Source organism: Lonchura striata, chromosome 9 (genome assembly GCF_050655825.1).
Source record: "Lonchura striata isolate lonStrDom1 chromosome 9, ASM5065582v1, whole genome shotgun sequence".
In the NCBI taxonomy this organism is placed as follows: Eukaryota; Metazoa; Chordata; class Aves; order Passeriformes; family Estrildidae; genus Lonchura; species Lonchura striata.
In genome coordinates, this window is record NC_140711.1 from 10,188,771 (window position 1) to 10,310,666 (window position 121,896).

The window sequence follows — 121,896 nt, forward strand, 5'->3', positions numbered from 1 at the left end:
CCATCAGGCTCAAACAATCCTGGAAAAGGGCCGATGTTTGTGCTCAGGGCGGCTGAGTGCAAAACATCCGAACGGCGAAGGATGTGTCCCAGACCCCAGCTGCCCCCACCTCACACTTGTGCTGCCCTGACAGTCCCAAGCGAGCCCTGCAAATTGAAATCAGGAACCTGGACTGGTGAGTTTTCTATCCCAGGGAAAAGTGCCGGTGTCTGTGCTCAGGGCCTTGTGGCAAGGAGTAGAAATAGAAATTGTTTTCTATTTCTTTCCTCTGTGCTCCTCTATGAAAAAATCCTTAGAGAGAGAAGAATGTGCCTGCCACAGAGGGAGGGATGCACGGGCTGGTGCAGCAATCCTGCCCAGCTCCCATGTACCCTCAGGCTGCAAAATCCACCTCCCACCGCTTGTGACAGTGATTCAGCAGGAGCTCGAGTGACTCATTTAGCTGCCGAGGAGATTAAAATCAATTCCTACTTCGGCGATGACAGACTGCCCTTTCGTATCACATTAATCTGGGAGGATAAAAACCAGCCCAGAATTGTTAACGCGGCCACGAGAGGGAGCTCACAAATCCTGGGAATGCCGCAGGGATTTGTCGAAATGACCAACATAAATGCTTTAATTAGGGTTATTAGAAATAGTAGCTTGTTTCTTAATTCAAATCAGTTTATTTTGTCCTTTATCAAGTTTGTTTTTTCCTGAAGTTTTTGGAAGGTCTTAGAAGATTTAACTGTCAAGGCAACCATATTCAGGCTTCATTTGTAATCATCCTGTTTATAGTATTTTGGTTAAAATTTAACCAAATTCTGCTCTTAGACAAGAAAAAAAAATCCTATAAAAAACTGAAATGTCAAACATGGCCAATAACTCTGCTCTGTCTCCCTTAGCATGTGCATGTAACTTTCCTTCTCCTATAATTGGACTATATGCATATCTACAGGAGGCTATGTGCAAGGTTACTTCCATTCCTTTTTGCTCATATGGAGCTCCAAAGGAAGGACAAAACTCAAAAGGAAACAAACCTTTGTTTCCTGTAATGTATTGCAAAAGAACTGCCTGGAGAACACACAGGGAAAAGGCTCTTAGCAGCAAATCCAGCCCCCCATTGGCAGGCAACAGAGGGATTTTATCCCCAGGCAGCAGGAGCTGCCCATGGGAACATAACAGGATGGTCTCAGGTCTGAGAGACATTGGAAGCAGGACACAACAGCAATACATCTTATATCCCATGTCACATCACTCAAAGGAACTCCAGACCAACATATATTCTCTAAATTATAGCCAATATATAATCACATCATAAGAAATTGCAAAAAAAACCCCAACCAACCAAATAGCAGAGAAAGACTTTGCAGCTGGCATGCTGAAGGGAATGATTTCTTGTAATTAAAATTTAAAGCATGGGAGGGTTTTTTGGTGTTTGTGGGGATATTTTCCCTCCCTCTTTTACTTTTCATGTTCAAGTTAACTGAATGTTTCTCCAACACCATATACATTTCTTGGGGGATCTTAGAAAGGAAAAACACTTGAAGGAAAAGAGTGCAGTAATCCTCAACATTTCATGTATGCAGGAAGTGCTGGAGCATTTTCAAAGGCTTTTTTTTTCAACTTAAGTCTCTAAAAGTCTCTAATTGGCCTCACCCTGTCATTATTCTCATCTATGAGTCTGATGTATTTCCCTCCGTGGCACTCCCAGTTTGCTCCTTGTCTGCAGCACAGCTGAGGAGCTGGCTGCTTTCTGAGTGATTCCCAGCATGATGATGTTCCTCTGACGTCCTGTAAAGCAGGAACCCTCTTGCTGCTATAGATCTATTTATTGAACAATCAGGAAGATGCCTTAAAAGCCTTTATTTCCTCTGGCTGCAGCTCCCACACAAGTCAGCAGGCTCATTAAATAACCATTTGAATGATATACACTTGGGGGTGTATTTCCCCCTGTGCTGCCAAGCCAAAGGGATCCTAAATATGCCTTAGTTTGATGTGGCTGGAGGTTGAAATGGGATAAAAGAAGGCAAAATTTCCACTGGCTGCCAGCAAAGGAAGAGAGGGGGGAGTGTTCTGAGAGCTCAGCAAAGCTGGAAAAAGCTGCAGCTAAAAGAGCACTGAGGTTCATCCAGTCCTTTCTCCAGGCAGAAACCTGGCTTGGTCTTACAGCATGGTGCTTCTGAGACATGGTAACACTCACTAGAAATGGGATGTCCCAGTGTCTATGGACCAGAATAGTCCTTCCTTTTCCATGCCTCATGTTGCCTTAGTGAAATCATGGATATAGACTTTTGCAGCCAATTCCTGGGGCCCAAACCACTTGCTACTTCTCCTATGCCTATATGGTGACTTCATGTGCATGGTCCTTTAGCTGCGCCCTAAATTCATCCCCTCCATCAAGCAGATCCTCATATGGATTTCCCAATCAGACCTGAGGTGTGTACAGGCTGTGTTGGATGCACTTTCTGCTGTGTAAACTGTACTCCCTTCTCATGAACATTCCAATGAGACTGGATGACATGACATAGAGGATCCAGGTTGTTGTTTCTTTGTCACTCAGGATTGACTTGTGTTGACTAATGCCTAAGAAATTACATGAACTTCTTACAAAGAAAAATGTGCCATATTGATGGAATTTTCAATCTTGCTCAAATGTCAGGCAATCTGCTTGCAGAAATTAGCATTCTCATTTCTTGACTCCCCGACCTTAATAACCAATGGAAATATTGAACCAACCTTTTAAAATTGAGATTACTCATTTAAATCCAATTGGAAAATATGGTGATGGTAAGAACAAAAATGTCAAGGAAGTTGAGGGGCTGAGTTATATTTCCCAGTCATGTTAGGCTTTGAAATCTGCTCATTTCCTGCCAATTACAAGTTTGGAGCTGTTTGTGGAGATCAGTTGTGTTGGCCTAGATGTTACAGGCTGATATGAGCTTTTGTATTTCCTTGTGAAATGTGCCATTAGATGGAACATGTTGTGCTCCTCTGTTTCTGGTTGCTAAGTACCCATTCTTCACAGCTGTACCTTGAGGCAGAAATTTAATAACCCTGTGATGTTTGCTGTCTTTCCTACAGAGCTGCAAGATTTCTAGTAATAGGAAGGAATACAGTCAAACAGTGCTTTAACTGGTTGGGTAGTGGCATATTATGAACAAGTTTTCTAGCTAGAGTGGTATGTATGTATGGAAATTAACTCATGTTTGCCTGTTTAGGTGCTGTTCTAGTATTAGTGTGACCCCTTGGGAAGTCCACTTTTGTGGACAAATACTGTACTGGAAGAAAAGGGTATGACAGAGGACAAAAAGTAATTTTAAATTCAAAATTGCTATCTCCCCTGAACTAATACCTTATATCTCTGAAGATAACTTGCCTTGAAGCTTAAGACCTGGGCAAATATCAATGCTGTTATATAGTAATATTAAAAAAAACAAACAAACAAACAAACAAAAAAACACCAGAAAAACCCCACCAAAAAACCAAAACAGTTATCTCTCTGAAAGAAAGTCATACCATTTCTATTAAAATGAATGAAAGGGATCCATGCTGTTGGGTCTGAGGAAAGCCTAAAAGACAGCTGCAATTTATGTTCTGTTTCCTATTATGAATTCTGTTGACCACAGCTGTGGTGTGGTGGAATTTAGAGCTTTTACATTGATGGGGATTTGGCACATCAGAGGAGAAGGTATCTGCTGGTTGCTTGGGGAGGTACAGGGAATATCTGTGTGCTAGACAGAACAGAAGCATGTCATATAAGATTCCTGATTGTTGGATGAAATCTTTGCCCTGCTTGATAAGGTGCTGATGACTTTGATACCTTTTCCCATCCATGGCAGGGAGGTTGGAACAAGATGATTTTTAACCCAAAACATTCTATATTTCTATGCTTCAGTGATTTCATGGCTAGAAAATTATAAAGGTTTTCTTCTCCTTTGGACCTTCATGCCTTGCCCTTGTGTTTCAAGTGATCTTAGCCAAGAAGTCCACTTGTAAATCTGTTGGAAATCCAGACATAGTCACATCTGGAGCTGTCCAAGAATATTCCAGTTTGAGCCTGCCTTTCACTAGATTCTTATGTGTGAAAAAGCTGCAGTTTATTTCTCCCCTACATATTTGCAGGAACAGCTATTGCTAATCTTTCAAATAAAATTTAATTAGAGCAAGTTTGGACATTTTGATTTGTCTCAAAATCAGCATGACAAAATAGGTCCCTAAAGGAAAAAAGAGGGGGTTTTTGTTTTATTGCTTAAGATGAAACAAAGGAACATAGGACTGTCTTGTAATGCAGGGATCTGTAAAGGAAGAAGCCCACATTGCCAGAAGGAAGGAGGAAAATGCAATGTTCCAAAGAGAGTGAGACATTTGTGCTTGATGAGCTGTGCATTAAACATGACTGTCTTCAAGCAGAATCAGAAACCATGTGTGATATTTGAATTTCAGTAGACTACTCTTCCATTGTTTGTCTGTGTTTTGTTTTTCCTCTCAGACCCTTCTCTCTCATCTGAAGAGTCTGGGATTTTTAAAAGAAATCTAACAATGAATTCCCATTCCAGTTGTTATTGAGCACCTCAGATTTATGGGAAACTACATAGGAGCACTCTGTTCCTTCATTTTTTGTGGATAATTAACTGGCTCAGCTATATTAGGACTTCATTCAAACTGCATAATTATTTACAAGAATAATAGATGATCAGGTATTTTCAAAGAAAGTTTAGTAATAATGTACATCTACTGGTAGCAACTAAATACTTAATTTCCTGGCTCGGTTTGCTCCAGTGTAGGAGCAAATTTTTCTATCTTAAAGTGGGATATTGTGGTGAGTATGCAGCTTGTCATCAGCCTGTCATGGAGGGGCTGTGTTCAATACTCAATAAATTTTCTAAGAATCCCATCCTAATGAAAGTTTTAAAAAGACTTATCAAAGCCTTTTGCAGGGCAGTCCTGTCTCTCAGAGGAGGGAAAGTTCATGGTCTTTCCTCTCACTGAGCAAGTTCTTAATATTGGGAAATCTTTGCAAGAATTTATGATAACTTGAAATGTTCCCACTTTGGGTGATTTGGTGAGATATTTTATCTCTCAAAATAGGTGGAGCACTTCTTTTCCTCTGAAACAGTGTTGGAGATGAGATAATAATTAAGGTGATCTTTCCCACTCCAGTAATCAAAGCAGCTTTTTAAGCCCTTTTTTAAAGTACTGTCTATAAAGTTCTTAAAAAACCTCATAAACACATCAAAGAGTTAAAAATAACTACTGTTGTTTCCCTATTGCTTTTTCTCTGGTGCTTTGAATTGCATCCTGTAATCTCCTGAATCTCTGCTCACAAGCCCTTCCCACAAACATCCCTTGCACTCTGTTAAAAGCACAATCTACTCCTCTACCAACATATTCTCTCACCTTGCTGTATATTAGCTCATCTTCTTTACAATATCTTTAACTGGAATTTGCAGCTGAGCTTTGAGGCTTCCCAGTGGAATCAATGACTTTTTCCTATCAAAATAAATTTCCCAAAAGCTTCCTTCCTTTGCTGGGAATTCAGTGCCACCAAAATGAATCTGGTTTATTAATTAATTAATTTCTTGGTCATTTTGTTTGTAGTTTTTTCCCAAGGTGATCTCTATTGCTTAATTTACAGATGCAAGTGGCATACAGGGTGGACCTATTGTTTCTTCTCTGGGTGTGTATATCTGCAGCTGGGAAGAATGATCAGATGTGTGGCTCCTGAGAAGTTCATGTTGCCTTAGGCCACACCTGATTTTCAGTGTAGGCCTGGGAGAAGGGTTAGAAACTGGGAAAAAGGGAGAAATCATTTCAGCTGAATAACTCTTTTATCTTCTCTCTGTTTACCTAACTACTATGCAAAAGCCAGGCAAATCTACCTTTATAATCCTCTCTTGAGAGAGATGCAAAGAATAAAGATGGGTGTCAGGTTGTGAAGAAAAAGAGCAGTGACTTGGAACACTCCAGCAGTGTTTACCCACTCTGAACAGCAGAGATAAGAAGAAAGGTGATAAAGAAACCTGAATCCCACATCAACAGCACAATATTAGAAGGGTGATTAAGACTGTGGCCCTAAGGGAATGTACATTGCAATAATAGAAGTGGAGTACCTGAGTTTTAGGTTACCCAGGAAAAGAGGGAGTTTGGACTGACCTGTGCAGGCACTGATGAAGCAGAGGGGCACAGGCTGATCCCATCGGTGCTGGAGCTGGAGCACAGCCTGGCATCAGCAACTTGCCTGATGGGTAGCAGGGCAGCTCTGTGACAAGCAACCAAGCAATGGCAGCAAATGGGTGCTGCTTTGGAACCAAGTAAGTTCGGATTTAAATTTTGACCCTTGGTTTTGTCTTTTCCCCTAAATTCTACCCAAAATCTGCAGAAATGTTTATATTTAATGAACCTGTGCAAATTCCAGTGCCAATTGCTGTTTTCAGCTTCTTGGATCCTATATATAAATGTACTCAAGCTGTACCCTCGTCGGTTCTATTTAAAACTGAATATTGCTGCTTTGTACTTCAATGCTTATATATGGCAGCCAACTACAATTAACTCATTCATTAATTAAGCAGAAAATTTTTACATTTGGTGGCATACTTTAGTTTTGCTGTTCAAGGAAGGAGCTTTCCCAACAGGAGAAAACTGTTCAGATTTTTAAGGCAGCTGGAGTAAAGCTGTTCTGAAAATCTACTTTCCAGCATTTACTATGCCCTTGAAGAATGAATTGAGGCCAGTTGACAGGCTTTCCTACACCAGAGATGACAAAATTGATAACATTTTATAAGCTCCCACTTCATATTTCTGTTTCTTATGATTATTCTTAGAAAGCAGAGTTTTCATGAGTGCTAATTATACCATTAAAATGCCAACTCCTGGTGTCTTCTCTAAGAAAATTGCTGTAATACACACACTTACTAACACTTCTTTGGATCCCAGTGATGTGCTGGTGGGAAGGTGTGACCCACAGTGAGTGAACATTTGTAGTCTGTCTAAATTGAGCAGAACTGACTAAAGCAAAGACGATCCAAGAAGCTCAGCACACCCTCTTCTCCCTCCCCTGCCTGGCCAGGCTTGAGTAAATTCTCAAGACCAAGAGAACATTCCCTGAATGCTCAGTGATGTCCTCCATGGAAAGGTCAGAGGTCTCCTGTGCTACAGAGCAGGTGTACATGCTAGGGCCACAGCTTGAATGGAAATACCAGGGTTTCTGCTTTCCTCTGTTTTGGAAGGAATTTTGCAATGTTCTTTGTGCCACCTCTAAAGTCTGGTGCAAAATAACTTTCCAGCATTATCAGAAAGGTAGGATGTGCTCCCAGTTCTTAGGAATGTCTCAAATAAGGCATGATACTTGATGTTTCTAACCTAAATGGTGTTAAGTCCTCAATTAGAGTCAACTTGTAGTCGCCTACTCTTCAATCCCTGACTTACACCTGGCTGTTAAAACTCCAGATTTTCCTGAAGACCTGTTAAGTAAAATGGATCATGAAACAATGCCGGATAAATATGGGCCTATGAGTCTATTTTGATAGGCTTGTGACTGAAGCCTTGATTTATATCCCTGTTTGTGATACAGACATCCCCTTCAGATCTGGTTTTTCCATCATTTCTTACGTGTTCTGTCGTTGTTACTGAGCCTGCAGATGGTATCCCCTGTTTGAGGAGATGGAAACACACATGCACAAATGCTATGTAGTGATGTAAGGAGGCTGTTCAAAATAAAGCTATCACCTTCACAAGCCTGGAAGATGATTTGGATTGGGAAGATGAATCCAGATGCCTGTGAGCTTCACCTTTCAAAACAAAGAGAAGTACGTACAAGGTCTCAGGAGCAAAGAGCCTGGAGGTAAGCCCATCGCTGACTACAGAGGCCACAAAGCCCCCAGCAAGGGGGCAGGGAGCAGCCTGGTAATGGCAGTATCTGTGTCTCTGGAGAGCATTTGCCTTTTCTTCTTGAAAGAGTCTTGAAATCATAAATTACAAAAAATCACAATTTGTTCAATTAAACATGTGTGCATCATGGTTACACGTACTTCCTGTGACTTGATGTCTCTTCCCACGTCATGCCTAGAGCAAACAGCAGGTCACAGTGCTTGGGAGAGGGCTGGAGGACGATAAGTGTGCAGCCATTTGCTGTGCCACAGTGGGAATCAGGCTGTCCTGTGTCTCTCTGCTGGAACAGCAGCCAGTCTACCCTCCTGACCCTGGCTCTGCTTTACATCCAGCCTTCTTCATGGTTTTTGCTGCAGTGGCAACTGTGTCTTGTATTAGGCACAGGACAAAGCATCTGCTGTGAGAGAAACATCGAGAAAGAGCAGCATTTTGAAATTCCATGTTGTTAAAAACTGCTCAGCTGTAACCTAGAAAGGTGCAAAGGGACCCTGTCCTTTAGGATGAAAAGCACAAGGCAACACAAGGCACAAGGGCAGCCTGGAGAGAAGAAATATTGTCTTTCATTGACGTGTCTGGGTGAGTCATTCCCCTTGGTCTGACTCAGCAGTGCTGCCACACTCTCCAGAACATCTCCCAGCTCACAGCAGCCACTGCCCAAGGGGCAGAGCCCCTGCTGGGTCTGCAGGGCACCCTGAAGGCTCAGAGTGGCACCTTGGCCAAGCAGCTGTGCCAGGGAGTGTGGGGCAGCAGCTCTGACCCTGACCTCCTGCAGCCGAGCGCTTGGCAAAGTCTTGCTGACATCTGCCTGAAGCCTGGGTTTTCTAGAATTTACTCAAAAAGCTTAACAGCAAAATGCCCAAATGAGAGAGGAAAATCTTTCTGTGGTGTGTAAATGTGCTGCTGTCCATTCCAGGTGCTGATCTAGACCTTTCCCATTTGCTGGCAGAGGCTGTCTGCATGGTGCTGCAAACCTGTGCCCATCTCCCGAGCAGCAGGAGCGGCTCCAGCTCTCCGGCTCTGCCGTTGCCATGGCTTTGCCCCAGTGTGGGTGAGATCACAAACTGGCTACCTGCCACTGCACATGGGTTCTTGTGAGAACTGAATTATGCTTGTCATTGTTTGCTTGGGTGTTATTCCCCCAGCAAGACTAACGGTAGCACTGCTCAGATAATTCTCACCTTGAGGAAAATGTGGTGTTGATGTTTCCTTTAAAAGGGAGAAGGAATGGAACTAAAAATGAATTAGAGAATCAAACAATCCCTAAATTTGGACACTGTGTCTCAGGGTGTATTTTCAGTGGTTTTGTCTTCAGTGACATATCTAATAACTTTTGTTAGCACTTGGCTAAACAGAGGGCTGGGAGGCACAAGGTCCAAAATCAGCTCTCCAGATCTGCCACTAGTAATCTGGATAGATGGGGGTAAGTGGCTGAATCTTTTGATGCCGATGCTTCCCTTAAAAAAACAAAAACCAAAAAACAAATAAGCTACAAAAAACCCTTGTATGTAATTTTTGTATTTTGGCTCTTTAGATGGTATTGATGAGGCCCTAGTATGGCTGTGCAACAGCCCTCCAGCAGGAATATCTTGGGCAAAAATCTGTCTCTTATCTAAAGTTCTAAGGGTATGAGTGAAGTAGGTGAAGTAGGTGTAGGCACAGTTGCAGGAGACATATTTGATGTGCAAAGAAATTTTTTTCCCTTATCCGCCCTTATCCACCTGGTTTATGTGGCTGGGAGTATTTTTTTCAAAAGGACTTTCCTTTCTATTTTGTTTTGTATAGCACTTATGTACTGTATGCAGTACATATCATATGTGCACAACATTCAGAACTTGTATGCTGTGAACTAAATCATTGGATTGTCTGAACAAGAACTACTCCTTTTAAAATGCTGCAATGTCTTCTGAAAAAGTTAAAATTCAAATATATTCCTAAATGTTGCACCCCTAGAATTCTTTATGTGAGGACTTGTCTTCCTATAAGAGAGCTATTTTTTATTTTCACCATCCTTTTATGGAGGTTTAAATTACCTTGAGTTATTCAATAAAACCCACAAAATTGCTCTTTACACAATTGCTCAGAGATAGTGTTCCATTATGTGACACACAGCTACATAATATCCCTTTCATCATAACTTTCTGCTGCTTTTCCCACTAAGTGTCTGAGAAAGTAAGACAAGTTCAAAATATTCCGGTATTCATGCTGGCTTGGGTGATGCTGATGCCAAGAGAGAAATTCTGGGTATTGCTGCATGGTCCAGAGAGACCTATTTATTAGAATAAATAATAGGGATGTGCCTCACTACCCTAACCAGGATTCTCTGACCTGACTTGCTTTTATAATTTCAGAGCATCCAATTTCCTTTCTATCCTGAGCACTGACTTTCTGACGAGTGTTTTTTCCAGCATCCTTATATGAATAAAGTGATGATAGTGATGATGCCAAGCATATGAGACAGACTAAGGACTTGGTGGATTTTGAGGAACACTTACAGGTGTGAGCCTGAAGGACTCGGGTTTGGAGTCTAGTCCTTATGGGTCCTGTAATTCTTGGATGAGATTCTTTGGTCTCTCTATGTCTCAGTTTCCAGCCTACAAAAGGAAGAAATTTCTCCATGGTATTGGGGTGCTGTGAGCAAAAATGTTAAAAATCCTGAAGCACTCCAATACAATGGTAATGAAAGCTCTATAACAAGGATGGGCAGAGATCAAGAAAGCTTTTTACATGGTTATATTTAGGTTTTGGAATCTAATGAGATGGAGCCAAGTCCTTGATGGTAAAAATCACAAGTTTTCCTGATTCGTTGAGAAGCATCCTGGTTGAAAATTTTGCAGATGTTTCTATGATTAGAGCTTCCTAGACATGAGAGGAAGACTTTTCCTGTGTGAGCCTGTGCACAGTGGGAGGATTTCAGAGCTGGTCTCTTCATCCTGGGTTCCTGCTGTGCCTGGTCAATAAGGGTTCAGAGATTTGTCAAGTCTTGAAAAGCCCACAGGAAGGAAAAAAGTTTGAATGTGTATCTACCCCTAGAAAAAAAAATGGTATTTTATGATACATCAAAGTTTTCCTCATGGAAGATTATGGTTTTACTTGCTATGTTTGCAGGCTGAACTCTTTTCAGCCTAAGATCCATTAAAGGATTTGTTGTGCTGGTCTGGCTGAACGAATATTTTAATGATAAACAGTCAAACATAGTAAGAAAATATGAAAAGCTCCAGGTGCAGGTCCCCCAGCAGGGCTCTTTGAAGTTAGACTCAGTTTTGAAGTGTTTTTTAGGTTTTACTCTCACCTTCCAGGAAGCCTCCTGGCTGGCAAGGAAGATTTTCTCTCTCAGAGCTGCTGGCAGCCTGGTCCAGGCCTGGTGGGGTGAGGAGAGGATCTGCTCTTCCTTACCTATATCCATGATATTTGCTTTCTGGTTCTTTTCTGCTTCTCAGGTTTCCCCTGGAATCCCAGTTAAACTGTTTATTTGGTACTCAGGCTGTGGAGAAAGTGTGAACCACATGCATGGAAGCTGTAGGTTGCTGTAAATTTTTCTCACACTACCAATGGAAATTCAGTGCTTGAACCCAGTTGTGAAAGCTAATTTGGTTTCATAGTTTTGGCAGAAAATAATGTGTTAAGAAAGCCAAGGTCATCTTGCCTCGTGATTAAAAAGTCTGTGAGGTCTGAAGAGGCAGTGGGGGATCTCTCCTGTCTTGCATGGTGACTTTCAGCCATCTGCTTGTGAGAGTTTGTCCTCTGCAGTGCTGCAACAGGGCACGGGCAAGATGAATGGGAATGGAGAAAAACTCCCCTTGCTCCCCTTCCCCTGCGAAGACACAGCTCCTTACAGCTGCACACTGGGGCACAAATGCTTCTGCTGATAACCTGGGGGCCTGTAAACTTAGAGAAATTAATAGTGATGGAGAAGGGAAAAAACAACATAAAAGGAAAAGTTAGAACTCATAGAAGGGAAAATTATGTTCTCCTGAAAATTTACATGCAAAGCAGGAATTATTCCTTATTTGAACCAAAAATATGAGAAACAAAGTTGCAATGTGTTTTTCTCTCATCAGAATAGAAAATATTTTCAAATGCATTTATAAAGAACAATGCTTTTATTTATTTCTTTATTTATGTCTCTTAGAAGAAAAAGAAAGCAAAATGGTTTTGGGAGGCTGTGATCAGAAAAAAGCACTACAGGTAGGCTTTATGCTGGATCACATTTGCAGGTTTTTTCATTCTGTATCTAAGCCAGGTCCTTGGAGTTTTCCTGCCTGCAGAAAGCCAAGTTCTCTGCTGTCTGTGCCCTGTGCTGCCTTTGCCTGGTTCCCTGCACTGGCACACGTGGCTCTGCAGAGCTCCTTTCCTCTCCAGAAACAAAGGCCTGCTGGCGTTCCCTGCTCCACAGAGGAGACCCAGGGGGGAATCAGGCTTGAAGGCAGCTCCTCTTTCTTGAATCACCTGAATGGAGCTACCTGGGCATGTGCCAGTTAATGGGAATTAGGCACTGCCCAGCCTTGGCACCTTACCCTTACTGTTTAGGTGGTGCCTACTTCTTAGGAAAAATGTTCACTTTTGGCTTTGTGTTAAGAATGTGTTAAGTCTTGGAACTTTCTCTCTTTGATGGTGAAGGATACGTTATAGTTAAACCTTAGTAAGTTTGACTTTTTCCATGAACTTTTGTGTGTTATTACTCATAGCGGTGTGTGAGAATACTTGCATGTGTAATGAAAACCATTTGGTTCCTTTATCTAATTCAATAAGTATTCATCTAAGAATTAAGATTTTTGCCTCTGTATTTGAGAAATCGACTTCATAAATAGCAGTCTTTGATATAATCAAGTTTTCATATGTCTTCAAGAGCAAACATCAAATAAATCATGTAAGTCAAGCGTCTTGTTCCCCAGTTGGCTGTTGAATGAATGTACTAACTCTAAGCCCTCCCAGGGCCAGAGTTTTGGTCAGAGGCATAAACAAATGCTTCCTCATCTAAGAGCAGAAATGTTTGTCAGTGGATAAAAGTTAGAAAATATTAAAATGTGAAACCAAACTAGCAAACAAAAATAGACAAATATTTTCCTGTATATGTAATTAGAGTTCTGCAGATACCCATCAAGATAAAAGTATTTGCTCCCACTGCATAGGACAGGCAGGACAAATTAGTTATTCCCTATTCCCTGCAAGCCAGGCTTGTGAATTCAGGTCAGCTGCCTGCAGTTAATTGTGACCTGTGCTGACAGGTGAGCTGGGGAAAGGGCTTTGGAGGAGCAGACCTCTTGGGCTCTTCCCAGAGATGGCTGTCCCACAGGCAGCAGAGCAGATAATGAAAAAGCCTGGCAGGGAGGATTGGAAGTGAGAGCAGTGCAGGTTTACCACTGAGTCACAGTGTGTGATGCTGGTAGCAGCAGGGTGCTTGCCAGGATGAGTCAGAGAATGGAGGACTAAAGGTACAGGTTCCTGAGACTGGAAGTGGTGATTAGTGCCTGCCTCAATACTTGAAACATGTCCTTGTGCTGGCTGTCCAGAGAGGAGACAGCAGGGGAATCTGTGGTTAGGGACACTTGGCCTCCAAGGCGGCTGGACACCAGCAGGCAGTCCACTGGACACCAGTGGAGTTCTTCCTGGCTTTAGCTTGACCTGGACCTGGGCTGAGATGTTTTCCTTTGGTGAGATGTTTCCACTGCAGACTTGCTTTGCAGCATGGGGAGAGCTGACTTGCTCCTGTCTTCATAGCCAAAGTCAGCTACTTCCCCTTTCAGGAAGTGGAAAACTCAGAGCAACATGCATAGTGCTTTATCTGCCTGCCAAAATAAAGCTATTGGGAAAAGAAAGGCACAAGCCTGGAGGAAGGATGATACAGAAACAATAACAATGCTGTCTCTGATCCTTCACCACCTCTTTTACAGCCTGGATGCTGACTGATTAGGAATTTGAAGTGCTAACTTTTCTTGCCCACGTTTCTCTTTGCCATCTCTCCTGTGGTGGTACAGGACTGAGGTGTTGCCCCTTGTCTCACTCATGCAGCTCCTGATTTTCTCTTTACAGCATGCCTCTCACCAGAGAGGCAAATACTGATTTTTCCAGCCAGTAAAAGAAATAGCAGTCAAGTCACGATACAGCAGAAATGTGTGTCAGGAAAAACTCTAGAACACCTCAGATCCCAGCACACCCCATAGGCTCAGATACACTGGAGACCTGCTGGCCAGTGAGGGTCACAAATGATTGCACGATGGGATTGTGCTCAGGATTTTCTTTTTCCATGGAGTTCTCAGGGCAGTTTTCAGTGCCCTGAGCCATTCTACTAATTCCATTTCAGCAGAGTGACTCCTGGGCCAATACTGACATGCTCCAGCTCTCATCCCCTCCCCACTTTCCTCTGGGTTCCTCTTGTCACCCCCTGTACCCGTGGCCACAAACATCAGAAATCATCCTTGTCACTCCAGTGCTCAGTGGGTGCAGGCAGCTCCCTTGGCTGAGCTGGGTTCATAGACCAAGGGAACTCCATCAAAAGGTAATTTGGGAGTGGTCCCAAACAGTTTCCCAATGCAGCCATTTGTCTCCTGACACACAGCCTGACTCTGCTGAAAGGTAAGCTGGGGAGACAGGGCCTGAGGTGGCACACAGAGGCTCCAGGGCTGCCTCCTCAATGTCTCTGGCTGGAGCTGCTGCTGCTCTGCCTCCCTGTTGCTAAGGAAGGTTTCTATGGCAAAGACCCACCAAGAAAGTGAGAATTAGAGAGAGTTAATGCTCAAAATGGATGAGCTTGATATTATCAGCAGCTGGCCTTTACAGGGGAAATAATCTGCTGGAAAGGAAGAGTGGCTGTCTCGGGTGCTGTGCAGAGCAGGAGGTGCAGCTGGTGTGTTTGTCAGTTTGGCTCATTTTAATGTTGGTGGTTTGTGGTAAATGAAATGTTGGTTGTGAGATATTCTCATTACATGAGTGTTCTTGTAGGATGTTAAGTTGCAAGCTTCAGTGACACTTCAAAACCTCTTGCTGTTCTGTAGATGTGTCTCCATCAGCTGGAGTAGAGAGTGTGGAGGCAAATGGGACTTGAATCCCCTGAGTGAAAATGCTCCAGTTGAAGTGGAACTCTGCACACAAGACATCAAAAAATCTTGACATCTCTAAGGCTTGCCAATACCTCAGAGCATCTTCCTTGGCAGCCTGGAATAGTCCCAGAGTGGTGCTGGTCTGTCTCCTCTGTAAGCTGCAGAAGGACTTATGTCTCATCCCTTGTCCTCTGGGCTGTCAGTGCTCCCCTCAGTGGTGTCACTGGGCACTGAGTGAGGTGTTTGGAGCACTCCACAGGAGCCTGACTCTCCCACACCTGCACAGGACTGAACACACTGCATCTCCTCCCAGGAAAGCATTTTCACCCCTGTGCCAGTAATCTGGAAGGCACAGATCTCCTGCATGAGGGACCATGCCCTGCCAGTAGAGGCAGGTCAATGGGAAAAGGTTACAGAGAGCAAAAGGACACTTGTCCTTCTCCATGGTGGGCATCACACTCACCAGGGCTTGGTTGATCTGAGCATGGACCTGTCTGGCTGCCTGGGACAGCAGAAGACCAGGCTTGGAGCAGGAAGGATTCTCCAGTGCCACAGCCAGAGCTGCATGGGAGATCAGGCCCCAGGGAGTGGGGTGAGCCCCAACACTGTCAGTGTGCTGCAGGGCCAGCAGAATGTCTGGCTATCAGATGTTATGGATGGAAAATGAGCAGATCTGGGTTCAGAAACAGGGTTTCATCCAGCTGGATGGCCCTTGAAGGCTGTAATTAACCTTGTATAAATGGACCATCAGAGTTTCTCACTGAAGTGGGACTTCTGAGATTGAGGATTTCTTCTTGACAGAAGGTATGTGAAATCTCATGCTACTGAAACCAGTTTTCCTTCTTCAGCTATTTCTCAGTGCCGTTGGTCTCCCACTTTTAACACGCTTTAAATTTGCTGGAGGAAAAAGGTATTATACAATGGTATCTGCTATGTCCTGTGGCTGCTCTGATTGCCTGTAGCATTCCTGCCCTTCCAGACAGTTTGGAATAAGCTGCCTGGAAGAAGTTCCTTTCCTTGTGTGGTACTGCTCTGATTTTCTTTCCTTCTGCAAGCCTATGGATGGTGCTGATAAGTCACTGAAGACATTGACCTGGCCAGAGGCTGTCTCACTCCTTGCTCATGGAGGCAGAGTAAGAAGATTAAACCCTTGAGGTTAAATGAATGACCTGGCAGTTCTGCTCAGCATTACTATCTTGCTCTGCGGTGAATAGATGGTGGCTGGCCTTTATGCAGCTGATTAGAAGAAAATGGTTAGAGAAAAAGCCTGCATTAAGGCCAGCTGATATTTTTGGTCTGTGTGATGAGAGAAATCTAGCTTGGCCACTGTGCCTGCCCTCTACCCCTCCCCAGCTGGAGGATGGAGGGAGGCAGGGGCAAGAAGAGCCACAGTGGTTTTGCCACCCACCCCCAGAGCCTGCAAGCCCCACAGATTCTCTGTGATCAGAAATATCTCTGTGGTTGAGCCCCTGGTCCTGCTGCACTGTGCTGGTGTCCCTGCCTGTGGTGCCAGATTGAACATTGGGGTTTGGAAGCCTCGAATCCCTCTGGTGACCCTGCAGACCCAGCTCAGCCCTCGCATTCTCACATTGCTGTGCTGGGGCAGCATCTCCTGGCCCCAGCCTCAAGCTGGCTCTGTGCTCTGAGGTTTGCACTGCAGTGAGCAGTGGCTGGAGCTGTCTCTGCCAGGGAGCCTCCATCTCCCTGAGCTCACAGGGGAGAGGGGCTGGACCAGCACAAACCTGGCCAAAAGGAGGCACCTGATGCTGCTCTTATTGAAATTTAGGGACAGATGTGCTGTAACTTTAACATTGGCTTTATCAGTGTAAGAGTTGTTTGCACTTTGACTTGAAAGCTAAATATGCCTCAAAGCTAAATTCTAACATACCCTTGTACTGCTCAGAGGCTTTCTTTCACACACTTCTTGCATTGCTGCAGAAATAACCACATGGACATGAGCATGGTCTTGGGGACACAGACCAAGGGCTTCTTCTTTTCTGTGAGGTCAAGAAAGAGATGTCCCATCCATCTTGCATTGCCTCAAAGTTACCTTGCTACAAGATAAATAAATCCTTGTAGAAGAAATAATTTTCTCCAAGTTACAAAAGACTTTTTTAAAATGTGCATCCTACTGCTTTGTCATGCTCTTGGATGCTAAGACTTGGAAGGACTTAAATCCAAGTGGAAAGATTGTTGGTGGGAAGCACTTTACAGTGTGTTGGTTTTAAGAGGTGCAATAAACCACTATAATGGTGTGCCAATCCTCCAAACTGCTCCATGGGATGATGACAGATACTGCAGCCGTGATCTGGGCTCTAATCTCTCTGACAACATCTTACCTAGACATGCTTACCACAACTAAGAGCTACGATTTTTTAATAGGCATTATTCATAATTTAAAGATGTAGTTTAAAGACATTACAGCCTGCTGCCAGAACTGTGTTGTATAATCTGCAGAGGTTTACCCCTCCCCTCCATTAGATATTACTGCAGAAGTGACTTACACCTCCTCCCTCAGTTAAACAATTCTCTAAATGTCATCACTGTTTACAGTATTAGCAGAGCACTCAGCAATGATGATCTGAGCTCTGACAGCCTGGGAGCCCCTACAAGCAGCAGCAGATTTACACTTTGTTGAAAACTGGCTCATTATCTGCAGCAGCAAAACTCCTCTCATAAATAGTCTGGTGTGCTCAAGCTGCAAACAGAGTTTCTGCAATAACATCTACTTCCTGAATGCTCTCCTAGGTGTTTTAGCACTGATTTGCTCTCCTTCCACACGGTGAGTGCACCAGGGGCAGGCAGAGGCACTGGTGCCTGGTGCAGGCTGGGGAGCTGCAGTGGGATGGGCTCCTGCCCACTGGGCACAGAGGAGTGGCACAGAGGAAAGGGATCAGGGTGGCCACAGCAGAGCAGGGCCACTGTCCATCTGCTTAATGGGTCTGCAGCAAACAGGATGTGGTATTCACATGTCCTCTGAACAGAGAGAGACTTGGCTTGCTCAGGATTTCTCCTGAGAGAAGCTGTGAAAGAAGCAGAGAAAAGAGAATCAAAACAATTATTATTTTGTTCTCTGCTCCTGTGTTTGTGCACATGTGGAATGTGCTATGGAGATTGTTTACCCTAGGTGGTTGCTTGATTGGATTCTGGTGTTGGTGTTTTGGATTGATTGACCAATTAGGTGTGTCAGGACTCAGCAGAGAGTCAGGGGTTTTCTAGTTAGATAGTAGTGATATAGTTCTTATTAGTGAGATATAGTTTTAATATAATATGGTACAATAAAGTAATTAATAACTCTTCTGATACCATGGAGTTCTGCACATCATAATTCCCACATTTGAGATCGTGTCACCAATAATAGGGTGCTCCAGACACGTCCCAGCAGCCTTGCTTTCAGCTGCTATGGCCAGACTGCTTTTCTAACTGGGCTTCTCCTAATCCTGTCTGGCTTCAACTGGGAATATGCCATGCTACATCATGTCCACACACACACACACATGAGGTTGTTAACTGCTAAACCTGTTATTCTAGTTACACAAATAATTGTTCAGATTTCACTATGTCCTTCCCTGCATGTCCATTCAGAGTGCTGAGTTCTTTGGTCTGATTATGTATTAGATGAAACAGTTTTTCCTTGCATCAGCTCTGTGTTTGCTGTTTTTCATGTCATTGATTACTCATGTGCTCTGAGATGGGAAGGACAGGGCCTCCTGATCTGCAGCCCTCTGTTCTTCCTGACCTGCTGTGCTTCAAGTTTGTTCTTTCTCTCCTGTTGTCTCTCTTCCTTTTCTTTTTCAATTTTTTTTACTCATCAAGTTCCTGAGCTGGAAAAAAAGCAGGCAGCAGAAAATGCAAGAGGGGGACGATCACTGCTGTTTACATGAAGAGCTAAATCTTGTCTAACATCAGCCACACAGGGGTTTCCTGTGTAATTAAGGAAAACACAATTCAGTCGGGAGGGTTTTTTTCCTGTGAGGTCCATTGCTTCTGGTTAGACTTGTCTCTTCCAGTCTCCAAATACTGAAGCACCCTCCAGTCCCTTCTGTCCTGGTGCCTGGGGATGTGCTGCCATGCCTTCTCCTGCTGGCAGAAAGCACTGTGGCAGTGAGGCTGGCTGGCTACAGCAGGAGCAGCCCAGGAGAGTGCTGGAGAGGCAGGGATGTGTGGGGCAGTAGGGGTGTGATAAGCTCTGCTTCCTGCCCTTCCTCCAAATGACCTCCAGACACTGTTGGTGTTCCTCCAGCTCTGGTGCCAGGGAAAATGCTTGGTTCCTGCTATGTTGGTCAGTGCTCCTGCTAAGGGGTTTGTGCTTGTGAGTGCACAGCACCAGAGCCTTACAGCAGCTCTCATCCCTTTACAGCAAGTAGCTGCTGATAAAGCCAAAATTCATGGAGCAACACTCAATACTCATGGAGAAGGGCTGGCCCTTGGCTCCATTGTTTGTAACACAATGATTTTCATTCAACAAGGAAGGCACAAACCAGTTATAGTTCAGCTAATCTGATCTTCTCTTAATTAATCCCCTTCAATGGAAGTTCATTTCCACTTGCACAATCAGCCTGGCAAAGGCAGATACTCCTGCAGGAAGAAATCACCCCAGCAGAAAAATCACTCTTGAGATCAAGACTGTGAGACACGAGACAATCAAGCAAACCAGATGTGCAAAGATAACAAAATAGGAAATTGAAGAACAGTTTATGCTGCTGTCTCTTCTAAGTTGTCTGAGTTGTTTTGCATGTGTGACTAATGTTGCAGAGGCAGCTGCTGCTGCCAACAAGAGCCAGCATCTCCTCAGGACTGGTGCAGCACCAGCCTGACTCTGCACATGCTGGAAAACAGCAGGAGATGGAGATGGCTGCTGGAAGCCTCTGGAAGAGACCACAGAGGCTGGGTGCTTTCAGTTCTGCTGCTTTTGCTTTCCAGTGAGCCTCCTTTAGGCTGTACCTCCCCAGCTGCATGTGGAGCTGCCCCTGGGGCTGCCTCTGTTGTCTGATCAACTCCCACTGGGTCGCTGTAAATGTCCTGCAACAGCTACATTTTTTTTTTTTTACTAAAAACCTGAGCAATCTTTCTATTTTATACATAGGAACATAACAAAATCCTTTCTAGGTTTTGTGGAAAGGGTTTGGAGCTTAATGCCCAGTTAGGGCAGATTTTAACACAAGATTTAAAAGCTTAGAAACAGCATTAGAAAAAGGAGGGAGTTTTAGGGCTTTGCCTTAGGGACAGGACATATTTCACAGATATGGTCTCTAAAGACCCATACAAAGTCTGGGAGATACTGATGGCAGTGGTGGACTCCAACTGAGCTCAGAGCAATGAGATTTTTGCCATTAATTTCTCTGTAGGCATTAACAGAGCACAGCTAGCAATGTGATAATGGACGCTACTGCAGCTCTGCAAAAGGTGAAACCAGAGTGTAGTAAAATTTAATATTTCTCAATAACAGTGAATACTCTGAATTGTGAAGGTGCTATAGATATTGCAGAAACATTTGGAAACTAATTAGCCAGAGTACTTGTGGATACTTTTAGCATTTCCTCTGCTAGAAATGGAACTGAAAAGGCCAAGGCTGATGCAGTTATAATCCCATTTCTGTATTTACTGTGTTATATGACCTCAGGCAAGAGCTGATCAGCCAATTCCTGACTGTGTGTGCATAGCAGAGCCTTGTCTCTCACTCAGCCTGCACCTCTCAGACGTTTCCTGGGGTCAGTGTGGGCTGCAGCACTGTGTTCAGATAGACCAGCAAGAGGCCTGTGCACCTCCTGGGCTGCTGTGGACCCTTTGCAGCAGCCCCCAGACTCCCAGATACCATTTCCTGATTGCCAGCACAGGCAGACAGGTGCTGGTGCAGGTGGGATGCAGGGAGCCCATGCTGAAATGGGGAGCAGCACTGGGGGTCCCAAGGCGTGGGTGAGAAGAGTTTTATTCCTAGGGGACATGGGGGAGCATGGCTGGAAAAGCTGGCTTGGCAGTGCAGAAAGCTCACCCCGTGGGTTTGGGCTCATCTTGGGTGTAGCAGAGAAATCAGCAGTGGAAAAACCTCCAGAAATTTCTGGAAAGCCTCCAGCTATCTGCCTTTAAAAGTAACATGGCCTGTTTCCTCTTTGCTGGCTCATGTTTGCTACTTGGCATTCTAAAGGCAGGTGAGGAACGTGGGGACCAGTAACTGGACCAGGCTGACAGAGCAGGAATAGATGGAAAACTCCCCAGGTCAGGATGGCCATGGCAAATTTGCCACCAAACTGCTGGGTGCCTGCTGCAGTGAGAGGAGATTCAGCTCTGGGCCTGGAGGAGATGATGAAGTGCCAGGAAAGGCTGAACTCACCAAAAGGAGTGAACTCACCAAAAAGAGTGAACTCACCTAAAGGGGCTGTGGGCAAGAGCAGAGAAAGGAAGGATTGTGCTCCCCTTTGGTGGACCCAAAGCTCCAGCTGGTCTCTCCTCTGGCCCTGTGAGCATGAAGGAGATGTTTCACCAGAAAGCCCCTTGGGAATTGCTTCATCTGACAGATACATGCACACACACAGATCTCCTGCAAGGGCTGCAGCACGGGGCTGGACTCAAGAACATTCTTTGCAGATGCAGTAACCTGACTCTGTGATTCATTGATCTCATGACTCCGTGTTAGCATCAGAGCTGCAGCACTTTCAGGTTTAAGGAAGAACCACCCTGTAAGTAACAGAATAATTTACATTGAAGGAGCTAATTGGCATCTCAACACTTTAATATATCCACTTACATTTGCATTTTGTGTTAGAGAGTATTATGTGAGGTAGCTAATGACACTGTCTTCCTTCCCCTTTGAGCTTTCTGCAATGGGCAGAAAAGCATGCTGCAATAAGAGGGCTGGTCTCTGTAAATTACTTGCTAAATTGAACTGGATTCCCGAAATTAACTTTAAAAGTCAGTTGAACTGCTCTCCCAGCAGTGCAAAGCTGAAAATTATATCAAATTCTAAATTACATGTGAAGAAAGCAAACTGGCTAGTTCTGGGGACCAGAACTACAGCTTTTATATGCTATTATTAGTAATGGTCCCTGACAGACTTCTCTGGAATAACAATACTTCCATGGATGGGAGGATACTTTATTCTTGATGCAGGATATTTTGCATCAGGCTGTAGTTGTGTCTCAACATATTTATATGATATTTAACTCTCCACTAATTCTCTTGCTGGAAGGAATGCAGAAAGCCTCTTACAGATGCTGTTGGTCACAGAAATGCTGAAAAGTTCTTATTTCTGCTTTCTAGCTTAAGAGAGGAGAATGATATTTTCTTTTCTTGAAACAAGATTTTTTAATCCTGAAAAATGAAAGTCTCCTTTGAGTAAAGCAGTCTGCAGATTCCTGAACAGGTAAAAACCCTTAATAGCTAAACAGAAAGGGAATTTTCAGAAGAAAATATAGTTCACTTTATCTTGAAATGATTCTTACCTTCAGTTTGTACTGCATTTTTATAGAAGAGCTTCAAGAACAGCTTCAAGAGCTGTATAAAAATTTGTGTTGTGTGAAATGAAGTGTTTGGGCGTTTGATAATGTTTGGATTCATATAAGCGTTGGAAAAAATGTAGCATGGATAGACTACAAACGTGTCTGTCCTTACGTGGCCCCAGCCACTACCCCCTCTGCTTCCCAGGCTTGAGGACTGGGCTGATGGAGAAAAAATCCTTTCAGAGGCTACCCAAAGACAGTGGTCTGTGGCAGGGGAGGGCAGGGAGCTCTGCCCAGCACAGCTGGGAGCAGCTGTGGCCCTGGGAGGGCTCCCCAGCCAGGCTCCAGCCTTGCCCCGAGGCAGCTCCAGGGGGCTGCAGGAATGGCACAGGGCCTGCAGGACACAGGAGAGCTGTGCCCTGCCCATTTCCAGAAGGCTACAAATGCTCAGGGATGTGTTTCAAGGAGGTACATGAGCATGCTCCTGTGGGGCCCCTGGGAATCGGTTCTGGGTTTTCACAGACACCTTGGACATTTTGTCCCTTGGATCTCCTCTTACCTGGGCTGGGGAAGGTGGTCCTGTCCCAGCTGTGTCCCCTCACCCTGTCAGTCCTGAGCTGCTCTCTGGGGCACAGGCAGAGGGGCTCTGCTGGGCACAGCCTGGGGCTCTCCAGAGATCCTGGCTGGCGTGGAATTGTCACAGACTCAAACAGGACATGGACAGGGCACATCATTTGTCTCCGTGTAATTGTTGGTCTAGATGGCCAAACCTTTGTGCTCAATGAAGTCAGTAGAGCTGCAGTATGTTACCCCAGTATACAGTGTGGCTATTATTAAGGAAAAGCCAACCCCAATGTTTTCTTAGCTTTGCCAAGGCACACCAGCTTGGAAAGATGAGCTGTTTTAATGTAGATGACCAGTTTTAGGCAGCCAAATTTTTTCACATTTCCAAAAGTCATAATATTTTTAGGAGAACAGCATCCCTGGCTTATCAAAGCAGTGTGAGCCCCTCCACAGGGAATAACGTGCTCTGACTCCATGTTGTAGAAGGCTGAATAAATTGATTTTATTAAGCTAAATTTTATTACACTAATACTATACTATACTAGAACTATAGAACTAGAACTAAAAAGATACAAAATAAAAACCCATGACTGTCTCCAGACAGTCACAACACAGCTTTGACCCAATTGCCAATCAATCCAAACAACCCTCACCAGTGTCCAATTAACAAATCCCTCTTTGGTAAACCATCTCCATCACACATTCCCCATGTGCCAAACAACAGGTGCAGTGAATAGCGATAAGAATTGTTTTCTTCTTTCTCTGAGCTTTCTCACTGTGTATCACAGCTTCCCAGAAAAAAATACTGGGAAAGAGAATCTTGTCTCTCTCTGTTCAGAGAATGTGAATACCACACTGGCTTTAGTTTCTTTTCCCAGGAAATGGATAAGTAACAGATACACTGAAGAGCCATGGCTGGTGCCTTCCTTGTGAAAAAGTGAAGCTGAAGATCTGTCTCTGGCTGCCCAAGTCAGATCTGGTGGCAGAAATGGTCCCTCACACCTCATTCCTAACCAGGAATGTCAAGCAGGGTCTTGCCTACTCTCCTTCCATATTTTCTCCTGTCTGTAGCAGTAGCTGCACCTGCTGCTTTGTACATCTCAGTAGTCTTTGTTAAAAGGGGGGTAAATCACTGCCGTGCCTGTGCTCACCCAGCAAGCCTTTATAAAGCAGTGCAACTCCTTCTTTGGCTCTTGAAAGATGTAAAGTAAAAAGGTCAAGGTATAAATCCAACTTTGTACTCATAGGATACGTAGGAGGACAAATAATCATATCTTGTCAGGCAAATGACTCTTTAAATTATTTCCATCTCCACACATAGAAAGTCACAGCTACTGAAATGTACAGCTTAATAGGTAAAATGTGCAGCTAGCCTAGAATTGCAGTACATCTATTTTCAGGTGCCACAAAACACATGTTCATCAAGAAGGCTATTAAAAAATTCATTTCCTAACAACATCAGCACTAGGCTATTGAGGAGATCAAGTACTGGGTAATGAATTTCACAGGCAGCATAATGTGCACTATAAAAAGGTGAGCTATGAGGCAAAGTAATTTCCTTAGGAGAAAGGTAAGTGTCTCAATGGTCTTGGCATAAGATAACTATATTCTACTTTATCTCTGCAGTTTGATATGTAAAGTATTTTTAAAAGGTCACTTCTTTTTTATATTTATATAACAGTCTGCTTTTGGCTGCTTCTTTGGAAAGGTGCTATAGTGCAGGAGTTAATTCAAAAAACTACCCAAGTCAAAGGTGAAGTCCCACTTTTTTTTTCCATTCTGGATATTTAAGATGTAGGAGCTGGTCTGCAAGAACTTTATCCACAATAAAGTGGGTTCAGAATTTATAAAGAGGATGATTAAGCCAAGCTTACTGACTCATGCACTAAGCTAAGTCAGGAGGATGGTAAATGGAAGAAAAGGAAATTACACAACCTGACTAACAAATGAGTTAGCCAAGAAAGTAACCACTGAGGTGTCAGCGCAAAGATAGAAGGCTCTCAAAGCCTGAGGTTGCCCAGGGGAATGCTGATCTTCAGGCAGTCTCTAGTCCCATTTCCCCCAGATGATGCCATTATTCTGCAGCAGGGCCAGGCTCCCAGTTATCATTTATCTTCTCTGTGACACATGGTGGTAGCAAGTGACAGGGATGGGAGACCCCCCAGCCTCATTCATCACCTGGCTTTGGAGAGCACTACAGCAAGCATCCAGTATTAAGTTAAAAATGTAAATGTTTCCTTTAGAAGGGTTAATGAAATAAAGCTAATCACATTTTCTGGCTGCCTACTTGTGAATCAGATGGATGGGAAAGGGTATTTGAACAAGTATTGATTTTACTGAAATTTTCTTGGAAGGTTGTTGTCAAAATATTGTTCCCCAGGAACCTGACCCACCTGCCACAATTTATCTTGGCATATTTTTTAATATGCGAATTACTGACCATCCCTTTTGTTCTTATATCTGTGCCTGAAGAGTTTTCCTATTTTTCAGAGTTGATGCTCCAGCCTGTTTGGAAGGCTGGTGGGGAGAGCTGAGGGGGCTCTGTAAATAGCATCCTGGCTTGGAGCCTGGTGTGGCTCTCGTGCACAAAGCAGTGGCCAGCCCCACAGAGGGAACATTGCTCTAACTTGAATAAAACCAGAATTCTCTGTGGCTTCCCCTGCAAAGTGGCTTGTTTGACTGCACAGCAAACCATGTTTGAGCTGTACATGTGTCACTGTGTCTCCAGGTGTTTAACTGGTGTCCCTGACTGTCCCCACCTGGGAGGGGGACATGGGGCTGCCAAGGCAGAGCCAAGCACTGCTGTGTCCCTGGTGGAGGATGCTGGCTCCTGCTCCACGTCTCCCCTGGGCTGGGAATGAACTACAGCTTAAAAACAGCCTCGTTACGTGGGATAGCACAAATTTCCTGGCATGGAAACAAATAGCACCACGCAGCACAGAGCTGGGTGAAGTTGTTAGATCCACCTGCACTGGGTCAGATATAAATAAGACTGATGCTAAGGGTGTTGCCAAAAGGGGAAGCAGGCAGTAGCTTTGAACTCTTGTGCAGCATCAGAAAAGTGCAGTGCGCTGACTCTAAAAGGAGTAAAGGAGAACCAGCATGAAATAAAACAAAATCAGTGGTTTTGTAATATGTAAGAAAGTAACGAGTGATAAATTTTGAGGATTTGGCAACTTTCCATTTTTTCTAAGTTTTTTACTGTTGCATCATTTTCAACAGTAATTTTTCTTCTAGAATAAAAATATCCATAAACTTTTCCCTGCAGATAAAAATCTATGGATGAAATAGCTCCTTTGTCACAAGGAGGAGGCTCAGGAGCACAGAAGACAGAACATCTTGACTTTAGAGCAGTCACTGTGCCCCACCTATTTGTAAAAGTTTGTGCTACTGTGGTTGTACCAGCTTCAGACCATACACTGAGTGAAGAGAGGGCCAGGGGGCTGGCATTTTTAAAATAGAAATTAGAAAGTCAAAAATACATTTAAACAAAGTTCAGTTTGACAATTGCTTCTAGGAAAGCAAAGTCTGAGGCCACAGGTGAGATTAAAATCTCATGAGTTTGCACAGTAGCATTTATCTTGTCTAAATTACCCAGTAGAATACGGTGGTAGTTGCAGATTTACATACGGAATAAAATTTTCCAACCTAGGTTTTCTTTCATTCACTATCAAAAAGTTTTTACCTTGTTGCATTCATGTTTGTAATAAAAAAAAATCAATTGATAGTGTGCTGGATCTGAGTAAATGTATCCTTGCAGAAAACAGTTTTCCTGTCAGATTATATGTCCATCCCAAAACTTACTTGCAGGAATTTAGCATGTCTCCTGTTGTTATGCTAAATGAATAACAAGCAAGGAATGTTGGGGGTTTCCCCATTTGATGATTTATCTTTGTTTTTACCTTTTTCTGTGTGTGTATATGCTGTTCCTAGCCTTGCTCTTACACACTGAATAGGGAAGTACAAGTACCAGTAGATCTAAGTGATTTGTTGTGCTGCTATGACATTTATTAGCAGGTGGCAAAACATGTAGCCCTGGTAAAAATGTGTTTCTTTGCAGAAATTATATGTTGCATCTCATCCAAGCAATTTCATACCTTCTCTTAGGTCAAAGAGAAGAGAGAAAAGTGGGAATGGGAGGTTTCTTTTTGCATTCATGCTCAAAATATGTACAATGTGAAAGTAAATGGTATCTAAAATTTGAGCTAGGAAAAGGATCCACTTAAACGAAGGATGCTTTTGGAAAGAGTTTTAATAGATGGTAAAGAATGACCATATGTTTCACCTGGAGATCTCAACAGACAGTTGCTCTGCCCCTCCTTTCTGTGTGTTGGCATGAGCTTAGGGCAAGAGGAAAATAACCCAGAAAGGCTTTCCCAAGGTGACCCTGGGCAAAGTTCTGTCAGGGAAGGATCCCACTGTCTCCAGCAGATGAGGTGTCCCAATGGTAGTGACTGCAGAGCAGTAGGAAAACTGCCCTGATGTGGGTGACCCCCTTGAAAAACATGCTCAAATTTGCATAAACATATACTTCTCATTAAATATTTAAATGGAGTGGCACAAAATGTACCCCACAGCTACACCCAAACAGATTTACTCTAACTTGAGCAAGAAGCCAAACAAGCCCAGTGGATTATGTCAGATTTGCTGACATAATCAGGGAGACACAAAATTGGTATAAAGCTCGTCATTTCTTTTAGATTCTGTCTTGGATCCTGCTCATCCAGCCCAGAGGGTTTGGAGGCTTTGTGGCACTCCCACCAAGGCATTCCATGAGAGCCTGCCTTCTATGCCAGGATAAAGCATGGGGCTCTGCTTTCAGGCTGATGCCAGGAAGGGTTTTGGGAAGCATATCACCAAGCAGCAATTGTAGGGGCTGGGCAGTTGCCAAGCAGTCCCTTTTTAAGATCTTGCCCAGGTGTGCAGGACCTGCCTTGCTCATGGGCTGCAGGGTTTTGTCTCAGCAGAGGAAAGCAGAGCACGTTGGACCATGTAATTACACAGCAGGTCTGCTGAGTGGCTGTGGGGAACTTCTAAAATAATTGTGCCATAGTTATTCACCAGGGTACATTGCATTTGGAATCAGAGGTCACTTTCCTTTCTTTACAAGGGAAAACATTGTGACTGAACCTGTAATTTTGAGTACACTAATTCCAAGACATTTGCAGATACCAAGTGGTTTCCTGCAATAACAGCCTCTCTCAAGAGAAACGTCAAATGCATTTAATCAGCCACATTTAGAGCTCTGCTACATCTACAAATGAATTATTAATGATCTCAAATGTTTTTGAATGATCCAAAAGTCAGGAATAACGTGGCTCTTCAGCTAATCAGCTCTGATTCAGGGCTTCTCCTTTCCACTTTATGCACTAGAGGCTCTGCACCTGCCTGCTGCTGCTAACTGGAGTTCCTGTAGCTCACATTAACCTTTTTGGAGGTGCCTGGGTAGCTGCACAAAGGCAGAGTGCAGCTGACATCCAGCTGTGTCTGTATGGATTTGTGCATCACGTAGTAAATAGCCGTGGAGCCTGGGGAAGGTGTGGGATGCCCCAGGGAATGCTGCTCCCACTCTGCACTCACCACTGCACATCCCCTGCCCACAGAGCTGCTGTGATCCATGTGTGACCTAGCCATGGAGATGGGCTGGCTCAGCTGTGTCTGGAGGTGCACGTTTGAATCCTTAGTGTTCTCATTAGTAACAGCAAGAGTGGCAGAATGAAGCTGTGAGACAAAGCACAGCTCGGGCTGCCTGTGCTCCAGCCTTGGCTCCCCTTTGTCATGTTAAGAAAATCATGGTTTATGTCACTTCTCTTGCAAAACAAGTGTCTTGTAAAGTGCTTTGGGAAATAGTTACAACTGTCACATTACATGCAACTCAACCCCTTTCCACTGCACTGTGGAAATACCCTTTTAGAAGGAAATAATTGCTACAATCTCATTTCTCCAGTCGAGGTAATTTGGTTACGTTAATTTTTGAATCAACAAGTGTTCTCATTTAAGAGCTCCAGCTGACAAAATAATGGAATCATCAAGAGGGAGATGTAAACAAATAACTTGCACTAGCATATGAATTAATGAAAAAAACCAAAACAACATTTACTGGTACTAACAAATGAATTCTAGGGTATGTATGAAGAAGAACTACCTCAGATCCTGAGGAAGGTGTTCAGTAGCTCGGTGTATTCGGACCAGATACAGAATTTCTGTTCAATCTGCATGTTGGGGAGGACCTTAAATATGAGGACACAATGAAGCAAGTTTTAGGAGGAAGATTTGAGCAGAAACATTTTCTTTGCTGGACAAAAGCCACTGACGCAGAGAGTACAAACCAGCTGCATCTGGGATGCTGTCAAATCATAACACAAAAAGGGAATTAAAAATCTGTTCCTCACTTTGCCTAAGTAAAAATTGCAGGGTGGTCACTTCATTTTGTATATAATTATAGTAATAAGCTTGATAGTGTATCTGTTATGGATTATGCATTCTATGTGCATTATTAACAACATGACTGTTTGTCCCAGTGCACCCATAAGGAAAACACAAACCACAGACAAATGAAAGCAGAAGCAGCCATGGCTATTAGGAACAATTAAGTACTACACAGCCTCTCTGCAGGAGGAGGCTCTGGAGTGGTTTAATGGAGCAGATCTCATGATGGGCTGTACATTTGGATAATGCTGTCTTGCATATTCAGGTATAACTATTGCTCTGCTGCAGGAGCCTTGGTTGCATAGCAAGAGGCAGCTATAGCTACCGGGAGAGTGCTCCCTATTTAATATTTTCTCATTTCATTTAATTCTGATATAGAGTTGGAGATGAGTTTGTTAGAAATAAAGCACTTCATAGGGAGATTAGTTGTCTGCTTTCTGTGGCTTGAAGAAGAAAAAGTACTGATGTAACTTCTTAGCTTGTAATCAGCTTGATGCTTACATATAGTTCTGTTAGACAAAGTTCTGCTATTTCAAGCACAACCACTCTTTTCTTATTTGTGAAGGTGAACCACAAAGTCCCTAATGGCTTGCACATGCAGTGAGTGAGGTGTTCTTCTAAAAATCATGCCAAGATTAGGATTTTCCAAAGCTTATTTTCTCTTCCCCACAGTGTCTGACAGCATCTGTTCTTTTATGCATAGGTTTGTACCACTGGTTTCTTAGATACAAAACCATTCTGTTATCCAAAATTTTCATTGAGCTTTCCCTGAGTAAGAGCCTGGAGGCAGTCAAAGGGTTCCCCAGGGCTTTGATCAGCTCAGGAGCTTGGGTAGCCCAGAGCAAGGGAGTGCTGCAGGTTATGGCAGGAAGGGAATGATGCTAAGGAACTCCCACCTGTCATGTGTCACCACCTGTGACATCTCTTTCAGGTCCTACACATGCCTGGAAAATCAGATATTTTATTGTCTCTTGCGTATTCAAGTAATAATGGCTGGAACAGGGGCCAAGCTCCTGTTGGCTGCCAATGCTCAGGATAATGGCAACACTGAAGATGAAGTTTTATTTCTGCAGCCTTTGTACTTCATTAGACATTGCCTTACCAAAAATCATCCCCACCCCACTTAGCTGCTGTAGAATACCACAGGGAAAACCACTTTTAAACTATAATCCTGGAAATGAGCCGTCCCAGTGAAAACCACCTCTGACTCACAGAGTTATGCAAGCACATTTCCTTCTGTAAGACAGCCAGAACCTTTCCAGACCATCAGCTGCAGGTCATAACAGGAGCTCAAGAGACATTTCAAGTGTCCACAGAGTGTGCTGAATAGTAAAGGTTTTCTGTGTATTTATGTGACATGCAATGGTCATTTCATGGAGAAGGAAAGAATATTTTTATCAGACAAACCAATGCTATTGCCCACAGATGAATTCCTTGACTGCCTCGCCTTGGAGCCTGCCTCTTTCTTTGTGGTTGTCATCATGAGTGATAGAGGGGGACTCACCTGCAGAGCTTTCCAAAGCTCACCTAGGAAGGTTCCATTTTGTATTTTTTCAGAGCTTCATCATCAAGCCTGTCTCAGCTGTTCCTCCTGCTGCCAAGAGGTACAGATACATCTCTTAATTAAGTGAGGTCCAATTTTCAGTTGTAGGTAATGCAGTTATTACACTGATTGACTTCAGCAAACTCTTTAGGTATCCCCTGACCTTTTGGGTAACACCAGTTGATGTTCTTATGGCCCAGAAAACCACAAGTTTACGCTTACTACTTAATTTGTAGGAAAAAAAATATATTTCAGAAGAGTCATCTGTAGAAGTATGTTTCCAATTAGTATGACTTTATCAATGGTCACAAAGAAACAAAGTCAATTGTCCAGAAATAATTTATTCATCAACAATAAAACACTGAATAGAAAAAGCCTTGTAAATAAAACTATATATATAATGCTTTATTTTTATTCAATACTGCACAAAAACCACTACAGACAGTAACAAAATAATCCAATTAATCTTAAAAATTTCAAATTATAATTGTCACTCTTCATTTATCATGTTTTATTAACAATGCAAAGGTCATTTGTTTACATATTATACTTTTACTTGATATCATTAAATTGTTTCTTAAAACACTTGAAGCAATTTGTTGTTTGCCCCATAATTTATAACATATATCAATAAACAATATAATAGCTCTGAGAAAGATATGCAGACTGTTCAATGGTAAATAGTCTACCATATGTTGTTTAGTGTGAGAGCAGGAATAAATCACAACTGAATTGGGATAGAAGTCAACACATTGAAGAGAAATAATACTTGAGGAACAATTACATGTTTTCCATTGCTCGCTTGGTAATGTGATCTCTTTCAAGCTCTGATTTCTCCTGTTTTAGATACTCCAGCACCTTTGCCAGCATATCCTCATCCAGGTACTGCCTGGTCTGTGTGTCATCAGCTTCCCCAGCCATGGAGAGCCTTTTGCTGAGCGAAGCCAGCTTGGCAGCCTCCTGTGGTCCCAGCTGGTTTAGGTGCTCCCGGATGGCCTGCTCCAGGTGCTCCTCTTCCTGCAGGCTGCTCTCCGAGGCCGCGGCCGGGGCTCGTTTCATCTGCTTCGTATTGATCACTTCAGGGTATTTTGCCAGCACCTTTGCCAAGTAATCGGCCAGCTCTTCATCCTTCTCATTCAGTTTCTCATACTCCGTTTGTCGCCTTTCCAAGTCGTTCATCCAGGCAGCTTTAGGGAACAGGTGTCCTTTCAATCTTCTGGGAATGTAAGACAGTCTTGGCAAATCATTTTCTTGATTAAGACGATTTAGTAAGTAGGAGGGATTCTGATTTGCCAAATTGTCATTTCCCAGAAGGCTGACAATATCTTCAATATTGAGGTCTTCAGGTAGATTTTCTGGAATAAGAGGCTGCTTCATGTACCCGTTTTTAGAGTTTATATTATTTTTAAATATGTCACTCTGTCCTAGATTGGTTTCAGTTATCTCATCAAGGTCTTCTGGGAATTCCATTTCCTGCTCAGCTTCCAACCTTTCGCTCTGAAGCTGCTTTTTCTCTCCAGCTTTCAACATGTCTATTAAATCCTCAGGAGGAATTTGCAAATTCCTTGAGATTTCTATCAGCTGAGCTATAGCCTGAGGATCAAGTTGTTTATCCAAAAACATGGATGCTCTTTTATCCTCAAGTTCTCCACCAGTCCTTAATTTCCTATTCCCAGCACTACCCATCAGCCTCTTCAGGTAATAATTCATTAGTTTTGAAACATCCTCTGACACTTGATCTTTATTTTCTCTTCTTATTTCATCCTCGAGGAAACTGAGTTTTCCTGATCTTTTCATTTCCTCATCAATCTCCTCTTCGTGTTTATCAATTTCCTCTTTGCTATCTTTTATCTCTTCCTGGGTTTGGCTTTCCACTTTTTCCTCTATGGGATTCCAATCTTCTCCTCCAACCACATCTTCATAGGCAATGTTATTCACTTTATACACATCATCTTCATCATCTGTATACAATTTCTGGTCCTCATCCAGCCTTTCTTTCTTGTGGTTACTGGGTCCTGCCATCTTGCCCAGCTCCTGGAACACGGACTCCAGCGTGGCAAGGCTCTGGGGCGTGTACTGCTCTTCCACGATTTCGTTGGTACGCTTGAAGGGACTGTCTCTTGAGCCATCTTCATAGTGCCCAAGTGGCATCTTGAGGTACTTCTGCCACCTCTCAGGCCACTTGTAAGCCTCGTAATCATCAGTTACTCCAGCTGGAAAGTTGTTATCTGAGCTCAGCCCGTAAGGTTTATTCTCCTTTGGGCCAGCTTTTGACTCCTTCTCAGCTTGCCGCAAGGCTTCCAGCATTACCTTAACCCACTGGGACTCATCTTCAGTCAAAGAATCCCGCACGTTATCCGGGAGGTGAAGCTGGTCCTTGCTTTCTCTCTGTGGCAGGAGGTACGGGACACTTTGATAAGAGCTGTAATCAGGGCTGCTTTCTCCCTTGTTGGTTTGCTTGCGAAGGTCTTCTATGTATTCCAGGGCTTTGATCATATCGGGATTTGGGAGCCTCTGTAAGTTTTTCATTGCATAGTCTGGATCTTTCTGAAGCAGCTGGTGCTGCTGGAAGGAGGCTGCATCAACCCAACAGATTAGGACAAAGAAAAAGGTGAGAGCACAGGCTGCTCCAGGCTGGAAGGTTTTGGTTTCGGCCATGTTTAAAATATTTCCTTTAAATAAAGAAGAAGAAGAAAAAAAAGAAGTTGTTAACACATGGAGACAGGCTTAGGAAATAGAGCTATGCAAGAAATTTCTCATCTCTATGCTCCATGTACTTTGTGAACAATATACAAAATATCAATCCTATATAACTCATGAAATGCCCATAAACACACCTAGATGTCATTTCAATCATGAGAACAAAGTACCTAAATGACAAAATTGGTGTATTCATACATTTAAATGCTGCTCAAAATACTAATATTAAAATTACAGACAGAAATATTTTGTGAGATTGCTCCATAGGGCATCTAATTTCATGCCAGGACAATACTGGAATGAAATGTTGAATGTTGAATGGTGCTAAACTGCAATAAAATTATGTGATGAAGTGAACATGACAAAAAATTACTTGCAAGTTTATTTCTGTCAGCACTGATAGTACTTTAGCTATTATTTCCTTTATTTTGCTATTTCATTTTTAAAAAAATTATTTGTATTACAAGGGAATATTGGTTAATGACTCTATGATTCATATTCCTAAGGCAATGATCTCTTATACGGGAGGAAAAATATAATTTATCCTAAAGGTACCAAATAATTTTACTGAATCTTTGAAAGCTCATCTTGGAAACAAGCTCAAGTAGGTAGGTTCTGAGGGGTGATTTCATTCATTTGTTTATTCATTCACTTCAGCAGAAATTGAATCAGGTCCCAGGACAGGCAGAAACATGACCACTGGCAAATTTGGTTAGAATAGATCAGTAGAAGCCCATGTCTGCCCAGCTTACACCAGACAAAAATAAACTCTGGAACAGAACCGGTAAAAATATGCCTCTGACAGAATGAAGATGATTACAGCATCACAGTGCATGAGGATACAGCTGCAGAAGCCCAGCCTTGCAGGGAGCTGGGCACCCTCCACATGGCACAGGGGAAATTGCCACCAGTCATTGCCCAGGACACACTCAGCACTGGCACACTGGGGCCATGGCACAGGTGAGGCTCTTCTGATCCAGTTACATTAACAGATAAAGTACAATAACGAGAAAGGAATGATAAAGATATCAACTGCTTTGATTAATTGACCTATTTTGCTTCCTTTGGTTTTTGGCCTGGTAAAAGTATCCTGTTGAGACTCTGGTGGTTTGTGACATCCTGAAAGAGCTGTGTACACCCATGTTTACCCACTGCTGGAAGCAGAAAGTGAGCATGAATATGTTCATTTCAGCTCACTTGTAGATTTTTCCACTCAGTTTTTGTCCTTAGCATAATGCAACTTAATAATTAAAGCATTATCAGTTCAGAGAGCTGCTTATTTTCCCCCCTTCAGTATGCATGAGCAGGCTAACAGGCATAATAGCAAACAATTTCCCCAAACATTTCTGACTTCATGCCTGAGTACATTTGAGCATTGATTTCACAAATGATTAGTTCAACAGCTGATTAGACAGTCCCACCCTCTGGATCTGAGTTGGCCCTGAGTCAAAGCCAATATATTGCTTCATTTTCTGTCACAGAAAAGACATTAGCACTGTACATAAATGTATATATCCATTTTAAAAATAAAAGCAAAAGCAAACAAACAACCAAACAGCACCTAATTTTTCTATTTCTGTAGCAAATAAGTGAAATTAAGACTTTCTTTTCCAGCAGAGACTGGTTATTAACAGCGTTTGTTTGATCCGCACATGAGAAACTGTCCTTTCCAAGGGATGGGGGAAGGGAGAGTAAGTCTATAATCATCTGCCAAGCACCTCCCACTCACAAAGACCAGCAACTCACCCTCCTTTGCTGCACACAATTTGGATTGTTACAGCCTTTGCAAGAGCTGTCAGCATCCCACTAAAATCAAAATGTGTGCAGCCAGGCAAAGTTTAGTTTAGCATTCAACAAGGATGTTGCTCAATTGGATATTTCCTTTGCAGAAATAACATTGGCTCCTCTCTACATATTTTGTGTGCATTTGCCTCTAGGTCAATTTTTACTTCTAATTTACTAGTAGATGGTATTTGCAATCCTTGTCAAACAGATTTGGGAATTATTTCTTTTACAAGCTATGAGTTCGGGTCGTAAATCTTGTCATTAAATATACTGTGCTATCCAAGGTAAGAGGATTCCTCCCCAGTCTTTCAGACTTTAATTCCAAATTTGTTTAAAAACAAAACATTTTAGCCCATCTTTAGGAAATATCATAACCATTCTCTCCTGTGCCTCGCAAAGGACAATATACTAAAACAGTTCTTTTTTTTTCAGATCGATAACTGTGAAGCCAGTCTAGATGGAGAGCATATTTTCTCCTCTATTAGAACCTAACAAACAGGAAAATCATCTTTTAGCCAACAAATGAAGATGAAGAAGCTTCTCTTTACAAAATGAGGCAATCATTATCAAAATTTAACACATACAAAGGCAATAGAGACTGAAAAAAGTTCCCTAAAAAACAGACACAGAAAATATCTCCTTTCTGGGATGTTTCCATGGTAGCAGTAATTTTCTCTCTCATTCTCCTGGCAGTTGTTTCTGATGTGACTCTAATGTTTCCAGTGAAATTTAGCTATGAAAACTCATAGGTTATTCCTATAGACATCTCCCTGCCCTGACAGCCTTAGGTGAAACCTAACAGCAGCTTTTCACAGGGAAAATAAATATATCATGCACTGTTCCTCCCATTTCTTTTTTGCAATAAATAACATACCTGCAGTAAATTTGCCTTGTTTAAAAGCATCTCTAACCCTTTACCCTGTGGAAGGGACTGAAAAAACAAACAAAACAGCAACGAAGGGTAAAAGCCCAAAGCCACGGCAGTTCTAGTGAATAAAAGGAATGTTTGCATGTGGATCTGTCTGGGAAGTGACTCAGAGGCTGTTTGCATCGAGGGAACCCTCCGCCCATCCACAGAAGTGCCATGTCGGTGACCCGGCACGGCTGAGTGCCACTGCTCCGGCCGGTGCTGAGAGCCCATGGATACAACATATATCTATTTATACATACACACACACATTGTTATACGTATGCAGTACATGTATGCAGTATATATAGTGATAGGAGCACATTTTACAATGATGTGTTCTCTTGCAAACCCCAGCCCCGACATCACCGCTCTTGGTGCGACTTCACTGCTCTCGGTGCTGGATCCCCCTGTGCAGCCCTGGGGCTCCATGCTCCCTACATCCCAATCCACAGCCCTGTATACCCACATCCAAATCTACAGCCCTACATCCCAATATACAGCCCTACAGCCCTATATCCCTACAGCCCTATAATCCCTACATCCCAATCTACAGCCCTACAGCCCTACATCCCAATCTACAGCCCTACATCCCAATCTACAGCCCTACAGCCCTATAATCCCTACATCCCAACCTACATCCCTACAGCCCTATATCCCTATATCCCAATCTACATCCCTACAGCCCTGTATCCCTACATCCCAATCTACATCCCTACAACCCTGTATCCCTGTATCTCAGTCTACATCCCTACAGCCCTATATCCCTATATCCCAATCTACATCCCTACAACCCTACATCCCTGTATCTCAGTCTACATCCCTACAGCCCTATATCCCTATATCCCAATCTACAGCCCTACAGTCCTATATCCCTATATCCCAATCTACAGCCCTACAGCCCTATATCCCTATATCCCAATCTACATCCCTACAGCCCTGTATCCCTACATCCCAATCTACATCCCTACAGCCCTGTATCCCTACATCCCAATCTACATCCCTACAGCCCTGTATCCCTACATCCCAATCTACATCCCTACAGCCCTGTATCCCTACATCCCAATCTACATCCCTACAGCCCTGTATCCCTACATCCCAATCTACATCCCTACAGCCCTGTATCCCTACATCCCAATCTACATCCCGACAGCCCTGTATCCCTACATCCCGATCTACATCCCTACAGCCCTGTATCTCTACATCCCAATCTACATCCCTGCAGCCGCCGGCGCTCCAGCCCTACCTGCGCTGCTGCCGCCGCTCCGCCGCCTTCAGCACCCGGACAGCGCCGCTTATACCGCCCCGGCCGCGCGTCACGGCCCCGCCCGGCCCCGCCCGGCCCGGCCCCGCCCGGGCGGAGCGACCCCGGGCCCGCACGGAGCGGGCACACACCCGGCACGTAAAACCGGCAGCGGGAAAAGCGGGGGGAAGGAGAAAAAAGGAGAAAAGTAAAAAAAAAAAAAAAAAAAATACAGAGGGGGAAAAAAGCCACGAGGAAAAACAAGGAGAGAAAGCAAGGCAAGGAAGAAAGAAGGGGGAAAGGGGAAAGAGGTTTAAAAAGAAAAAAGAAAGAAAAAGGAAAGGAAAAGGCAGATGTGATGCTGCTTCTTAGGCTGGGAGGAAGGACTCGACAAGCCCGAGCGACACCTCGGGGGCGGGCGCAGGCCGCAGCAGCAGCGGGGCACGGCCGGGGCCGGAGCGGGAGCGCGGCGGGGCCGGAGCGGGGTGCGAGCCCGGCCGTGAGGATGACTCTGCACCCAGGGTCAGCGTGCCCGTGCCTGCCTGTGCCCGTGCCTTTCAGCAGCGGTGGCCAGCTGGGCTTTTTAATTTTTCTCTTTAGGTCATTGACTGAGCTATTGTGGCACATTTCTGGCTTTGTCACAGGGCAGGCAGAGTTCATGGCATCTGTGGCCTTGTCATCAGGTGTAGGAGGCCCTGGAGCTCTGGACCAACTAGAGATCAGTGCTCCTGAGGGGAGAAGGACACCCCTCCGTTGTTTGTCTGAGGAAGATGGAAAAACTGAAGCACACTGGGGAAATACAAGGCAGAAGGTTCCTCCTGCTCCTGCAGCCCCATGCCAGCCTGTGTGCCCTGGCTGTGGATGGGACAGGGGCCAGGCTGCTGCTCCTCTGGATGGGGAGGGAGCCAGAGAGGGGCTGCCCATCCCTGGGGCACTGCCAGGCACTGCTGAAAAGGCCCTCATGGTTTTATCTCCCTTCTCAGCACTCAAAAAGGGCAGCACTTGCACGCCTGGATCAGTGAGGTGAGTAAATACCACTATGCCATAAATCACAAAACACAAGATGTAACACATGGCTTCAGCTGATGCTCAGAGTTTTAGCTTGTCCCTTCTGCTTCCTTCCTATTACAGAAAGGTTGTTTTGCTTTGGCTTTTAAATAAGTATTCCTTTTCCCCCAAAATAAATCTTTCCTGACAATTCTGACCTTTTACCGCACAAAATGCAAAAAACCTAGGATGAATGTACCTTCCAAGCCAATAAACATAACAAAATTAAATTATTGTAAGAACAGTAAGCTAGAAATAATTGTAGCCATGAACAGACAACAAGAAAATCCTAGCTGCATTTGCTGATACAGTTTCAGTTTTTGTGCTGAAAATCTTCAGCAGCAGCTTTATTCTGGCCCCAAATTCCATCCAATACATGCACTTCCATTGCCAGGCCCGGGAAGTAAAGAGCCCAAAAAATATTGCATTAGGGCCCATGATAGCAGCCCTGAGGAAGGGAAAGAGAAAGGCATTGCTGCAGTAGCAGAGGGCAAGGTCCAAGTGCCCTCTGAGCAGCTGGGAACTGTATTGCTCAACACCACATCCCCTTCAGCAGGGTCCTGAATGCCCACAAAACACAGCTCTGCAGACACTGCTGTCACTGAGACACCTCAGTCCAGGGACAGAATACTCAGTGTAATCAAAACCAACAAACAAAATAATAACAAAAAACACCCAGAAGAAAATTACTCAATTCAGACTTTCAGGAATTTTCCTGTGCTTCTGCAAGAGTTTCCAACAGGCTCTTGTGTATTCTGTCACCAAATGACTAATACTTATGGAGCAAATTCTTTCCCATGAAATCATGCTGTTGAACCCCATCCATCTATCCCTGATCTTCTGCATTAGAGCACATTTCAGACAATCCAAATTATTTGGCACATGAGCAAGATTGCATCCTCCTTAACCACTCACCTCAGGTTTACAGCATATAAAGTCAGCCAGACACTTGGCTTTGGTCTCTGCTGTGGCTATTCTGGGTTCAGTGGATAAAATTTTCCAAAGGCTCTCTACAATCCATCTGTCAATTTTACTCCATATCAAAAAGTTGCCTGGACTTTGTGCTTACGATTGATTGCATCCACCCAGCCCTATAAGGAGGGCCTTACTGAATTTTTTTTTTTTTTTTTTGGTCATATTGAATGTACAGCATTCTTTTCCTTAGAATGAGTCATGCAACTGAAAATTGGATCTGTTCTGTCACCAGAAGTTCCATGGCATTTTATACAAGAGTAAGATCACATCACAGCATCTCTCAGCTTTAGGAAATTACATTAGAATTAGCTCAATAGCAACTGCTTAAGCAAAGGAGCTGGGTAATCTTGTTTTTCTGAGTGAATTTTGACCATGTGCATCCTTTTGTGCATCCTGGGAACAGCCCAGCTCTACCCACAGTGATTTTTCTGAACAGCTTGCTTGTCACATGCTCTACCTTACCCATCATGAGAAGATAAAGGTTAATCAATCAACCCTGCACCTTGCAGCAAAAGCCTTTTATTTAATTTCATTTCATGCCAGAAAGAGGGCACGGGGTTGGGAGGGGAACTTCACTGCAGCAAACAGAGGCTGGAGGGTCCCTGCACACTCTGTTTTGTCATACCCCAGCTCGAATATCATCATCCCTACAGTCAGTGGGAAAAGAAAAGCCAGAAAACTTGTCTTGAGGAGGAAGCATGGTGTGGCAAAGGGCCTTGGGGTCACTGTGCTTGTGCCCAGGACACAGCAGCAGCAGGGGGTGAGGGTGGCCAGAACCACAGCAGTTCATGGACCATGGGCTGCACCACACCTGCCCAGCTCCCAGCAGAGGCTGGAATGATGATCTGGCTGGGATCACCATCCCAGGGGGGCAGCACATTTGTCTGGCTGCTCTGGCCCTTTTCTAAACACCAGAATGGTTTGCAGCTCTGCAGCTCTGGCTCTCTCCTCCTCTATTTGGTGCCACCAAGATCAGCACTGCTTAAAAATAAAGCAGGGTTGTGTCAATATTGATTATTTCCTTCCCTTCTTCTGTTTCTAGTAGCAACTAAAAATAATTTACAATTCATTACAGACATGACATCTCCTGCAGAATAAATGCCATTGTCACATTTAAAATTCAGTCCATATCTGACTTGAATATCTTCATTTACTCTGAATATAATGAGAAAGAGGAGGTTTTCTTTCCTCATAAAAGGCTCATCTGCCATCATAGATACAGATTCTTTTAAATTATTTTAATTTTAAAATACTTGAGTTCTGCCTGTATCCAACATCAGACTTGTCATTTTCTGCTCATTTTGCATGCTTGAAAGATCAGTCATATTTGTATGCAAATATTTTTGGCCTGCCTAAATTTAGTGCACAATAAATGGCTCAAATTTCATTTCCAAAGCCATAAGGGGAGGGATAAGTACAGCATTGTAAGGAAAAATAAGGGGTTTGCAGTTTTTAACCACAGTCCTTTAAAAGCAGGGATGTCAAGGCAAGCACTGGCTGTAGATCACTGGGCTTTATTCAACACTGCAACGAGATTAAGCAGGTTTAACACCAGCCTGCCCTACACACCTCCCTGAGGGGACATTTCAAGAACAGGAAAAGCTAAGGAAAAGCCAAAACCAAAATCTGGACTTTTAACCAACATTTACAAGTTCAGGATTTCAGGCTGCCTGCTTATAAAAAAAAAAAATTAAACTGAAGAGGAGCCTTAGGCAAGGCTTGTCTGCCACCCCTGCACACGGGGGTGTGCCCCAGTGCTGGCCAAGGGCATCATCATTCCACTCCCCCTGCAGCCTGCCCCAGGGCTGAGGCTCAGCTCTGCCTCCTGCTTAGCATCCTTCCCCAGGCTCTGGCACCCCTCCAGTGCCTCTGGAGTTCTCCAGGGGCTGCAGGAGGAGCCCAGCCTGCTGCCTCGCTGCTGCTACCTGCCCAGTGACCTACACTTACCATGGAATGCCTGAAACTTGGGGTAATCAGGCTCCACCCCATAGGAGAAACCCCCATGGGATCTATCAGCTCAGCCAGTGCCAGAGGGGCAGAGAAGCCCGGGCTGGAAGGAGCTGCATAAGCAGCAGATGAATCAACAGGGAAAGAGTTTACTGCTATACTTGTTCCAGTATAGCAGCCTCCACTTTGAGTACCCTGCACAGGAATAGCAAAACACCAACGGATTAAGGAATATATGCCTTCTCATAGAACCACAGAATTATTTTTATCCCCAGGCCTCCCACACACATACTCACATATTTTCTTCTGTGGAGTTTCAAGGCTTTTCAGAAGCCTGTGACATCTGCTTACCAACATTTGGTGTAAAAATATCGATATCTGCTCTGCATAGCTGTTCTGAGTGCTACATTTACCAGCCAGTAAAGATCAAGAGTCTCCTGGGAGCTGGCTGGATCAAACTGTCATGATTTCAGCACTGCTTTGCGTCAGACAGCAGAATTTAAAGTCAAAACACAGATAGTTCAGGGAGGAAGACAATGTGAAGCCCTGAGTCATACCCTGCTGAGGGTGAGGAGAACAGATTAATAGACAGCAAACATGAATGAAACCGAAGGGCTCATTCAGTCACGCGGCTGCTTCTGAGACCCAAAATAGGATTTATTTTTAGTTGTTGGGCATGAAAAGAGGATTTCTTTGCACTTTGCGAAGGAGAAGTTGAGAAAAGAGTTTTATTTAGCATGGGGCAGACTCCCCTTTGCCTTGACTCCCCGAGGGGCTCAGCTGCAGGACTGTCTGTGCTCAGGCAGGGGTTGCTGCTCGCAGCCTGCTCTAACAATTCGTCATCCAGGGGATGCTGCACGACCCAGCAACTTTCAGCATCATTCAGATATGGAAAGGCAGCCTTTACTGCAGCCCCAGCCAGCTCTCCTCTGCTAGAGCTGAGTCAAAATAGTCTGCTTGTAGCCAGGGGTGGTTTGTCTGGGGAGCTGCACCGCTTCCCACTGCTGGCTGATGGGGAAAGGAGACAAAGCTAGCATGTCATAGCAGATGGAGAATCTGCACAGGTTCACCCCAGATCAGTAGAGATTACATAACTGAAACTGTTCAGAGCAGCTGTGGCAACACCGAGCAGCAGCAGCCAGCAAAACCGGTTTGCCTGTGCCTTCCCAGGGCATGGCACCTGCTCGTGCCAGATCTTCAGCTGGTGTGAGTGCCCAGCCTGGGGTATTGGCCACCTTGGGGTATCTGAGCCAGCCAGGATTGCCCTTCTCAGGGTGTTTTCTCATGAGAGAACACAATTGTCAATCCCAGGATGTTTTCTCATGAGAGAACACAAAAGTTTTACATGGGAGGGAAAAGAAGTCTGCACAACAGTGATCTGTACACAAATTTATGTGAGTTTTCATTTTAAATAAACAGAGAGAAGTGCTTTTACAGCTGTCCATAAGATTATGTCCATTATTTAGTCCTCTGCTAAATCATTTGGCAATTCTGCTCTGCAGAAACTTCATGATCTTGGGGCTAAGTCATTTCTATTCCTTACTTACATTAAACCCTCATTAATTTTTACATTAATCACCCATAAACATGAAGAAGCTCAGTGATTTTTGGATCTCTGTGGCTGAAAAGTGTCCATTTTATCTGCTGCCCTCTCTGACAACATAGGATGGGGTTCAAAAGAGGAGCAAACTTGCCACTCCAAATTAATACTTCTGTGCTTCCTTTTTTTTTTTTTTTTTTTTTTTTTTTTTTTTTTTTTTGAGTTCAGCCATTCCCAAAGCATGAGCCAGCATGCTGGCATTACTGCACGTGGCAAAGGTTCTTCCATCCCCAAGCCATTAGGGCAACAGGTGCTTTAGCAATGGAGCATGTGAAAATTTATGTGCTAAAGCTGGGAGGGCAAAAGCCATGCTCTGCTCCGTGCCATAAAACATTATCACAATTTTCTCATGCATTGTCCTTGTCAGGGTCATTTGCTTCCCTGGTTTCATTACAGCCCATTTCCCATTTTGTGGCCATAGGTTTGTCCTTTGCTCAGTACCTATGTGCATGAATTCTAACCCTATTGATACAGTAATTTATACAGATCTGGGTAAAAATCAAATCCAATATTTGGTCAAGCATGTGACAAAAATAGGCAAGAGACTCAGTGCAAGGCACAGCACAGAGACAGTGGTATAGAATTCCCTCCTTCTACAAGAAAAGAGCAAACAATTTGATTTGTTAGCTTGTGTGGACAAGGCAAAACCACTTCAAGCCATGCCCTTTTAAAAAAAATCTGTACTAAATAATTATGAGTGATTTGCATCAAAAAGAGAGCACAAATTCATGTCCTCCCACGTGGTTATGGCTATTAGCATTTGTCACATCAGCATCAAAGCAGAAATCTTGTTGTTTTAGGGTTCAGCTGTGCTGACTGAATTTCAGGATGTAGACCCAGGGAGAGCTGGCTGGCCTCAATGGCAGCTGCCCTACTTCAGTGGCTGTGGCACAAAGGCAAGTCCGGAGTCTCAGTGCAAAAAAGCAGAAGAGATGCAGGTTAATCATTTACCCCCTCTGCTGCAGGCTGTACCCAGGAGTGAGCACAGAACCAGCACAGCCCACTGACCTGCTGACACCCACTCCTGGGCAGGGTCTCATGCCCTCAAAGAGATGTGCAGGACTGTGGGCAGCAGGAGACTGGGATATCAAACAGTGTGAGCTGTGAGCTGCACAGTTCCTCAGTGGGCAAGTGTACATGGAAAGCACCATGCTCCATCCAGCATGGGATGGGGTGGGAGCCAGAGGGTGGGTACAGCTGGGTACATGGCACAACACGGCATCCATCCACTGCAATATTAAGAGCTCTTTTAACATCTATAATTTGCTTTTTCTTGTCACTCAGTCTTGCACAGGTGTCTTGAGGCAGGAAAAAACTGATAGGCAGGCTGCTGCCTTCTCTGTCAAAAGTCAAAATACAAGTTGTGACATTGTCTCTCCAAACAGGCTCCAATCTACAGGACAAGTAACATTTCTGCAAGCTGGGAAGAACACTTGTTTGGATGTCCAAACTGTTTTAGATAGCAGTCTCACATCTCTCTCAGCTGTAAGAGCCTTGACTGGCAAGCAAAATCCATATAATCAGGGGAAAATGCTGTGATTTTCCCCTAAGGCAAATACTTTCTGTCTTACATACCTCACTGGTAAGTGCCTGAGATGGGCTGAGCCTCCTTCCCAGCCCTGAGGCTCCTGCCTGGGAGGGTGCATTTTTCATCAAACCTGTAGCTGGTGCCTTTATTTTGAAGCAGTTCTGCTGCTGCCACTGTGCTGCAAAACATCGCCCCAGGTCCATCCCGACAGCAAAAGGGCTGCAAAACCCAAAAAGCACAGCCCAGGAGCTGCTCACAGATGCAACCTGCATCCCCAAGGACACAGAGGCCATCTTCCAAAAAATGCCAGGGATCCTGTCATTCACTCCTCCTGCATTCAGCATGATGCTGCAGCTCATGGAAGTGTTCTGCTCTCCCAAAATAAATGGTCTGAAATTCAAGGCAAAGGCAATTCATTGCAGCTGTTTCAAATCAGGTCACAAAGCCCTGGGTGAATTGCTGTCAGCATCACCCCGAGCTTGGCTCACAGGTGCTCCTGTGTAGACGTGGGGTCACAGGGAGCTCTTTGGCTGGCTGTGGGTTTCCACTAGTGTGCCTCAAAGATGGACCAAAAGGCCAGATGCTCTGCCTGGCACTGGAGATCTTGTCTGAAGAACTAAATGGATTACTTGTCCATGCCAGGAGGTTTTCACCATCTGTTGCAGATATAATATTGATGAGGTTCTCAACTGTACATAACCATTTCATGATGCTATTATATGAAAAACACACAAACAAAACTAAACTCAACCATTCTGGGCTTGCTTTGGATCAGGGAGCCATGACCAACCTGTTTGTTGAGGTGGATTCTCCTCAGTTTCCCCGAGGTGCTGGTGCCTGCTGTGGCAGGGGTGTGTCCCCGTGGTGCCATGCTGTGCCTTGGTGCCTTTCTGACCACGGCTGCAGAAACTTTGTGGAGCCCCCGCTGGCTGCTTCTCACTCTGGTGCATGAAGGTCCCTTTCTCACTCCTCACCCTCTCTTCTGCAAGGACCTGGCAGTGCCTGGCAGGTACAGACTTGGTCCTGTGCACAAGCAGAGCCCCTGAGCTCCTGGGAAGGACATCAACCCCATTTTATTACATTTCTCGAAGCAGGGAGGAATTCTGTATGGGACAGGAAGAACTGGGAAGGAAGAACTGTAACGTGAGGAGACACAGCAGGAGCTGGGAAGGGAAGAAAGCAGCCAGCTGCCAGGGCTGCAGCTGCAGTGCCTGAGCCAGCAGAGCACAGAGACCAACGCTCCTCTGCAAAGCACAGACACAGGCTGGAACTGGGAAGTCCAGATGGCGCAGGAGCTGAGGCAGGAATACTGAGTCTCTCTTGGAGGGTCTGTGCCAAGGAGGTGGGACCAAAGGGTAATTAGGCTGATGAGCAGTGATACTAAATCTATTAAATGAGGCTTAAATGTAAGAGAAATCTTAGGAAAAATTAGTTGAAGAGTACATCCCAGTACAATTAACCTGCAGGGAAGCAGAAATACTGCTCCCAAAATTAATCCATAGAAAAACTCCAGTTATGTTTCCTGATTGTTACTTACCAAGCACATTTATGAATTCCAGCAATTTATTTGCTTTTAAAAAGCAGTAAACACACAGGATTCAAAATATATCCTTCAGTTGTAATGAGACCAAATATATTTGGAATATGCACAAAATTAAAAACATATCTAAGAGCTTTGAGCAGCAATCTGTTTTCTGAATGAGAGCCCTTAACCATGATTTTAAATTAGTATTGACAAAAACCTTAATACTAAGTTTATGTTGTTACTTCTCACAGCTGCACAGACAGCCAGGGCTCAGACACCATCTATCGACAGCAACACCCAGACAGAATTAACTTGGAAACCAAATACAACTGCAGAGGCTTCTCTGTGCCAGTGGCATCAGACCAGACCAGACCAAACCAAACCTCTTTTTGTAATTATTATAACCAAGTCCAACCAATCCTTTTACAAAACAATGACACTTCAGGAAAAGTGACCCCAAAAAAAAAAAAAAAAAAAACAACAAAAAAAAAAAAAACAAGCAAGCAAAAACTTTTCAGGCAGACAGATAATAAAACAAGCATGTAAATTTGATTGCCCTGTTGATCATCGAAAGCAACACCTACAAAGCTGCCTACAATCCACTGATAAATGTGGTATCTTCCCATGGCTATATTGCATGTTAGCTTAAGACTACTCTGACCTGCAGAGTAGCTGTTGAATTCATACTTTGCAGTGTGCTGAAGTAAGTCTTAAATTCATAAAGCAACATGAATTTTAATAATGCTGAGCAAGTCTTGCCTGACATAGCAGCTGCATTAGCTTAAAAAAGACGATCACCAAATAAAATAGTATATAACCATATGTGCATAAAATTGTACACACCCCAAAGAGGTGGTTTGACCAGTTTTTTAGGCAGAAAAGCAATGCAAAGCAAAGCAATTCAAGCTATATAGTTTTCTAAGTCCCCAAGTCCTTAAAAAAGTTCTGAGATGACCCTGTGCTTTAATGAGGTCTCCAAGTACTTTAGGTGCTGTGAATCATTCCTCTCCAAAACTTACTTTCAATTGTCTTATGAGTATAGAGGTCTTGCAAAGTAGTTGCCATCCCTATACATTTATTTCCACTTCATTTAGAGGCTACCAAGATACTTCAAAATAATCTGGAACACCTGTGATATAAAAATAACTCCAGCTGCAAAATAGTATCCTAGAAAGAAGCAGGAGTGCTGGTTCTGCTTGGTGACAGCAAGTTTATCCACTCTTTTGCACAGACAGAGAAGGCAGACATGACTGTAAATAACAGCAAGTGTAGCAAGTGTGGAGGATGGTTAAATTAACCTTTCACAGACCACTTCAATGCTGACACATTCTAACATATATTTTTTTCTGCAATCTTGCCTCTCCTTCATCACATTTCTGAGCATTCTCTACTGTGTCTAACCTGATGAAACCCTGGCTGGGACCAGCAGAATCTGCTATGAATAGTTTGTATTCCAGTACAGCTGTTAGTGCAAGGATTACATCTCATACTATTCTGGGAGAACATAGAGCATTTTCTTCTGTCTGAGTTGAGGTTAAAAAAACTTTATATGTAAGTAGGAAACTGCCCCTCTGTTTCTTTCATGCTGGTTTGCAGTATTTAACAGCATCCTACTACAGTGGAGTGTAACTCCTCCTACAGAACAACTGGCAGAGCAGAAAAAAAAGCAGCTTCCATTGCACTTTTCTTCCCAAGCTTTCCATAATCTTCCTGTAGATTTTCTTGTAGAGTCCAGGGCAGTCAAAGCCTTGGTGACCTCGCTGCTGAGTAACAGTAACCCTGTGAGCATTCCATTAATGTTATATGAACAAAAGCTCTGTAAGTTATTTGCCAATATTTGTCATCTAGAGACATTTTGAACAGCCACATCCACAGAAAGTCATATCACAGAGACAAGAATATTTCCTTGACCAATTGTTTGCTATTCTCTGGTGCAACCCTGAAATATTTTGAAGTGGTTTGCTTATGACTCAAAAAAGGTAAAAATAAGTAAATAAAAAAGGAAAGATCAGAATCAAGGATTTTGCAGCTGATGCAGTCAGCTGACATTCATGACCTCTTGTACTATTTAAAACTTAGACTGAAGGTGCAGAAGGCAAAGGCAGAGTAGCAGATAACGTGCAAGACTGAAGAGGCAAAGAGAGGTTTCCAAAACTGCAGTGCACCCTTCTGCACTGTCGCACTGGCAGCGGAGCATTAGCCAGGCAGGCAGAGAGCTTCCACCTAAAGCAGGAATATTAGCATGCAGTGCCTGACTACATTTTCATTTGAAGCTGAGCAAGGCAGGCTCATTCTCTCCAGCAAGTCAGGCTGATGCATTCTCCCAAGAATCGTGTCTTACAGAAAAAATAACCATGAAATATTAATCATTTCCTATTTAGAGCTACAACTGTCACAAATGATGCAGCTCTCTCTTGCTGAAAACCTGGATATGGAACACAGCAAACGTGGCCTGCTTCCCAGGCAGAGAAAATCCTGCACTGTGCCAGCAGGAGCAGGAATAGTGCTGAGTCCCATGGCCAAACCCAAACCAGACCATCCCCTGCCCACCCCAGGTCACCCCAGCTCCCTGCTCCATGTGCCACATGTTTAGAACCGAGGCACTGCTACCAAAACCTGCTCACAAAGGCTGGGGATTGCCATCCCAGGCCAGCAATGAACACGGCACAGGAGCACAAGGAGGGCACAGAGTCCATCTGTGTGAGGGTTTGGCTCAGAGCACTGTGGCACTGCTGAAGGATCATCCTGAAGCTCCATGTGAGCTTGGAAGCTGCTCATTCAGGGCTCAGCCCCAGCGCCCCGTGACTGGCAAGGACTGTCACTCAGCAAAACAGCAAATGATGAGAAATAATGTCTCTGAATAGCTGATAGGCAATCCAGAGCATGGAACCATTTGCATAAAACAGTCATTGTCATTTCACACATGCAGATCTCTGGCAGTCAAAACCTCACAGCAGATCATTCAGGCACCAAGGGAAAGAAATTAAATCAGTTGTTTGCTACAAATAACTCATGCAGTTGTATCTGACGTGACACTGCCTCATTACTAGGTACTGTCAGTGCTCCAAGGTACGACCTGTGCCCAGGATCTCGGGGCATCACACCCCGTGTGACAGCTGAAGACACACGCTTGGCTGTTGCAGGCTGCTGCAAATGGGCCAGGAATATCGAATTTTTCACACAGGTCAGGGGGAAAAAGCACTCTCAAAATAAAGGTGATGTTGACCAGACAAGAACTGGGTGATCTAGACCACAAGACATTAATGTCTGTAATCAAATATATGTAACTGGGACACTTTTGGGTTTGATGATAAATTTTTTCTATTATCAAATACACTTCCAGCTGCATATTTAGTGGGTGTCTTCTGATCTTTCTCAATAACAATTCTAACAATTCTATTTTTATCTGAAACAGAGCCTCCTTTTCACAATATAGCATTTGTTGCATATGCAATTTCTTGAAACTATGTGATTCTGTAGCACTTTTCCCCTCCTGATACAATGGAAATTAGTTTTTAGACAGAATCAAAACATCCAACTATTACCTCTGTTACATAGAGACAGAGAGGGGAGCTATTTTAATGGAGCTGGCTTCAGCATTCACAAAAAGTTTCCCAATTTTCACTGCCACTAATGGTTGCAAAACACTTTCTTCAGCCATTGCAGCATGATACCATCCAAGTTTGGGCTAGAAAACCCTGAAACGCTTGCTAGGACAATTAGCAGTTGCTCTCTAATGCTTGAAGGCAAATCAGAGTCGCTGTGCATCAGCACTCACCTGCTCCCCAGCCAAGGGACTGGGACTGGGACTGGATGGAGTGGGACTAGCACCTTTCTGCCTGCTCAGTGTCCCTGGGGGCAGGGTTTGTGTGAAATACCCACAGCCCTCCTTGCCCAGTTGTCTCCATCTCACTGGAAGCTGCCACACCTTACTTTTGCTCTGTCTCCACTAACAATGGGCAGCCTGCAGGAAGAGCCGACAGGGAAAGCAGGTTCCCCTTCCCAACAGAAGGAGGACAATGTGTTTTCCCAGTCACTGAAAATAAAGCAGCTGATGGAGTTTTACAGCCACAGTGACGGATCCAGGGCGAGGCTGTGATGGGGCTCCAGCTTGTGGTGGTCCTTCTGCTGGCTGAGTGTACCAGGCTGGCTGCAGAGCTGTGCCTTTGCTCCATCAGCATCCTTGGCCTCCCTGTTCCCAGCTTCTCTCCCTGCAGAACAGATTGCTTTCCCTGCCCATCTCAGCTTGAACATTAAGCATTCAAGACTGAGAGGCCCCTTTACTATGAAAAAAGGGCACAAAATTTTCATCAGGTTTTGAGGTGGGTATGAAGACAAACAACTCACAGGATAGAAAAACTGCTCAAAATAAACCACAAGAAAAGAGAAATGTGACATAATAGCCCCTTGTATTGTGACTGAAATCAACTGTCTATGGCTTTGTACAGAAGTTACCTGCAAAAATTTCTGTGTTCTATAGCATTGTGGCATTGGAGTGGGCTCTAGCTCTGAAGCAGAATGAATTTAATACAATATAAAATATAGTTGCTTACAGCGTAACTAAAGAACTTTTAATAATCTCATATCACAGGCTTTACATTTTAAGGTATACCACTAAATCCAGTGATGAGAACAAAAAGGCCAGATTCAGCTATTCAGAGCAGCGAATCTTTTTCTCCTGATGTGCCATACACTGAAAGGCATCAACACTGTAACAAATATTAAGAAATCTGTCACTTGCTATCATCCAGCTGGAAAGAACAAACTCCCCAGGGCTCATTGTTGACAGCGCTGAAAGAAAGAGCCTCACCTGGAATCACACTTTATTTCATTGGGGGAACGCTTCAGTGTGCAGCCCTTCCCCTTCAGATGCAGGCAGCAGGCTATTTTCTGCACTAATTAAAGGATGTTAAAATGAAATCAGCTACTTCTTATTGCCTGTCTCACATTTTGTGTTCACAGGCGTGTTGAAGCACAGCTAGGGGTGGCTAAATATTAACCATGAACAACTGGAAAAAGAAAATCAATAATTTCTAGATTAGTTGCCTTTTATTTCCCCATTCTAGTCACTAGAATTCCATATGCCATTTACTTATTTACAATTCACATGGCTGAAGCACCTCTGGAACTAATGAATAACCACACACTAGATTTTCCCCCTAAACTTAAGAATTGATGGGAAATGGAGCACTGGATCCCTGTGGGCAGGTACATGCGTGTTTGCTGACAGCAAATCCATCCTGGAACTAACACGGCTCTGGGGATGCCGGAGCAGGGCTGCCCTGGGCTCACCCCAGCATGTGCCCAGGTGTGAATGTCCCCCTCACTCACTGCCAGGCTCTTTGGGCTTTCCCAGTGCCCCCTTCCTGGTGCAGCACAGAAGGGAGGAGGGGACACACAGTGCTTTACAAACAACCCTGGCTCCACTGCCAGCCGTGGGAGAGAGCCACAGGGGAACCTGTTTTCCCAGCCCCAGGGAGCCAGTGTGCTCACACACTGTGCAGGACCCACAGCCAAATCAAGGCTGCCCGAGCCCACAGAACACCTCGGGCCCTTCACCACCCTCGCCCGGAGCCCCACACAGCCCAGCACACTCCACATGCAGTTATATTTCAAAGGACATCACAGCCTTTCCATAGACCAGGCTCTCAGACAGAGACAAAGCCACACAGCACCCAAAACCACACCAAACCTGAACTGAACAGGTACAAGAAATGCCAAGAATTTCCCCAATGGCAGCCAGATTCATCCACACACGTTGCTTTGCTATGGCCCTACTGCCCACACAAATGCCAGCTGCGGTTTGTTCCTCCCAGAAGCACATTATGAAATCCCAGTGTCTCAGCCCTGTGAGCCCCCAAAAGCAGAGACGAGAACACAGAGACATTTGGGGTGCAGCCTGTGGTGCTAGCCCTCGCTGCCTCCTGCTGTGCCACCAGCTCCGAGCAGCACAGGGAGCAGAGGGAGCAGCTTTGCCTCTCTCAGGGCTCTGCTGCTTCAGCCCCGTCCCTGCCCAGCAGCAGAGCCCGCTGTGCTCCTTCCTCCCCCGAGCACTCAGCTGACCCTGCACCTCCCGCACCGAGCCCCGATGCTGAGCTTTCCTCTGCTCGGGAACCTGGCAGCCCAGTGCAGGATCACTTCTCAGAAGCAAACCTCCACAGCTGGCATGATTAAGGCCTGCCAGCGCAGGGACAGAGCAGGGTAATAATGCATGCTGTCCCCAGCGTGTGACACGCCAGCCAGCACAGCACAAGACAGATGGCTGCTGCCTCTGACAGGCGCCACCAGAAATCGTATTTCAGACAAGTCAAATCCATCCATTCTAGCGAAACACCAAAACATCCCAGCTCGGAAGCTCCATCTCCTTACTGACAACAGCGAAAGAAAACAGCTCAGACATCAGTCACACAAGTTTCTTTTTGCTGTTGGCAAGTAAAAAAAAAAGCGTGTTCAAAACAACAGTAAATAATCTGCCTAACAATCCAGAAATATCTGCATTGTTTTGTGCCTCTGTTACAGCATTAATCTCCCTGGAGATCTTTCAGTGGCATGGACTCACTCAAAAAGCAGTAGTGCAAAACCCCACATGGCACACAGTCAGCTTGTTTGTCACACGGGCTACTCTCTGGAGCCCAAAGTCTGAAATGCATCAGAATAAAACAGGAAACAAGATCACAGCGGTCTCTGCATCTGCCTGATAGCAGCACACAGAATAAGGACAAATTAAGAAACACAGGGCCTGCATTTGTGTATGTCACAGCAAAGGTTATCTTCATGCCAACTTGTCACCTGGATTGATTCTAATGCCTTGTAAGTCTCTGCTAAGGTCACAGAGTTGCCCATCTGCAAACAAGAGAGAACACAATCTCAGCGTTACCAGGTACAAAATGTTTCTAGCTCAGGTGGTTTTCCCTGTTGATGGAGCTGAGTCACACAGGTGCTGGGAGTGCACACAGGTCCATGCACATGGCAGCTGCTCTCAGCCCCCACCTTCTCTCAAGTTAACAGAACAGAGTCAATAGTTACAGAAACTTATTGCTGCTGCTGGAGCTCCTTGAGGGTGTTTCTTGCTCCAGGGGAATTCTTGCCTTTATTACCACCTAAAATTAAAGAGAGTGACCATTGCAATTTAAAATCTTCTATCTATGCTTTAATTTCTGTTCCCATGGGGGGGTTCCCACTGCTGCAGTGTTGCTCTGTTCCTGTTGTTCAGCAGCACACTGAACACTGAGGAGCCATCCTGGTGAAGATGACACTCCTCAGGACACCCCTCCAAGCTGGGGTCCTCTCACCCAGCACTCTCTGGGGCTGGAGTCAATGATCTTTCCAGGCTGCTTCAAAAGAGGGCAAACCCTGGCAGCCCAGCACACCCAAGGGGCTGTTTGAGAGAGGTGAGAATTGCTCCTCTTGCTCTGGCTGTGCACAGCTAAACTGACTCCACACTGCACATTACGAGAGCTCAGCCTGCATAAGGTGAACACCATCCAAAGTGATCACATTTTGAAAAAATCAACCCAAGTGCTGGAACACATTAGTGACCCTGAGTGGAAAACGTCTGCTCTGTAGTATCTGCAAAAGGCAACACCAGGTAAAACCCAACCCACCCAACCCCACACATTCCTGCTTACCAGCTCATGCTCAACTTCAAGCACCTTTCAAACAAGAGAACACAATGTTTTCATCAACATCAAAGATTGATTCTATTTTTAATTAGAATGACTGCTTTCAGACTGAAATTCCCTTTATAATGCCTCTGTTGCACTGGAAAGGGATGAGGGGTGAGGAACTTCCCTAACTGCTGCTGGTACTGAACTCTGCTTCAAGGTACCCCATGCAAGAGTAATGTCAATGCATGGGCTCAGTCTCCAAATTCAGCTGAAATTTTAGAAGCACCCGAGTTTATATGAAGAAATAGCAGCGGTGGCAATGACTACCATCAGTCCCAAAATAGTTTTAATCACTTTTACTCCACCTTTACTGTAATTATATGAGCCTTCCTTTGCAATAATTACAAGTCATACCATGGACAAGTGGCTTTTGATTTAGTGATCTCCTTCAGTAACCAATGGTAAGATTAAGACAGTCCTTTATTAAATATTAATGATTAATACATCAAACACATCTAATAGCTAGAGATATTAGTTTCTTCATATTCAATTATTGTCCAGAATGATGGCACAGGAGGGCTTCCACAGGAATATTGGGAGTTCTGGGAAAGGGTTAATCATCCTTCACAAGTAGCTAAGCAACAGTGTTCTGCTCTTATGGCATGTATTGCCAGCCAGAGCCTTGCAATGATGCAACTTCTCTGCATGTTATCCAGAGAGCTAGCTGAAAACTTGCCTGCCCAAATAGCAAATCCCTGGGCTGCTCACGGACTTAAATTTAGCTTCTGGTAGCTATTAGTTTTCCGATTGATTTATAGCATTTAATTTTCTGTTCCAAAACATTCTGTTTTTTAATATAAGTTAAATGATGGAAAAGAGGTCTAACTAAAATGCAGCTGTAGAACAAAGAAGCCCTAATATTCAGCAATATTTATATCCCACTAATAAGCCACTTCAAAAGACATGTCAAATATAACAAATAAAAGCAAACTTGAAAGACTGCAGAAATTCAGAAGCCAGGTTCAGGCTTCAGGAGCGGTCTCTTCTCCCTCCCAGAGAGAAAAGAGAGGTACAAGGAGGGTACAGACAGCTTCAAGCAGCTGCACTGGAGGTGCAACCCAAACCACACCAAGACTGCATCAATCATCAAGAATTACTGAGGGCTGGTAACTCATAAATCAGTCTTATTTATTTGCGTTTGTCTGGCAACACATAGCTCATAAAGACCTTAATCAGAGGGAATGATGCATCCTATAATGAGCAAGGCCAAAAAAACAGGGACCTGGGAAATACATTTCCAGCCTTTGAAAGTTAATTTTCAGGGACTCACTTCTGCACAGACCTGGGGAACATTTATATCCACACATGAACACCAAGATTGTTTTGGGTACAGCACATGTAAATCAAGCACTCCTTGCTCAGCCTCAGTCACTCACTATCAGCCAACCTCTGAGGAACAACACAAAATCTCTGTGCTGCCAGCAGTCACTAGGAAAACTACTAATCAGATTTAATGGAGCCAGGTTTTGCTTTGTTTCCTGCTAATTTCCTCGCTGCCTTATATAACACAGTAAGACCTGCTTGCAGGAATATCCTGGTCTGTGTTTGTTACTGGGATGTATCCTCACTGGGGCAAGGAAGGTCTCAGCCCGAGCTCCAGGCTGCCGCTGCGGGGCCAGTGCAGGAGTCAGACACAACCCCAGGGTGGGAAGGCAGCAGCAGCTCTGCAGGTGCTCTGACCCTCCTTTGGTCACTTGACTGATCACTAGGTCTCAGCAAAGCAAAAAACCCCAGAGCTGTTCTGGACTAACAGCTGGGTTGATAGATGAAAGTATCTGGAGAGGGTCAACAACTCTCATGAGCAGGAACACTTTTACTTGGGAGCAGAAAAGATGTCTCTGTAAAGCAGGTCTCCAAATAATGATTTGCTCCAAGCAGGCTGGGAGGTCTCCTTTGGAAATACTGAAACTAAAGACAAGCCCTGTGTGAAGGAATATTACATTATATTACCTTGCTTCATAATTAGTGCCTTAGGCAGCCAAATCAAAAGAAAAAGAATGAAAACCTATGGATTAGAGGAGCTGGGTAGCCTAACTTTACTGAGAAATAAATGATGCATCTAGCTTTATTTCAGTCTCAATGCTGATGCTGGTATTTGTTCCCTACATTTTGTAAAGACATTTAAACAAGACAGCATTTTTAATAGGAATGCTGGGGTATAGTGCGTTAAGTTAGTTTTCATCTAAATTTCTTAAAACAGGATGACTTCAATATAGATGAAGAACAAAAATCTTTTAAGTGAAGAAAGACAAAAAATCCTTTAAACATACACAAAAATGTTTGTTTCAAAAAATTCTCTATTTTGTAATGAACTGGGTTTGCTTTTAAAATACTTTGATCTCTTGCCATGTGTGGATGGATTGTGTGAGGAGAGGCTGAGCAGGCTCACACCTAAGACCACATCAGCTTCTGGAATTGCAGCTGAACCAGGGAGACCTGTGGGATGCAGTCACCTTGGGCACTGGGAAATCTGACTGGAAAGACAAAAGTGTGGGGAGCCAGCAGCATTTCTGGAAGCAGAACCAGCAGATGAAAAAAAGAGCTCAAAGAGCCAGAAGGAAACCGAGGAAGAGGAAAGCTGAGGGTCTCCCAAAGAGGCAGGGTGGAGGTGTTCCTGATGGTTTTCCCCCTCCTGCTCACACACAGCAGCTCAAAGGCACATAAATATGGCTGGGCACTCAGTCAAGGTCCTTTCTTGACTGTGCACTTGAGCTTGGTGCCTGACTTGCAAGGCTGATGATTTTTAAAACCCTTGTCAGAGTTTGTTTCTGCTCAGGAAATTTGCTCAAGCTGTGAAAGAGAAACTCAGCTCTAGCTCAGATGTGAACTCCTTTGAAGTCCTCGTGGTTGTGTTTCAGTCCTTGTTCAGCTATGACCTACCAGCCAAAGGAAACCTGAACATTTTTAAGCCAGGCTTTCAAACACACTTGCTAAATCTCTATAGTTCATGGTGTTTCAGAAGGGACAACAAGCTCCCTGTCTCTGAGTGAACTACCTCCAGTCCACTGAAGTTAGGTAGACTCCACGTGTCCAGGAATGCAGTCAGAACCTTTCAGGTATTCCAGCAGCAGGGATGGACAGTGACTCAGTGATGAGAAGTGGAAGTGAGTCATGAAGCAGCATTTCCCCTCACTGAGCAGTGTCCTAGCTGAGCCAGGGCCTCTGAACACCAATGTGATCACATTTCATTTCTGCTGCTTTTTCTGAAAAAGCTGAAGAGACAAAGCTGGAGAGATCTGAATGCCCCTCTTGGAAAGGCTGAGCTCCCCATGCCACCAAGGCCACTCTGTCACACAGGAGTAAAACACCCTGCAGCAGGTGTATTAAAAACATCTACACCTTCACTGCTGAGGCTGCCTGCTTTTTTAGCAATATGAAAATAGAGCTGGAATGGGCCTCTGAAGGCTCCCTCCTGCACAACAGTATTAGAAACAATTAATTAATATTATCTAAATTACTTCTATAGGACCAGGAAATGCATACAGACACCTTGAAAAAACAGGAAATCTCAAGTAATTCTCGAATTCATGAATAAGATATGCACTCTCCGTACCCCCCCACAGGCATGCTGCAGTACAGTCAGACAAGAATCTGGGGCACAATTATTCCCTATATTTTGAAAAAAACAAGCAAAACTGACAGCAGCATGCATTTACTTGGAAACAGTAAGGTAGTCTTTCTGTGTGCCATAAATTCACCTGTACTTTTTCTAGCTTCATAACCCATGCTTCCTCATCAATCTCCTGTTTTATATCCAGATCAGATCTGGTTTAGCTCACATTTCCACAGAACTCAACAAGCCCTCACTCTGTGGGGCAGATGGTTCAGAATATATCAAACTCTCCTCGTGCAGTTGCTCCCAGGCATCTCTCACTGAAAACCTTCCACATGGGAGACTGGGCTAACCTGTCACCTCTTATTTTAACTCACTTTAAAGGATGACTGTTGAAGATAAAGTAAATTAGTTACCTATAATAATCAGTCAGTGCTGACTGATTTTTTGGAAAAACAAAATCATTTCTTCAGCAGCTCAAAATTCTCATAACCCTACAATTCATTGCTATACTTATAGTTCCACATATAGCTACATTTGATCTTTATGTCTAGTCAGGCTCCATTTAGCCAGGGAAATGCCACTACATGGAAGGAAGCCATCTGTTCCAAAACAATCAGGTTGACCTTGTTTTCCAGCAGGCTGGATCTAAAAGAAGGACATGTCTTTGTCTCTCTGAGGAGACAAGGTGCCACGCCCTCAAAATTCAGAGCAGCTTCACAGGGACACTCAGAATCCTGCCATAAAGTCCAGAAGGATGTGATGGGCAGGATCAGGCTGCTAGAGCAGGGGGTGCAACAGGTATTTCCACCTTCATGGACATGGACTGAAGGCAGGACAGATCCTGAGGATTCTGTTTGTGTCTCCTGAGCAGCAGGGAGCAGTAATCCCTGCAGCAGAGCCTGAGCTACTCATCTGCCTTTGGTACCTGTGAGAACAGCTCGTGGCTGATGCATTGGAGCCATCTGATGTGCTGGCTTACACGGGGCAGAGCCCTCTGGAAATCCCACAGTGCCTGATCAAGGATGGAAGATGGAAATTATTTCTGACCTTAGAAGAAAAGAAACACATCCCCTCAGGCACGGGAGAATAGGCACCTCTGTAAAGTTTTAAACTTTTAAAGATGTTCTTTTTGTTATAAAAGAAACAAAGAATAGAACTATCACAATCCCATCTCTGAGTGCTCTGTCAATAATTAATGATGACACACCTAATGTAACCAGCTCTGGCATTACAAGATCTCCCTAATGCTTTGCTGTGTGAGTAAGGCATTGACTGCAGCCCTGGGGGGGTCCAAGGAGCCTTGATGAGCTCTCCCAAGCACAAACTGAGAGGCCAGAAGTGAGCAAAGAAATCTGATTATTTGAGCAGCAAACAGCCATGCCTTTTCCTCCACACCACTGTGATCACTAATGAGCACCAAGGCAGGCAGCAGCCAGGCCTGTGCTCAGAGTGCCTGAGCAAGGGAACACCCACTCTCCAATGCCATGGAGCTCAGGCTTGGATTTATGCTTTAGACTCTCATTTATGCCAAAACCTACTGGACAATTTCTGGGTACTGTTGACTGGGTCTGGAGAAAAATTCCTGAATCCATCCTTTAATCCCTGTTTGTTTTGGTCCTTTGTGTTAACCTTTCTCCAATTATTATTTTCCAGACAAACTCACATTTTTGCTGAGTACAGAGAGCAAAAGATTAAATGGCTGGCTGAATCAGTCATTTTAAAAAAACCCAAAAGCCATACTAGCTTTGCAATTAAGAGAAAAAAATGTGTCTGGAGAATAGGGAAAAAATTCAAACTTGTTTTTAAACCTTCCAGCCCTTCCCACTGAGAATGCTTCCAGTAATAGAAATGTCAGAGCAAAGGCCATCAGCTGTCCTCATGCACAAGGCAAGGACTCCAGGGAGGGAGCTCAGAGGCTCCCAGGTGCTCAGGATTACGTGCAGACCCAGGCTTTGGTGCTTTGGTGTCCCACAGGATTTCTTGTTGCTCACAGCTTCTCAGTGTTGCAATACACCTCACATGGCCATTTTCTCTGGGTGGCTTTTAACAACCTCTTCAGAATCTTTTGCTTCCTTGCATTTACATCTTACCAGAAATCCTTCTCTATTTTTAATATATTTGACTACACAACGTATCTGATTTCCCAGGGAACAATAACTCTTCAGGAGGACCCTTTTTAATGAGCAACTTTAAAAAAGCATCTTCTGTAGAACCAACATTTGAGACAAAAAGATATTGATTTTCAGAAACAATATTTGGTTTAGAGTCTAACTGGTTTCCTCCTTTCAATTTTGTTTTATTCCCACACTTCCTAAGTTCCTGTTTGATTTTCCCTATTTTCAATATTCCTCAGTTTTTGCTGGCAGTTCTAGCGTGAGACCTTCATTATTATTGCATGTCCTACAATGTATGCTCCATCTGCAAGCAACACGATTTGCTTTGCTGCCACCTTTTCCCCTTCTGTACAAATAAGCACCCTAAGCTCTGATATCCAAACTGGGCTCTATCCCATAACACAGAGTGGGATATCTGTCTAGGCTCAGTGGCTTGTGATGTAGAATCCAAATCTCACACTAACAGGAGTTATTAGTAAAGCCAGGTATACTCATAATGTCATTTACTTATTAGAATCACATCTTTCAATATGTAAGTCTCTCCAGAGCCTGAAATTAATAGGAATTTGAGCATAGGAATCTCAAAGGCTCAGAAGGCAAACATGAAAAGGTCCAAAAGGGATATGCCACAGGACCGAAGTTACAAATCACCAATCCTCAGACACCCTTTCTCTGAGGCTTTGATTCTGTGGGGAGCACAGTCACTTGGTTCATGGTCTCCAATTGCTTGTGACAGGGTATGTACAGAACCTCTCACTGCTGACATCTGTAAATGGAGTTCTACCACTGCCAAAATCAATGCAAACCTCATTTCCTTCTGATCACACCTTCCATGGGGGTCTGACAGCATTCCTCACTCACTAGAGCATGGCAATGATGTGGGAAGCTACAACCCTCATAACTAGAACTGCTCTCCCCATCCTTCTGGCTCTGGTTTCCCCACCCAGGACAGTCAGCCTGTTGCTGGCATCCCATCCCAGATTTCACCATTCTAATGAATCCCCCCGCTCCCCTCCATGAGATTTCATGTATCATCTCTGCTGGGCCTTTGCTGTTACCCCTAAATTTCTACATAACCAACCCACCAGAAGGCATGGCCCTGCTCAAGGAGCAAAGCCAGCTCTTCTGAAAGGGGCCAGACTGGCCATTGTATCTGCAGACTGAGAAGTGGGCTCTGGAAATCATCTCATTACAGAAATGGCAAATCATCAGCTATTGCAGCTCCAGGACAACTCTCTTCCACAGTGATGGTATCTGGTTTCATCTGCCAGGATTTTTTTATCTATCAAGAATAACTCAGCCCATTGAATAAGCATGTTTTAAGGAAGCTGATGATAGGAAGCTGTAGAATTTGGGGCTAATGTGGGTATGGAGGAACTGATAGGATCAGCTAAACTTTTCACAAATCAGTTCAACAAAGCAAATCCACAGTAAATTTGCCACCGTACTGAAAGATGAAAAACATAGTTTTCAAAAAAATAATTTCAAAGTTTCTCTTTCAACAGCCGTAGTTAATTAGTTTCTGCCTACATATCCCTGGGCTTTCACAGGTCCATGAAAACAATGCCCAAAGACAGAAAGGTTCATCAGGCTCAAATGGTTTTGTTGTGTGGGCTCTCTCATTATTTGTCTGACAGGCAGAACAACAACTTCCTCATCACATTGTATAGGTAATTAAAGTCAAGGTTTGTAAGGAATCCTACACTCCCCACAGGCCCAGCACTCCACCCGTGTAGGCAAAGATAAACCTAATATTTAGCAGGACCAAGCATCATCCTTCTGTTCCAAGGCAACTTCAACTGACCACCTAGGGGTTGGGATTGCTTTGGGAGGAAAACTGGCCATTTTATTCTACCTCTGGGTAAAAGGAAGCAGCTCTTGTTCAAGACATGTAAAACTACAGAGGAAGAGTTCAGCAGTGAACAAATCACTATTTAGGAATTTATCCAGTTTTGACCTTGTCTGAAATAGAAGTCATACTCACCCCAAACAGGAGCTAATGAATTCTTTGATCATTGCATTTTGGCAGTTGAGGTTTAAAGCTCATCACAACAAGTGCAACATCTCTTGTCATTATACCAATTTAGCAGCAGCTCTAAATGATCCAGTCAATCCAATCACCCCCAGAAGATGTTTATGAACAGAAGAACTATCCGTGAACAAACCTGGACAACTGTGCTTTCTTTGAGAATACACAACCTTAGGCTATGAGATACAAACAGAAATCAGCCTTCCAGTAAAATCCATGTCTTGCCCTATCAAGGGCACTGGCTTCCCCAAGAACTCTCTTCTAGAAAACATAAGTATGTTTGAAGTGGTTGTGGTGAGATATAGATGATGGTCAGAAATATATTACATAAGCTTTACATGAAATTGTTAAATCACGCCTATGCTTGACTGACACCAATGACTATCCAAAAGCTATTTACAGTGTATCAACAAATCAATGAGATCATTGTCCTCTTCCCTCACTTCCCAATACCTGGATTCTAGCAGATCCAGGTAAATCAACTGCGTCTTCATAATGAAAACAGAAATTTAATTATTCACAAGCATTCCCCTTGAGCTTTCTCGGGGCTTTTTGTGAATGATTAACAGAGCAGCTGCTCCAGACAGCACTCTCCATCCCTGCTTGCTGGCCTGTTAGCAGCAGTGACTCATCAGCACATGACGTCAAAGCCTCCTCTCCTCTGAAATGGCAGGAAGGAGGTTTCATTAAAAAGATAAAAAAAGGTATCAACATAACAGCCTGAACTTCCTCCCAAACACAGGGGTTTGGCCAGAGGTCATCTCTGCTGCTACCTGAGCATGAATCCACAGCACCTTCCAAGTGTAAACTTTTCTCTTGAGACCATAAGCATACTTCTTCAGGCACACTGATTTATCAGTCAAAATTAAAACAAGCCTCCAAGCCCTGGCCCTTCTGGTAAGCCCTGCTTGTGCACCCCACAGGAACCTCCCTGCTCAGCAGAGCTGGGCAGGGCAGTGACACTGGCCTGGCCCTCCCCCATGCTCATGGCAAGGTGGGAGGGTCTCACGAGATGCTGACACAACCCAAAGCAGCTGTTCATCAGTCCTTGAAATGCCCCGGTGATGATGCCCAATAACACCTGATGAGGGTGCTCAGACAGGAAGAGAAGCATCAACACGTCCAGTGCTACCAAACTCCAGACCCTCTGTTCTCTTTTCCTTGCTAAGGCCATGAGAAATGTGAAGACATGTAAAAATCATACATGAACACAGCCCTGAATTTGTGAAACAAAGGAGGACTGAGAGCCATAGAAGTTAAAAGCAGAAGTAGTAATCTAGAAAGGGGCTATTTCTATGTAGCTAAAACTCTCAGATTTTTACTTGAGACTGTTCGACCATGGCATTTTAACCAGAAAATCTGCAAAGTGATGGAGAGCAGAACAAGCCGGGTAATTTGAGATTTAGCTCTTACATGGGATTACTAACATCTGTGATATATATTTTCTCTGCTAGCTTTAGGCAGCACAATCAAGCCCCAGCCTCCTGTGAGCCTGTTTGTGCCAGACATGGAAAATGCTGCTGGGCTATGGCTGTGCTCACACCCGAGCTTCTTTCCCCCAGGCCTGCTCAGGCCACAGCCACAGTATGAAAGGCAAGGATGACTGAAATAATAGACTAAACACATACAACAGTAAAGGTGCAGAAAGAACTGTTACACACAGGCCAAGAGTTGCCATGAGACCGGCCTCTGTCCAACACACTTTTCTATTTAAAAATAATTAACAAAATCAACACCATCTTGCTGCCATTTTGCGTGAAATGCGTTTCCTGTCTGACCTTTTGGCTCTGTTAGTATTCTTAGCCTTGGCTCGATTTAACTGCTTGTTTTTCTGTGGGGTCTCTGTTTACCTGCATTCCAAATCAGTCTTCTCAAATAGATCTGCAGTAGAGATGGAAAGTTCACAGCAAAAATGCCCTCTGGGTGTCTGAGTTAACTCCGGACAACATGCTAAAATCTGAGTGAAAATAGTCTTCTTGCTCATCTTTCTAGAACTGATTAGCAATGAAGTCTTAACAATTTTCCATATGGCTCTTAATCTCATATTTGGACCCTAAATAACATTCCAGTTTGGAAAAGCACCAAGCTGTCATCTGATCTAGTGGCAGAAACACACTGTGCAAAGCATCACAAACCACAACATCCACCTGAGCTAGACCCAGCTCTGCAGGTACTCAGCGGGGAAAAACGGGAAATACAACACCAGAAATGTGGTCATTCCTCAAACAAGGCCTTCCAACAGACTTTGCACTCTTGGCAGAAGCTCACACAGAAAGGAGACAAGAGAAAGGTGTGGAAGTGCCATCAGCAAGAGCTAAGGGCTGAGCAGAACACGGGTCCCAGGCTCCACTGCTCTGCTGTCCCTGAAGAGACAGGATCTTGCCTTTCCTCAGTGGAAAGTCAGTTCAAAATGAGTAGAGAGAAGAAGAGACAGGAGTTGGAGAGTTTATGCAAGACTATACATCAGGAAAAGGAAAGGAAGGAAAACCAGGCTGGAGAAAACATGAAAGGTTTACAAAAAAAAAAGGTGGTAAAGAGAATGGGGGCATCAGCGATGCAGAGAGCAGGATGAGTGAAAGCTGTGGGTAACACCACTGAAAGTATTCCCCTCCAAATGGAGACTGCAGCTGAAGGCCTCCTGCTCAATCTTCCCCCTTACAAAAGCCTCTCCTTCCCCTGGGGTGGCTCACCCTCTTTGCCCTGCTCCTGCAGGGATGCTGGAAGCAGGGCAGTCTGCCTCTGCTCCCACCAGCCGCTACTGGGCACTTCTCTAATGTTCTTGGCTGCCCTCCCTGCCTAAGAGATTTCCTGCTTCCCCAGCCTGTGCCAAGGGGAAGCTGCCCTTGGCAGCTCCCTCCTGCTCCTGGCCAGGATCACCTTGGAGCAGAAGGGGAGCAGTAAGCATTTTCACTCCTGTTGACTTGTGCCACGCTGATACTGCTTGGCCTCACACACACACACACAGCCCTCAGTAGCTATACAAAGTCTTTACTAGAAGAAATGGCACAAACCCCTCAACAACCATCAGTACATTTATAAACAAATTTTGTATTTCCATTAAGGAACAGAAGGAAAATGGAGGTTCTTTCTCTGTAAGAATCCATTTACTTTTCTGTTAGTTTTTCTTTTTACCAAAGTAATCTGCAAATATTTAGGGTCCCAGATTTTTCCCCTTTAGGACAGAACTGGATGCTCCAACATGGCCATTATGACAACCTTCTTTGCACATGACACACAGGCTTCTCTGCCTGTTAATGCATGGCAGGACAAGCCAACCAACAGCAAACCCTTGTGTCTGGCTGTCAGCCCCTCAAGTCCTTCTGCTGTCCCAAAGGATCTCATTTCCCATTTCCTCTCCAGCCAAAACATCCTGGGACAATGTCTGGACACTTACCTCCTGAACAGGACTAACCTGGCCACCACATTGTCAGAAACCAGCCGTCCATGTGTGCTCTTAGCCCTCTTCTCCACAGGCACCAGGCTGCAGCTGTGCCCAGCTGTGCTCCAGCACCCCACAGGAGAAGCCAGTCAGCCAGAAATCATCCCTTCTGAAATTTCTTCCTTCACTGTCTGCCTTCCAACCATGCCCCATTTCATATTTTATGTTTCCTGCCATCCAGAAAAGCCCTGCCTGTTAAGGGCAAGTTCTTCTGTTGTTTCCCAGCTGGAAAATTATGTGTAGGAACCTCACACCCACAGCCAGAACCTGTTAGAAGTCAAACAAGCTTCATTTCTCATTAATTTTATCTTAAAATATTACTCCAGAGTTATAACAGTGAAAAGAACTCCCCTTTTCCTACACCTGGAAAGAAACAGCTTTTTCTCAGTGCTGAGCCAGCCAGGCAGGGGGCAATTTAAACTAAAAAATAGGTATCCCATTAAAGCAGTCTGAGTTTCCTACCATGTTTTTAACAAGGTAGAAAGTATTTGCTGAATCCAGGCATCATGCTCAGCTGTTTTGAGCAAAGAGTGTGAGAAAACAGGAGAAAGGAATTATGCTCCTGCTTTTCATTGGTTTAGTTGCTATTTACCTTTTCTGACCAGCTACTCATCACCACCACTGAGTTCAAGTGGTTAAAACCACTCAACAGCCCATACTGAAGGCACAGCCAGCCTTGTGCTTCACTGCTCCTGAGCATTACCTGGGAGCTGGACAGCAGAACAGAGAAGCCCTTACAGGGCTGCTGCAGGGAAATGGAATGCAGGTTTTTCTTTATCTCTGCTTGGTATCACAACTAGTACTGGGTTTATGTTGCAATAAAAGAGCTGGCATTAGGAAAAGCATTTCATCTCAGAAGGGGAGTTTAGTTTCAGGGCAGATTTTTCAGGAATGTTTTGGAATGTCCACCACAGGCTGATTTGAAGAAGTTACAAAAACATCACTCAGAATTTATTGCAACTGATCCTGCCAGGGACTGAAGGATGAACGACTTCTTGTGGTCTTATGCTTACCACTCTTGTGCCAGACTTAAACATAAATACTGGAATATACATTAGGACATAACGTTTTTGACAATTAATTGTTTTCATCATCATTCAGACAGAACTGTCTTGCTAAATTTTGATTTATTGTTTTCTCGTATTAACCCAAGCAGAATGAATCAATGCTTTACTGTTGTATTTTTAAATTACTTATGATGTTTCATTGCTCTCTGGTACCTTTTTGCCAGCAGAACATTCCTGTCATTGCCAACATAACCATGTGTCAGCCTTTGCCAAGCAAGAACTCATTATCCAAGCCAGTTTCCCTCTGAGAACAAGCAAGGACCATCTTGACAACAAACACCACAAAAAAACCCTCCTTCACCCCAGTGTAGCTGTCACTTTACAAATCCAGCCAGCTCCTTGTTCATTTTCCCAGAATATTTCCTTCTTGCTGCATTGTCAGATTGTGCCTTCGGAGCTGTTATCCAGCATAATACTCACCTAGAACCCCACCCTAAGCCCTCTGGAAAAATATTCTTTCACCTGAAACTTCTGTGAAGATGCTCCCCTGTGACTTGCCATTGATGGCTCAGCCCAGCTAAAGCTGACTTCTCACTGTGAGCATGGAGGAGGGCCCTGAAGTGTGATCTCCACAAGGCAGGGAGATTTAGAGCTGCTGGTAATTGATTCATGCAAGATCCTGGTCCAGAGGGCAGCTGAAATTCACAGCAAGCTGTAATGAATTTGTCACCCTGTCCAAACTAGGGATTCTACATTCAGCACTGTTTTTTAGAAAAGACACACAAATTTACCTCTGCAGGAAAAAAAAACATTCTATTCCCCATTGCAGAATCTAGTGTGTAATGATACATATTGGGTTTGGAGCAGGAACTCCAGAAGAAAGAAGTCTCAGTGGGAATTCTAAAAGGAGATGGCAGAAGGGTGACATCACCTTTAAAACACCTTTTGTATGTTCCCCTCGCCGTTTCCTTTCAGCATTATAGCAATCTTACCACACCAATACACAGCAGTAACCAGATTTCTCCAAATGGCTAAGTCCACAGAAATGTTCCCTACCTCCTACTCTGAAACCTACAACTACAGTCAAAAGGCAAAAATCCTCAGCTAAACTGCTACTATCCCCTGGTCTACTGGGGCATTCCAGACCAGCCACAAGTTTGTCTTCAGTGTGTCCTTTCCACAAAAGTTGAACAAGTTTTGTAGTGTACTGGGAGTGCAAGTAACATGCTATTTATTTCTAGTCAGCCAAAGGATTAGCTTTGAATTATTTTCTTTACACAGAAACGTGGTTATAAGAGCTGTTGCATAAGTCAATTAAAAGACAAGGTTAAGTGAACTAGACAACAGAATCTGAAATAACAAAAATTCATAGTATTGTATACTGCTGGTCTTGCTTAGGGTTTGCTGAACACTAATTTCAAGAATAGCTTCTTCCTTTCCCTTAGCCTGTCATTAATCATGTTCCAAGGCAACAGGTTTCCATGACAGCAAACATTAACTCTCTTGCAGCACAGCCTGTTATTTCTGCTCCAAACACAAAGCTTTCACTACTCTGCTGCAACCCAGCCCAGCTACCTTCATGGGAAAAGATCCCTGAAATATGCTAACAGACATTCAAATCAACAGCTCTATTTCCTTTGTACTGTGATCCTGCCAAGGAACACGCACACTACTGAACACAGCAGGAATGCTGTCAGCTCCCCCAGGACACTGTTACCTGGCCTGAGCTCAGAGTTCTAAACCAGAAACCCAGTGAAGCAGGAGGATGATGCACACTCCATGCTCATAAAGACACTGGATAAAGTTAATGAAAACCCCACCACACGGATCAGCTGCAGAACTGAGACCTTTGTGTTTAGTCATCCCAGGCAGGGTGAGAGCAGCATCCCCCTCACAGGAGCTGTGCTGACAGAAATACTTCAAACGCACTTGCAGTGGAACAGAGCGTCATGCACAGGCAGGGATGGGAGTTCTCTCTCTGTGACTGCCTTGTTATTTTGAGGGGACTGTGGCCTGAACATCTCTGGGTGTCTTTGAAAGCCCCACTCACACTTACACTCTCATCTTCCCTTATAAGCCAGCCCCACCCAACACCTCACATATTGGTTCTGCATGCTCCATTATTCCAGTGCAGCACAGTGCTAAGCAGAGGATAAAAATATGTTCTCTATTGAAAGGACTGTGAAATAAAGGAAAAAATAGTTATTCACTCTTTTGTAAGTACATTATTCTGTCCAAAGAAAATTCAGATGCAGAATCAAACGTGAACTTTACCTTGAGTTTCCCACTGGGGTTTCTGAAAGCACAGGTGGGTTGCAGGAGCAGCTGGGGAAGGTACTGAAGATATTCAGTGGCTCTTTGTTAAACAAAAACTGATAGGAGGCAACCTGAATGTCAGTTTTCTTAAATTATTTGCAAGAATTGACACCTTTTAATGAACACTCAGAAATTCACAATAAGAAACAAAAATTATAAAAATTCAATAATCTGTGCGATCCTGCTGCTCTTGCCTCTCACTCACAATGATTTGTCACATTTCTATTACTTTTGACATTATTACAATTACTTTTATCCCCATCTAATGTTTGTCTCTTCTGCCATGGTATGTTCAGAGGTGTCTCAACTCATGTGTTGCAAATAGACAGAGAAGCAGCTCTGTCCCAACCATGGAGCAGCAAGATCACACTAAGAATCCTCCAGGCAGAGATGCTCACATGAAAATCAAGCAGTTTTTTGTTACATGCAGCTGGTGAGAGCAAGGAAGGGAATCTAGGCTAGGACCATGACTATGATTAATGGTTATTTTAGTAAATGCAATTTTGCAAACTAGGACATGTGCTGGAAGCTTGTCAGCAAGGTGAGAGTTTAGGTAATGGCAAAAGATGATGAGATGGGGAATATTTAAGGAGCTTGCTAATAGTTTTTTGGATAATAACTTCATACAGTTTCTCAGAAAACTTTACATTGAGCATTGCCTAGGATAATCGGGCAAATTGGAAAGAGAAACATCAACAGCAAATATAAATGGTAATGCTCCAGACATTGGTGAATATGCACAAGAAGATATATGCACCTCCCGCTCCAAGAAAAATCATGGAACTAAGACATCAGGAGACAGAAATCTTCTGGTGAGCTAGGCACTGCAGTGTACTAACCTGTGTAGGGTTCTGTTAGTGGAAATCAAGTTCACAAAGATGGGAACATTCAGTCTGACAGCAACCTAAAGGTGACCCCACAAGTGGGTTTCATTTGGGCCTCTTCCCTTTGGAGAAAGACCTGAGTTGAACTGAATTCCATTACATTACTTACCTGAGTGATCCCTTTCACAATGAAGGTTGTAAAAAATTTAAATACAAGTTTATGTTTCAAAGCCATCTGTTTTTCAGTATGCAGGCAAAAGTCACATCAGCTAAGGCTCACCTGCCTGCTTTCTGGAGCTCTCCTACACACAAAAGCAACAGGATTCTGTAGAAGTTTCTTGAAGCATGAACATAATTCAATAGTTCTTTTAGAGTACTTAACATGCTTTCCATTCATCTTTGTAGCACAGAGGCAGGTGGCACAACAGGCACACCATATTCTAATGGATTTTTGCATTAGGGTAAGGAAACCAGACTAATTCCTTCACACTTCTCAAGCTGACACTGGATACACCAGTTTGGCAATGCTTTTTTTTAGATGCACACTGATATGGCTGGTATAAGTACCTCTACCCAGTCCATTATTTTCTTCCATAAGGAATTTTCTTCAACTTGAAATGATGCAGAAAAAAGCCTTCTAGCTCATCTTAAAATGACTGAAAAGATATGCTTATGATACCCTTATTTGTACCAAGAAATCTTTTTGGTACTCCTATTTTGATCTAATTCAGAATTCAACCAACATGACAGTTTTAAGAGTCAGAGAATCACAGCATGGCTCCAAAAGGGAGTAAAATCAAACTACTGATGATTTCAGTTAGTAGAAGTCACTTATAAAGGCAAAGAGCAGAAGGAGCCTCTTAGCACACTCTGAAGTGATTTCTTAATCATTTCTTAATCAATTAAACACTGTACTTTAAAAAACTTAATTTCAAACCATGAGAAAATATACATATCATACAATGTCATTAATTTGCTATTAAATTTGACATCTTCAGAGCTATTAAAAGGCCCTTCAGCAATTCTCACTGTCTTTTCCAGGCTGAAAATACTTTCATCAATAGAGATGCACAAAATACTTTGACATCAATACAGAGAAAACAGATGGATAAAGTAATTATAAAAAGGAGCAAAATGATGCTATGAACCAGTTTGTCACACTTTTACTAACAGACTGGAAAGCACAGGCAGAATAGTGGGCTGACAATCAGTAAAGTTGTGTTGTGTCAAAGTGCCCCCACTTTCCAAAAAACCCCAGTGTCCCTCCTGTAGGAATATACAAACTGATGAGGAAGGAGGGAGCAATGACAAAATCAGAGTAAGCATTCAGGACATTTAAAGATTAGAAGGACCTCTGAAAGAAAATATTGATTGTACATGCCAGAAATCAAAGGGAATGTACATATTGAAGGGAAAGGCAACAATGCTTGGATCATTGTGGCATATTTGTCTGATAACTTCCCTAATTTTTGTGTAATTTCATGATTTGACAGAAACAAAACATCTAGCTGAGAGTTATGGGCTCAGATAAACAGAATTTCTCTGAGCTCTGGATTCTGTTAAAGGAGGACAATCTCTCTAAAGAAGCCAGTTCAGTCAGTTTACAGAGTCTAAACTGCACTGAGTGGTGAGTTAGCACACCTGGCTGCACACACACTCCACTGCAATGGTTTGTAACACACAGAGGGCACAGAGCCCAGCTGACTCCTCTCTACTATTTTATCCTTTTCACAGCTTGCAAAGTTATAAAAAGCCAATTAAATTGCTCAACCTTCAAACAACAGCGTATCTTCAACTACTAGAAAGCTGATCATCCCAACAGGTGCATGAATTTAAGACTGGAAAACTCTACTGGAAAATATGGGTTTGGGATACAAAAAGGTACACAAGATTATCTTCCAAAGGCTGATTTTTTTTCTCTTCAGGTTTTCTCCTGCACTCATGCTGCACAATTTCAGAGTCTGGAGCCTTTGGAGAGGTCCAAGGGATCTAAGAAAGGGGACAGGAAAAGGAGGAGAAAGACAGAAACAGGTGATCTGCATGCAGCAGCAAAAAAAGGCTTCATAAACTTAGGAGAAGCCTACCTTCCAACAGTCTTCCAGATTGAAAGGAGGCATGGAGTGCACTATAGGAGCAGTTGTAGCAGCCTTATTAGCAGACTAGAGTAGAAAAGAGAAGGAGGACATTGAAAGAAAGGAGCTGCCCCAAAGAGACATGTATTTCTTCATATACTTGAACAGTTAATCTTGTCACAAGAAGTTTGTGAAATCAGGGCCCACAACAATTTGGCTTTTAGAAAAAAATTATTATTACAGCAGAATAACCGTTACATTCAAAATAATGGACATTTGTACAAAAGTAGAGTCATACAGTCAGCAGTGAACAAAACTAGTAAAAATATCTCTTCAAAGTATTGTCAGAGGAGCATCTTGTGATGACAAAACCCGTAGCTAAAAGACATGGTAGAAAACAAGAGCTGAGTCCAGCAACAAGAAGAGAAACTAGACTGGGGCAATAACAACTCTGAGAAACTCATATACAGAGTAATGCAAAGCACAGAATTGTTAAACCCTTTGCTACATGAGCTGACCTTCATCTTCACCATTATACAAATAAACCCCTTCAATTATTGGTTTTTGGTATTCCTCTGAGGATCTGGCACATTGGGAAGAATTTCAGGAAGTGCACTTTAGAGGTGCATACAGCAGTTTTCTGTCCAGGTAGTTTAACATTAAAATGCAGGCTTGTTCATGTATTCTTCCACTGTCTAGAAACAACAACAACAAAAAAAAAAAAACAGATACATTATGGAAATCTGACATTTAAATCATGCCATAGCACAGCTGTTGCTAAACTCATTACACCAGTGGCCTTTGCACACAGTGGCTGAGCTCCATGTGCACAGGGCAGAGCAGGTCAAACCTGCTCAACTCCCACAGCACAGCCCAAGCCAGTTCTATGACTGTACTGCTCCCTTCAGGATTGTGATGGATCCTTCACTACCAAGGGAAAAAAATGAATGAAACCCATCACATCCAACTGTTTTTGCCATCCCTGGCTCAAGGTTACTCATCAAATTCCAAGTTACAAGAGAATTCCTGCAGGGTTCTGAATAAGGGTTATATATCTGTGCTCTGCAGAAAAACTACACAGGTGCTTCTGAATGAAAGCAGAGTTTGCCAGCACATACTCTTTCCAATTTTAAATGTTAATAGTAGGTCATGTTTCCAATGCTATTAGTGAAATAGATTTTTCTGTATTTACATATACATATGCACACATAAAATATAAACTTAGATTATGTTCTTATATTAAAGAAGTATCTTAGATACATCTTAAACTATTTCTTAATAAACTCCAGCAGTTAAGCTGCAAGAGAGCATCAGCTTTATGAAAAGACCCTCCAGATGATACCAAAAGGGTTGAATTGAAAGCTTATGTAACTGCACTGTTGTTCCTGTTGAAACAATGTAAGACACACTTGGATAATTTAAGTACCAGAAGTGCTTGGCTGTGTTTTCATCTCCTGTCAAACAAAGATGTATGAAGATGAGGTGTTTGCCTTTTGTCCTCCTCTGCCTTACCTCCTGCAACATGTCAGAGTCTTCTATGGCTTTCACTGCAGTCTTCTTTGAAGTCTCTTGTACTTCTCCACCAATTATAAACTCATCAAGAATAAAATAAGCTTTTTCAAAATTAAAGATAATATCCAGCTCGCATACCTGCCAGAACAAGAGGCCACAACCACGTTTAAACCATGTTTACAGTATTGTAAGCACTACTAGGCCAAAAGCTGTTGTGATGATCAAATATCCTCAGCATAAGCACCCTTGTGGCAGGTAGCAGGGTGAAGAAACAAACTGCATGTTAAGTAATATTGAAGCTTCTGCATATGTTCTCTCCACATTACTGACTTACAGCAAAGATATTCCACTTACCATTAAGTTCATGTTGGTTGTCAGAGATCCAAGCTGACTTCCTGGCCCACTAAGCTTACCACAGGTCCTACACAGCCCTTGTAGTGTGGGTCACCTAGGTTCACAGTTTCACAGAGCAAGACAACTCCCTTGCCCAGCAACAGCCACCAACTGCTTTTTAGTTTTGAGGCAGTACAGACATGTCATGGCACACTGACTTAACTAAGATATGAATTAAGGCAGGCAGGAAAGTTTCAAAAATGTTCAGAGAAAAGATGGGTCTATTGTATTTTCTAAAGACTTATTGAAAGACTTATTAGGACCTTCTCTGTATCTTTTATTTAAAAACACACTGATTTTATCTTTTCCTCTATGTCCTTAATTGCCACACAGTAGCATGAGACACACAAAACCAGTATATCTGAAGCTGTCAGGAGAGAGAATTAAAGTACTTTTACCTGTTTTGAGTTTTTGAAATTATTTTTCCTAAAGCTTTCCCCTCAAATTCTGTTCAACGTCTGTTCCAAGATAGACATACAAAGCATCAAGATTTATTCTGGTCAAGTGAAAAAAGGATGGAAAAACAATCTTACGACCATTTCAGCACTGTTTTATAAAATACTCTAATAATTAATTTCATTCTGGATTGAGAGCTCCTGCAGGACAAGTGCAGCAGATGGAACACAAAGCAAATCAGCTCCACATAATTTTGTTTATCAGACAGACCGGAATGAGTTCATGGGAGAAAGTGAAACCTACGTTTCCAAAGTATCTGTCCAGGAGCTCCACGTATCGATGAACGACCTCTAGTGTCAGGAGCTCATTATCCTGGTCTTCTATTGCACAGCAGAAATACAAACTAGCATACCTGGGGAAACAAGCAAAAACAGGCAAAACCATGGCAGTGAACAGCTGGGATCTCAGTGCTCTGCTCATCTCTTACACGTCATTCATATGACACTTAAGTCTTACCTAGTCTCTAAAATAAACATTTTCTTTCCCCGTTACAGTGTCCCAGAGAACACTTTTGAAGTTCCCATGATTTAAACAAACAGCACTACAGCAAGTGGGGTTAATTAAACTGTAGGAGAAGCTACCCCTTCTAATTAAAAAATAAAAATAAGGCAAAGATGAAAGAAGTTACATCTCAGTAAGCCTGCTGGCTGTCAAATGACAGTGTTTTACAGGGGGCCAGAATGCATGAAGCTGCTTAGACCAAAGAAGCTTTGTAACTAACTTGCACCAAAATTTTATGTTTAAACCAACCCAAGATCTATTCAGCTTGCTGATACTGTGGCTGGAGGCCAACTTGTCACAGCTTCTGATAAGATGTTTATATCCATCTCATCACAGCATGAAACTCAGCTTTTGCTAAATGGGAGATGATTGATTTACCCAGTGTACTACCCATTAAGGCTACATTTGTTTGCTACAACTTTAGAAGAACAAACAAGCAGTTAACATTAGCCATCGTGTAACTGGGGACCAGTGATTTCTTTGCAAAAGGAAATGAGAATCAATACTTTCCAGAGCAACAAATATTTCAAACCCAAAATTTGACAGAATTATGAAAGTGCCTTGGAACAGTTCCTCCAATCTCCACAGCTGATAAAATCCGACACACACATCTCAGCCAGGCTACCCTGTGGAATTTGAAGGGGCAGTGAGGTCTAATACCTTCTGAACACCCATACCTATTAGGTTACTCCTGTTTTTCTCATTTGACCAGTATTTTCCACCCCACAATCAGCCTGCTGGTTTGTCCAGGTACACTGCCTCCTAACTCAGCCCAGTGCTACGAGTGTTGTTTGCTGCTTTTCCTTAAGTGAGCCTTTTTCCTCTTCTAGCATGAGTTATTAATATGATTAGTGATTATACGTTCTTACAAAATTACTCACACCTTTTGTAAACAAGCTTGAGGTCTTTCCAGTCAACAAAACTACTTGTTTTTTGATTGCGAGACAAAATAATCTGAATAATTTCTCGAATGATCTTTTTCTTCTCTTTATCAGGTAGAGTCGTGTACCATTTCTGAAGCCTTAACTTCCCCTGCCGACTGAACAGCAGTATAAAGTGTATCTAGAGTAAACAAAGCAACATGGTTAACACCAGGGCCATGGCCAGGGAAGAGCATTCCTCTGCCTGGCACCAGAAATCCGAGTCCTGGCCACACACCTCCAGCCCTGGCATGATGGTTGGACGTGGTGTCAGTGAGGTCTGGGGGAGGCTCAGCACGGCAAAGATCTCTCCTCTCTCCTGTTTCTTATCCAGACAGCTCTCCCCACCCTGTGGCACATCTTTCCTAGATAAACCCTTTAAATGCTCTCCTACCCATCCTCCTTACCTTGTGCAGACAGCAGCTTTGCTTCCTTTCCTGCCCCTGCCCTGGGGAACAGGAGGAGCATCACCACTTTGCAGTGGTGAGAAGAGGGCACCACCCCCTCCTTCAGCAAAATCAGATATGTCAGCAAAGGGACTTATCCACAACAGGAATAGGGAAATCAGGATTGGTGTGGCAGAAGACTAGAAATATGAAGACTGAGATAGCAATCACAATCATTAACAACTCTGATATTGCACTATTTGAGATCACAAAAGAGCAGGTTCCTAGAAGAGGCAATAAGGGGCAGAAGAAACCTACACTGGAAAAAGCTTGACTGGTTTTACTGAAGAAATCAGGATATTAAAACCTCAGACAACTGTAATAATGAAGGACAGACCTCAGTGAATAATACTGTATTAAATAAAGGACAGTATCTATACTGCTCAAAAATTTCAACTTTAAAGCCAGTTATAACTGTACAAGGTTTGACCAATGATCGTTTCATGCTTAGCATAAACAGTAGTACTGAAATACACAAGAGCCAGCTTTTAAATGCCCGTGGGGCTTTGGGAGAAAAGTTTCAATTCACATTTATATAAATAGTCCTATTAGCAGTGATCATAGTGTATATTAGCAGTATAGTATCCCATTCACCCAGAGCATGAAAATGGCTTTAGGAATGCAGGACATCAATTTGAGGACAACATCATTCTACAACAGGACATCTGCTAAATGGAAAAAAAAACCTACAAACCCACCTGGGGGGTGGGGGGAGATGGAGATGTGTTTAATGGCTGAAGACATCTGAAGTGCCCTGCTCTTGCCAGGCATCCTGACTGCTGCTCTCAGCAGCTCCAATCCCAGGACCCAGGGGTCTGCAGGAAGGGTAGCCGTAGCTATATCCATGTTTGTCACAGGTACACTGCCAGTTGTCCATACAGTCACTGGTGGCTTCCCCTGATCTTGGGGGCACCAAGGAGAAGCACAGGAGCCTCACTTTCCTCACTGGCTCCCAATCCGTGCAAAGCCCTGATCCAGCAGGTCTCTTACTACATCCCTTACCATTAGCCTAACCTTATCCTTCCCTGGAGGTTTTTCAATCTCTACCCTAATCCCTTCTGCTCCTTGTTTCCTGTTCCAGTTTATTGCTGTACCTATACTTCATCACTACATTTCCAAGTGAGAATTATAAAGTTAAAGTTCACAATCACTACCAAGATTACAATTCAGATTTCTGTGAAGATACAATAATTCCACACTCTGGCAAAATCTGAGCAGAGAAGTCAGAGAAGCTTCTACACAAAAAAAAAAAAAAAAAAAAGGGGAAAGCTACTGGATTTTAAACAAAGCATTCATTCATAATTCAGAACCATTCTCTAGCTATTGAGTTGCACAGTTGTTGAGTAATCTGGAGATAAGAGTTCTGACTATACTATGAACGACTTCAAATGTGGGATCATTTTAAGGAAAGGAGGAAGGTTTTAGTCATGTGTGTCTTTGGCAGGATCTACTACTGGATATAAGGCTCTTGCCATTGCTAGTGTAATGTGCTTGATAAAATTACAAGGATTTTGCAGCTGCATTCTAGTGAGTCCTATAATACTCTCCAAACAAGCTTGCTTAATAAAAACAAGTATGTTGCTGGCAGGACACATGGCTGATTACAGTGAATAGCAAAGCACCATGGTTTTGCCTATCTCTGTTCATGTTAGCAGGGTTTTAACATGGGAATCTTCCAGCTGCCAGAGTTATCCCTTCTCAGGTGATGCAGGGACACCACTCACTGTCCATACACTTGGACACTGAGAGGAGCTGGCTGAATGAAAGGCAATTTTGCTTGCTGCACAGCACATTAACTCCAAAGCCCTTGTAAAGATGAGGCAGTTTTGAAAACAGAGCATAGGTTCCAAAGGTAAGAGCAGCAGGTCAGCAGGAGTCCATCCAAAAGCCATTGAGTAGAGGAAGCAGCTCTTTGATAAACAAATTTCTAAAAATATGGTGAATCATCTGACAGGAGAGGATGAACAAATTTGACTGAAAATGCAGAGAATGAGTCAATGAATCTCTATCAAAAGTTGACAGCATGTACAGCATAAGACTGTGAGGTTTGTGGCATCCTTTGCCTGCAGTGCTTCAATAAGAAAATAAAATGAAAAGGTATTCTGGTTTAGGGTCAGCTGATGGACTCAAGAGACCTTAAACCTGAGCGTCTGCATGTAATACATATATATCTGCAGAACTGCAACCTTATGCCTCTAAAAGGTTAAATACCAACAAACCAGGGAATAACTGAATATTTCCACCACTTTCTGCCAATTACATTACTGGAGGATGTCATGCTTCACCTATAGGAAAGTGAGCTGCTCTCCACTCAAAACTGCTTTGAGAACTCCACTATTTCTTCTACACATGTAGGTGATGTCTCACCACCATTTTTATGAGCTGAGGCAATGTTCTTTGCAATCAGAAAATATCCATTAATGCTTCTAAATGTATGAACATTCATACACAAGCTCCAAAAATCTCATTGTTTGGGTCTTCTGTCCCACACTGTTTCATATGCAGACTGTAACTGCGTACTTTATGTGGCAATTTTATTATTACAGAAATATAGACAGAAAATGCACAATTCTAAATTTTATAGTCCACAGCAAAATAGTGCACCCTCAAGCCCAGGTACATATCACTGGCCAGCTAAGAATTATGTAACAAAACAGCTTATTAGAAAGCTGCAGGTACTTAAAAGCAAAAATATTGTGTGTGAGGTTTCTCCTCTTTTGGTTCTTCTTCCTTTTTCTAATTTCTGAAGCCCCTTCAATTTGGGAAACTCTTTAGGAGGTAAATAATACATTCTAAAAAGGTTAAATGGCTTTTAGCATTTTCAATTTCAACATCCAGTGCTGTTCCATTCAGTTCAGCTTTGCTCTGCCCAGCCCCACTGTCATGACACAACACATTTCTCACTCTCATGGCTCTGTTCATTACATCCCACTGGAAAGACTCTGATGCATCAATAAACCTGATAATATTGAAGTACTGCACAAACACAGATCTAACAGCTCATCTGTTCCTTGCTCCTTGACTGTGAAAACATATTTGCTTTCCTATAGTGCTGATGACAAGATAGATGTTGATTAAGAAATTTTTGGTTCATTTTCAGCAGCCAAACTGCAAAGAGAAGCAGATTACCCTGCAATGCTTTAATCATCTTTAAAAGTTCTAATTCCAGAGGAAAACAAAGGCAAATGACTTGCTACAAGCAGAATACCTTAGAAAGCAGGGTGCTTGGCTCCCTTTCTTACCATCCCAGGGCATGCTGGCTGTGATTAACAATCACCAGACCCAGGGCTGATGCCAGAGGGAATTTTTAGGTCCAAGACTGAGTGAGTTGAGATGAAGAGTAAGTTCCTAAGAGAGCACTGGTTTCCTTCACATGTGGAGTCTGTGGAGACAAGCTTTAGTCTGGGAGCTGAGAATAATTTTATTAGCTTGTTTTAATGAATCAGACCCAACCACCCACAGCACTGTGCAAAATGACCTCCATAAACATCAGTAAATAGTCCAAATGACTGCATTTTTTATTTGTAGGCTATTGGAAAAATAGTTTTTGGGGTTATTTTTTAGATCAAACATTTAAACCAGATTTCTAAGCTAGAACTCTATCCCCTTCTTGTGCATTTATGAATCAATTGCAGCAGAAAGTTACTTAACAGATTGGAAAGTTATGGGGCCTTCTGTTCTATCAAGATTTACAAAACTGTACCAGGATAAAAACCAACACCCTTAGTTTCAGGGCTATTAAAAAAAATCAAATGCTAGACTTTAACATAAAATAATTTACCAATAAATAGAATAGACATCAAAAATGCAAAATACAAAAGGTTTACATATTCATGAGCAGCAAATAGGAGAGAGCTAGATGAAATAACACACACTGTGATTTCCTTCTACCTTCTTTGGGAGACCTTTCCCTCCTTTAACTAATGGGCTGTAACAATCTGATAAGCAGCTCACCCAAGCTTGTCTTCTGGACTGCTCCCTGCCAGGACTGCAGGTCCCCTTTGGTGCAGCCTTCCCCACTGTTTGGCCATTACACACTTCAGACTGATCAAACACATCACAACTGGCTCAGTAGTTTAAAACTTGGATCATTTTTGCCTTTACAGAGGGTTTAAAATTTAACCTAATCTGCAACAATTAGTACAACTGTCTAAAGGGCTGCATTCCATTACATACGCAACAAGCCACTTGCAGGGGTAGCAGATAAAAATGAATACATGAGAAAGGGACTTTCCTAGAGCAATTTCTCCAGTTCACTGTTTAATAACACCAACATGTAAAAGATGTCCCATTTCCTCCTACAAGGTGATCTCCAGGGGTGTGCAAGAGGCTCTAATTCACCCACTGTGAGAAAGAACAAGCACTAGAACTGCTGCTCCTCTTCCTGTAATCCAACCTGCATAACATGGGCTGACCGGTTCCAAACCTGTTCTGTGGCATCTGGCTTCACCATGTCCCCGGGGAGGAGAGGGGAACTCATCAAGGAGCCTCAGGGGAGGGAAGGCAGAAGAGGAAGCCTGCAGAAAAAAGAGCAAGAATCCCCTTTCCTGTCTGGGTGTGTGGCTGGGCAAAGATTTACTTTGTGAGGCAGCTGTGTCACTTCAGCAGCTCTGGGCTTACACTCTGCTTCAGCTGGAACCTCTCCAAATTCGGTTAAGAGCCCTCCAAAATCAAAGCCACCTTTATAAAACAGACACCTGAAATTCACAGGCAAGTAAAATCTGCAACTTAGGAATTGCTATCCTTGAACAGACATCTTGGCAGAGCGAGGAAACTTTCGGCTTTCCTTAAAAACTTTCTGTAGGACAACAGACAATACAAGACATGCTAATCAATGAAAATTCCCATACCACATAAAATGGGATGTGGGATGAAAATCCAGACCTTCAGCTGCCAACAGAAGCCTGGGGAAAACCAGCCTGACTGGCTGTACCTGGTGGAGAGGAAGCTACTTGCCATGATAAAGTTCTTTTTTAACTTAGTCTAATTTCCCTGAAGTCTGCTTGATCTGCTGCCACTGTTTTAGTCTAATGGAGTTCATATTCTGCTTCTCTTTTACTATTTTTCATTCTTTCCTCTGATATGAAAGAATCTATTTCCCAATATAGACAGCTGTCCAGATGTTTTATCAGTATTTATTTGTACAACACAACTGAAAATGAACAAAACCTACTTTCATTAAATTTTCTCTTTTAAAAAATATGAACATTCACATTATTCCAGCCATTAGCTTTTTTTTTTATCTCTAAAACATTTCAAGAATAAAAAATTCCTTTTCGTTTTTGCTTTGTTCAGTGAGGTGGGTTTTTTGTTTTGTTTTGAAGGTGGGAGGAAAGTAAATACTGAAATTAAAAAAAAAAAAATAGTGAACGCAGTTGGTTTGGAATGCCAGGTGTTTAGGGTGAAATGAGAAAGATGCACTGAACAAACCTATTGACCTATTAGCAATCTACCCACATCAGGACAAGACAGTATACTAACACATTCAGGTACAGGTATTTTGGTATTCTGCTGTTACATGAAATCCCATCTGGCTACTGACCTTTAATAAACACTCTGGGGTTTCAGACACTTCTAAAGCAAATATGTAAAATTCAAAACAGACTACTTTATTAAAAATATTAATTTCCTTACTTGTTTGCTCTGTCACTAAAGCATTTATTCACAGCAGCACAGGAGCTGACAGATGTTTGTTAAATACTGTTGGCTCTCAGCTTTAAAATTTCAAACACGTACTTAGTCTGCATGATGTAAGCAAATAAGAAAAAAGAAAATATGCACAGACCCAGCAACACAGAAATTCTGAAGCAATGTATTGCTGCCTACCTGGCACAGGATTCTTCCTCACTTAATCTCCATTAGGAACATTTCTGAGCAATTTCCCCTGAACAATACATCCAAAGTCCATGCAATAAAAGCTGTGCCAGATCATTACAGGCACACGTGACCATAGTTACACATTGATTTTATGCTTTTCATGATGCAGAAGTCACCCTTATCTTATTACAGAAGATTTTAAATGGACCAGCACACTAGCATTTTAAGGATATTTATAACATATGCTATCAATCCAGACAGCAACAACCTTCTTGATAGCCTCACTTGAGTTAAATAAAACTATAATCAAAACAGTATAGGTGAGCTCAAGCTGCTCACTCCTGACCCCTAACTAAGAACCAGAAAACAAAGCTCAAGGAGTTTTCTCAGTGCCCAAGCTCCTTCTAGCTCTGCTCCCACTTATCTCTATAGGAGTCCTCACCTTGGCTCATCCCTCACAAACTGGGTGGCATTCCTTCACCAGTGAATCCATTCCTCCCTACAGCACAGGCATGGGCTGGTGACATTCCTGCCCAGTGTCCTCCCTACAGCACAGGCATGGGCTGGTGACATTCCTGCCCAGTGTCCTCCCTACAGCACAGGCACAAGCTGGTGACATTCCTGCCCAGTGTCCTCCCTACAGCACAGGCATGGGCTGGTGACATTCCTGCCCAGTGTCCTCCCTACAGCACAGGCATGGGCTGGTGACATTCCTGCCCAGTGTCCTCCCTACAGCACAGGCTTGCCTGTGCCTCCTCCTCACAGGCTGGGCTGTCCCACCAACAGGGACAGACTTCTTGCACTGCTCTGGAGAGCAGAGGCAGCACAGATTTCCAAAACAGTTCCAAAGGGGTGGATGCAGGCAATGGCATCCAGGTTTTACGGAGGATAATTACTCTTTATTTTCTTAAATTTTTATTCCTGCAAGTGGAATTACTGCAGTTTTCAGGTAATAAGCAAGCACAGACCCAGGCTGGAGTTTGCCTCAGGCTCTGCCATAGGAGAGCAGGCCAGGGAAGAAGCCACACCACTGTCCCTTCAGTGTCACCACAAGACACACAGCAGGGATGTGAGCCTGCTGAGCTCACAGAAAGCAGCAGTTTGAAGAGATTTGAAACAATTATTAACTAGGTAATCACATCCCTTCTGCCTCCTAGGCTGGGCTCTTAGATGTTTTTATTTGCTTACATGATTTTGGGAGGCAGAGGACCACTTCACTAGGTCTCTACAAGGAGGAAAGGACCAGGGGAGAGGCTGAACAAGCTGCTGAGAGCTACCCCTAATTCACTACAACCCCAGTGCACTTTACAGGCACAAGAAGCTATTTTTCCAGCCTGCTCCTTGAACTCCAAGTGAAGAAACAGAGCTAAAATCTCACTCAGTGGATTCCAGCAAAAGGTTTCTCTTTTAGTTTCGTTTCCACTTTGTCTTATCAGTTATTTACTGGGCTTTCCCTGCTACATGAAGGCACTGCAGTGCCCTTCCCTTGCCTCTGACCTCTCCAGGAGCAAAGTTAAAAACCTTTGCTCTGGGACAGAGCAGGCACACGCAGATGGTGACAAGCTAACCTGGCTCCTCAGGCAGCTGAGCACTCCAGCCTGGCAATTCCCGTGTGCAGATTGAACAGTGCATATTGGCAGCAGCCTCATACCCATTCCTCCAGTTCCCAACAAAGATGCTCACAGAAAACCTGAGCTCCAAAACGACTAAAGATATATATGAGCTGAGATCATGTTTACAACTCTGAAAGAGCACAGAATAATCTTTTGGAAACACTGAAGCATTAAACTTAGGCATTTTCAATTGAGAAATTCTCCATTCTCCCTTTTAAAATGGCATTTTTTCATTAAGGTAAAAACTAACATGGATTTAACCTAAGTATAAACATAAAAGAAGCAATCACTGTTTACAGAAGCAAGGGCCAGAGCAGAAAATCTTCCAAAATGCTTTATATGTTGATCCAATATTTAACCTGTAGAATGAGAAAGGATCAAAAATTCATTCTGCTATTTCTCCCAAGTCCTGTCATGAGACTTCAAAGAAAGGAAATGCCTGGGGTACTGCCTCTTTCCCATTCCATCTCCTGAGCCCAGGGGCTGTTGAGTCTCATGCAGCACTTCCCACAGCTTCCCTGGAGCTCAGAGCACACAGGCACTCGCCCAACACCCCACCTGCTCTCCTTCCAGCACACAGCCTTGCACAACAAAGGCACAACATGGTACATTTCTGCATTTCACTCAAACAAAGAGTCTATTTTTCATTCCTTTGTAGTTAGTGCCCATCACTTACCCCAGGGGGCTAAGCAGAGGATGGTGACCACAGAGCTCCTGTGCTGATTAACAAGCCACTGAGAACTGCTTGAGTGTCTGAGCAAAACTATCCCCAAGCTCCAAAAGCAAGGCAACAACAGGCATTTACTGGTTAGTGAAGAGGGATTTTAATGCCCTCCTTAACAGAGGAGAGCAGATGGATATCCTACATAAACTCAGCAAGCTAGAGAAGAAAAAAACACTGGTGCATGGAGTACCTGGGGTTGTATCTGTAATACTGAGAAACACACATCAGGACATTCCAGGTCAGACAGGCACGCCAAGCTTGCTTTCAAACACGCAAATGTAAATTGCACCTTTACATCCTAACCCAAAGCCTTTACATGCTGTATTCCTACTCCCAAATGATGTGCCATGCTTGCAGGACAGGATCTTGCAATTCCCTCTCTACATTGCAACATCTGCAGAAATGCAAAGGCCCAGGAGTGGCACTCAAGAAAGCACAGAGCCAACTCAGCCAAGAAAATGCAGATGACAGCCTGCAGGAATAGGACAGTAGGAAATGAAAGGGCAGGAATGGAAATCAGTAACAGGGCACATGTGATAGAATTCTTTTCACACATGCAGTATTGTTTTAATTTAGGCATCACTAGCAAGACCATGACTGGCTCACAGCCTGATGTGGATGCCAAAGCATAAATCTTGCAGGTGCTTGAGGGAGGGGTAGCTCTATCTGCCCTCCCTGACTCACCAGTTTCCTCAGTGCTTTCATCACTTTGTCCTTTTGCAGCTCTTGCAGGTAACTGATGGCTTCAGAAAGTCCATGGGATCGTTTATAAAGCATGGGATTTTGGAGCAACTAAAGACATGGAAAAGCAGCAAAATCTGTCATTTTCTTGCCTCATGACAGACCCAGCTGCCCATTATCCCTGCAGCCTTCTTCCTGCATTTGCCATCCCTAAATGCTTTCTCTAAAGCCCTCTAGGCATCCCACATCCTAGTAACTCCTGGCTCTGAAATGCCTGCAGTATCTTTATTTCTGAGCAAAAGATATATTTTTTTTTTTTAAAGAAAATATTGTTACACTGCTGATTATTAAGCAAATAATGAGCAGATTGTCTTTTTTTTTTTTTTTTTTTGCTTTTCAGGAATGAGCTTAATATCCAGGGATAGTAAAGCATGAATGGCAATTCCTACATGGCCTGAGCAGGCTCCAGTATTAAAAAGTGACCATCTGTAATGGTCATGGGCACTCGGAGAAAGAACATCCAAAACTGGCAAGTCAGAGATTACACACTTCCAAAGAACTGTAAAAACATTTTTCCTCACAAATCCCACAAAACATTGTTCTGAAATCCAACTGAATGACAGAGAGTAACAGAATGCCACATCAGCCCCTGAACTGTACTCTCATCTAAGCAGCTTCCAGAAGGACACAAGCATAAGGAACAGAGCATGTGTAAAATCATCTGGTAGTCCCACCTCCAAAAATCAATAGGTTTAAGAATTATGGTACAGAAACTGCATGCAAACAACCCACTTGTGGCCCCACCCTCTATGTAAAGAGGGTTTACTGGGACACCCACAGCACGCTCAGCAGTGGACCGAAAACAGTCATCTACACTGTGTGAAAAAGTATTCCCATTTATCTTTTATACATTTAGTGACTAAATATTTTACAGGATGTACCCTGATTCTTTGTAGAGCAACCAGTCTTCAAGTGTTCATGATTTCATGTGTTTCTATCACTTCCCCTGCAGTCACCCCTTTGCAAGCAGAAAGTCTACAAACTCAGGATCTTCTACACAGGATGCCATTCCATTGCCATTATGTACTACCATAGTAAAAACTCACTACAAGACAAATCAACAAAGAAATACCACATGAACTTTTTTTTTTGTCATCTAGTATAAGAATTGCTGCCTCCAACAACACACTAATTTATTTGTCATTTTCTCTCCTCTCATCTGTTCTAATCTGTTGCCTTCCTTGTCTTTCAGAGGTAAATGCCTAGAGGCAAAGTTCATTGTCCTCCTGCGGCCAATACACAGCTGTATCATGAGTGGAAAATAAGCAGTCATTCTTAGAACTGTAAATAGTAAATTCTGTGCAGCACTGAAAACATCTTTTGCAGATCTACATCCATTTTCACTATTAAGGGCATTGAGAGTGTTGATGATCTCAATATTCAGAAGAGCTGAGAGTTCATTTCCAAACACCAGGGAGGTGTCAGCAGCAGTCACATCAACTAGTATTTCCACCCCAGCTTCTAGATGAGTGACTGGCTATCAAAGTCTTGCTAAGTGGAAACAGTGCTTGCCAACTCCTTTTCTATTCAGGCCAAGTACATTTTTAGAGCAACTGTGCTCAATGGGATTCTTTTGATCTTTCTCCAGGGTTTCAGATCAAGCCCACAAGTACTAATTTGTCTCCCTGTAGTGATGAGCAGCACAGGTAGGCGGGAATCAGACCCTTTACTACACAGGCACCAATTCTGAGCAGAGCTATGCAAGCAGAGCTCTGTATGTATTCACAAAAGTAATCCTGGTAACACTGAGGCAGCAGTAGGATCGAGGTGTTGCAACACTTACAGGCACAAGAGACTAACAGTAACACATGTCCTTGGGGAGACTTATCTTTTTCTCCTCTGTGCTCTCTCCCCACTCTGTTGAGACAGCAATCCTTCATAACATGTATCTCTGCTGCACCCACATATATCAGGAAGCAGAATCTAGTCTTTCTCAAAAGCAATTTAAAAAAAAAAAAAAAAACAAACATGTCACAAAGCACAAGCTGGTCATAAAAGCTGTGTTTCTTAGCTGGATATGAAGTCAGCTCTGCTGAACAGACTCTTCCCTGAAACTTACCTGGAAATCTGCAGAGAGCAAACAATTGGAACAACCCTCTTGCTAAGACATGGCACCATCTGCACAAGCACCTTTAATTCCACCTCAAAACACAGAAAAAGGTGGCAAGCACAACTTGGAAAACAGAGGAACCAGTCTATGGAAAATTTCAATGGCCTGTGTAAAGTTCACCACTCGTGAGCCTGGATAAGGCTTATTCTTGGTTTATAAACCAGCAAACCCTTTTTCCTTGACTCATAAGCGAGTGTTAACAACCCCTTTCCAGAGACTAGATGACAAGAGGAATTTAAAGCTAGAGCTCCCTGACAAAAGCATTGTTTCATCAGCACCAGATCCTCAAGAGAAGAACAGGGTAAGGCTGACAGCACTAATATGATGCAGTAACACCAGCAAGTGTTTGTACTATGGCCTCAAACAAAAAATAAAAATAAAATTCTTACTTGTAAAAATGCACACTCACCTTGTAAAATTCTAACTATCAATACAGCAGCCAGACTCCAGATCATCAATAGCAGCACTCTTGTAAAAGCAGTGCTCCCCTGGGACTATCGTGAGTGCTTTGAAAACTGGCATTTGTGAAGTACCCGCATCAAGGAGAGTTCGGAGATCACATTCCCTGAAATCAGCTCCCATATTAACTGACCTTCAAGGGCAAAATAGGAACTCCAGTTGTTTACATAAGCTTTACCAAAGGGAACTGGGTATGTAGGGCTATCTCAGGGTGTAACCAGAAAAGTCACATCTCTACAGGGACTTAAGGTGTGGAGACTGCGTTGCCATTTGTAAACTCATTACTGTGCATATTCTATTTGCAAATATAATGACAGGTACACCTTTCTAAATACAGGAGACTAACACATATTTAGCATTCTGGCTAAACCACTGAAGAGAAACAACACAGTTCTGCCTTTGAGGATAGAGACAAACAACAGCGCTTGGCCTCCACTGAAGGAGTTGAGAGGCTTCTGTTCAGCTGCACTGCCAGCAACTGGTATTACAGGTGCGCACAATGGGCAAATTGTGCAAGACAGAAGCTCGGGGCATGCCTGTAGAACCTGCCTCAAGCCTGAATTATCAAGCAGTGAGATGGTTTCTCTATTAAAAGGCATCACTGACCACCTCTACTTGGGAGCCTGCAGTCCCCTCTGGGGAAAATCTAGCTATTGTACTCCGATGTTGGCCATCATTCTTGACAAAAGAGAGCATCCACAGCACCCCTTTCTGATCACAGCAAACCAGCACCAAGCGCAGCACTGGAGAGGCGAAGGCTCTCCCTTCCCGGACCCCGTCCGTCAGCCCTTTAACCTGAAGGGCTGCTGCCCCTTCCCAGCCCTGGAGCCGGGTCGCACGGTGCCACTGGTGACCGAGAGAAGGTTCAGAACCAGACCCACACGCTCTCGCTGGTGCGTTCGTGAGCCGATGGAAAGGCGCAGCCAAATCCCACCAAGCTCCATCAGAGCCGGCCGCGGTGCAGCAGCACCCGGGCTGGAGGCGGGGCTGCAGTGCGAGCCCTCCACTTACCTGACAACAGGGAACACAGCCGGGGAAAAGCTCTTCCCAGCGATCCCGCACAAGAAATCCCACCGCCCTACACTGACCGCCGCCAGTCAGCCTAAAGACAGACAGACCCACAGGAAACCTCATCGATCCTTCTCCCGGCACTGGAGCCGACTCGCACCTCAGCTCCTCGAGTTACAGGAAGACTTTTAAAAGCCCCTCTGTAGCAGCCTGCCTTTCCTGGTCGTCTAAGACAGGCTCTCGGCGTGACCCGAGCTCATCCCGAGGGTCGGGAAACAAAACGGAAAAGAAGAGACTTTCATTTCCCCCGAACAGGTGCGAGCCCCGCTCGAGCCCGCCTGGGAGCGGCTCTAGCGTGCGGCGCGGCCGGTGCCGAGGCAGCCCCGCTCCGCCGGCCGCGCTCCGCGCCCGCCCAGGGCCCGGCTGCCCCGGCCCGGCCCCGCTGCCCCGGCCCGGCCCGCTCACTCACCATGGTGCGGCGGCTGGCTGGGAGCCGGCCCGGCCCGCCGCTCCGGCCCGCCCGCCCCGCTCAGGTGAGGCCGGGCCGCATCGGCTTCCCACAATGCCCCGAAAGGAACTCGCGGCGCTCCTCCCGCCGCCCGGGCAGCGCCGCGGGGCACGGGCCGGGCGGGGCCGGCCGGCGGCGGGGCTGCTGACAGCCGCGGGGCCCGGCCGCACCTGCCGCCCGGTGAGCCGCTCCCAGGGCGCCTGTCTCACCTCGGCAGAGCCGACACCAACAAAACGCACTTCAGGTCATCCCCCGTCAAGCGTCCATGCCCTAAAGACACGAGTAGATCTACAGGCATGATTGCTCTGCTGCCCATCTCCATCAAAATGGAACTCTGATAGTTTAAATACCTTCACAGTGGCTGGGCTTGGCTCACCGGTGCTTTGTGATGCAGCTGAATGAGAGGGCAGGACATCAGTAAATCCCCGTAACCTGTGGCAGGGATTTGCTGATAAGCAGCTGGTGCCAAAAGAATGTGCAACATCCACACACTCAGCACTTGAATCAAAAGATCTAAATCCAGGCCTAAGGCTTCTCAATTCTACGAGGAGTCTGATCCAGATACAAACTACTGCAGGAGCATAAAGTGCTTAAGTCCCATGTCTTGTAGTCCAAAGGAGAGACATCTCCCAGAGGACAGCATGCATCAGTTCAGGATATGGATCCCAGCTGCACAGGCAGGGGAGAACTGTGCCCTGCTCCTGGGTGCAGTGGTGCATGTGAGCTATCAGTGAGAAAGGCAAAGAAATGCAAAGGCACCTGGGGACTTCAGGGATCCCTGTGGTGTCAACAACAACCCTTCTGCAGCCTCTGGCTTCAGAGAAGGAAGAGAGATCCCTGGCTAAAAGCAATTGTGCATGTACAATAGAGAGGGCAGTTGGGCTGAAACCTGCTCCCATTTGGAAGCACAAATTTGCAAGAGCAGAGTGCAAATGCAGGTGTGTGCTCCTTATGCTCGTGCAACAGCGTGGAGGTAATTTCCACATTTTCCCAACTGTGCATGACTCTACTCTGCTCAGCCCTCCCTAAGTTTTGGGTTGGTCTATACAGACACACTGTTCCTGGAGTCCTTCACGGCTGCTTGCTGAGCTGTGGTTTCTGCATCTTGCAGCCCCAGCCCACCAAGCAGCACGTGGCACACTGTGCTGTGATGCTGCCGGCTGCCTAGTGCTCTGCTTTCACTTCTGGAGTGCACCACACACACAAAGTGCACGGCCCAGCTGCCCCACAGATCTCAGAGATACTCCATCTGCTCACTGCCCTGGCCTCTGCCCTTCCCGAGTGCACAGCCCGCGCCCATAAAGCAGCACTATCTCCAAAGGGCAGGAACATCTCACACTTTGTGCTGTGGGGTGCAGCACATACCCTGCCGTGCTGCCAGACAGCACGGGCCTCACTGGTTTTTTACTGGGGCACCACCTTGCCTTCAGTGAGCCTGCCAAATACATACTTAGTACAATCAGAATCTGTTAAAGCAGACCAAAACCTTTTACCACATTCTCCAAAAGACACACAAAGTGCCACAGTACCCATACCGCCTCTCCCAGGAGATGTCTGCCTTCCCCATAACCATGTTCATACCCCTGTCCCTTGCACCCCCAGCTCTACCTGCTGTGGCCTATGCAGAACAGGGGCTGACCTGCACTTAAACCCCAAACACTGCCTTGGTGAACGGGCAGTGCTCACAGCACTGCAGCTCTGGGAAAGCCAGGTCTCAGGGAACACTCAGAACTGGATTTGCCTAACACACAAGAACGTGGACACCACAGTGCAACAGATGTGAGGCATCAATACTTCCATCTCCAAAAGGAATTTAAAATTAAGGGATGAACATACCCCTGACTCCCTACCTGTGTAACTTACTCAGGTGATGGGCAATAATATTTTTTTGCTTAACAACTGTTCCCCTATAATTTTATTTTCCTATGCAAAGATCTTACCTAATTAGGCCATAAACTCAAGAGAACCAGCCTGCTGCTTGTGTGTTTTTGCAAGTAATCAGAAAAAAGCGGCAGCAGCAGCAAACACCACATGGATAGAGTGAACATTAAGAACAGTAACCAAAGTCAGCCTATTATGGCCAATCTTGAAAGCTGGCAGAGAGAAGCCCTATAGAAGCCTGCAGATATAGGATCATGCCTAAATTAGATCCTTTCCAGCTCAGAAAGCCAGGCTGCACTTAATGACTGCCTAACTAGCCATGGAAAGGACTTGGAATTCTCCCCTCCCTGTCTCTCTTCCACTAGCACTGTGTAGCTGTATAATTTTCTTATAAAGAAGATAACCATCAGTAGTTCCTAGCTGGGAAGTTTGAGCTATTAATGTCACTCAGCAGGGGGAGGCAGCTGGGGCACACAGTTGTGCCAGGTGAACCAATGGGGTGAACTTATGCCAGTTAAATGCCACAACATGAGCTCCTTCCAGCGCTTCCCTTAGGCCCAGTTAGTTAACTTGAACATGAATGTTTGCAAAGTAATGCATATTTATTTCTCTAATTCAAAACTGCTGCAAAAAGCAGGTTTGAGACCCTTCTTTTTTGGCTTCCTTTTCTGCATGGAAGGAGTATAAACATTTTCTTTCTTAAGGGTTCTTTGAAACAGGCTTTAAAGAGAGGCAAGGAGCTTTTTACTGCTTTGGCGTATTTTATCCTCTTTGCTTATATTCCACTCTCCTAGCAGCCTGTCATATTCAGAAGTAGAAAACACTCACACCAAGAGTTACAGTGGATTCAGTGAGCCTTGAGTGCCTACACCTGATGAAAAAACTTCCCTAGCTCCTAAGCAGCAGTTTTGGTGGCTCTGGGCATTATTTATGTGAAAAGAAGCCATTGCTAAAATGTCAGATGCGTAAACCTGCAACAGGCTTTGTCTTGGGTCCTCCTAATCTCTGCAAGCTTTGTGTATTTCCGAAGCTAATCCTGAAACATATAAGTAAAGCTATATATTCACAATGATTTACAATTAATTGGGAAGTTATTTTCCTATGCATTTGAAGAGAAACAAATCCTGTCAGCTTCAATTAAGAGACACAAACTACTGTCTAAAGAACAGTAGGGAATTAACAAAATCTAACATGCTCGCTTTCTTGGAAACAAAACTGCACAAGCTTTCCTTCTGAAAAAACCTCAAACTATCCTTTATTGCAGGAAGAAGTCTTTTCACTGACACTGAGTACCACAATAAATGAGACAGAACACTGAGCACTTATTCTGATTCTAGCCAGCAGATGCTTTGGTGTCGTTTTTCAGCACCTGAACTGAGCTCACAGACTCCTTCAGGTAAGTTGCCCTGTGCAAACCAAGGAGTTGAGGCTGATGAACACTCCACTTGGTGATTTTATAGGAGACCTGCTGTGCAGGTTTTTAACCACTAGATACTAGGTCTTTGGGGGAAATAAAAAAACTTTAAAAGCCCAATTTAAATTCAGCTGCAGGAGGTAGCTTTTAACTGCACTTCGGATCAATAGAGAAGCAACCTAACACTTGCACTTGGTTACTAGGCAGGGCTTGTACTTTTCCAGACTGCTTTTCCTATGTTGCCTTTTCCTTATTTGCTCACTAAGTCTGGATTCTCCACAATTTAAGTGCAGAACAAAGCATTCATATCACTAGAGCGCGTACTAAATCATGTACCTGTGCCACAGATGTTGGTACCTTATCAGCAGCAACACGTTCAGTAAGTAATCCCAACATTTATAAAGTATTAGAAAATATTAAAAATAGCAATCCAAATAAATATAGTCTGTTCTGAAGTGATAGGTGTATACAAGCACTTAAAGGGTCTCAAGTAGCATTCCATTTCATTTCCCAGCTTTAAATTAAAAGCAGGCCAAAAGGTAAACAGGCATTACAAAAGCTCCATCAAGAACATTTTCAATCCAAAACTTGCTCTTGTAGCCCTCTTGTGTTCAGCTGGATTAACAGCTATTACAGCCACAGCATCCTTCCTTATCTCCCCAAAATCACAGCTCTGCATGCCTTAACCACACTGCCAGTCAGTTCTTTGCCCTGTACACCTTCACTCAGTTTCTTTCATGGTTTTCCTCTTTCCATCCTGGTTGTAAAACTAAAACCCATCAGGCTCCTGTGCTTGCAGGCAACCCATGCTCCTGAAACAGCAGAGTGCTCAGTTGGTGTATTCATACCATAAAACAGGGAACCACTGCTTTGCAGTAGGACCAAAGCACCCCTTATTGCCTGTGAGCATGCTGATATTCCCAGCATTTCTTCTCCATAAAAGGACTGTAATGAACACAATTTACAGCCTTGTTTCTCTCTTTCAGTTAATGCCTGTGAGTTCAAGTTTTAAATAGAGTGTCCCACAAACACCATCTAGACATGTGCAATTCTCTACCCTTGCAGAAATCACCCTGACATTCTCCAAACTCGACTATTGACAGTTCTGTTTATTCCACACCTTCCTTGTCAATCACCAAGTTATGGCTGCTCTACTCTGGGTGCCTAATGGGATGGAGCCATGTAACTGAGGATAAGGAAATGGGTTGTTTCCTAAACCACACTCACCTTCCATGTCTGCTGCCTCAGCCATCCTTCATTCAACTACTGCAAGACAGATCAGGAGGCTCGGGTGAGCAGGGCAGTTGTGCTTCAAGAGCTGCTTTCGCCTGTCTCAGGGAGCCAAACTCCACCATGGATGTGCTGCTGTGGAGGAAACCCGGAGAAGGAGCCGTATACTATAGAAGAAAGACAGAGAAATGAATGAGAACAGAGAAAAGGTCAAGGACAGCACTAGAACTGACAGCCAGCCATGGCTTAGCAGCAATGCCATCGAGAACAGGCAAGAAGTGCCCACTCTTGATCAGCTGCACAGGTGCACTTGAGCTCATGAAAATTTAAAGAGTTTTGACAAATTACACATGTAGATTTTGAGAGCAGCTGAAAACAGGCTTCAGAAAGAAGATAGGTAACTGAGAACAGCTGAAAACAGGCTTCAGATATTCAGTACAGATAGTGCAAGGCATAGTATCTTCTTTACTTGAAAGACAGCTAGAGTAGCGAAGCTAGGAGCAAGTTAAACTCTAATGTGTATTTATAAAAAAGGTAAAGAGGACAAAACCATGTACCTCCACATCCCATAATATCTTTGTGATACAAAGCAATTTAGGAATTAATGTGCCAAATTTTCTGCAGACAAGCCAGTCAATCCCACCAAATACATCAAGAGTAAGTAAAAAAATGTGGTTCTACTTCTTTGTGTGACCAGATTATACTTTGGTCAGAGACCCTGGGTACAAATGTGAGACAGATAGCAGGTAGTTGCAGCAACTCAGAGCTGCTGATATGCTGGGGGGAAAAGGGTCATGCATAGAAGCAAAAAGCAAAATTTCTAATGACCCTGTATATTTCACTTAATGATTTTTAATTTTATGAAAACAAATCCAGAGATTTTATTACTGATATTATTTTGAAACTTCAATTGCCAGATAATAAAACAAGCAATGCTGTCTTTGAATCTGTTCAGCAATTAGCTTTTGCATATTAAAAGCTGAGCAAACTACACAGCTACCTAGAGCCCATGCCCTTACATCTTCCAAAGGGACAAGAAGCTTTATAGGATCACTTGATAGCAGTCACTTCAGAGATCCTTGATCCTTGCCTTTGTGAATGAGAGGCAGAAAAAGCCTTCAAAGGCCACATTGAAACTCCCTGTAAGATGGTTAGTTGATGACAAAACCAGTTTTTAAATGTTAGGCTGGTAGAAATTCATCATTTTCTGTAGTGTTTGATCATGGCATTTCACAGTTAGTCAGGTCATTCAGCACTGAGGACTTGGTCAACAGAGATAAAAAACCTTTGAGAGCTTTCCTTCTGAACTCTGTTCTAGTGAATCTGATCAACATAAAAATCTGTCCCTTTCCTCCATCTGGTGTACTCTAAATCTCCTCAATGAGTAAAGTCAACACTACAGGTACTAAGACCTGGCACAGCTATCTGAAACATAAATGAAGTTTTCAGTATCAGGAATTTGAGAAGTGATCAACTGTGCATTCTCAGAAAACCAATACATCTATTATTGTGCTTTCACTACAAGGACACCATTTGCAACTCTTCAGCATCTTCAACTTTAACTAGAGTTCATATGCCATATTCAAAACATATAATGGTCTACATAGACATCTAAATAGGCTTCTCTGACTACAGATCAGCAACAGTTTCATTTTTTTCAATCAGTTTTTGTTGTAACTAGAAAACACTGGAATTTGCCTTGGGAACTGTGAGAAGTTTAAGCAGTTCAAAATGTTAGAAAAAAACAAAAAAAAAAAAGAAATTATTATATACCACACGGGCTCTTCAGCCTTCATTCAAAGGTGGCAAGTTTGTCAAACGCTTCCAGATTCCCCCTCTGGCTCCCAAATATCCCAAGGAAGCAGTGAGCCACACAACATAGTGATCAACCAACACTCAGACATTCCAAGTGTTCCAAAGCCAGCCAGTGCTGTATTTGAGCCTGTGAAGACTGTGAGCAGCTGTGAGGGATAAGGATGCTTTCCAGTTTATCTGCATCCTTTCCCTGTGAGAAAGTATAATGAAACAAGTGCAACCACAGCTTGTGTAGCTGCAGGCTGTGTGCTCTGTATAGATTATATTGTAGGCTGTGCTCACCCCATCCAGCAAAATTAGCATTTCTCTGGCACCTCAGACAGGACCAAGGCATCTCAGGAAAAGAACCTTTGCAGAGCTCTGAAGGGCAGCCAGATGAACCAGAGATGTCTGTATGAGCTGGCAAGCAGAACACAGGATAGGGTTACACATCCCTAACTGGGATCACACAGCAGTTGCTTGTCTCAGCTCACTGGTTCATTGTGGGCCTTTGACCTGCTGCAGCTCATTCAGTTCCAGTACAACACACCCAACAAGCTCTCCCAGGAACCTACAATTTGTACGTGGGGCACGTAAAGAAAGAGCCAGAGCACAAAATGGAGATTGTGCTTTCACAGCATGGAAAAAAACATGGATCATCCAAATAGACTAAGTGAATATCAAGAAATATTTTATTGTACATGTAATCAAAGTTTAAAAAACAGACAAGGAGGAGCAAAGGACAGGTTTATCTAGATTCTCTTAACTATGTAGGGTACAGAAATACAACTAGGAACAAATTAGCACATATTAGTACCCTTTGCTCCCCTTCCCTGCCCCAATGGAAGAGGTTACACAAGCAAGATTTGTAATGCTTCAAATCAAGGCTTCTCAATAATTGCACACTTGAGCTGACATAGCTAAGTATGTTCAGTTTGATGAGAGAATGAGTGCCTTCAATTTAGTTGTTTATAAACAAAACTACTCTCTCTTTAGTGGTTTGTGAGCATTACTCATTCAACACCAAGAGTATACTTAAAAGACTAAAGATTTAGTGGCCAAAATTGTCATTATAACTGAACTGACACAATCTTTAAGTATTTCAATTATAGAAAATAGATTCCTTAGGCAGTAGAGAATATATTATCTAGTGGCAAAAACATAATGTAAAGAAGCAGAGGAAGTATTCACAGGGAAGGGAGTGTGGAGCTCCGTGCTGAGCAGGGGCACACTGAATAATCAGAACTAAAAAAGCTGAGTTCTGGAGTGCTAACTGCAAAGGAGTCACACCTCAGCATCTTGGTAAATCCTGGACTGAAGGCAAGACAAGTTTTGGAATCCCCACAAAAGATGGTTTTATTTATTCTTCAGTGGCCCAATAAGGCCAGCAAATAAAAACTCTTCACAAAACTTCCAGAGAAGGCCCATGGAAAAGCAGACAAAGTAACAGTAACTATCATATTCTGTATTCTAATGCCCTTTGGAGACTATCAGATTTTTGGCTTAAAAGGCAAGTGAATAATGATGTATTAATGATCTTAAACTATTTCAGCCTACAGCATGGTCCAATGCAGATTATTAGTGTCAAGTTACACACTAGGGCTTGAATTCACTAACACTCATAGCACCACTTGATTGTTGCTCTAAATAAAGACAGTCTAACCCTCAACTCTTCTGCCAGAAAGAGCAGATTACCTTTGATAATTGTGTAACACCACCTATTCCAGGCCAGCTGACCTACCCTTTTTTGTCCTCACATATATTGCATCTGTTTTCAGATAAATCTTAACAGCTCCAAGCTTAAACTCTGTGGCATCACCTTAGCTTCCAAAGTTACAAAATAAATTCTCATTTAGAGTATTCAAATGTAGGAGATTCATTCAACTGACAAACCAGTTTACTGACAGTATCTCTCACTAGTTATTTCCTTTATGTGCCAACTGCACAGTCATAAAAGTCTCACAGCTCTTCTTCATACTTCTCAGCTTTGAAACAGGAAAGGATCAATATAGATATATCAGAATTAACACTCCTAGGTGCAGGGAAAAAAGCAGCTGTTCTGTACCTCAGTAATTATTGCTCAGTATTTACCTGTTTTAAGCAACATCAAGACAATATTCAAATTTATGCTGTACTTTAGCAGAGACAGGTTCCCTAACATTAAAGAACATCAGCCTTTCCACAGAAAAAAAATCTCTAAAATTTGGCTGGCCATCTTTTCTTAACCATTCTTTGTAACAAGGCAGGTTTGTTAAGGTTTCCATTCTAACAACATTATAGTTGTCAGAGTACATGGCTCATACCTGTGGCCAGTCTTTAGAGTAGGTCGGCTGCACGTTTTCATAACTACAGAAGTTTATCAGCTATGCTAAAACACGACATAAAAAGCCCAGGATTGTTTGCAGACTCACCAGCTACCTACACAGAACAGCTGTTCCACAAAAGTGATTTCACTAACAATTGAACTTGAAGACAAACACTACAAGAAAGCCAATAAAAGATCTTGTGTGATCAAAGGTTCTCTTACTATCTCATCTGAAAGAAGCTACCTTCCACTTTAAGCTATCTCCCCCTTCCATAGGAATAACCAACATACCTTTTGGAGGCAACTTACTGCTCAAAAAACATTTCAACAGAACTGCTTTTTGGACAAGAGAATAAGTTATTTAACTATTTGCACAAATTGAATTTACTACACTCATTTTAATCTGGTAATGTTTGAGCTACAAGGTATCTGTACAAGATATATCAGCAGAGATAGCACATTGTTAACACTACGTATGTAAACTGAGAGACAACAGGTCCTTCCACCCAGGTGTCATATTGCAGATAAACCGTTTATGTCAGTCCCAGAGGCTGCGGAACCACACTCAGCACCACGGAGATTCCCGGGGAGCCCAACAGAAAAACTGTGCTCTACAAGGGTGACTGTCCATCCTGGAACAGCAGCAGGAGGAGAATCAAGCAACCAGTGTTTGCAGTAATATTCTTGAGGAGGGTTCCATTCATTCGGTGCATATTGCTGTACATAAGGTGCATAAACCTGCCATGGAGGAGATCAGCGGGAAGAGAATCCAGTGGCAAGGCTGCAACCAACTACTGGCGTCATGTCCCAGATCTGGAAGAGAATTGTGGAGAATTACACAGCATTAGTGTCAGACTCACAGGTCTAGAAGCAAACACGGATATCCCTAGACACCAGGTAACAACTCCTTTTTGACCTATGCTTGAGGAAAATCTCACAGAGTTACACCAGCATTGCAAACCAAAAGCCAAATTTGGGGTTGAAGAGTCTTCTTGAACTTCTGTGTAGGTCTGTTTTAAGAAGTGCTATGCAGTTTGTCACAAACATGCTTAGAGGCAAACAAGAACAGGATGGCACAGTTTCAGTTCTGACATGTATGGTGAATGTAGAGCCCAGGCACAAGAAGATTCCATATCAGTCTGGATTCCATATCAGTCTGAGCTCCATGTCACTGTCTCCTAACAAGGGCTTTCAGAGGCCATGTTCCAAGCCATGGAGCTCAGAGCAAAGCAACCTGCACATTTCCTCAGGCTTGTGTCTTTAACGCTGCTGGCAAATTCTCCTGCTGCCCATGCCTGCTGTGTTTGTTTGGAGACACAACAGCTGCACTCCATACACTGGAAATACAAGTCATTTTCTCATTCAGCTGCAGAAGAACAGGTTAGCAAACACAATTCCTTCTTCACACAATAGATAGCTTTTAGCAATAATTGTCAGAAAGAAAGGAAGAATATACAAAAATTATCTTCTCTATTATATGTCCCTTAGAAATGCAGGAAAGAGATGGAGCAATACCTTCACAATCCGGTCGCTCCCACAAGTCACCATTAGCCCTCTGGAGATGTCCATGGACATGTGTGAAATGTTGTGTTTGCCTTCATGAAAAGTTGCCAGGGAAGTACGGCTGCACAAGAACAATTGAAATGAAGCCAGACATCAGATGAAGCTTCATGCCATCATTATAGCATTGCAAAATAAACTTTAAAAAATTACGTTGCTCAAGTATGAATAAATCTATTCCAAGAGCTGCAGTGCCATATTAAAGGAGACAGAATTAAATTAGCAAGTCATGCTAAGGCACTGCTTGTGGAGTTGTACAGGTGTGACATTTCTTGGCCTTCTGCAGCATGACTGTTAATAATACTAGAGCAGAAGTGGGACACTGAATTAGCAAATATCTCTACTCCTGGTTAATAAAGTCAAGTTCATTTTTCCCCTGCTGGCTACAGAAGCCAACCAGGGCACACCATCCTACTTTTCCAAAAAATCCAACCCCAAGCAAAAGTCCCAACAATGAAAAACCCAATAACACAACAAAAACCCCAAACACACCCAAAATTTTCACATCTCATTACTCTGTTCATACCAAGAGAAAAGGGGTTCCTTCATTTCTAAGACAAGTTTAATGATGTTTAACCTGATTTGCTTGCATGGCAAAAATAATGCTGAGCTCTGAAGAATATTCCCAAAGTTTTAAAAAGTGCACATGAACTAATGCATGTACATCCTGGCAGTTGGAATGCATTGCCTGGCACCCACTTAGTAATGTTAAGTGCAATCAATAGCTTTTAACTAAACTGAAATGTTGAGACAAATATATCTCAAGTCTAGACCTGGGCTCCTGGAAAAGAAGAACTAAAAAAAGGATAAAAATATTGTAACTCCACATCTGATCCAAAAGCACTTGCAGAGGCAGATGGGGGGATCTCTGCCATCACAGTGCTTTCAGTGCCCAAGGCCTAACAGCAGAGCATCAGCTCAGTGTGTTCTGTAGCACTGTGTGTGGATGTGGAGCAAGCCCAAGGGTTTCTGCGCACCAGCAGTATTGCTACAGTTTATTACTCCCTAATACTCACTCTTCATCCTTGATCGACTCGAAACAGGAGTCACAGACACGGACCTGGAACTCAAATCCCATGATCGGATAGCTCGACCGTTTGCTGCTGCACTTGCCACACACTGCTTGCCCACATTTTCTGCAATGATGCTTCATGGAGGAAGAAGAAAATAAACAAGTCACTATACTCCGTCACTCGACCACCGTATCAAGTGTCTATTGCACAACAAAAACAACAAAGCTTCTGTTTTGCAACCTGTTAGAAAGCAACCTGCTAGGAAACACCCTGTTTCTTCAACTAAAGACCAACGTCTCTGGAGTTGTGAACAGTCATTTTTGAAAATTAACATATTTATCCCCATACTCTGTGTATATCCTCTTCTCCAGCAACCTCCTTCTGGGAGAAGGGGAAAAAGAGGCTTGAACAAGCAATCCAGTTAAAAACATTCTGGTGCAGCAAGAACAGGGCCATTGGTATTTCACTGGAGTGAGCATCTACAGTCTCTGCTATGGGGCACTGTTTGCCATTTTACATGACAATTGAGGATTAGCTGTCCATAGTTCTAAAGCATGAGAACATTCAGAGAAATCTAACAGAACACTCCTAGCACAGCCTGCTTTGACCTGTGGCAGAAGTTTGATACAACACTTTCACGGAATTTGGAAATGTCTTAGCAGTGCTTAGAAGCTGTATCTTCTCAATATACCTCACTTCAAAGCAGCAAAAATACCAAAGATAAAAAGATCTACCAGCCTTAGTGGTCTTCTGTTTACATTTTGCTCAAGTACTGAAGTACAGCTAAGCACTGAAACCAGCCATCTCACCTGTCTCAACCCTATTGTCTTTGTGTCCCACATTTGCTTTATATTCCAGAAGAAAGGTTGTTCACACTTCTGACAGGAATCACTTTCTAGCCACTGAGGAGCCTACAAAAGAGGAGGAGATGTAAGCAATCAGAATTGTTTTCCTTCACACAACAGTCAAGGAAGTTTAAGAACCCAAAGTAAAGTCTTACTTGGAAAGATGCCCTGGTTCAGTTCTGGACATTACAACAATAAATTGCCTAGAGCATAGTACAAAGGAAGTTTAGCACAAAAACCTCAAACCCAAGAATGCAGTTATTGGTTACCTACACACCTCCTACACTTTTTAAGCTTATAGGAATATATTCTGTTACTGCCTTAATAAGAAAACTCATTCAAATATCCAAGTTACTAAACCACTGCAGGCATTCAAAGACTGTTGCTCTGGTTGTCTAGATGGCTTTTAAGGACCAGTGTAGTCCAAACTGCAGAAGCCATGAAGCAGTAATCCCCTTTAAGAAAGGGGGTGTCCAGAAGTAAATTCTGTGAGTAATTATATTTTCTACTTTCATGGGACTGCAGTTTGAAATAATTAGGAATTCATCTACATTTTCCATCCCGGCCCCATCTTTGTTAAGCATCCCTTCTCCCACCCACGCACTTTTCCTGCTGTAAATGGTCTAAGCCAAATGAAAATAGAGCTTTTACACATTTCAGCTTTCTGAGATACTTAAACTGAACATCCATGTAAGAGATAGAAAGAGAGGCACAATATTTTTAGTATATGGATTTGAATTTGAACATGGATATTCTATACAACTTTATACATCTCATGAGGGAGTCTCCCTGAAATTTGACAGGAGGAAAGCTGGAACAACTAAACATTTTTTCTTTTCAATTCACATACATTGCTGACAGTAAGAAAACAAGAGCATTCTCACTTGCACCACCATGGATATGAACTGATGCAGAAAGAAAGTGTATGGCTGGGTCAATTGCTTTGTACTGAGATCTTTAAAAAAAATGTTGCCTGAGGACTGAACCTCTGCAGTCTGAACTGCATCTCAAAATCTGCCTCTCACGTCTTTACTTGCTTTGACACAAGTTGAGAATTTATTTCAAGACTATTGAAGCACAGTCCTTTGGATTCTTTACCACAAGAGTCTGACCATTTTAGATTGTTCCAGAAGCAAAGGCCACAGCCATTCCAGTGAACCTGTTGTCTCTTTGAGATAAAACTCTAAGCAGTCCCAAGCATCTCCTGCCCTTTTCCTCTCCTGGGAACCCATTTACTACAATGCAGCATGAACAGCCATTAGAACAAGAACAGGTTTTAATAATATCATTCAGGTTTAGTGTCAGACAACGTGAGGAAAACAGCCTGAAGAACTGACTAAGGAAAGTCACATTAGTCTCTGAAAAGGGAAAAAAGAAAAAAATCTTTGATGTATGAGATGAACTTACCTCCTCTCGGCTGATATCCATGTTCCACACAGCAATTCCCCCATCAGCTGAACAAGACACCAGCTGCCGTGTCAGCTGGATGTAGCAGATAGCCTGCACCTTGTCACTGCGAACAAAGCACACACTAGTTACCCACAAGTATTTAAACAAAGCTTGGTTTCTCAGCAAACCCTGATTTATACTTGTAAATAAAGCTACTGAGGAAGCTCCAAACTGATTTTCAGTTTGCTAAGTTCACTAAGTAGAGCTCTGAGGATGAGTGAACAGGTGCTGTCACCTGAGCACCACCCTAGCATCAGGATGTTGTTGAGAATGTTCTTACAGGCCTGACCAGAATACCAGAGGTACAGTTCCATGTTAACATTTGCTGGCAATAAGCCCTGATGGTGAAATGAGTGTCAACTGACTCAGAGTGCATGTGCAAATACTCTTCTGTGTTGGCAAGGAGAGCCACTTATCAAAACAGAAACAATTGGATAAATAAAGATAAATATTTGTTTCAAGATGAAAATAAGCAGCAGACAGAGGTTCCACTTTTACTAAAAAAATCACAGTAAGTCAGGCTGTAGCTAAAAAGCAAAGTATGCATTCACCAAAAAGACAATTTAATCATAAAGAAAGTAATGTCAAAACAAAAGTTTGCCCTAAGAGTAGTATCAAACTGCTTTGCAACATCTAAATTGAATTAAAAAGTCATTTTGCTTCTCAGAATAACTTACTTTCCAATTCAGAAGGAAGAAAACCTAACTCTTACAAATATTCACCAAGACACATGAGGCAGCAGTAACAGCAGTATGAAGTCCTTCAGTCACTGACTTCAGTCACTTTTTTGTAACCAAGGCTCTATTATTAATTCTTTAGCCATAAAACTAAACTCTCAAGAGTTCTAGAGCTAAGGCTATCAGTCTTGATCAAAGGTGGATAAAGGCATCTATGGAATTAGACAAGAAGAAAACACGCTATACAAATATCTTTAAATATAAACAAGATCTCTACTACCAGTGCATTCTGGTACCAGTGCATTCTACCATAAGTAGAATATATCTTCAGTGGTGAACTGCCTGCCAGACTGAATTAGAGCCCTACATTTAAAAATGGCAGCTAGTGTTGGGTCTCTAAAAATTAAGAGTTGATTGTTACAGAAAACTACCTCAACTTCAGAAGAGGGGAAACATGACACTTTCTGAAGCTGAGACTACCCCTGTAATTTAGCCAATCAGTTATCACTGATAGAAAGACGGAGAGAACAGGAACATATTGAAGCTTATTTTATATGTGTACATGAACATGCTTATACATAAAGGTTCTAGCCCTCCTCTCACAGGTACAGTGCAGTATTTACAATACAGACACATGCAATTTTTACATAAAGGCCAAACCAGATGATTTAGGATTTTTACCTACATCCTTCTGTGAACTACTTCTGTGCTACTTCTAAACCATGGTAATAAGAATGTATTAAACATGAAGAATGCTTTATCAGTAAGGCTCTCCTAGTACTGATTATCCTTCTTTCCCTTCAAAGTACTCAGGGTTCTGCAAAGAGTCATTTTCTCCTTTCTTCACAATGATTCAAATATCTTGCCACGCTAGGACTGCGTGTTCATGAGAGGACGTGTATGAAAAATGAGACTCCATTACATACTGATGTCCCTGGAGCAGCAGTGTTCGCCCCTTCCTTCCACCAATATCCCACATGATAATGCTGTGGTCAGAGGCACCTGAGAAGAGCAGCCGCTGGACAGGATCCCACCACAGGGAAGTAATACTCCCTAGGAAAGAACATTCTGCAGTTAGATGTAAGGGACCGACTCCCCAGTGCAGTGATGCCCTCCTAAAGTGAAACCTGGGGTACTGCCTTACTCCAGTAACATATTGAAAGCCTTAAAGCAAAGGAAGCATCAACAGCAAAGTGCAGTCCTGACAGAGGGGTGAGAAGTACTGGACAACAGAACAGATGTCCCTAAGACAGATACAGCATAAGCCAGAAAGTCTGAGTTCTGCCCGTTGTATTTAGGTAGGTGATTTCAAGAGTTGCCAGGCTGCTACGCTAGCTTTGGAAGATAGAAGTACTAACACTTGCCAAGCAGAAACCAGTATCTAAAACACAGTGAGGTACTTGGTCAGTGGTTGCAGCACAGCTTGCAGTGTTCTCAGCTAAAGCAACTCCCTCACATAAGCATTTACAACCTTAAAATAGCTGGACTAAGAAACAAAGTGAGAACTTCACTCCTCTTAGCAAATCTGCCACTACTCACTAAATTACAAAACCAGATTTCAGAAGTGCAACTGTGAATTAGGGATAGAAAGAAATCTGACAGTAGCAGCCTTATACTAAACCCATACCCATGGTAAGGTGGCCAGTAGACTAAAGCAGTAATTTTGTTACTCATGCCACCGACAGTTGTGAAGTTGGGACATTTCATTCCCTTGCAGAGATCCTTCCCTTTAAAGAATCCTTCCATTGCTCAATTGCTACCAAAAGCCTTGTTAGTCTGAAACCAAGATGACAAATGGTAATTAGAGCCCAAATCAGTTCTTTCCAAAGCTCTGAAGCAAGCAATTTTTTTGCCTCCTTTAGGGCTATGCTGTTTTCAGACTGACCCATTTGGAAACAGCATGTGCACCAAAAAGCCATGAACTTTGAGTATTATCTCAGCATTACACAGAGCAGACTGCTATACATGGTGAATTCTAGAAGCTGAGAACAAACTCTGAAACCATTTAAACTGCAAAGCAGCTGCTTCTTGCTTATGAAGTCACACTGAGCAAGAGCTAGAAAGCAAACAAGATGAAATCAGACTTTTAAAGTCTGTTAAACACAACTGCACTCAAAGAAGAATCAGATGCCATTTAAGTTTAGACTTACTAGGTCTTAAGAATATTACACAAATGTAGTGGAGAAAAAAAAGTTATGCATAATGTGATTTGCTTTAAAAAAAAGTTTAAATAACTAGCACTATACCACCTGAAGAAAAATCTGTTTCTGCCCCTGAAATAATCTTTAATGCTAGCTCAATTCTTGTTTTAAGGATCACAGTCCCCATATTGAAATATAGGAGGCAAAGATGGTAGATGTGTGGACAGCACTGCTATGTTGGTGCTTGGAAGCCCATCACAGCTCAAGAGACAGAACACACACTACAAGAAAGTTCCACACAGACATACTGCTTTCAGACTAACTGTAACATCTACCAAGAAGTTGCATTTGAACACAAACCAAAAGCACAGAGAGGCAAAGAAGTCTCTAGGGCCAAAAGAATTACTTTGTTCTAAACTGACACAATCTGAAATTCTCCTTGAAAGCAGAAGAGACATTTATCACTTGAAAATCTCAGCTTGCCTCCTGCATTCAAAACCAGCTGTATAATTTTACAGTCATCTGTAAATCAGGAATATACCCAGCTTTAAAAAAGCCTACTCTATACTTCCAGCTGTTAAACAAGGCAGTTTTTCAGCGAGTCAGAGACTCATGACCCAGTAGTTCATCCCTACCCACATGCAAACTGTCAGCTGACTTGAAAGTTGCAAGTACCACATGGGAAAAGGCATTGTCTTGTTTATTTTACTCAGCATATTATTAAGTTACACATTATTCTTTGATTTGCATTCTTGCCTTACTCATTGCAACAGACAGTGGCTCTGTATCATGTTATGGACCACCTGATTCTTCATTTGATATAAGGACTTCAGCTGTACTGTAGAGGATGAGACATTTGCCTTAGATTAGGCAGTTTCTCTCCAGTGTTGAGACTAAAGCTTTTAGAGGTGGCCATCTAGTGGATAACTTGTGTTTAATTGAATGCATATGTTTATTTTTATTTTTCATCTATAATAAAAATACCTGTAAGTATTTATAAGGCTAAGATTTCCCTTCAGTTAGAATGTGTTTGTTCTTTAACAGAAGTCAAGTACAGCTTTCAACAGCTTATGACAACCACTACCCTGGGCTGGTTTTTCATGCAGTATCTACCCTTAAGAGGCAGATATACAACTGAACAACTCACCCCAACTTACAAAGAGGTACCGTATCTGGGACAAGTGGCTTTAAGACAAAGAGTTACTTTACCTTCATGCCCTTTAAGGGTTGTGATAACTGAACAGGTATTCTGCTCCAGCTTCAGAAGAGTGATCTGTCCAGAATAATCACCAACAAAGGCATGCTGAGTTTCATGATCATATCTGAACACCAGTCAAGGAGAAGCTTCATTTGTTCAAAGAGTATTTTACATTACTGAAACAGTCAGCTATAAAGTAAAAAAATTGGAAAAGAACATTTTAATATGCCAAATAAATATTTACATAATTACTTTTAAAGTGTTTGGAGACTGTAATAAACTTTTTTTATTCCTTCCTTCTCATCACACTTCCCTGCACATGCAAGTAAAACTGTACAGAAAATAAGGGAGAAGAGTTTTAGAAAGCCACTGGAGAAAGCCATGAGATAATCCATGCCCTAGTTTAAGGCAAGACAAGTAGCTTCAGGCCATTTCTAGCAGCTATTTACAGAACACACTCATGCTTGTCTACAAGATGCTAAAACTCATCAGGCTACTTGTTGAAGTGCAGAGCTCTCTGCAACCATTAGGAGCACCTCAATGGACACCAGCCTGCATTCAGTCTTACCTAGTATCTTCTCCAATAAACCCTTTGTTTTCTAGCATGTTGATATCACCAGGAGAGGAAAACAAGATACAAGAATGCTGACCCTCCACAACGAGGTCACCTTGCAGTGCAAGTATACTCCCAATGTTCTGGTTTAGAAGATTTTTGTTATTCAGAATATAAGCAAGAGCTATGAAAGACCCATGTAGCTAACACCACATAACCCAAGAGCTGTGTATAAACTTAGGTATCTTCCTTGAACCACACAAAACCACAAGCAGCAGCTAGAAAAGTAGCCTCTGGTATCCAACAGAGGCTAACTTTAAGACAGTCTACCAAAAAGCCCACCAGCCTAAGTGAAAATGCACAGGCTCTGCCATCTGATGACATTCCAAAATCTCTTAAGCCTTTAGGATCGTGAGATAAACAATTTGCTTTCAACAAATCCTCTAACTCCCTGAACATATGATCCTTTCTCTATCCTGAAGTTCAGGCTTGCCATATCCCCACTAATCCAGTAAAGAATAGTCAGTCTGCTGTATTTTTCAGAAGCTTACACATAGGATCATTAACAAACAATGTTCTAAGGAACCTCCTGATAGGGAGGCCAAACACCTAGTACACACACCAGCAAGCTGGTTCTTCCAAACACAAATCCAAAGGCAGATAATGGATTTTCAAATGTCAAGCTATTAAATGGAAATTTATTTTTATATTGATACAAAAGGTCATATTCTTTTCTCCATTTTAATAATAAACTGCCATTATTTGCAATAGCATTAGCTATAGAAGCCACTGAATTCAGAGAGGCTCAGACTGTTCACCAGACTGCTGTGAGCTGATCTCCAACACACACACCAGCTTTAACCTATTCTGCGCTGCATTTGGCTGAAGTGAGTCACACATGGAATGTTTTGTGGGACACAACTCCGCTGGATTCTACAAAGGAGCAGCAGTACAACAGTACAAACCTGACAGTTCTTCAGCCAGTATGGCAGGGTCTGCACAGATGGGAGGCCTCAGAAGGACAGACATGCAGCTGGCAACTGAGTTTTCCTCCCAGCTTCTTACCAGGACACAAGTATACAGCCCACAGAGGGCTTCATGTTTTCAAGAGATATTGACCTGTTTTAGTTTTTCAATCTTGCTATTTCTAAAACATTATTGCCATCAAACCTCATACAGCAACTAATACCTTTAATTACTGTCTGGCCACATCTAAGCTGCCACCATTAACAAGTGCTAAAAAAATAATTTTAGTTTAGTTTGCTTTCAAAAGCTTTGATATGTGAACTACTTTTCAAGCTACTGGGTTTGTAAGTCTTTTACACAGGGTAAAGAATGTCCTGAAGTACTTACAGCTGAATAGATAGAGTGTCTAAGCTGTAAATGCTGCAGTTAAACATAGTTTGCAGAAAGCAAATTGTACACAGACAAAATACTATTGGTGAATGAAGTTTCAATATACCTGGTAGCCTAAAGATAGAAAATATTAACTTGAGAAATGACAGAAAAATTAAAACAGTCCAAGTGTTTCATTATGTTTTATGCTCTAGAAGGACTCAAAGGCACACTGGCATCTGTTGAACAACGTGAAGTGCCCAGGAAGTCTACAGGCCAGGCTACAGATATTGTCACTGCCACAAGATGCTACAGACAGACACCTCAGAATTAGGAACTAGTACAGACTGGGATTTCTGCAGCTCAAGGTCTCTTCTGCTATCTAATAACCACTAACAGAAATAAAAGTATTAAACTTCTAATGAGAATAAGGGTTAGCAGACTTGCAAGAGATGTCTCTTTAGTTTTTATACATGAAAAGATGGGAACAAATTGATGTGAAGAAACAAACTACTCTTCCATTTTCAGGGTAGTAATCATTTTTTAAAGGATACTGTAGACATGAGGCCCAAGAGGTGAAGTAATGTCTCCCCAGCATGCTTCCACTCCTGGTGCACATCCAGCTGATACACTTGTCATGACCTGTGCTGATAAGCCACTCTGATGCCAGGCAGAAAGTAATAGCAGATACTCGATTCTGGTGAGCTGTGAGAAGAAAAAGATTCTGGCTATTTTCCCCCAGAAATCAAAGTGCTGTGTACTTCCATTCTAATTCAGACAGACAGAGGTTGAAGATGATATCTAGGCAATGTCCCAGGGAGATCTTTCACCATTATATAATACTTCCATTTTGGCTGAATGAAAAGGTTCCCATAGTTCTGTTTAGGATTTGCTTTCTGAATAGCTTGAGTGAACCAAACCCATCACTCAGCTGATGTAAGCCTTCCCCCCAGAGAGAGAAGCTAAGTTCAGCCCAGATACCCAAGGTTAAGGAACAGGGAAACCCTCAGCTTCCTCTAGTTAGCTCAGGACTTCTGCGGAGTAATGCAACACATCTGAAAACTTGAATTGCTTTACTAAATGCATCTGTTCATAACCCAGGAGTGCTATGCTCACATTCATAATTCCAAGCACCTGAAAGGCTATCTAGTCCATGGCATTCAAACTGCTTCCTGTGGCAGCAACCAAATCCCACCCAGCTTTGTTGAGAATGCTGCCACTAAGCAAGAAGTTACACATGCTTTAGAAAGAAGCCTCCCCCATCCCCCAAGATGCAAGTACTTCCCTTGACTAAATTGTCAAATCATCTCCCTTAGGACAAAGGGAGGTTTTGTTGCTTTAACAAGGTCTTTTTCTCCCAAGCAAGAACATTGCTTCTATCGGTGTCAGGGAGCCACAAGACAAACTGCACTTTGTTTTGCTACATCATCTGCAGTCTTTAAGAGCTTCCTTCAGGCCTTCCATAGTCCAATTTTAGCCAACAATTGAGTTTTGTATTTCTCTGAAGCATGTGTACAGACAAATGTTGAAATTAGTATATCTATAAATATTAGAACAATCCCACAAACTCTGTTTCCCACATATTGGAAAAATTAGCTCTTTTTCCTCCCTGTTGCTCTTCTAGGATGACAAAGAAGGTATGGACTCCTACCCTGAGCTAGGAGTAACCAAGCCTGTTGATTACAAGAAGTAAGGAGAGAAACTGCTAATGCCAAAATCACCATTAGAGCAACACTCATGTAGTACAACTACTCCAGCTGAAAAGCAGAATCCAAGCTCACTAGTTCTGGCTCATTACATTGCAGGCTAATGATGTAGTGAACTTGATGATAATGACTATAACTTGGACTCACCTGTCTGACAGAACATTTTTCTTATGGCAGTTATCCCCAAACTAAGTGACAACTGTAAGGTCAGTCAGAGTTAAAGCATATCTGGATTTGATTCATGTGTGACTGTGTTCAGTTTCCCAAACATTGTAGATACCTTCCCTTTACACAAATGTTAGTGTAGATAGTGGTTAACTGTTTACCTGGATAGGTCTTCACAAAGTTCATCTTATTAAAGTCCTCAGAAATATGAAACTCCTAAAAACAAAGTGAAATTGTTAGAAGATACCATAGTGGCATAAAGCAACACTGATACCCAAAAAGAAGCAGCAACCTCAGATGAAAAATTTGCATAGCAGCACTATATCCCACAAAAAACAGGCAGCTTCTGAGGCTAGAACAACGCACACTGAAATAACAACTGTAAATTAAGGTTTTAAGTGAACTGAACTTTCAACAGGGAACATCCTTTCAGAATTGAGTTTACTGAAGGGAGATTATAGGGAGAGATAAGATCTCATTTTTCCCCAACACGAGCAAACAAAACTGTATCTTGTAGTACTTAGGATCTGCACGTTCGTGACTTCACAACAGGCAGGTTTAAGTGACATGGTTCTCTATTTGACCCATTAGACTTAATGAAATTTTAGAAGTCTCAACATAAATTTCCAGTAGTTATCACTAGAATTCTATGTAGTTCTTTGTAGGCTATTCATAGTAGTTATCTGTAGAATCACTCTTTATCATGTGGTACCCTGGCCCTTTATGGGGCAGTTATTATTTTGACCTTATTTTCATACAGAAAGGAAACCATTAAAGCATCTGAGAGTCACAAGATTCCCCTCCTTTACCAAGGTGGGAAGAATAAAACCCAGTTTCTGTTCTGCCAAGTGTATGCTCTCCAAGATTGGGACAGCAATTACAGCAATATATACAAAGAGAGAATAAAGAATTCCCAGCAAGAAAAGAGATTAACTCAGCCTCTTAAAATTTTAGAGCTAGTATTAAAATTTCTACATTATAAAAAGATCTGCAGCAAGCAAATCCAGAGATGTACGTAGGCAGGATGCAGACAGATCCATACTCCTGCCAGGGGCAAACCAACAGCAGTTCACAACTCCTGTCAGAGCACCACCATGGCACTCTGCCCAGCTTACTGTACTGCCCTCAAAACAACTGCTTGGCCAAGTGTAATTGTTTGGGTCCACTGCTGCACTAATGGCTCAAGGGCTTCTTAAGGCTACCTGGCTCACATCTAACCAGAAGAACCTTTGCTTTGCAGCCCTCCCACATATGTCTCAGCTGAACTGCCAAGAAGCTCAGCCATTTAGCAGTAGCCGCATTCCAAAATGAATGGAAAGAAAACAGACTATCAGCTGCCAGCAACACATGGGCAATCTGAGCAATTCTAACCTACATTCAGCAGAAAAGTCACAACAACTTACCATGATAGCTCCATTATCCTGGCCAACAAATATCCGTCTGCTGTCATGATGATAAGCCATGGCAGAACATGGGGCTGTCAAAAATAGCAAGTATATTACAGTATTTAAATAGAGGTATTAGGATACACATGACTTTAATAAAAGTAAATTCTTTCACTCAGGACAAAAACTGTTTAAGTAGTTGGATAGAAACTAGTCTGCCTAGCTAACATTCCTTGGAATGACAGTTCAATTACCACGTGTGAAGCTGAGGACAGGAACATGACTACTGTAACTCAGATATACCAACAGGAACCATGTGCAAATGTGATTTCCTGCCACAAGGTGCAACTCAGAAAGAGGACTTTTACACAGGCTGAAAGCTGAGCTAACAGCAACAGCTGGTGACACTTAAGAACTTGAGCTCACTAAAATTATCTCAAATGCAGCCCTGAAAGACAAAAATGCACACTTTGGAAAGCTGAGAGTATTCTTACATCTCAACTTTGAGCTAGTGGTTAAGAAAAGCTCTCTTAATTGGCAGATAAGTTATTTGCCATCATTTGAGGCACTTCCAGCTGCAGATCCACAGTGATTCACCTGGTGAAGGATGTGATTCTGACAGAACACTGTCACAGATGTCATCCACCATGCAGCTAGTTTTAAATCAAACTCTGAGCTAGATTTGCTGCAAAGCTCCCAAAATCAAGATCATTGAGGGAATCCAGCCCTTGGGGAAATGAGAAGAAGGTATTCCTACACACAGCACAGCTATAAAACCCATACTATGCCTGACCACCACTTAGCACATCCATATTGTACTTACATGCCATGGTGTGATAGATGCTGGGCCAGTACTGCCCACTGTCTCTCTTCAGCCATACTCGGATTGTCCTGTGTCACCGGGAAGAGCAGGGAGAAGCCAGCTGTAAGTGCATCATCCCCTACATCTGAACCACTTCATTATTTAGGGATCAGCTCCACTCCCCTTAGCTTTTGTGCTACTCAAATATAACAGAGGAACCACGCAACAGAAATGACAGCACTCAAATATTGTTTAATATGACAAGAATACTGGCACTAAGAATAGGCACCCTTGGATTTGGAAAAGTTTTCTTCATAACTATTTATACAGGGAGTTTCAGTAAGTATGAAATGGAAATACTATTTCAGCTCACCTCAGAAATTGCTACAAATTGCATCCCTTTACTTCCTTCTTGGCTCTGGTTGATATAAATCAGAATCAAACTGCAGAAACTTTCTATCTTTGGAAGAGCAAATCACAGTTTGTTTACAGCAGATCAAGTGTCTGATAATTCTAGACCAGCACGTTACTGACATCTCCATCCCAAAATATGAAGGATCTATAGAGGACAGCATATCTAACTCAGTATTATTTCCTCCAAGCCATGCCTCTAATCCTTCATGTAGGAATGCAAAGGATAACATTAGTTGCTGTTGGTTTGCACTGCTTCTCTGCCCTAAATATGATCAGGATTGATAAGCCAGTCAAATGTTAACTGAAAAGCTGACAAGACGGATTGGACAGCATGCTAAGATTCTTTATAAAATTGTCTTTAGTTTGCAACCTTCCAGACTCATCTCTTGGAAGGAAAGGATAAGTGGTCTTGTGAACATTTAGCATTATACTACTCTGATGACTGTCAAATCCTGGGAGGAGGGTGTAAGAATATCAGCAAGGAAGTGGGAAGCTATTGTCAATTAAAAGCATCCCCACAACAGACACATTGTATAGACTCTAATCAAGAAGTTAAGAGCACACATGTAGACAGTGTTAAGTCCTCTTCAAATTTAATCTCCAAACCATTGTTTACCTTTTTGTTACTGTTTAAATCCAACTTCCTCATTCCTAAATGATCTGTAAACATGTGTACCTGGAAACACTGTCAAGAGGCTTCACTGAGATGTGCTGTTCTATTTCCTGTTAAAAGTTCTAGTATTCAGAATAAAAGTTCTAGTATTCAGAATTCTCTAGAAAAATACTAGGGGACTGATTAGTTAAACACCATGTAGGACCAACAGTAAAAGATTTAACAAAAAGAGCACAGGAGACCAGTGTCTTGCACCACAACCAGAATGTTCTAGAATTTTTACTGCTCAAGATACAACAGTAGCATTCTAATATTGTAATTCAAGATTTCAAGACTTTTCTTTAAAAGACCACTCAAAAATAAAGAAGATAATGCCCACTCCTAATGTACTACTTTTTGCAAACTTGAAAGCAATACAGGTGAGCATACACAGCCCCAAAACAATGATTTTCAGCTTTTAAATCAAGTTACTTTTTTACCAATTTAGGGGCATATGTACATTAGTCTAGTAATTATTAGCCACTAAATATTATGCATTAAGACTCTCTCAAAAGCTATCTTTCCTCTTTAGAATAATCAACAGCCTACCTTATGTCAGTGAGTCACCACCTTCAGAAATGCAGTTGCTATTTCTTGGTAACACAGAATATGGGAAAAACAATATTTTCAAGTTCTTCTAATGGTGCCAACCTAATAGCACAGGTTAGCACCTGTGCACCTTTATCAGCTTTTAAACTTGGTTTTTAAAGAAGCTCCATCATACTCAAACTGTTCTGAACATCTCAGATGTGGCTTCCACCTTTATTAATTCAACTCTTCACTTCTAGGCAGTCATGTAATTATCTTTTACTTTTAAAAATTACATGGTAAGTTATCATGGTGATCAAAATCATGCATTGCTGACTTCTCAAAAGCAGACTTAGCTTCCTCTCAGTATTGTGGTTAATTGTACTGAACTAGAATAAAGGAAGCATTAGTTTTTTCTAAGAAATTATTTAATGGGAGTATAACTTCTGTGTTGATCATCAATGGTACAGTCCCTCAGTGAAGCCGAGAGCCTAAGCAAATAGCTGCAAAATTAACTTCTGAAAGCTTCTTATTTTGGTTTAAGTAAGATTTAGACTCTGCTCACTTCATACTTGCAAAGATAAGCTGTCAGACAGCTTTATATCTAATTATATAAAGCTCTGACTGAGCAAAATTTGAAGAGATAATTTCACAGTAGTCAGCAAGTGACCTCTGCCAAAATGCCACTTCTCCCTGATTCACCCTCCAACAGACCTGTTTTTGTGATGCATCTTCTTATGTTGGGACCAATTAGTAAAATACTAGTTCTTAAAGGACTAGAGGAGTCCTCCAGTAATGTTGCTCCCACAATCTCCTTCAACCACCCAATTGCTTTGTTATGACAACTACCTTTAGCACTTTCCTTAAACCTTGGTCTTTAATGAAGAATTCTGTGCTCAGTACCTAAGAAGAACCGGCTACCACTCACTTCTTCTCCTTAAGCATTCCACCGGGTTGTTTGAACAGGAGTCTCAGTAAGGACACAAAAATGCTGAAACTCATTAAGAAGCACCCAGAGATACATAGATACAGACTTTTAAATTCTAGACTCAGGCCTCTGAGAGTGGCAGGAGAAAGCAAAACATTTTAAAAAAGATTTTAAATTACCTCCAAACATCCCTAACATTCAGTACTGAACCAGAAGCTGCTTTCAGCTGGGCAGCATGCACATTTATAGAAGCACAATTCAAAGGGGTTTTGGCATGAATGAAATGGTTTTAATGAAGTATAAAGAAAGACACTTAAAAGCCATCTTCAAAAAACACTGACTGTGGCCTTACCAATTTCTAAGAGTTTTTATTGCTCTCAATCGCTGTTTCACTTACAGAGTGAGTAAGCACCCGACAGTGCTGGAGAAAAAACTTGGGGTTTGAGAGCAGACAATGCTGTGTTCCAGCAGTGTTTGTGCTCCTGCTACACCAGCTGCCCTCTGAAAGCCAACAGCACAGGCACCAGGGAGGGAGAATGATGAAAGACCAAGAGTCAAATCCAAGCCTGTTATAATACCAGCACTGCTGCAGGTTACTACACAGCTACACCCCTGTATCTTCCTAACTCTTTCAAGCCACCAACAACTGCTTTCCTACCCAAAATCTACCACTGGCAGTTGTTTTTCCTAGCAAGAACAGAATACTGCCTCTTTCTGGTAGTTTAAATCAAAAATATTTATACTGTTATCAACCTTGTTCCCAAAACAGCATTAGGAATCTGGTTTAATCCCAGTGCAATGGAAACTCAAAGACCCAGCTGATAGTTTTTATCAAATTTCTGCTAGAACTGAACCATGTTTTGACCAATATGTAAGTTTCATAAGAAAAATAAATAACAAAACCTAATACTGTACTTTAAGCAGCAGCATTGAAATGTGCAGTAACTCCAGAGCTCCTGCTTAGCCTGTAGTAAATAAAATACATTACTTTCATCTTGCATAGGGTCTTGTACACAGCTTATCATCCTTCAGCATTCCCAGCTGCAGCTGGGAAACACTCCTCTTGCCTTAGTTATTTGTCTGCTGAGGGACACACTGCAACAATTCCCAACATTGTCTTGCAGCCAGGGTCAGACAAGATGCCAACAGGGACACAGAGTTAATCACCCTTTCTAGATAAGTTCTGAGAAAGCTTCACAGATGGCAAGTGTCCTGCTGAAAAATCCAATTGCGAAAATTAACTCTTCATCTCCTGCAGGTATTCTTGTTTCTTTTTTCCTCTTTAAAACTTTTTAAAAAAAAATTGTAGAATTTTGTTGGCATTCACAGATCTACTACAAAATTTTCTGTATCCTCTGAAAAAATAAAACCATTGCTTTTCATTCTAGGAAACATAATTTAAAATAGGAAGAACTACAATGAATAGCTCTAATGAGAGAATAATCTACAACATTCCCAGAGAATATTTGTGCACCAATGTTTTCCTCACCACCCAACTTGTAAACACATTCCACTGACTGGTTATTACGAAATACTTGACAGCCTTAGCTGCATTAAGATGCAATAAAAAATACTTTAGCCCTGCTCTTAGTACACACAGCAAGCTCTTTTGCTCCTTGTACTCTGCACTTCGCTGCCAGGAGCATAAGCAGTTATGCAGCATTAACACCTACACCCCACTTGCAGAGAGCAAACAGGGGAGCACTGTTTGACAACACGTTGAACTGTAGGTGAAAGCTTTGATGTACTGTAGGAGGTATCCCAGATTAGAGGTAATACAGGTTTCTGAAAGTTCAAAGACTTGATTTCTCAAAGTAAGGTGGATGACACAAATCCAACCACAAGTCCACAAACTCCCTTGGAAATGACACACACCAAAGATGGGTGGTGGCCTCTCTCTCTCCTTGTACAGGTCTGTATCTGACATTAAAACTTGCCCAGATAAAGATGCAGCTCCATCCTTGGCTCTTATCAGCAGCCTAAGCATGCAGACTGCTTAATCTTCGGCATTAGACCTTGAGTTTAAATGCTGGCACTGCCCACAGGCAAGCCTCTGCAAGCCTGTACTATGAAACTCTGTGAGGGCTGAACCCTGATATGGAGTCTTAAAAATCATTATTTCGTCTTCTCTCCTTCAGGAAGCCCACCAAAGCAAACTGAACACAAACACAAACACACCTAAGTGACTGGAATGAAAGGAAGCTCCCCATTCCCATCTGAAAGCTGTTATCCAACATGTACTGCTCAAAGCCATCTCCATATTTCCTGTGGATGACAAAAACCAACTAGACAGCTGATCTGTTTGCACTTTTTGACCTAAAAATAAAGGCCACAAAACCCAGGTCAGATAACACTATTGCTAATTTTTCACACTCATACCCTCCTATTTCTCACAAGGTCAAACTTTTAAAACAAAAATTCATGCAAATATTAATGCAACTTTAGTTTTGAATGTTTTATAGTATAACAGTAAAATTATCCCTGCATCAAGCTACACCTCAAAGAATGCATTTTTGTACTTTTAAAAGTACATCTTTGCTTGAAATGGAGCCAGTGTTTCTTAAGAAGCACCTCCCATCCCTCTTCACATTTAAGCGTCATTCTGCACATAGCACAGGTGAAATTCCACCTCTCGCTATACACTGCAGATCCCTCACCACTTTCCTGGCCACAACCCTCTGTACTACCTGCTTCCTCATTTCCACTTTCCTTTCATCTGAGTAACTGTTTAGTGGCATTACGAGCTTCCGCGGCAGAGGAGCCAGTGCCAAGAAGCAGGGTTGCACTTTACAGAGACCTTCCCCTCCAAGCAGAAAGCGCCGTGCCCAGCAGCTCATCCCCCCTGTCCCCTCAGCCCTGCCAGCTCCCTCCCTGAGGGCTCCAGCCGGGGGGAAGCAGCTCTGGGACCGAGCCACCAGAACGGGCAGTTCCACCGGAGCAGCTGGGGAAGCTCCAGCTCTGCCGACGGGCAGGGGAGCCGTGACACACTGCGAGTGCCTCAGCCAGCGGAGCGGGAGGCCGCGGGAAGCACGCACTCCGCGCCCCCCGCTCTGCTCACGGCTCTCAGGACGCACTCCCGCGGGCCGAGCGGTGCCTTCCCGCGGCCCGCAGGGACGGCAGTGCACGGAGCTCGGCGGCTTCTCCGGCCGCGGGACAGCGCCCGCGCCGCGGGCCGAGCCAGTCCCCTCACAGCTGGCGGCACCCTCCTCCCCGGGACCGCGGGTTTCCTCTCGGCTGCGCGCTCGGAGTCCCTGCGCGCCCCCGGCAAAGGCACAGCGCACACACGGCTTCCCCCAGCAGCCCCGCTGCCCCGGCCCTGCCCGGCGGGGAGCGGGCCCCGGGTCACCTGTCCTCGCCGGCCGTGATGACGCCGTCCTCCTTGGGGATGAGGAGCGCGGCGCTCACGGCGTCCTGGTGCCCCTCGACCTTGCTGAGCAGGACGGGCCGGCGGCTCTGCGGCCGCGAGTGGATCTCGGCAGCCATGGCCCGTAACGCTGCGTGTAGCGGCGCCGCCCGCCGGGCCGAGGTGTCCCGAGTAGCGGCGCAGCCCCGCCGCGCGCCGCTGCCGTCACGGGCGGGGCGGGCCGCCGCCGCCGTAGTCACTAGAATAGAAGGGCCGCGGAGCCGTATTTCCTAGAAGAGCGGCGAATCAATCTGGCGGAGGGAGCTCCGGCCGCCTGCCCGCGGCGGGACGTGTCCCCTCCGGTGTCCCCTCCGGTGTCCCCTCCGGTGTCCCCTCCGGTGTCCCCTCCGGTGTCCCCGGCCTCCAACACCGCTTTCTGTCGCCTGGCCGCGGTGCCGGCTATGCTCCCCCGTGGGATCTACCCAGGAAAAGGCGTTGCCGTGACCCCGGCTCAAGCAGCCCAGTCGCTGCCCATCCCCGCTGGCGTGGGGCCAGCACAAGGCAGCAAAGGAAAGGCTGCTCCCGCTGGAGTGATTAAAGGAGGGATATGGGCTGAGGCAGGATGTGTAGTCACAGGAAATGCATTAGCTCCTTTCTGTCTGTTAAAGCAGCTGTAATCCTTCATCCTATAAGTTCTTAAGCAGCTGGATTGTGCGGTTGTTTTCTCTGTGTTCACTGCGTGGGAATGTTTGCCACGTAGCTGGGTAACCAACAGCAGAATTCCTCCCCTCGGTGCTTGGTTTTTGGTCTCATGTCTGAAGACCAGCGTTTGGATATAGCCAACACACACTGGGCTTAACTGAAAACGCTCAGAGCTGAGCCCAAAGAGATGAGCTTCAAGATGAGGTGCAGACAAATCTCCTGGAACAGGGTGCTGGGGATTGTATAATTTGATAAACTGTCACAGACCATGTCACACACCTACAGTCAGGGAACGTGAATGAGGCTTCCCCAGGATCCTGGGGGAGGGCAGCAGACAGCAATTATCTTTTCCCTGATCTGTCCCAAGAGAGGAATTTTGCAGCTGAGAAAGCCAGTAAGGGAGATTGGCTACAGAGCAAAGGAAACAGACAGAGGAAAAATGGGTCCAGCTTGAAGCTTTAAATATACATGTGGTTAAATAGACTTTGTTTTGCCTCAGGTTTTCCCTGCTTCCTTATTTTTCCTCTGTATTTCTAGAGTGACTTGGTCACTGAGGTCAAGGGTATTACTCCAGGTCTGGCCTAACAAATCACCCCAGTCAAGACAACAGGCAATGACCACTTAAGCAAAATACTTGGCCTAGCTGGATCTAAAATCTTTCAATCACAATATTTCAGTCCTTGACCATGTTTGCTATGCAAAGTTTCCCTGTGCTTGCAAATAGCAATGCAATTCTTGACTCAGTGGACTTACCTGTCATCGGAATGATAATTTGTGACCCAAGCAGACAGCAAAAGGCACTTTGTTGCCCAGTGCTCAGGTTATTATTCAGACTTGCACACACCTATTCCTCTGCTTTTTAAGCCTGACCTGCTTAGCTCCTGCCAGCTGTCAGAGGCGAGTTTGGCTCTCCGCCCAAAGAGGGGAAGACAATGTTCTGCACATACAGAGGCTTCACAGCAGGGATTCTGAATGAACCTGCAGCTGGCATATCCACAGGGAAACCTTTTCAAGAACTGATATCCAAAAACTTTATTTGATGACTATGAGCTTTTTTAACCTTTCTTTCTTATCACATGAGACCTCATCATCCTGCTGCCCTTGGCTAGGGACGCGTGGTGGTGTTTTGGCGTGGAGGCACATCCTTCTGCCCGCTCTTCCGCCTCCTGGGTGGGGACGCCTGTCCCGCCGGAGCGGGGGATGTGCTGATCCCCGGTGTTTTCCTGCTCGGCATCGGCACCGGGACCGGGACCGGCACCGGGACCGGCACCGGGACCGGGCTGCGCGGGGCCGGCAGGGGGCGCTGCGGCCGCGCCTGAGGGCCGGATCCGGCGGGAAAGGGGACAGGGACAGCGGGATAGGGACCTGAGGGCAGGACGGGGTGGGGAAAGGGGTGCGGGAGAAACGGGGATGCGGACAGCGAGATATGGGGAAAGGGGAGAGGGGGACGGAGGGACAAGTAGATAGAGGGAGATGGGGACAGCAGAATACGGACATATGGGAAGATGAGGACGGGGAGATGGGAAGTAACAAGGACACTGGGATGTGGGGAGAGGGGGATATGAGGACAGGGAGACAGCGGGATGTGGGGACAAGGACAGGAAGATATGGGGCAGGGAGAGAGGGACAAGAAGCTATGGGGTGATGGGGACAGGGAGAGCAGGATATGGTGACATATCTGGGGAGAAGGGGACAGGGAGGCAGGAGGATATGGGGACGGGGAGAAGGGAACATGGGGAAGTAGGCTATGGAACAGGGGGATATGGGGACAGGGGGAGAAGGGAACATGGGGAAGTAGGCTATGGAACAGGGGGATATGGGGACAGGAGGACATGAGGGAGCTCCTGCTGAATCCTGTGCAGAGGCCAGCCAGGCAGGAAAGTCACCTGTCCAGCCCCTCTGCTTGGCCCTGGTGCTTAGAGGATGCTGTTAAGAGCTACCAACAGGAAAAAACAAACAAACAAGAACAAAGCTGTTAAAATGCCGTCATTTTGCCTCAGAATGGATTTAGAGGGATTTGGGGGGGCTTTCTTTGGTTGATGGTTTTGTTGTTATTGTTTTGGTTTGGGGGCTTTTTTAAGTGCAAAGTGGAGCATTGAGGGGTGGCACTGCTTCTCAGAGGGACTGACACTGCCCTGTCCCCCCAAAGCCCCACTGCTGCTGGGGACAGCTGGCAGCCAGCCTGGTCCAGGGACAAGAAGGGCCAAAAGTGACTCAGGGCTGTGCTTCCCATGGGCACATAGCTGCCAGCAAAGCCTTGAACAAGCCAATTGCTGTGTCCTCATCTCAACCATTTCAGGAAGGGAGAAAAGCCCAGATTGGTCAGATACAGCAAAAGCTACATCCCTGCCTTCCCCCTTCTGCACCACCTGTTCTGATCCCAAACCAGCCAGCACGCATTAGTCTGGACATGGAACAAATGCTGCCTGTGATCCAAGGAGACAAACCCAGCCCTTCTGTCTAGGACAGGGTGGCTCACAGCCAGTGTAATTAACTGATGGCCACAGGCTCCAGGTGCTCAGTGCCCCAAAGAAAAAATAATCTGATTCATTACCTCTATTGCATAAAAAACACTTCAGGAGCTTATACACTTAATTACAGGGAACATGGTGCATTAGGAGCCCAGATCCAACATTCAGGGGGGATGCCATGGACCTAGCAATCCAAAACAGCTTGGGGAAGATAATCCTCAGATCAGGGTTCATTTTGCATTGGCAGCATGTTGGAATGGAAATTACAGTGTGTTAATGCACAATGCATGGCACATGCATCCAGACAGGGCCCAATCTTTCTTCCAGTCTGTACGAATTATCCTCACCTTGGTCTTGAAAGCCAAAATTAGCATTCCTGAAGAAAAGAGAGGACAGCACAGCATTGAGCTGGCTGTCCTGCTGTGAGTTGGCAATACACACCCATCACTACTCCAGCAGCAGCACAGAAAAGTGTCATCTACTAAGTGAACAGTGCCCACCTGGCCACAGCAGCAAGCCCAGAAACAAGAGCAAGGACAATGCACTCTGTCACCAGCACCACTCTCTTGGGGAGGAGGACAACTGCAGGTTCTACCTTTAGGTTCCCCGAGCTGATCTCTTCCTGGGTGTCACATCCAATACAAGACCATCACAGCTGGCTGGCACCACAGTAATAATGTAAATTATTAGTGTTAAACAAGTTTCAACCACTGCAGGTATTGGCATTATTATTACTAATAAATGCACACAGTTTAAATTGGTGGGGCTAGGCTCTTTAACTTGTAGTTTCTTTGAAGTATGAGGGAGAGTTCTTAAAATGTTGCTTACAAAAGAGATATTTCAATTTCTTGCTCTTTTTCATCTTTATTATGCCACGTTGTTGCTGGGAGGCAATGAAGCCATGGTTTTAAGGGAGAGGCTTCTGTCTGAAGAAAGCTGCCAGCAGGGAATGTGCTGTGATGCCAAAGGGTGAACAGCAGTTGTGAACATGGGCTGAGGAACCAGCCCTTCCCTACTCTCCACTCTGTCCAGCAAACA

At 43.5% G+C, this 121,896-nt stretch overlaps 3 protein-coding genes across 10 annotated transcripts; all 3 read right to left on the reverse strand.

Annotated features, from left to right (window-relative positions):
* Nucleotides 1-31,199: 31,199 nt before the first annotated feature.
* On the reverse strand, nucleotides 31,200-88,423 carry SCG2 (secretogranin II). 3 transcript variants are annotated; one of them, XM_085587658.1, is made up of 2 exons: nucleotides 88,329-88,423; nucleotides 31,200-33,550 (listed from the first exon to the last, which is right to left on the reverse strand). In XM_085587658.1, the coding sequence occupies exon 2, from the start codon at nucleotides 33,534-33,536 to the stop codon at nucleotides 31,659-31,661; it is 1,878 nt and encodes a 625-aa protein (XP_085443784.1). In that variant the 5' UTR covers nucleotides 33,537-33,550; nucleotides 88,329-88,423; the 3' UTR covers nucleotides 31,200-31,658. The 3 variants fall into 3 exon arrangements, with proteins under 3 accessions (XP_085443784.1, XP_085443783.1, XP_077641761.2); XM_085587657.1 differs by lacking the exon at nucleotides 88,329-88,423 and adding an exon at nucleotides 45,401-45,604; XM_077785635.2 differs by lacking the exon at nucleotides 88,329-88,423 and adding an exon at nucleotides 37,517-37,652.
* AP1S3 (adaptor related protein complex 1 subunit sigma 3) lies at nucleotides 71,372-88,423 on the reverse strand. 5 transcript variants are annotated; one of them, XM_021553664.3, is made up of 5 exons: nucleotides 88,329-88,423; nucleotides 74,905-75,083; nucleotides 73,764-73,872; nucleotides 72,672-72,809; nucleotides 71,372-71,854 (listed from the first exon to the last, which is right to left on the reverse strand). In XM_021553664.3, the coding sequence occupies exons 1-5, from the start codon at nucleotides 88,329-88,331 to the stop codon at nucleotides 71,819-71,821; spliced, it is 465 nt and encodes a 154-aa protein (XP_021409339.1). In that variant the 5' UTR covers nucleotides 88,332-88,423; the 3' UTR covers nucleotides 71,372-71,818. The 5 variants fall into 5 exon arrangements, with proteins under 5 accessions (XP_021409339.1, XP_085443797.1, XP_085443796.1 ...); XM_085587671.1 differs by lacking the exon at nucleotides 88,329-88,423 and adding an exon at nucleotides 87,863-88,013; XM_085587670.1 differs by lacking the exon at nucleotides 71,372-71,854 and adding an exon at nucleotides 71,862-72,521 and having other exon boundaries at nucleotides 72,555-72,809.
* Nucleotides 88,424-95,360: 6,937 nt separating this feature from the next.
* WDFY1 (WD repeat and FYVE domain containing 1) lies at nucleotides 95,361-117,850 on the reverse strand. Of its 2 annotated transcripts, XM_085587661.1 has the most exons (13): nucleotides 117,689-117,850; nucleotides 116,521-116,607; nucleotides 111,842-111,909; nucleotides 111,037-111,110; nucleotides 109,795-109,849; nucleotides 108,317-108,467; nucleotides 105,886-105,998; nucleotides 103,462-103,588; nucleotides 101,817-101,922; nucleotides 100,374-100,475; nucleotides 99,568-99,698; nucleotides 98,507-98,615; nucleotides 95,361-97,804 (listed from the first exon to the last, which is right to left on the reverse strand). In XM_085587661.1, exons 1-13 carry the CDS (start codon nucleotides 117,823-117,825, stop codon nucleotides 97,745-97,747), a joined length of 1,320 nt encoding a protein of 439 aa, XP_085443787.1. In that variant the 5' UTR covers nucleotides 117,826-117,850; the 3' UTR covers nucleotides 95,361-97,744. The 2 variants fall into 2 exon arrangements, with proteins under 2 accessions (XP_085443787.1, XP_021409325.1); XM_021553650.4 differs by lacking the exon at nucleotides 116,521-116,607.
* Nucleotides 117,851-121,896: the final 4,046 nt, after the last annotated feature.

What these genes read in the sequence shown, in the direction of transcription:
- SCG2 (XM_085587657.1), bottom strand. Translation starts at nt 45,560, where the DNA reads ATGCACCAGAGTGAGAAGCAGCCAGCGGGGGCTCCACAAAGTTTCTGC. An exon ending in GAATCCACCTCAACAAACAG is followed by an intron (nt 33,551 to 45,400) that starts GTTGGTCATGGC and finishes CTTTATTTAAAG; the next exon opens with GAAATATTTTAAACATGGCC.
- AP1S3 (XM_085587668.1), bottom strand. Translation starts at nt 87,985, where the DNA reads ATGAGGTTTCCTGTGGGTCTGTCTGTCTTTAGGCTGACTGGCGGCGGT. An exon ending in CTCAAGCTTGTTTACAAAAG is followed by an intron (nt 73,873 to 74,904) that starts GTGTGAGTAATT and finishes TTGTTTCCCCAG; the next exon opens with GTATGCTAGTTTGTATTTCT. An exon ending in TGGACAGATACTTTGGAAAC is followed by an intron (nt 72,810 to 73,763) that starts GTAGGTTTCACT and finishes TTGTTCTGGCAG; the next exon opens with GTATGCGAGCTGGATATTAT.
- WDFY1 (XM_085587661.1), bottom strand. Translation starts at nt 117,825, where the DNA reads ATGGCTGCCGAGATCCACTCGCGGCCGCAGAGCCGCCGGCCCGTCCTG. An exon ending in TGGATATCAGCCGAGAGGAG is followed by an intron (nt 100,476 to 101,816) that starts GTAAGTTCATCT and finishes CCTCTTTTGTAG; the next exon opens with GCTCCTCAGTGGCTAGAAAG. An exon ending in AGACAATAGGGTTGAGACAG is followed by an intron (nt 99,699 to 100,373) that starts GTGAGATGGCTG and finishes TCCTCCATGAAG; the next exon opens with CATCATTGCAGAAAATGTGG.